Raw genomic sequence first — 144,179 nt, 5'->3', positions numbered from 1 at the left:
AGACAGGCTCCAGGGGACTGAGCGGACAAGACCAATAGTGGTCCAACAGTCAAGAAGGCGGTTTCTGCACATGTTGTAGAGAGGGAGATGAGGGGCAGATGGGGCTCATCAACCAAGGAAGATAGCCCATCTAGGAGAAGGAAGACTCTGATTCTAAAAAATGAGATATAAATGTAAGAAAACAAATTACAAAATAAAAACAAATATATAGTTTTGGGGCTTCTTGGCAAAAACAAAACAAAACAAAACACTGGCTTATCTTAACCACCACTGTTGTGATGCTTGTTTAAAAAGGGGTTCCTTCATTGAAAGAGTTTTGTAGTTAGGAGGACAGTTGACATTTCTTCTGTTTGAGCAATAAGTCATAAATTTAATGGGAACTTGAGCCCAAAAAATTGCAAGAAAACACCACCCCCTGAAACCATCATAACCCCACTGGCATCTAAAACAGGAGCTAAGAAAGCCGTCCTAAAAGCTAACTACCCAGGCCCTATTAACCCCTTGCAATTTAAGCAGTGGTAGAAGCTTTTAATCATCCGTGTGAAATATGTTTGTATTTCCATAGATGATTTAGGAACACTGATTAGCATTTTCATGCCGGGATTATTATTATTTTTTATTTGTACACCACCCATATCACTGGGTTGCCCCAGCTACTCTGGCTAGCTTCCAACATATATTAAAACATAATAAAACATTACACAATGAAGAGAGTTAACAGCAAAAAAAGAGAGAGCAGCCCTTGCTCTTAACCTTTATTGCTTGTTTCCTTACTTCTATCTTGCTGAGTGGTGCTTGGGCCATCTCAGAGCAGAAACCGCTGGAACACAGCTCTCCTGCAGTTCTCCATTTTGAAAAGTAAAATTGAGTCACAAATGATCAGGGCCTGTTTTATTATGAGAACACAGAGTTGCAGTAAAAGACATACTTCCAATATAGACTCTCTGCCTGTAGCGAGAAGCGGGGGAACAAATCAAATTCTAACAAGGCAGTCAGTAGATGAAATCTCAATTGACATTGTAGGTGATTTTCCTTGGGTTCCGCTTTGGTAAATAAAGTCATAAAATGTCACATCCTTTGCTGAGTTTCAGAAAATTGTGACAGAGACAAGTACAATGCATGACTCACGTACCGGTGTACATTTCAATTCTGAATGTTAAAACTTAACGTTAATTAAGCAGAGTAGCTTTGTTTAAGCATTTGGCACAAGCCCCCCCCCCTTCTTAAACTAAATGGCAGTGTGTTGTGTGCATGTTCTTCCGGCATTACAGTGGTACCTCGGGTAACAGATGCTTCAGGTTACAGACAGGGAATGCAACACCAGAACTGGAAAAAGGCTGGCCACCCTGTTTTATGTAGAGTGCCTAGTACATTCATGGTTGGCCCTAAAGGCAGATTCAGGCATGAACGAATGCAGTGCTACAGCCCATATGGCTTTGCTCAAATGTTTATACAGTGGTACCTTGGGTTACAGACGCTTCAGGTTACAGACGCTTCAGGTTACAGACTTCGCTAACCCTGAAATAGTACCTCGGGTTAAGAACTTTGCTTCAGGATGAGAACAGAAATCGTGTTGTGCGGTGCGGCGGCAGCAGGAGGCCCCATTAGCTAAAGTGGTGCTTCAGGTTAAGAACAGTTTCAGGTTAAGAACGGACCTCCGGAACGAATTAAGTTCTTAACCCGAGGTACCACTATATCTTGAAATGGGAACCTTTGAGTTTGTGTGCAGCTGTGCCATGTAGTAAGTGACTTCAGGTCCACTAGCTGACCTGGGTTGTAGCCTCTGCACAGGTTGTTTAGCATCCTATAAGGTCCTGAACACCCAGGCTGTTAAATATCATGGTTTAATTGACACTGAAATGAGAATGCCCAAATGTGTATTGGTGTGAAAAGGTTTAACATGGGGATTTCCCATGAGGCTGTATTGAAAGCAATAAGTGCTCTCTCTAAACTGCAGCTAGTTGATAGTTTTCTACTCTGTGCTGAGAGTGAACCTTTGATCATGTGATAAAAGTATTGAGTTGCAAATTCGCCATCTTGAAAGGGTGGTGGCTGCTAGTCTATCTCTGAACGCCATAGGGAACAGGAGATGTAAATGGAGCTCTCAAGAAAAACAGTTCCAGGGAAATGGCTGCTGTTAAAGAGAGCGAGAGAGAGCTTTGCTTATAAGTCTCTTTGGATTATTTAATATTTTCTAAGATGCTCAGCCTTTTCTAGACAGCACAAGGCATTGTATGGATATTTTGGTTGTATCTTTGATGCTTATGTTTTGTTTTGAAGAGTAAAAGTTTGGATAATATTTTTATGGGCCTGGGCAATGCTTCCTTTCCAAAAGGAGTCAGTTCTTATGCATCCAGTCACTTCAAACTATGCAATATTAATATCTGCAAAATAGGTTGGCTAAAGGACATGAAGGGGAATAATAGGGCTTTCTGTCCCACTTTCCCGCTGATGCCCTGCTTGAACAACAAAGCCATCCCGAGTTCTGGTGTGCTCTTGTATCAAGGAGCAAGCCAGAAGTCAGTACCAAAACCAGCTAAAGGTGATTGGTGGCTTCCAGCTTGCACTTTTCTTCTGCCTCCTGGTTTGTGCTTTGGTCCTGGCATGCTCTTCAGTCCAGACTACAGGCTGGTCCCACAGGTCTTCATTCCTGGCTAACCTCATGAAGGCTTCAGGGAATCCTATCCCTCCCGCAGTGGGATGCCAAGAAACAGGAAAACAAGAAGAGTTCTTACCAAGTAGTTTATTCAATATTCACAGAGAGAGACGAAGGAATGCGGTCTCTCTTAGATAATGGCATTGCTCCAAGTAAAGTCCCACCCCCTCAGTCCCTCCTATTCTACGTCACCCCTGCGCCGGCTGATCTGTGCTTTCTGCCTCTGAGCTTTCTGTTCTACTACTCTCAAGGTACGTCTCTTAGCTGTCTCTCCCCTGGTGCTTCTTCCTCCTGCCCCTCTCCCAATATTTCCTAGCTTCTCCCATCTGCAGCCTCTGAACTATGACCTTCTGCAAACCACTGTTCTAAATCTATACTATCCTCTTCTTGGGAAGGTGCAGGAAGAGGGGTGGTGGTGGTTCCCACTATTCCTTCTCAGTCCAGCCCCTGACACCTCAACTGCTGCCCGGAGCCCAGTCTAACAGCTAGGGACTGAAACTTGGATCCTCTTTATGCAACAGATATATTGTGGGAGAACCTGCAAATATCATTTTGGCAGTAAACAGTATCTTTAAGTGCAAAAGCAGCCAGGAAAGTGTGATTTTTTCAGAGTTAGGTGATTAGGAGAATATTCTAGATTAGACTCCCGTGGCTGCATTTTCTCCAAAATAAAAGCAGGTTAAGCACATTTGTTTTAAACACATGACTAACTTGATGTGTAGCTTGGCTCTAAAACATGTCTGCCCCTACCCCATTTCTGACAATTGGTTTGTGTTGGAAGTGTAACAGCAGAGATCATTCCATATACAATTTAAGGGTTAATTCTCTTAGTATAAAGTCAACTAGCCAAGACAGGGAGAGGAGGAGGTGTTGCTTAGCACTCAGAGTAGCATGATGTTTGCTGAGGTAACTCTTGCCCTGATTGGCTCTGTAGTTCTGAGGGAGTTTTCCCTCTGTCCATTTTATTGTATGTCACTCCGCTTTGATGAAGGCCTCCAAGAGAGAAAGGCAAAATCTCTTTGTTCCTTTCTCCTCGTGTTATTGTTGAGTTTTCTCAGTAAGGGTAATCAGGATTCTCTCTCTCTCTCTCTCTCTCTCTCTCTCTCTCTCTCTCTCTCTCTGTGTGTGTGTGTGTGTGTGGACTCTGTGTTATTTAAGTGACTCTGCTAATAGTTTGTACCATTCAAACAGGATTGTAATGTGACAATCATATGCATGCTCACTTGGAAATAGGTCTCAGTGAGCTTAGTAGGGCTTATTTCTGAGTAAACCTGCATAGGATCACACACTGTCAAACAACTGTTCTTAAAATAGCAGCCTGGCTTTTGCATTTCAGACAACATGAGGATTCACTGCCTGTAAAAAAATAAATGGTTGCTGAACTGTAGAAGTGCTGGCTCTGGATGTAATCTATTCTTGTAACTTCTTATAAACAACAATGACAAACTACCCTAGATTTAAAAATACTAACACTATTCTGCATACAAAGTTTTACATTACTTAAATAAGCTCAGCTCACAAGCTCTTTAATCATATATACTGTCACTGTTTTCAGAAAGCACATTCTCCAACAAAGATTGAAGGGGAAATTTTCGGATTCCACCCCCCCCCCCACAAACAGATTATAAATGCAGATTGTGGGTTAATTTTTCTCATAACTGGACTCTAGTTCTCTGTTGATTTTGACACGTGAAAAGGCTGGTGGTTCTAAAGTGGTCAGAAGCTGAGCACTTCAAAAACAAACAAACCACTACCTGATATTCTTGTGCTTTACTTAACCACCTGTCATTTTGACAAAGCCATTCATAATTACAAGCCATTGCAGAAAAAGAAAAAATGAAAAAACAACAGTTCTCCAAACCACTTAATGCTCTTTAGAACTGAGTACCCAACCACATCCTTCCATGTATAAGTTTCACTGGTATAATTATGGTTTTCTTATAATTATTATTTCTGTAATATTCACAGGAGATACACACACACAACAGTGACTGTGATGTTCAAATAAATGGAGACAAAATATTTGCATGCATCTCCCGAATTAATTTGGATAAGCAGGGATTTAGGATAACTAAGCTTCAGGTATGTTGGCTGCAAATTACTGGCATGGCATTATATGCTAAAATGCTTGTTTTTGCAGGATTCAGGGATGTTGTGCTGGTGAAAACAGTTGTTCTTTTAGAAAATGGGAATGCGCCCATACTTGAAATGTAAAAAAAAATAGATTGTAAATCAAACAGGGTAATTGAGAAATGGAAGAGAAGCAATGGAACAAAAGGAATGTTCTTAGGTACTCTTCTTGTGTGATCAGTTTATACCTGAAGGTGGAATGGGATTGTGCAAACTGGCCACACACCCAATGGCTGTACATTTGCTGGCTGTGAGGAATCCAGCTCCAGTTCATAAGAAATGGTGCAGAACAACCAAGAACAAAAAAACTCAACTCCAAGAAATCTATTTCCCATCCTGCACAGCCATGACTTGACAATTTGACAAAAAAACTTTTGTAAGTAGGTGCTGTCATGAAGAAGCCATGGTCCCAAACTCCTTTATGTCCCTTAATACAGTGATACCTTGGGTTAAGAACTTAATACATTTTGGAGGTCCGTTCTTAACCTGAAACTGTTCTTAACTTGAGGTAATACTTTAGCTAATGGGGCCTCCCGCTGTCGCACGATTTCTGTTCTCATCCTGAAGCAAAGTTCTTAACCCAAGGTACTATTTCTGAGTTAGTGGAGTCTGTAACCTGTGGTACCACTGTAATGGGTCACCTATCCCTTTGATCAAAGGATGAGAGGAGATACATAAAAGAAGTTATCCCTAATGTACTTGGATCATGTAGAGCATCAGTGGGCTCCTCTATGGTCCTCTAGATCAGAATTTCCCAAACCTGGGTCTCCAGCTGTTTTTGGACTACAACTCCCATCATCCTTAGCTGGCAGGACCAGTGGTCAGGGATGATGGGAACTGTAGTCCAAAAAAATCTGGAGACCCAAGTTTAGGAAACTGCTCTAGATAGAGTCGATTTCCCATCAGCACCAGCCAGCATGGGCAATGATGAAGGATGATAGGAGTTTTGGTCCAAAAACAGCTGGAAAGCCAGAGGTTTCTCATCCCTAGTGCATGGCAGCACTTTGAAGCCTGAGCAATTGTGCCAGAATTGGAATGAACTACTTCCTGCATCCTATCCTTATTAAAAGACGTGCAAGCACTTCACACCTGGTATGGCTGGCGAGAGTATAATGCCAAAGGAGAAATCTTTGTAATTTCTTCCAAAGGAAGATATTTTGTGGATCTTAGTGGAGGGTTGTTCGCGTTATCAGCCATCTTAAAATAACCCTCGAATAAAAGCCCTTTCGCTCTTTTCAGTCTCTGATACAATCTGGTAGATGCTCTCCGAACTGAATGGCTCACAGTAGTTATTAATATAATCACTGGTGTGAGTGACCTGCGGTTCCTGTAGGGCACCTCTCCCGTTCTTTTTCCTGTCTTCCATATTTTGGTTTCTCTCCTGGCTTCACAAATCTCACATTGTAGTTAATTCCTTGGCTACCACATACAAACTCAGTTATCAGATGTCTGGTGAGGGCTGATGAGTATTCGTTTATTGTAGCTCCTCCAGATGACATATTTATTTGAGCATTCGTTTTAATTTGTTTGCACAAAGCTTACAAGGTGGTTAGGTTGTAAATGGCCTTTATATTGTGCATTTGTTCCAATTTGTTTGTGGGGAGGTTATACAACAATGAGCAACCGCAGGGTGTTTCTGTTAACCATTCATTCACCCCACACTTTTCAGTCCTTTCCCCCATCAATTTCCTAACCACTACAAGTTTGGGCTTTGTTGTTGTTTTTTTTAAAGTGGATTTGTTCGGCACTTGAACCCCCTTTAATTCTGCAAACCTACATTTCTAGTGCCTCTTGTATAATTCAAGTGAGCAATATATTTATCATAATATTCAAATCAGATTAAGGGACATTGAAAAACAAAACACTGAGTCATCTGTAAATAATATTTGCTCCCCTAAGTTTTATGGTTTAAATACAACAGATAACAGGGTCACTTATATTTCAAAATTAATAATTCCAGTCCAATGCAGGGCCTTTATGCTAGCCCGACTGAACTTTTCCTCCTCAGCTTTTGTCAAGGGCAGATATTAAAACATCCTCCGAAATGATAGACATTGTGGATGTTTTTTGAATGTGCTGGACACAGTAGGACATATTCTTTTGTGCTGTCCATTGTACAACCAGCTATGCAAATGTGTGCCATCCCCATTTCTTGGTAGTCCAACATCACGGCACAATGAAAATATCAGATTCCATCTGTCTGACATTAACCCGGAAGTAACTGCAAGGATGGCTGAGTTTTAATCAACAGTATCTCTTAGAGTGGTGAATGACACTATATAGCGGGAAGAAACTCCCATGAAAATCCTCGATATTACATGTTTTTACATGGCTGTTTATTTGTATATATTTTAAAATGCTATATGGATTTTTTTTGGTTTTATTTTTATTTTTTATTGCATTTTTTTAAATTACAAAGAAAGTATATATTAAACATTACATCCAAATCTTAGAACCAGAAAAGAAAAAATACCAAACAAAAAACAAGCAAGAAATAAAAATAAAATAAAATAAAATTATAAAAAGAAAGTAAGAAGGAAAGAATTGGAAAAAGAGGAAAAGGAGAATTTTCAAAAATAAAATTTTTTTAAAAATTGATCAAGTATACTAAATTATTCAAAGGATACAAACAGTGATTTGATTATTCTATACACCAAGTTACTGGAAAGAGATTACATTTGTAATCCTGATTTTCTTTCTTCCTTTCCAGTCACTTCTGTTCCGGAAAACTAGTTTAAATCCCTTCTATGTTGGTTGACTTCCCTCTATCTCTTTGCGGTTTCAATATTCTGTATTCATTTGTTAACATCAATTTATCCCATATAACTGTGAAAATAATCTGAGCACAACCAAGTATTATTTTTGGAACCATATTTTATCAAGTAGTTTTTGAAGCAATCCCATTCCTTTTTTACCTTATCGCCTGAGAGTTTTCTCATTAGGTCTGTCATTTTGGCTAGTCTGAGGTACTTGCACAACTTTAATTGCCACTCATCTTTTGTTGGTGTTAACTCACTTTTCCAATATTTCACTATTAGCACGCTGGCCGCTGTTGTCACGTAGAGAAACACTCTCTTATTTTCGTTTGGAATGCTTATTGTTAGAAGGCCTAATACGAAAGCTTCAGGTTTCTTTAAAAATGTGTATTTAGCATTCTTTTCAGTTCCTCATAGATCATGTCCCCAAAAAAATTAATATATGGATGTTTTATGATGGCCCATATTTGTAAAGCCTAATAAAGGTTTGGCAAAGGAAGTACATTTCCAGTGCTTGAATCTCTCCCACAAAGACTGAAAGTCTGGAGGCAGCCTTGGAAGGCTTAAAACACGTCTGAGGCAGCCGCCTTGGGTGGCAGAATCCCAAAAGGCAGTGGTCCCATGGGTGCACTGGCCACCCCACTATTGGCAGAGAAGCAATGGCAACTTCCACTGATATCTCACCGGAACCTTCCACCACCATTTTGTGGACATCACCACACAACCTAGGCAAGGGAGGTTCGGGTGGCGGGGCAGCATCTTTGCATTTTGCCTCAGGTGGAGAATCAGGACGGGCGGCCCCGCCAAAGATATTTCACTTGAAATCCACCCTTCAACTAGCCAAGCCTTGCTGACCCAGTATTTACGACAGATTTGAATTTTATTTTTATTTTTCCCGGAACGCTAAGCTCTTTTCGATTTTAGTGGTAGTGTTAATTAAAAATTAAAATAGCTCAAGGTGTATGGACAAGCTGCTTGTAAAGCAATTCTGACAGATCGAAGGGCTGCAAGATGGAAATTATTGGCCAGTTCACTTTCAGAAAGAAATAAAAAGTGGAATGCTGAAGTCAGGTTCTTAAATTCCAGTTTTAATATACCTCAACAAAATGATCTTATTCCAGAGTTTGCCATGTATATGAAGTTCCCAGTGAAATACCATAATTTCTCTTACCTGTAACATTACATTTTTTAAAGACTAGTGGCTGACGTTGCAGCTTGCATTGCTCACCAATCCCACCTATCCCTCCACCCCCATTTGCCAACCCCCCACCCTTTGCACACCACCCAACCCTCCTAGCCCTTTAGCTCCTTCGGTCACCAGACGTCCCCCAACAGGTCCTTCTACCCTCAGCCGTCCCCATGGCGTCTTCATCTTCAACCCCCAACCACCCCCCACTCTGTTGCCAATCCCCATCCCTCCACAGTTGACCCCAAACTCCCCCTTCCTCATCCCCTCACCAATCACTCCAGTCCTATGATCCTGCTCCCAGTGCTACTTGCAGAGCATGAGGTAATGGTGAGCTGAACGTTTTTGCCCCTTCTCTCTACGCCGCTGGCAGAAGGAACAGGGCACCAACAATGGGTGATAGACTTTCTCTTCTTGACTCCCCAGTACGTTTCCAAGCACAATTCAAAGTGTTGGTGCTGACCTTTAAAGCCTCGGCCCAGTATACTTGAAAGAGCATCTCCACCCCCATCATTCAGGCCAGACACTGAGCTCCAGCTCCGAGGGCCTTCTGGCGGTTCCCTCACTGCGAGAAGTGAAGTTACAGGGAACCAGGCAGAGGGCCTTCTTGGTAGTGGCGCCTGCCCTGTGGAACATCCTCCCATCAGATGTCAAGGAAATAAACAACTATCTGACTTTTAGAAGACATCTGAAGGCAGCCCTGTTTAGGGAAGTTTTTAATGTTTGACCTTTTATTCTGTTTTTAATATCCTGTTGGAAGCCGCCCATAGTGGCTGGGGAAAGCCAACCAGATGGGCGGGGTATAAATAATAAATTCTTATTCTTATTCTCTATGTGGCAGCATCAGCATCTTGGAACTGGGATGAGTTATGGGGTGATTGGGGCAAACTGTGGGTGGGGGCTATGACAACGATGAGAGGCCCTATCTTAGCTGAGCTGCCCATTCATAGACAAAGAGTTCCCCTAAAAATGTGGTCCATTCAGATGGCCCATGGTGTGTTTGGGAAGAACACTCAATCTGAATTCTATGGAATTGAAATTTTCATATGATAAAACAAAACATACAAAACTTAAGCAATAAATATACAATTAAAAGTCATGCAGGATATATCACAATACATTAAAATTGCTATAACAGGCAGGAAAATCATGAAGTGGTCCACCAAAACCCTCATAAAGAACTAATGAAAATACACAAGGATTCTCTTGACTTGAGATCCTGCAGTACAACCAACTACATGATGTTTTCAATTACATGCCACAGCAACTTAAAGACAGGTAACTTTATATGCACTTTGCTTTTCTATGTTGCGTGTTCATGTAGCCACCAATCTCATTTTTGAGCAATTGAGTAGTAAACGCCAAAACTGCAAATGGTACCTCAGAATCGACCATCCAAGGTGGACCAGCTATCCCTAAGAGCAAGGCCAGTTTGCAGCATCCTTCAAGTCTGCAAGCCTTCTGAGAATGCATTCTTAAGACGGATGAACACAACTGACTTCAATGCATATAATGCCTTTCCATTTGCAAACAACCTCTAGGATTTAGAAACGCCATCAGTCAGCAGCTTATACGGCGTATTCTTCTTGATTTGTGTGTGTGACAATCTGCCAAAGAGATTTCTCCGTGGAGAAAGAGTGAGGTGTTCCGTGAAGGCTGGCTTTCTGCTTTATCCAGTTACTGTGTGTATAAGTGCAGTTTTTATTTTTAAATGCCTGTCAAGAAAAGCTCCAGCCTGCCTTGTGCTACTACACGCGTCCTTTGATTTGCAGCTCGTTCTGCTGATATCTTTGCTCACTCCGCACTGAAGAAACAAACAGGCTGCTTTGTTAAACAGCATTAGAGAAAGGTCATTGTTTAATTGAAATAAAATATGGGCCCAGGGCGGTGGCCATCGGCAGTCGCACCGGGGGAGCAGGCAATTTCTTTCATGCTCGCTGTGACTATTTTAGTATTCTCCTCCTGAACAGTTATCAATGTGTTCTTGCTGCTAGTTTTTGGATGAACAAAATCCACTCTTAGGTCAGATAACCTCACGGTTCTATGACTCTGGTTGCAAAACATGCACTTTCCTTGTTGTTGTTGTTTAGTCGTTTAGTCGTGTCCAACTCTTCGTGACCCCAGGCACGCCAGGCACTTCTGTCTTCCACTGCCTCCCGCAGTTTGGTCAAACTCATGGTGGTAGCTTCGAGAACACTATCCAACCATCTCATCCTCTGTCATCCCCTTCTCCTTGTGCCCTCCATATTTCCCAACATCAGGGTCTTTTCCAGGGAGTCTTCTCTTCTCATGAGCTGGCCAAAGTATTGGAGCCTCAGCTTCACGATCTGTCCTTGCCTTCGTTGGCAAGGTGATGTCTCTGCTTTTTAAGATGCTGTCTAGGTTTGTCATTGCTTTTCTCCCAAGAAGCAAGCGTCTTTTAATTTCGGGGCTGCTGTCACCATTTGCAGTGATCATGGAGCCCAAGAAAGTAAAATCTCTCACTGCCTCCATTTCTTCCCCTTCTATTTGCCAGGAGGTGATGGGACCAGTGGCCATGATCTTCCTTTTTTTGATGTTGAGCTTCAGACCATATTTTGCGCTCTCTGGTGGCGCTGTGGGTTAAAGCCTCAGTGCCTAGGACTTGCCGATCGAAAGGTCGGCGGTTCGAATCCCTGCGACGGGGTGCGCTCCCGCTGCTCGGTCCCAGCGCCTGCCAACCTAGCAGTTCGAAAGCACCTCCGGGTGCAAGTAGATAAATAGGGACCGCTTACCAGCGGGAAGGTAAACGGCGTTTCCGTGTGCGGCTCTGGCTCGCCAGAGCAGCAATGTCACGCTGGCCACGTGACCCGGAAGTGTCTTCGGACAGCGCTGGCCCCTGGCCTCTTAAGTGAGATGGGCGCACAACCCCAGAGTCTGTCAAGACTGGCCCGTACGGGCAGGGGTACCTTTACCTTTACCTTTACCTTTCACCCTCAATAAAAGGTTCTTTAATTCCTCCTCACTTTCTGCCATCAAGGTTGTGTCATCTGCATATCTGAGGTTGTTGATATTTCCTTAGTTCGCTAGAAACAAATGGCATACAAGTAAATATGTTGCTTGATGTCCTGCTGCATTAAGCTTCGTCTGAGCCTGGAAAAAAATGTACTCTCTTGTGCTTTTCCCCTGCTGTTCGCTCTGGCAGCCATGAAGGAGCCTGGCCTGGGTTCAGGTTTCTGTTTATTGAATCATAATCATGATAATGATTCCCTTTTGAAAAACCTGTTACAAATTAAAATCAGAATAGATTTCCTTTGCTGCGCTGCTAAGCCTCAGCTATTGCAGTATTGACAGAGTGCGGTGGAAACAGCGCAGCAGTAAATTAGTCCCATTTGCTTTCAAGCTGCCTAACGTAGCTCGCTTCTGGGGTAAACAAAGCTTGGAAAGATACCTTCAGTGGAGTTTAGAATCCAGTGACTGCCAACATCACCAACCATGCAATGCAGAATAAAGTGCATTCTTGAGTATGCATAAAGAGACTACAGGCAAAAAGCTGTGTTCTCCTCTTCTGCTGGCCCCCTGCTACATATGTGGGGAGGGAATTGTGCAGACCTGCTTTCTCTTCCCAGAAAGGCCTTCCAGTGTACAGTGGTACCTCGGGTTAAGTACTTAATTTGTTCCGGAGGTCCCTACTTAACTTCAAGCACCACTTTAGCTAATGGGGCCTCCTGCTGCTGCTGCGCCACCGGAGCACGATTTCTGTTCTCATCCTGAAGCAAAGTTCTTAACCTGAAGCACTATTTCTGGGTTAGCGGAGTCTGTAACCTGAAGCGTATGTAACCCGAGGTACCACTGTATATCTGGAGAAAGCAGACTGTGATCTATACACAGTCTGTAAGCCATCAAACTGGAGAACCAGGGTAATCACATTTTTAATGCTTCCTGCGGAAGAAGCATATGCAAATAGCAGGAAGGACAACAGAGAATAAACTGGGCTGGACCATCTCTCCCTAACACACATTTTTTTTATTTGCAGTGAACTCGTTTTCAGGTGGGTGTTGATTCAAAATGGCCTCCACCCCACCCTTGACACCTCCTGTAGGGTTAAATGGCACAATCCACTCTATGGCCTCAGGATTCTTGCAACCTCATTCTTTTCTTTTTCTTTTAAACTCTCTCTCCCCCCCCCATTTTATAATGAAATGAGTCTATCCTGCTTTCTCAGTTAAAATCAGCCCAATGTGTTATTTGTACAGCTAAGCAAAATCCCACGTACCTGTATGGATTGCTCCATGGGCAAACAACAGCTTCTGGGGAAATTTTAATCAGGAAAATGGAATGTGCGGGAACAAATTAGCCCCCACAATTCAATTTTGGAAGCCACTGCTGCTTTGGAAGCTATTTATTTTAATAACCATGGGAAATCTGGCACCACACCTAGTTTGGCTTTTGGTAACATCCAAAATATCACCAAAAAGTCTCATCTAGACTGCCCGACTCATGTCTCCTCACTTCTTTCTGTTCAAACAAACTATACTTTTAAAGTAAATTCTCCACCTTCCAGTTCCATGATTTTTGATAGAACATCATGTCTTCTATGCAATGTCTTTTTGAGACCTGGTATGCAAAATAGCTCCTTAGTCGTTCCAGAGATAAAGATCATAATTGTCTGCTCACCTTAGAGAAACAAAATTATATAGTATGACCAGTTGAGTGGAATGAGTAAGGTGAAGAATTTTGCTTGACTAAAATTAGAAAAATCTATGGCCTCTGTTATCAACAGGATGAATATAAATAAAAGTATTCAAATTGTTCTAATCGGAGGTGTTTTTGAATTGGATTTCATACCTTTTCTCTTCTAACAGCAAATTTATGGACAGCAACATCTTCCATTATCGGCATTAGTTTTTACAAAGATGACAGCATAATAAAATGTTTCCCACCCATTTTTTCTTTCCCTTTTCTCTGCTGATTTCATTCTTTAGTTTCTATTGCTGTTGGATCAGTTTGTCTAGACCACAGGAAGCAACAAAAACAAAATTACAATAAGAACAGAAGATAAAGACTCGCTTATCACAAAAAACCACTTTTCTCATTATTCTTTTCTCTCTGTTGGCTAAAAGAAATTATGTCCCCAATTTGAGAAATAGTCAGGGTTCAGTGCAGAGACAGTACTGGATATATACAGCACTGAAGCAAGCAAGACTGTAAATCTGCAACTATCTCTTACCACAAATACAGAATCGTCAACAATAAGTTTCTTTTTTCCTGCTAGGGTATCCAGAACAAATACATTCTCTAGTGATGTGGAGCCTGTGACCATTGAGATATTGTTGGATTCTAGCTTTCATCAGCTTCAGCCAGCTTGGCCAATGGTCAGAGTTGATGAGAGTTAACATAGGAAATTGCTTTATACCAAAGGCGCCTACAGACAGGTGTATTATTGCTGTTGCGTGCAGCAACAAGTGTTTTACACCTCCCGTGTAGATTTACTGGACCATGAGCTCCTCTTCCTGCCACATAAATGTTCACCAATACTCCTGTGTTATTGACGCTGCCTCCTTTGGCTATCCCAAACCATGGTTTCCATCCCTGCCATCTTCCCACTATTCTTTCAAACAGCAGAAGTTAGTTTCGCGATGATGCTATGCCGCCACAATGGAGGCAGATTTAGGGCGGTGGGCCCTATATGGGGAGAGGCAGTCCTTGGGATATTGTGGTTCCTGAGCTTTTTGTTTTGGTCACAAAATTAAGCAGAACACTAGGGGGAGAAAAGCCGTTAGTGAGGCAGGGTCTCGTTTGTGGATTAAATTTCTCATTACTGCCAATTTCTCATTGCTGTTAGATAACTTCACTGAGCTAAGATTAACATTTGTCCAGAGAAAGACATATAGCCTTAGACATGTAGCATTAGGGAGATTAGCTTACGCATTTATATTTGATATATGCATATTTTTGTCGAAGGAGCTAAATACTGTAGTCATTCGATTAAAAATATAGGAGAGAATTTATAGAAGGACATAGTTTGAGCACTGTTCCCATGGCAACGACATCGCTGGAAACTAACTTGTGCATGGTAAGAAAAACAGTTTTCAAGTCAGATAGTCAAACACACCTAAACTGGGTTAGATCAGGGAAGCCAGTGTGGTGATCTACCCCTGTATTAGATGATAGGTAAAGGTAAAGGGACCCCTGACCATTAGGTTTCTTTAGTATCCAAATACCCTAAAACTGCGCTAATGAGTTTTAAAGTAAAGGGGGACCCCTGACCATTAGGTCCAGTCGTGACCGACTCTGGGGTTGCGGCGCTCATCTCGCTTTATAGGCCGAGGGAGCCGGGGTACAGCTTCCAGGTCATGTGGCCAGCATGACAAAGCCGCTTCTAGCAAACCAGAGCAGCACACAGAAATGCCGTTTACCTTCCCGCTGGAGCGGTACCTATTTATCCACTTGCACTTTGACGTGCTTTCGAACTGCTAGGTTGGCAGGAGCAGGGACCAAGCAACGGGAGCTCACACCATCGCGGGGATTCAAACTGCCGACCTTCTGATCGGCAAGTCCTAGGCTCCGTGGTTTAACCCACAGCGCCACTCGCGTCCCTCTTAGATTATAGGACAGGACAAATAATTTGTTAAAGGTATATCTCATCTTTCTTCCACCATGAAATCAAGGTAACATATGTTTCCTAATCAGGCACTAACTAGACCCAGACCTGTGTTGCTTCAGCAAGGGTGCTAACATCACATGTGCCCATCAGACTCTGCCGTGTTAGCAGAATCATAGAGCGATTACAATGACTTATCCCACCCCTCTCCTGGGGTCTTCGCTTCCAAGTTCTCCGGTGCTGTGCTGGACTCATTGCTCTGGGAAAGGTCACAGTACTCTCTTAGCTGTAAAGCCAGCGAGTGGAATGGCTCGGAACACAGCTGTAATTATCAGGAGACAGATGATATATGGGAGACAGATGAAAAGTGGGAGGACGTGTGCTGCCTCATTCCTCTCGTAATTTTGGCAGCTTTGTAGTCGCTACAGATCCGTTCGGCTTCCTTGGGATCACTTCTGCTGGTTGTTCATCTGCTTTGAAATGTCTTGAAAATGGTGGTACTGATGGTGGACCGCTAATGTCAGTTTCTATTGCATTAAAAAACAAAACCCTTATGATTTCAAAATTATAGACCTTTCTTAGTTTGCATATGTTATTCAGAAGTCCCTTTCTGGGTATCTCTCTCTCTCTTGACAAGGTAATAATCACAAATAAATAAGAATAAAAATATGCACGCCACCGCCAAGACCATTCCATTGTAACTATCCAACCTCCCAAAATTTCAACACCTCTTGCGATGGTTTGACCCCTTTCTGTTTTAACAGTACAAATTCTAAAAACACCCTCCGTATCTCCTCAAAATAATTTCTCCTGCATATTCCCCGTCTTACCTTAATGGCACATGTTAATTTATCATTAATAGCTATATCCCACACCTCTTTATGCCATTCTTCCAATTTATATTCTGCTTGCCCCTTCCATTTCGTAGCTATAATAATTCGTGCAGCTGTCAATAAATTTGTGAGCAAGTCCTTCATAGCCTGTGAACCTTCCACCCCATCATAAATTGATAATAGTGCTACCTCTGGACTTTAATCCATTAGTATCTCTTAGGTCAGGTGGATGGCAACAGAGAACAGAATCGTTTCGGTGATGGTACTCTGCCATTGGAATGTACTTTCCAGGAAGACTTATCGGTCCATCCTGAGAGCACCAATGCTGAAAGGCAGGATTGAAAAATAAGCAAACTAAAACCAATGGATTAAGAAATAGTCAAGGTAGACCCACTGAAACCAATGGACTTAAATGGCTCAGCACTGCAATACCTGAAGGACCGCCTCTCCCCATATAAACTGTCCCGGACATTCATCCTCTAAGGCCCTTCTTCATATTCCTCCTCCGCATGAAGTCTGGAGGGTGGCAACACGAGAACAGGCCTTCTCTGTGGTTGCTCCCTGTTTGTAGAATGCTCTCCCCAGGGAGGTTCGCCTGGGGATAATAATACTGACCAACCATAACGGGGGGGGATGCAGGTGGTGCTGTGGGTTAAACCACAGAGCCTAGGACTTGCCAATCAGAAGGTTGGTGGTTCGAATCCCCACGACAGGGTGAGCTCCTGTTGCTCGGTCCCTGACCTGCCAACCTAGCAATTCGAAAGCACATCAAAGTGCAAGTAGATAAAAAGGTACCGCTCCAGTGGGAAGGTAAACGGCGTTTCCGTGTGCTGCTCTGGTTCGCCAGAAGCAGCTTAGTCATGCTGGCCACATGACCCGGAAGCTGTACGCTGGCTCCCTTGGCCAATAAAGCAAGATGAGCGCTGCAACCCCAGAGTTGGCCACGACTTGACCTAATGGTCAGGCGTCCCTTTACCTTTACCTTTACCATACAGGGTTGTTGTAAAAACCACCCTGATGATGTATATTAAATGACCAGCTAATTCCTAGTAGTGAGAGGCCTCAGTGGGACAAATTTGAGTGTGTATCTCCTGGCAGTCAGCCTTTGACAAGACCTCTAATAAAATAAGAATATTAAATATGTCAAGTATAATACAGTCATTATAGTGTAACAGATGCTGGTGGACTGCTTTTAGAGTTTCACATAATGCAGGGATTTATCCTGGGATACATACATTCAAAGAATGATCCTCAAGTATTTTATTTGCTTCTCTTGCAGAATAGAATAGCTGAGGAATACAACTTAATGATTCGACACATAGATTCTATTGACAGGGAGCTGCAGTAAATTCTCAGCCTTTGGGGAGACATGCATCATTGAGATAAACAATGATTCGTAATCTGTGTGGGTGAATGGAGGAGTGGAAAAAAAAGAAAAGGGCCACCCGTCAGAGGGATGCACTATTAGTCTATAAAAACATACACATATAAATGTAACGTCTCTTTTATATTTCACTGTGTACATCATTTAGAATCACTTACACGAATAGCAGACCCAGGTGCCAAGTTATACCAGTTACATTGCCAACACTGAATCAGTAAAAAAAAACAAAAAACCACACACACACAAGAGGGAAGGGTTAGCATGCCCAGGGAAACCTCAAAATTTGCAGGGGAAGAAGAAAAGAATTATTCAGGGAAAAAAACCTTAATGGGGCAAAAAATCCCCTGTAAAACTACCCAAGTGAGGACTAAACATGTTCAATGACCACAGAACACTGAGTATATTGGGGTGTGGCAAACAGAAAACAGGGGAGAAGGTGGAATGAATTGAATATCCAGAAAGAAAGCATGTCTGGCTGGAGCACTGAGAAACCCATACTGCAATGTTTTGCTGCAGGCTCCAGAAATAATCTGAATGCAAAGGCCTTTCCCAGTGTGTCCATACTATTTTTGTTTTGTTGTGTGTGTGTGTGTGTGTGTATTATTTCCTTCCTTCATTTCTTTTTAACATTCCAGCTTAGAAGTTCACCAGTTGGATATCAAACATGGCAAGGGGCTATAAAGTACGGCTATATGATTAGGCCATCTGAAAAGGCTTCTTTGTCCACCATGACTGTCATGGAAGGCTGAGAGGATGCACCAGTCAGGAACCTAGACAAGAACTTTATTGACTCCCTAAAATGAGAACAGAACAGTCACAGGAAACTCCTGACTCTTCTCAGATACAATGAAGTCTGGTGTCAGTTAATGAGAAGAAGAGCTTCAGCTAACTTTTCCACATATAGAGGTTATTTGACTCCAACTGTCCATTACTCCTGACCATTGGCTGAGGATAATGGGAGTTGTAGTCCAACATCTGGAGAACCACCCTGGGAGTTAGAACCAGCACCTCTGCATTAGCCTTGCTTAGTGTGTCATGTTCTTTTGAATCTGTGGCTTATTTCTACCCATCCTTCTTTCCCCCATCCTGCGATGACCAACCCATGAACTTTAACACCAGAATTGCTATATAAAGCTTAGGAAGAAATGTAGTTACTTTTACACGAGCGTTCTTTCAGACTGGGCATGTTTTTATTAAGTCTTTTGTGGTTCGGTATGTTAATATGAAGGTCAAGAGCAAGATCAATGAAGCCTTGAATGAAAAATATTCAATACTGGTTAAGTTTTTTGAGGCCTCTTGGGCAAGATGCTCTCATTGGCTGCTTTCCATGTACCCATCACCTTTTCTTCCTTGCTGCCCATTCACTTGCTTGTCCCTTTGCACCTAATCCATGCCATCTTAAAGAGGAGAAAAGGCATGTGAAGGTTGCTGCTCCTTCTCCTTGCTCCTCCCAGTACTTCCTTGGCTAGAGAAAGAGCAGTAAAAGCAGGGGCCAGGAGACTCTTGGAATCAGCAATGTGGGCCATTGACTTAGCAAGCAAGAGCCCAGTGATTCCCTTGAATCACTGAATCCCTTGATTTTTCTATTGCAGTGCCTTTAGTTTTCCAACTAGCAGAACAACAGTGTTTTGTTTTTTGCTGGCAACGGGTTACTATAAGTTGGGTGTCAGCTATTCCTTCTTCTGAGGGTTGTTCTTTTAAAAACCAAACTCAAACAACTTGGGTGCAATTCTGAGTGCAGGCAGGCAAGTGGGGAGAAACCGCTTAAGCATTTTGCCTCCAGGTATTTTTCTGTTCAAGATTACCCTTCCCAATCTGTTTTTTGTTGTTGTTGTTTCTTAATCTTGTAGGGGGAAACCCACAGAGAAGCTGCAGGGATCCTGTGTCTTTCCATCTGTGGAAAGTTCCTTGGAGCGGGTGGTTTTGAGCTGAAAAATTCCAATAGGCAAAGAATCAGAGCTCCTTCTCTCCATAGCCTTCCTACTTTCAGATTAGCAGCCTGCCTAGGCTTACTTTGAATCTTTAAAAAATGCAAAGAAAAGGATATCGTAATTTGAGCCTATCAAACTAGTTCCTAAAGTGAACCACTTTATGGTTTTGATGATGGAAACAGAGAACTATGTTTAATCTATGGCCTACCTGAAGATGACCAAGCGATGAAATAAGAGGTAGCTTCTAATTAGATGGTGTCTGTTGACAGAAGCTTTTAAAAATTATTCTTAAAGCTGATTTTACTGCTTGCTTGCTTTTTTCACATAGAGGTTGTTTGTTATGGGTTATTCTGCAGTGCCTACCGGGAGACTTCCTCACATTCAGTTTTTGCTGAATTCCAAATAGACTCCCAGGGGAGATGCTGAAGAGGCCCTGTTGCTTGAAACAATCAAATCATTTGACAAGAAGCATTGCCAAGTACCCTGTAGGCAACAGCCCTGTGCTAGCCAGGGAGCAAGAGCTGATCTGTTGGGTTTTTTTCCCCCATTGCTTGTTTCTGAAATTTCGGAAGACAGATTTGCATGAATAACGCATAAGGGGAGAAATAGCAAGTAAGTGCCTTGCTGTTGTGATACATTTTCTTTCAATGCCATGGGCTCACGTTCAAGAAAAACTGTCAGCACTATAAGACAAAGGAGAAGGCAAGCGGGATTAGCAACAAAATGTGTTCAGCGGTAGTGTGCAGTCCGTGAACTAGGGGGACTAAGCTAGTCCCCTAAGTGTTCCCCTGGTGGCTCTTTCTCGCAGCCCAGGAAGCTTCTGCCCAACTTAGGAAGGGGGGAGCAATACTAACATGGGCTCAAGAGCCCTCACAACATCACACGTGCTTCTCCATCCCCCAAAGGTTTGGACTTGGACTTGATATCCCACCTTTCACTCCCCTTAAGGAGTCTCAAAGCGGCTAACAGTCTCCTTTCCCTTCCTCTCCCACAACAAACACTCTGTGAGGTGAGTGGGGCTGAGAGACTTCAGAGAAGTGTGACTGGCCCAAGGTCACCCAGCAGCTGCATGTGGAGAAGTGGGGATGTGAACCCGGTTCATCAGATTATGAGTCTATTGCTCTTAACCACTACACCATGCTGGTGCCTCTGGCCCCAACTGTTCCCCTACGAAAAATTTCACTGCACACCACTAGTGTGGAGTGCTCCACTTCGGGACGCCATCCATCCAGGTAGGCAGGCCCTCTTTGAGGACACTCCATTCCATTCCATTCCTCTCTCTCCGCCATTCCATTTCCCTCTTCCAGCTGTGGCTCACCAGGTGGGGCTGAGGAGCTACTCTGCTAACTTCCCAGCAAGTGGGTCACTTTTTCTAATTGGGAGGAGCAGGGGGTGAGGCAGTCCAATATGGTTCAAATGTGCTTTCAGGAGCATCCAGTTGGCTCTGCTCTTGCTTTTGTGCTGCGCTTCACCCTTCTCTCTCCTGGTAAGAAACAGTCAGCCACCTGCTGAAAAGCTAGTATAGTGGTTTTGCCTCAGCCAGCAAGCTGCTTATGTCCAGCATTCAGTGGTTACTGAGCATGCCCAGTTCCCACTGGGCTGATTTTGGGGCCCCTGCAACTCTTTCATTGTAATTTTGCAAAGCCTTGCAGTTTCCCCAAGTCTGTTGATGCCTCCCTCTTGTGTGTGGGAGCTATTTTGGCTACATAATGATCTGCACTCTGAGAGCTGAGTTCACTCTTAGCATATATGATGTTCACAGAGAACGAGCCATTTTACACACTACAGAGAATGAGGTGCTAAATGGAGGTGATGGTACGCTCTGAAATTTACCACTCCAGACTGCAAGTAGGTGGTCATATTTTTAAATGCCCCTCTACTTAAAAATCTCCCAGATGTCTCAAGTGGTAAGAATTTTTCCTGTGTGAGTGGAAATTTTTTTTCCTGTGTGAGTCCGCATTATAGAGAAAGACCAGTCACTGATCTCCCAACACCTTTTTGTGAAGTAAGAATGGATATACGTGTGGGCTAATTTAAAGGAAAGCCAACACATGTTCTGAAGGAATTTAACCCCGTTTCCAGGTATAAATCAGCCCCCACTCAAGCTGCTATTTGCTCGAAGGTGGAAAACACAGGGACTTGAATTATCGCTCCCCACCCCCACTTTCATGGAGCATTGTTGAGTATGCACCTGGTTTAGATTGAAAGAGTGAGAAAGAGTTAAACCATGTTGCTTTTCTGACCAAATTAGCACCCCAGGACTGCATTTAGTATAAATAGAAACAATGAGAGATCACTCATTGATCTCCTCTCATAGCAAGTAGTTTAGCCCTTGCGCTAGTGGTACAGGAGTCTGTTTGCCAGGGGTACATTAATTTGTACCCACTCCACCAGACCACTGTGAGATGGTTCTGACTACATGGGAGGAGCCTATGTTTCAATTTCTCCTCAAGGCTAGTGTTGCCTATTCATTCAAATCAGTGGTGTGTAGTCAGTGGACCAGGGGGACTAGGTTCGTCCCCTAAATGTTCCCCTAGCACCTCCTTCCCAAAGCTCAGGAAGCTTCTGTCCTGCTTATGGAGGGAGGTGTGATGTTCACTCGTGTGACGGTCCTCCATAATAACCATCACACGCTGGTGCCTCTGACTCTAACTGTTCGCCTATGAAAATCACTGCACACCACTGATTCAAATTGCCCTCTCTAGCTTTCTCCCTCCATCTCTCTGCCAAACTTGACCATTAAGAGGGGAAGATGAGGCCATTTCCCCCCTCAATGAAATATCAAGTGTATACCAAGAATCGCTGAGCTTGTCCAAAGCTACTGAAATCATGGGATTTGGTGTAACAGAAATATTTCCCAAGCCGAGCTCATAGAAGTTGGAAGTGGTACATTCCAACCTGTGAGACTCCAACAGGTACACAATTCACACACTTTTAACTTCAGGATTTGAGAAAATTATTTTAGTACACCATTCCTAGAGTGGAACTTGGGTTATGTTCACATTACGACTTACTGTGACTCCAGCATACTTCCTACCATTGGTTTTTTTAAAGTCAGGTTCACACAACATTACCCACAATCCTTTAGCTTTTAGAGAAATACTCTTCTTTGATGTGCTTTTTCTCAAACCAGTTTCCATGTGATTTGAAAATGGAAGCCGTGGTTTTGTTGTGGTGCGGGCAGTTCACGCAGAGCCAGTGTGGTGTAGTGGTTAAGAGTGGTAGACTCGTAATCTGGGGAACTGGGTTCACGTCTCCGCTCCTCCACATGCAGCTGCTGGGTGACCTTGGGCTAGTCACACTTCTCTGAAGTCTCTCAGCCTCACTCACCTCACAGAGTGTTTGTTGTGGGGGAGGAAGGGAAAGGAGATTGTTAGCTGCTTTGAGACTCCTTCAGGTAGTGATAAAGCAGGATATCACATCCAAACTCTTCTTCGTTTCCACATGCACAGATGATAGTGCACGCACAGATGAAAGTTTCACCGAATTGGATGCATCAGGTGAAGCCTCTGGTGTAAACAGCAGCGGAAGAAAGCGACTGGGGAAAGCAGCAGAGGAAATGGACCTCACAGCTTTTCAAGCTGCCAATGTGAACATACCCTTGGTTTGTTTTTTCTCTCAACTGAATCGCAGCATCGCAAGATTTGGCTGCTAGAACGATACACTCGGGGCTAGTTCAAAGATACAGAAATTGTTTGCTAACGTTTTAGGGGGAAACAGTGCATTCTGAATAGCAGATTTTTGCTATACCGCTTTCATCCACTTTATTCTGCAGTTATTTATATAAAATCTAATTTGTGTACTAGTACATAAGTACAAGTACTCACGACCCCTTGTCAGACAATAAATTAAAGGGAAAGTATTTCCAAATTGAAAATTAATTCATTCAAAAATAGGCATGCATGTACATATTTGTAGGCTGTTACGGTTTCTTCAGAAAGCTTGCAGTGCAGAAGGCGAAAGCATTTTTTCATTCAAGTGACTGTCGCTACTTCTCCTAAACATTGTTTAAGGCTCCTCTTTTATTTCACTAGATTCCACTAGGATAAAAATATAATAGTTCACACCCTGGTATGCACTTTGTAATGAAAAAGGAGTTCATATTCTATAAATATAATTCATGTGCCAGGACAAATCAGTTGTATTCTTACAAACAGCCCTCTAAAGGCATGCAATATATCCCCAGTTTATTGTGCTTTTCACAACAGTGGGATCATAACTCAGAAAATGTGCTCCGGCATTAATGTTAAATATGAATATTTTGACCCGGCATAGCAGCCACCTGCTGCCTGTATATAAGAATGGCTTAATAATGATCAATCCTGCTGCCCGTCTCTTAAGATCAAATCATTAAGTCCTCACCCAGAGAATATTCCTATTGAACACTATTGTGCTTCCAGGGTGAATAATAAATTGGACAGTACATTCTTGTGATTTATTTATTTAATTGTTTGAGACAAGTTATGTGGTGGGGGCAGGGATCAAGAATGAATACTCCCCCGCCCCAGCTAAAAAAATGTCCCTGCAGGCAGAATATGTGGATGCCGCAGAGAAGGGCTTCAGAGTAGCCTCTTGCCCGATATATTAGTTTTCTATTTGCAAGGGAGTAATTTGGTATGAAGGAGCGTTAACTCATGCAACCTATTACCTGTCTCTTGAAGTGATACAGTCCAGGAACAGGTTTAGCCACCTCATCTACTGTGTGTGTGTGTGTGTGTGTGTGTGAGAGAGAGAGAGAGAGAGAGAGAGAGAGAGAGAGAGAGGGAGGGAGGAGGGGGGCCTTTGTTGCTTTCATGTGTTAGAACATGAACAAGAAGAAAACTTCACATGTGTGGAGGAGAAAACCAAATCAAGTGTGCGATGGCACACCTAGCTGGCACTAACCTTCATTAGAAGGAAATTCCATGATAGTAAAGGTAAAGGTAAAGGTACCCCTGCCCGTACGGGCCAGTCTTGCCAGACTCTGGGGTTGTGCGCCCATCTCACTCAAGAGGCCAGGGGCCAGCGCTGTCCGAAGACACTTCCGGGTCACGTGGCCAGCGTGACATCGCTGCTCTGGCGAGCCAGAGCTGCACACGGAAACGCCGTTTACCTTCCCGCTGGTAAGCGGTCCCTATTTATCTACTTGCACCCGGAGGTGCTTTCGAACTGCTAGGTTGGCAGGCGCTGGGACTGAGCAGCGGGAGCGCACCCCGCCGCAGGGATTCGAACCGCCGACCTTTCGATCGGCAAGTCCTAGGCGCTGAGGCTTTAACCCACAGCGCCACCTGCGTCCCTTACCTTCTAATGAAGGTAAGCGCCACCTGCGTCCCTTACCTTCTAATGAAGGCACTAACCTTCATTAGAAGGAAATTCCATGATAATGACCAGCAAATAATACACAGGGCATATACATAGTAGCAAGTCTACAACACAGTGGTGTGGCATGGGTTGCCTGTGCCCCGGGCCACGCGGGGCGGGAAGGGGGGGAGGGAAACGGACAGAGTACATATGCACATTCAACTGCGTAATAGCATCTATCACAGCCACAGAAATAAGAAAAGAAGAGTTGTTCCATTGTCTGGAGAGGCCACTCCCTGGTTTGCATGGAGAAGTCATTTTCAACGAAGCCCAGCGACCGAAGCACACAGCTGTATTGAGGCAGCACTGGGTGTTGGAATTTGGTGCCCCTAACAATTTTGCGGTGAGGGCAACCAACCCTGTGCTTCTACCACCACCACCACCATGCTAGGCCACTGCCACAACGAACACAATTCAGCTGAAATCAGTGTGTTTCTGCAGGGCTGGCACAAGATGTGTACGCACCTCACCCATTCAATATGCAAAAACTAAACTGCAGTGGCAGTTGAATCTTACGCCCACAAAAGGAACTGCGCAGCAGCATCTAGCTGAAGGGAACTGCTAGTTTAGGAGGTATTGTGTAAGCAAAGTGAATGGCTGGTGTGTGTGTGTGTGTGTGTGTCTAAGAATGCACAAACAGGAAAGAGGCAGCTGCCTAACTGTTGAATAGTATGGTCAACACTGTTTTAATGCATGCCTAACACAGGCCACATTTACACTATACATTTAAAGCAATAACATGCCACTTTAAATAGTCATGGCTTCTCCCAAAGAATTCTGGGAGCTCTTAGGAGACCCCCTATTCCTTTCCCAGAGCTACAATTCCAAGTGTTCCCTGGGTTAGAGGGATTGACTGTTCAACCACTCTGGGAATTGTAGGTCTGGGAGGGGAATAGATGTCTCCTTAATGATTCTCAGCAACCTTAACAAACTACAGTTCCCACAAAAAAATTCCTTCCAGTAGCACCTTAAAGACCAACTAAGTTATTTCTTGGTATGAGCTTTCGTGTGCATCTGAAGAATCTGAAGAAGTGTGCATGCACACGAAAGCTCATACCAAGAACTAACTTATTGGTCTTTAAGGTGCTACTGGAAGGAATTTTTTTTATTTTGACTATGGCAGACCAACACGGCTACCTATCTGTAACTACAGTTCCCACGATAGTTTGGGGGAATCATGACTGTCTAAATTGGTATTTGACACTTTAAATGTTTGATGTGAATGTGATCTCAGTGTTGGGAAAGTTCCTAATGGATCTCAACAATGAAATAAGTATTTAAACATTACGTTGAAGTTTCAGGAAAGCTTTCAGAACGTTGCTTCACTTTCATTGTTACTATTTACTTTATTTGCATGTTGTTGTATTTGTTCTCAGTTGGGGGGGGGGAATCAGTAATATTGTTGATAAAATGACCTAAATCAAAACAAGTGTTTCTTGTTTTGTTTTGATTCCATCACTTTTAAGGAACCATAATGCTGCTTCATATTTAGCCCCAAGTAAAAATAATTTGAAATAGTTCGGAAATTAATGGTATTCCTAATTAGTACTGCAGCTAATGGTGTGATAAGCATTCATTTGAAACTACATTAATGAAAGACATCTCCTTCCCTCTAGCCCTCTCCTCTAGATTTCTGTCTGAGCTGACTTATAAAATGAAATTATTAAAACCTCCTAGCAAGCAATCTTAATTAATCTCTTGTCTTTTTTTCCCTCCTAAAGGAGATGATCTGATTGGAGTTGCCACAATGAAAAACAATCTTTCTTTTCTCTTGTGAAACTGGAAAGGTTTATTCTCTTCATTTTCAGAGCTAGTAAAGATTTTTTTTTTTAGGAGATTTATTTAAGAAGCCTGTTACCAGAATTACTCTGGAGAGTTTAGACTGTGGATTAGATTAATGAGGTTTTAACTAAAGAGAGAGAAATGTGTGTAGCTTTTCTCTCTATCACTGAAGTGACTTTTTCAGAGGTTTCTTCCCCACAGAACACTAGAGGCTGCTAATCTTAGATAGGAATTATACATCTATTTTTTCTCTCACACGTGCACACACACAAATGAACACCCCTGACCAGAGCATGTAAACCAACCTGCATTGAAGTTCTTTTGTGATGTTTACAAATAACCGTTGGTTCAGTGCAATGCAATGCCATAAAACATAATGTTGTACCAGCATTGCAAGGGCTGTTAATGCTGCAAAGACACTGCTCTTTGGTTGTTTAAGGGTTTTGTTGTTAATAGGGATGGTGCACGGTATCGATTCAATTAGCATTTAAAGACAAACCTACCCTAATTTGTGCTTTCTGAAACAATACATAAACTGAAACTCAACCGTCCTTTCAAATGGTCACTGCTCCATCTTTTGCAATGCAGTTCCCCAGCTAAGTAATATGTCTTAAAGTTCATATATTGGCGTAAATGTGCATCAAAAGCATATATCAGTGAAAATAGTATATAAAATTCATTGTTTTAGAGTAAACTGCCTTGCAAAAATTCGTCTGTTAGGCAAAATTGCATGCAAAAATATGTTTATAAGGAGAAATTTGCAATAAAATGGTGACAAGGGTCAGGTCTTGACATTCTGCATCATTGGGGTGCTTATTGTTCTGCCTAGGAACATATCTGAATTCCATTGTGTGCATTGTCATCCAATGTACTGCAATTCAATGTAAGGGCACTTCCAACATTACCTATGTTTTTATTTAATTAATTTATCAGAATATTTATTAGATACAATAGATAGATAGATAGATAGATATAGATAGATGGACAGATAGATAGATAGATGATAGATAGATAGATAGATGATAGATAGATAGAGACAGAGATAGAAATAGAGATAGAGATAGAGATAGATAGATAGATTGAGATAGATGTAGGTTTCAGCATCCATCTGTTTTAGGAGCCAATTGAAGAATGTGCCTTTGGGGGTGAAGTCAAACTATCGGAGAGTTACAGCACCTGCTGTGGCTGTAGAGACTGACACAGGATAGACATGTTTTGTTGCAGCTGAGACCGAGGAAGGCAGAGGTTTAGTAAAGGTAAAGGGACCCCTGACCATTAGGTCCAGTCGTGACCGACTCTGCGGTTGCGGCCCTCATCTCGCTTTATTGGTCAAGAGAGCTGGCGTACAGCTTCCAGGTCTTGTGGCCAGCATGACTAAGCCGCTTCTGGCGAACCAGAGCAGCACACGGAAACACCGTTTACATTCCCGCCGGAGCGGTACCTATTGATCTACTTGCACTTTGATATGCTTTCGAACTCTAGGTTGGCAGGAGCAGGGACCAAGCAACGGGAGCTCACCCCATTGTGGGGATTCGAACCATCAAGGCAGAGGTTTACAACAATATAAAAACATTAAACCAGACAGTAAAATCATAAAAAGTTAAAAACAAGTTAAAAGCAATAAATAAATACATAAATAAGCATTATAATCTTATACTTTAATAACATGGACCATACTTCAGTGGTGGACTATTTGCATTTCATGTAGAAGCCTCAGAGGCTGGAGCCTTGCAGGTAAGATGGTGGAGTCCAGAAACATCTTGCCAGTTGAAGCAGAGCTATTATGTTGGTTTCCTGGCAGGTGAGTCACTGTTGCTTATTAGGAGGGGGAGATGCAGGGATGAGGCAGCATAGAGGTTGCTGCAGTGCAAACACATCTTGCAGAGCAGCAGATTGGCTTTGCTAGTGTGTTTGCACTACAATGACCTCCCTGCCACCCCTCCTGTGCCCCTCCTGATAAGCAACAGTGGCCTGGCTGCCAGGAAGCTAGCGTAGCAGTTCTGCTCCTTGTATGTAGTGGAGAACATTAGTGCTGGTTTGGGGGGTGGAACCTGATGAATCAACAGCAAAAGCTCTCACGCCAAGCAGACATTTGCTCAGGGCGGGAGAGCTGCTTGGTGGTAAAGTGTACATTAAATAGTAAATGTCCCAGGGCCGATTTCTGGTAACTTCAGGTGGTAGTTGTTTTCCCTCCCAAAGGATTCAGTGGTATGTGATGTCCTGCTAGGAAACCTAGGAAGGGAACAAATATTCTGGCCTGGTATACAACAGGCCCAACACTGTTTAATTCAACGCCACTTCTCATTATCTGAACAACTGCAAGTTCTTTAGGCTAATCAAATGAATTACATTGCCCTGTGTTTTAAACATTAATCCTATGGATTGTCATAGCCAGTGGTGAGGTTCCAAATAAACTTTAGAGAAAACAGGCATCCCAACCAAGTACGCTCTTAAAATAAGTGATGTGGCTCTCCAGTTTCACTGAAATGGGTGAGAGGTGGAAAAACTACAGATTGAAATGATTGGTTTATACTCAATTGCTTTTATGTGGTTTTATAGGAGGCTAGTACGGGTTCACACACAAGTACAAAAAACAGAGAACAATTCATCGGAGTCAATTTCTCTGTGTTTCCAACAGAACTGCTGTATTTGACTGACAGCAGTAGTTCTCTTTTAATTCCTAAATAATTGTGAATGGCCTTGCAACCCAGCTGAATGGAGGATCTCCTTTTCATTCATTTCAGCGACAGCAACTGCCTACCCCTTTCTCTTTGATTTTGTTTTAATCAAAGCCACTTGAGACAAAGAGTGATAGAAAAATTGGATTTGCTGGCAAACTGATGGGTTTTCAGGCTCAACCCATTAGAAGGCTTTTTAATCAAGATCCAAAATGCTTTTCAAAATGGAAAAATGATTACAAAAATCCCCGAGAAGAGAGAATGAATTATTAAAAGGTATATTAAAAAGCACTTGCCTTCGTAAGGACACCTCCCCTATTTGTTTTATAATTGTGAATTATTATATAATGTTTGCCCTATGCAGTTGGAGAGATAAAAACATAAAACAAATGTGAACAGAATGGTGAGCTGAACTACTAGCAGAATCACATTACGTCCTAGGCTGCTACAGCACTTTTATTCTAGAATGTTTCCAATTATATTTCATTCATGAAAACCTTGAATCCTGATTTATTACACTGAATGAGTAGATCTTGCCAAATCCTATACATATAAATTTTCTATGATATTCCAGCAGTCAAGAGGGGGAAAGTGTACATTCTGATATTTATAACATTTCCGAGTCTGTCGCAGTTTAGATGAAATAAGAAATTGCAATAACTATATAATGGAAATAGATGTTTCCCGTCTCCTCCTTTTAGCTGTGCCAGGGGAGAGAGGGAAGCATATGAGCCTAAAGCTCATTCATGTAATGCTAAACTATGGTTTGGTGTTCCAACCAGCTTTCCCAATGAGAGTCAACCAATCCACAACATATATAAAATATGGTGAACATCAATGAATGAATCAGGGTGCAAATCAGTCATTCCTCGTTCTTGGTGGATATTAGTTGCACAGTTTCTGTATCACTGTACTTTTGCTCCTAGATTCCTGCTGAACTTTTCTTTTTCTTCACTATATTCCATTTGCTTCAACTCCTCCACCAACTTCCCAGAGCAATGACCAGTGCCCAAATCCTTATTTTGGCGAGGTTTCTTCCATCCGTCTGCATCTTCACAGTCTGCTGCTGAATCTTTAGCCTTCTTCCCCATTTTCCCAGTGTCGTGTCAACCTGTCCTCGTCACACGTCATTTCAATTCCCCAAGCACTTTAGAAGCACAGGTGTGCCTTTCTTGGCTCCTGCTTTGGGTTAACCACAGTGTAACAGGCCCACCTTTAGAGAGCCAAATTCATCAATCAGGGAGTGTCAGTGCTCTCTGGCTGGATGGCATTTGCAGAAGGTGAAAGGCATCTATTGCAAAACTAAGCAGAATGTTAGGTGCTGAAGTTCTCACCCTGGGCCAGCAGGGGGATACTGTAGATAGTTATGCAAATAAGGGATCGAAAGTGACGTTCAGTGATTGGATAGTTTTAGAAAATTGTTACAGTTACGTTGTACTGGAGCTCTATATAAGCAGGCTGACTGAACCCTTCAGTTCACTTCTGTCCTGGCCTGTGAATAAACAAGAGCTGTTTGTTTTTTTTAAAAAAAATATTTATTAGGTTTTTACAAAAAAGAAAAGCACATAACCGCCACAAAAGTAAAAAGAAAGTAAAAAGAAATAAAACATAATCAAAAATACACATAAAACAGATCAAAACACTAGAATATAGAATACAGTAAAGAAAAATTCCACCCAACCAGATACAAAACATAAAAACTCCAGCTTTTAAAATCATACTTAATTAACTTCCTTTCTTGACTTCCTCACGCCTCCCTTTTTTGTGTTCCTCTTTACCCAATCAGATACAGCAAATCCTTACCCTCTTTCAGATCTCATTTCTAATTATTAAATTCATTCTATTATGTCACCAATCTTTCCTCCTCATACTTAAACACCTTTATAATATTATTTACTTTTGACATAATATAACTTTAGTCTTTCCTCCTTTTCTGTTGCATTTTGCATACTTTTTTAAAGCTATATCACTAATGCCATATTATTTCCAAAATAAACAAGAGCTGTTTGAAGAATCGCTGTGTCGTCTGATATGTTCACCCACAACTTAACACAGAAGGCACTCCACGGGTCTTTTTTCAGTGGAAGTCAAGGAACCAAGCCAAAGATGACAAGCAATTCATTGAGATCTTAAAGGTTTGATTCATTTCCAAAAGAGAATGTATCCTCAACAAGAAAATTTCTATAGTTTCCAGACTGGCAATATTAGTCAATGTTTTAGGGTTGCTGATTCTCCATAATGAAATGAGCTGTTTCATTATTGACTTGTATGTTGCGATGTGCAGCTTGCAGCATGTTTACTTAGAAGTAAGTCCCATTAAAGAAATAAGTCCCCTTGAAGTAAATCGGCCTTCCTTCAGAACTAAGGATTGTCGCTTTAATTGATATATGCTCTTGGCATATATCTTAACAGTGTACATTAAGCTTTACACTTCATTATAAACAAATAAATAGTGAAGAGCGACGTTGCTAATACCAACTGTTAGTGTTGTTTTGATTTCAAAATTGGTCTGCACGTTTTCTTGGCTAATATAAACATCATGTCTCTCTTGTTTAGCCTTAAAAATCAAACCGGGAATGCAGAAAATTCAGCATCCCATTGTCTTAGATGATAAATTGTTTGTCAAGCCTTCAGAAACATGTAATTTAATAACATTGAATCAGTTTCCTTTCTATTTGTTTAAACACACATGTAATAATAAACTCCAGAAGACAAGGAATCCTGGGGCTTGGTAGGGGGGACACATTCACAGCACACTTCTATACATGTCTATCATCATCATTACTACTACTACTACCACCACCACCACTACGAGTAGTAGTAGTTACTATTACATTTTGATTTGTACACTGCTTATCTGCCAAAACGAATTCTAAGCAGTTTCCAGGTTTAAAATATGCAATAAAACAAATCCACTAAAAGCACCCATGATTTAAAAATGCAATACTGTAAAGCAAGCCAGTTCAACAGCATAACAATTAAAATATTTAAACCCATTAGATCACAAGTTCAGTTGCCATACTTGTTCAGAATTAAGTCCCATTGGTTACACAGCAATATTTGCATCTTTGCAGGATTTGGGAAGGTTGATGCCTCCCCCTTCAGCAATCCTAAGGCAGGAGGAGAAATGTTAAAAGTCTGTGTGCACGTGAAAGGAAGATGACAGTGGAGGGAAGGATATGCCATGGGGTTTTTTAAAGCCGGAACTTACCAGAACTTGGTTCTGGTACCTCTCAGTTAGGTGATGTTGCCATTCTAAAACAGGCTTTCTCAACCTCGGCCCTCCAGATGTTTTTGAGACTACAGTTCCCATCATCCCTAACCACTGATCATGTTGGCTAGGGATCATGGAGGGCCGAGTTTGAGGAAGCCTGTTCTAAAAAAACGAAGGAGGTGTTCTGGGTAAGTTCTGACACCTCTTTTTCTAGAAAAATAGCATTGAATATGCCTCATTGTGTATATTCAATGCTATTTTTCTAGGGGAGGGGAGAGAGGTGCCTCATTGTGTATAGCAGGACGCAGATGGCGCTGCGGGTTAAACCACAGAGCCTAGGACTTGCCAATCAGAAGGTTGGCGGTTCGATTCCCTGTGATGGGGTGAGCTCCCGTTGCTCGGTCCCTGCTCCTGCCAACCTAGCAGTTCGAAAGCATGCCCAAGTGCAAGTAGATAAATAGGTACCACTCTGGCAGGAAGGTAAACGGTGTTTCCGTGCACTGCTCTGGTTCGCCAGAAGCAGTTTAGTCATGCTGGCCACATGACCCAGAAACTGTACGCCGGCTCCCTCGGCCAATAAAGCGAGATGAGTGCCGCAACCCCAGAGTCGTCCGTGACTGGACCTAATGGTCAGGGGTCCCTTTACCTTTACCTTTATGCCTAATTGTGTATAGCAGGAGGGGGGGCAGAGGTTTTGGTGAATGAATGTGTGTTTAAGAATGAGAGGGAGTCAAGGGGGATCCCAGCACTGGTCTCACCCGCCATTGAGTTTGTCCCCACCCTTGAAAATGAAACCTCTGCTCCTAAAATGTTGCCCATTGTAGAGGTCTGCAGCCACGCTTCCTTTGCACCTAGCTTTGCGTGGAAATCATTCTTTTTAAGATGACCTTGTAAACTACGAAATGTGTGCCCACGCAACGGAAACGCTGAGCTGTGCTGTGTATATTATGTCTTGCACTGTTTACGCTGCTGTTTTAAAATAGCCATAGCCATTCTATTATAGACAACCTCGATAGCACCCCCACTCCCGAAAAAAAGACAAAGACATTTGCAGAGATAATGGGACTGCAATCAGCAGCTGTCCACAGTAGAGGCAGTATGCATTATCATGCCACCTGTTCCAATCCAAAATGTGAGCCACGCAGCGGTCACCTCCAGGTTTGATTATTGTAACTCGCTCTACGTGGGGCTGCCCTTGAGACTGACCCAGAAACTCCAGCGGGTGCAGAATGTCGCGGCGAGACTCCTTATGGGGTCCTCGCCGCAGGATCACATTCATCCGGTGCTATACCAGCTGCACTGGCTCTCGGTGGAGTACAGGATCAGGTTTAAGGTGCTGGTTTTAACCTTTAAAGCCCTATACAGCCTAGGACCCTCGTACCTACAGGACCGCATCTCCTGGTATGTCCCACTGAAGACCTTACGGTCTTCAAATAAAAGCATCTTGGAGATCCCGGGCCACAGGGAGGTTAGGCTGGGCTCAACCAGAGCCAGGGCTTTTTCAGCCGTGGCCCCGATCTGGTGGAACGCTCTGTCACAAGAGACTAGGGCCCTGCAGGACTTGACATCTTTCTGCAGGGCCTGCAAGACAGAGCTGTTCCACCAGGCCTTTGGCCAAGGCACAGTCTGACCCCCTTTGTCCTTCTGTAATCTTCATAGAACATTAGCACAATGATTGCCATTAAATTGTATCTGAACTGATTTTAGAATGTATTTCAATTAATTGACTGTGATTTTATGTAAACTGTGCTATTTTTACTGTTGTTAGCAGCTCTGAGCCTGGCTTTAGCTGGGGAGGGCAGGATATAAATAAAATATTATTATTATTATTATTATTATTATTATTATTATTATTATTATTAAATACTAAATGTTTTTCCTCCACCCTGCGTAAGTTGAACGAAATACACACATAATGTTGATACCTCCCAGGACATTTGCATTGGGAAGTTCTTACCACCACACCATATTTATGTGTAGAAGAAGAAGAGTTTGGATTTGATATCCCGCTTTATCACTACCTGAAGGAGTCTCAAAGCGGCTAACATTCTCCTTTCCCTTCCTCCCCCACAAAAAAACACTCTGTGAGGTGAGTAGGGCTGAGAGACGTCAAAGAAGTGTGACTAGCCCAAGGTCACCCAGCAGCTGCATGTGGAGGAGCGGAGACGCGAACCTGGTTCACCAGATTACGAGTCTACCACTCTTAACCACTACACCACACTGGCTCTGCAACATAATGGGACCTGGCTATAGAGGCTAGGTTGAGTAATAAAAATGATTAATACTATGATTGATTGACTGAATCATTCTTCCATCTTATCTCTGGGGCTTAGCACAAATTGCAGTAGGGTTGGTGGGGTTTTTTGTTTTATGTTTTAACAACCCAAAAGCCTGTAAAACTACTCCATATAAACCAACAGATAGAAATGTCACAGGAGCCAACCATTTGTTACAAATCCCAAGTAGCAGCTTAACCCTGGAATTGTAATCCAGCACAGGCATGACTGAATCTTACAATGCTGTTGCCTATAAAAGCTTGCAGTGCAATAAATTAGGTGGTCTTTAAAAGTGCCGTTATACTTTTTGCTATCTTCTAAGACCTTGGAAGTCTCTAATAGAAGCAAAATACCATTCTATATGTCCTTGTTATTTGGACACTTCGAAGATGTTCCTCCTGGACAAGTTATACGGACAGCTGAGAACAAAGCCATAGGAGTGGAAGCCATTGTGTAAAGCATTTGAGAACTGGATAATGGTGAGTCCAGAGGAAAGACAAATGGGCTTGATTCCTAAGCTTTTGGTCCACGAATGATGGGAGTTTCTCTTCATAATAGGTGAGCTTCTGTTTGGGGAAGATGTGCTTCCATAAACGCATCTCTCCTGCTCTACTCAAATAGTCCCCTCCATTCACAGAGCCACAACAACATGCGATCCTAACTCTGCTCCTTTACAAAAATATACAAGGAGGTAGGAACCACCTGAATTTAGCGTGGGAATCATAAAGCAGTGTCAGTCCTTCCGAAGCAGCAATGTACCTTTGCAGCTCCCCAAGTTCTTTATAAAACTGCCCCCCTCCCCTTGTAACATTCAAAAATATGCTCCCCCTTGGACACAAAACGCACTTTTGCTGGACAATTGCTTATGACAGATTAAGCATGTTGCTTTCCCTTCTGAGATACATGTTGTAAGCAGATAAAAATATTGACATGGACTGAGGGTACACAATAAATATCTCTCTAATTACCACTGCAACTCTGGGGAGTCTTTCAAACTGTTCTCTCTTTAAGAAATTTTTAATACGTTTTCTTATCAAACTGTTCTCTCTTTAAGCAATCTTAATGTTTTCTTATCAGCCCAAAGGGGCGATAAGCCTGGGTTGAAAGAGGACATCTTCACATGTATCTGACCCCTGGAAAGCACTTGAATGTGTGTGAGAGAGTCATGTTCTGTTACCAATACATGGGTTCCACCCATGGGTTTAGTTTGACCAAGAATATCAGCCATATGAATATCACTGGAATCTTTCTCCATATAAGATTATGGCCTAGGTTGATTTTATTAGATGGCCCCAACCTCTGCAGCTTTCTTCAGTGTGTGTGGGCTGGTCAACAGGAAGACTTAGTTCATTAATGCATCAGCCAGCATATGAATTTTATGGCACCATTAGAAGTGAGCAGATTAATCCTCTATTAAAAAGGAATATAAGTTTAACAGCAAAAGAGAAGGTCATTTGGCTGCTCTTCACTTCCTAGACTATGGGCAATGTTTGCTGACTTCTACACACAGCCAAGGTGACTAAAATGAATGGACTGCACTGCTTAGTTCCTTAATTAGCCCATTAAACAATTTTAATGAATATTTATAATTTTTAAGTCTCTGCTATCATCGACACAGATACTTTTGCTTTGGTAGATAAAAAGTATTTATGGAGCCCTGATCTTCCATTGAGCAAAATTTTCATAATTGATTCTTAAATATTTATAAATTAACATTATCCTAATATTGAAAGTTGAAAACTGTGAGGTATATTGCATTCCATCCTCATTTTTATGACTATGTGCATATTATTGCTTCTTACTACACTGAGAAGCCAGGTGACCTCTTCTTTTGACCTATTAAATACATATTCTTCTTTTAAAAAGGAGGAACAGCTCTTTCATTTTCTAACAATGGTGTGAAAATCACATGCTAGCTAGTGCGATAATGCACAGAAGCTCCCAGGTATGCTATCTTCAGAACTGTCCTCAAAAATTAACTCACTCTTCCCGTTAAAACCCATTCCGTACTGAAAGAACAAAAGCACCAACAAACACTGTAATAAAAGAAGCAGAATTCTCATTTTTAATCTGAGGCATACACTTGGTCTAGCAACCTGTGCCTTATTGACACCTCATGACGGAATGGGACCAGCTCACACAAACTGAAGTACAGAATGCGGTTATGCAGAATCTGGAGGATAGAGTGGTCATGTGATTTCTTCACATTGTGATTTCTAAGACATCAACGGTCACAGAGCGTCTTGGACTGCATGCGTGGTAGTAAGCCCAGTGGATCATTCCTGATACTTCTATTACCAGGGCTTTTTCCCCAGCCAGAATTCACCCAAACTCAGTTTCAGCACCTCTCAGGTGGGCACCACTGTTATTCCAGTGGTACCTCGGGTTACATACATTTCAGGTTACATACGCTTCAGGTTACAGACTCCACTAACCCAGAAATAGTGCTTCAGTTTAAGAACTTTGCTTCAAGTTAAGAACAGAAATGGGCTCCGGCAGCACGGCGGCAGCAGGAGGCCCCATTAGCTAAAGCGGTGCTTCAGGTTAAGAACAGACCTCCAGAATGAATTAAGTACTTAACCCGAGGTACCACTGTATATGCACACATGCTGCCACAGGGAGTCTATGAATACAGGCAAATATGTAAGTAAAATTTTGAAGGACCAAACACATTGTGTGCAGTATTATTATTATTTTTAAACTTGATTCATAGACAGAATATTTAAAATCCTTCTATTGTAGAAGAACAATTGTGTGAGATGGTGAATTTCTTTTGATTCAGTAGCAAACACATTTGCCCTGGAGCCAGCTGAGAAGACACTTGATTTTTCACCCTTTATAATGGTGCTTCGGCTTCTCAACCAAATGTGGAAAACAGCAGCTTCCCAGGCTCTGTGACAGAAAAACACAGAAGTGCAGGCTGGGCAGAGCTTCCATATCAAATGCATTTTGCAGTCTTTTTCTTTGTTTCACAATCTGGAAAACAAAACCAGATGCTCCAGCTAGATTTCAATGCTTGTACAGTATCCTATTGAACTTGCAACTATGTTTTGTTTTTTAAGCAAATGTGTCCAGCACTCTAAAACTGTGTAGACCCCGTTCCTCATGAAAGCAAATAAGTAACTTTCCTTAACTTCTATGGGAGGAAGAGGGGCAAATCTCCACCCATAAGAAACTGATGACCAGATAGCTATATTTGGAGAGGTAATTCCTACACCCCAACTACCGGTATATATCAAAGGAGGGATGCCCTGAGAATTAGAAGTAAGCCCCCTGCTTGAATTGTTTGCAGGACTGAAGCAGGTTCTGCCTGCTGTAAGCAGTCCACCCTGCTTTGATTCTGCCTGCACACCCAATTCCCATTGCCCCCTGCTACCCCAACCCTGTGGGGACGTGGGTGGTGCTGTGGGTTAAACCACAGAGCCTAGGGCTTGCCAATCAGAAGGTCGGTGGTTCGAAACCCCTGCGACAGGGTGAGCTCCCATTGCTCGGTCCCTGCTCCTGCCAACCTAGCAGTTCGAAAGCAAGTCAAAGTGCAAGTAGATGAAGTACCACTCTGGCGGGAAGGTAAACGGCATTTCCGTGTGCTGCTCTGGTTCACCAGAAGCGGCTTAGTCCTGCTGGCCACATGACTCGGAAGCTGTTCGCCGGCTCCCTTGGCCAATAAAGGGAGATGAGCGCCGCAACTCCAGAGTCGGTCACGACTGGACCTAAAGGCCAGGGGTCCCTTTACCTTAACCCTATATGCCAAAGGGAGGAAAAAGTATTTTGGGAACAGGAACATAGTAGTAGGAAGTAGAAGGCTGCCACAAATATGGAAGAGGCTTACTGGGCCTCTTTCTCAACTCCTGGCTAACAAGATGCTAGCAATCTTTTTCATGACCCATACCCACTGAGATTCCTAGTGGCAAATTACATTGGCCAGTGAGAGACTTGGCTCTCTCCCCTTGGAGGTCTCCAAATATTTAGAAGGAATGCTCCCACTTTATTTCATCCAGTTGCTCATCCATCACTAGTCCCATCTTCAACCTCTTTAACTTTTATTAAACTGAGAAAGCAAAACAGCTGCAGTTGAGAAGACCAGGGTGGACTGCCCTTCATTGGTGGCTTTTATGCAGAGGTTCAATGGTCATCTGTCATGGATTCTTTAGTTGAGATTCCTGGGTGAAGGGGGTTGGACTAGATGATCCTCAGGGTCCCTCCCAAATCTACAATTCTATGATCTCAATGATCCACAGAAGGGACTTTTTTTTTTTGGTCTACACCTCTGCTGCAACCATATAAACCTCTTCTGCAAAAGTCAATGGCAGCCACTACAAGACTCACCCATAGTGCTTCTTCATGTATAGAAAATGACTGGGACTAACTGTGAGGGTTTTGGAAAATATAACGAGTTGAAATACATCCCACAAACCCAAGTAATTTTAGTCCTTCATATTGTAGCACAACATCCCAATCTCTGAGCGGTTTGAGATTCCAGGGTTTCCAGGATCTGTTTTTCCTTTTGGAAATGAGGCACAGCAGAAACTGTTGTGTCTTTATGATATACGGTTTATTTACACATATTTACAACCTGAGCCTACGATAGAGGGGTTCACAGCATTAACACGTCAAAAGGATCTCGTTTCTCCCATAGCCACAGCTTTGGATTCAAGCAGAAATCAAACATTGTTCTGACTCGCTCTCCAGCTCGCTGCTTTTGCTTCTAGCTCACGTCACGGCAAAACCCTCTGTCCTCAACTCTGCCTCTGTCTTTCTAACTACCTGCGAGTTGAGAGTGGGGCTCCCACCCATTTGCTGTCTCCCACAGATATCCTTCCTTTGCTCTTCATAATGGCACATCATCCAGGCTATCACCTCACCAGGAGCTTGGCTGTTCCAAGAATCATAAGCCTTGATTAAATTTTAACACTTGCTAAATCCCGGGATTAGAAGAGTCTCAACATATAGCCTAACATCCCAAACATCTTTTGTTAACCATGCAGAAGAAGTTGTTATCTGTGCTTAGACATGGGTGAAGAGTATAGAATAAATATTTGGACTAGGCAGGTCATGTATTCCAGAGATCGCCCACCTTGCACAATAGCTCTGATTTGCCTTAAGATTTAATGACTTTGTATACTGGGTTTAGGAACTAATTAAAGGTAAATTGGGGGTGCATCTGGTTCCCCAATCCCCACAACTGTGGCAAAAACCTCATTTTGACTTTGACCACGGAAGCAGTAACAGAATGTTATTTTGCCTGGCACAGCAGGATAGGACGTTGATATATAAAATGTATTTACCAAAAATAAAAATTATCTTGAACGCTACAGATAACTGGTGAACTGGTTTAGCCTACATTATGTTTGATTTCTCCCTGCAATGATCAATATCATACTCTTGAACTGTACTCAAATACAGTAATTATGTTCCCAGCACGATAATTGGTTCCTGGGCAGTACAATATTTGTTGCTTGTAGTGCAGCTTGTCTTCAAAAAAGCTACCCTTTTGATTAGTAAAAAACCAACCATTTTGCTTTGAAACCGAATCCAGCAGTTTACCTTTGAGAATTCCCTTCAGTCTTAAAATTCTGAGGACGCTAGTGTCTGGAAGCTACAGCGATCTGAAGCAACAGCAAAAATCTAAAGGTTATGACATCTAAATATCTTAAGTTGCTGCTGTTTGCGCTTTGATTGAATTGATTTTTGTGCCTACTTTTATTGTCCTTTTAACTAGTACTGTAATATTTTGTTCTTTTGTGAGGTCACATTCAGGGGCGCCAACTTGTATAAAATATTGGGAGGGGTGGCAGACAAGCCCTGCCCTGTATCCTGATTGATCACATGACATGCTACAAGCACACCACCTGAATAGCAATGCCCATCAACTTTTTTGGGGGAGGGAGAGCCCTCAAATATTTTATAGGGTGTATGTGAAGGGATCTCAACCCCTAGGAGTTGGCCCCTCTATTGGTCACATTCACACCATACCTTTAAAGCACATGGCTTTCCCAAAGAATCCTGGAAACTCTGGTTTGCCAAAGTTGCTGGGAACTGCAGCTTCTTTGAGGGGCAAACTACACTTCCCACAATTCTTTTGGGGGGAAGCCATGTGATTTAAAGGTATGTTGTGAATGTGACCCATAGGAGTCAACTACTAGGGGTTGAGAGCCCTTCGCCCCAATAAAATATTTGAGCCACGCCACACACACCCTAAGTTGATGGGCATTTTCATTCAAATATGATTTAAATGTGTGGCATGGTTGTGATTAGTGTCTTTTTGGGACGTTTCTGTTTGTGTGGCTTTTCCGTTTTTGTGACTGTAACTTGTTCTTTGTTTTATGGGACTCACTTGTGACTTTGTTTTTGTGACTGTGTGGAAGAAGAGTTTGGATTTGATATCCCGCTTTATCACTACCCGAAGGAGTCTCAAAGCCGCTAACATTCTCCTTTCCCTTCCTCCCCCACAACAAACACTCTGTGAGGTGAGTGGGGCTGAGAGACTTCAGAGAAGTGTGACTAGCTGCATGTGGAGGAGCAGAGACGCAAACCCAGTTCCCCAGATTACGAGTCTATTCCTCTTAACCACTACACCACACTGATTCTCGGGAACACAGTACAGCTACTGGAACCCAGTACAGCTACACACTGGAACCCAGTACAGCTACTGATTTTGTGACTGCAGAAATGGATAAAAGCCCCCCCCCCATCCAAACAATGACTATTATCAGTGCAGTAAGAGGGAAAAAAATAATTTTACTTTTCATCATCTACAATACTGTCTTATTTATTTTATAGTACGGTACATTGATCATTGCTTTCATTTTATGGATCGATGGTCTTGTTAGATAGTAAAATTAATGTTAAATTGCTGTTTTAGGGGTTGTTGTTTTTTAAAGCCTGGAACAGATTAATCCATTTTGCATTACTTTCTATGGGAAAGTGCGCCTTGGTTTTGGAACGCTTTGGTTTTGGAACGGAATTCCGGAACGGATTAAGTTTGGGAACCAAGGTACCGCTGGATCTGAAAAGCAGAAATACAAAATTAACTAATTATGTAATTAATTAATTAATTAAATACGCGTGAGATAATAATGCTGTGCAGAAGCACAGAGGGACTTTAGACTCTATTTGTCCTAGACATGCTGACCCCAGAGCCGGGCCTTATACCCCGCTTAAGCCCTTCCTCTAGCCCTCCCTCGTGGCGGGTTTTTGGTTTTCAGCCACTCGAAGGCAGAGCCTCTTTTGGCCCCACGAGAGCCTCGGAGCTGCTCCTTTCGGCAGGCAGAAGCGAGCGGGATCCGTCCTCGAGTAGCCTTTCTTCCCTCTGGAAGGGGAAGAGAAAAAAAAGCGCCCACTCCTTCTCTTCTGCATATATGGGCAGGCGGGCAGGCGCAAGATTTGGGCAAAGGAAGGTAAGCCGCCGCCGCCGCCTGTTGCATTTCCTGCCCGGGATTGGCGCGCTCTTTCCGCCGCCCCATGGCGACCATTGATTCCCAGGGAAGGGCTGGGGGGGGTCGGGGTTGGGGGGAGCCTGACGCCTCTGAATGCATTATATAGACAAGCGGTTTGGAATCCGTGGCAGGCAAGGATTCAACGGCGTCGTTGCCTAGGCGTCGTCCTCCCCCCCCCCCCAGCACCGTAACAACACGCCTTTTAAAGTTGATAAAAATGGGAAAACGCGGAGGGAAGCTTCGGGCGCAGTGCGCTTGGGTACGATGCGCGCGGATTTAATCCGGTGCCCAAAGGATTGCGCACGAGGCGCCACCGTCACGGAACCGAATTCTCCCATCCGGCGGCAAATCCACCCCCCCACACATCAAAACCCCATTTCCTTCCCGCTTTCCTCCCCTCCTCCACCCCAACAACTCCCGTTTTTAATGGATTTGAGCCTCGATAAAGCTGCATCATTGGGAAATGAGGTTGCTAAATCCACATTTTTTGGGCTGGTACCGATTCCATAGTTCGGTGGGCAGCACGTAGTATTTTCCACGGGGATCTACAGCCAGAGGGGACCGTGGGGTGGGGTGGAGGGGTGTCCCTGAATGACAAGGCTGCAAGTGCAACAGGAGCCGGAGTTTTTTTGGGGGGGGGGGCGCCGGAGGTTGGCCTTAGCAGGTGCAGAGGCAAGAGGGTCGGACGCCCAACCCCAGCAGCAAATCTCTTTACTTCCGAGGAGATCCTTCCACCTCCCCCTCGCTTCCCCCGGGGTGCTTGGAATGAAAACGGAGCTGCCCAGATTGAGTAAAGCAGGAGTAACCGCGGAGTACATGGCAGAGGACGTGTTCTCGGAGAAGAGAGAGCGGCCGATCGGCGGGCGGGTCATGGATTGACATGCCTGGGTGGAAGAGAAGAGATCGCTGCCCGAGATCGCGAACCCTTTCCCGGGCTGGAGGAGGTGGAGGAGAGGAAAGGGACCTGGAGAGATCAGGTGCCCATTCAGGAAGCGGCACAACGGCCTCGCCTCTTTCGCGCCCAGGCTCCCAGGAGCAAGGCGAGGGCGGGGATCGCGCCAGACACCCCGAGTCCGTGACTCTCCGCCTGCACGTCCCAAGAAACTCTCGCGGCCGTGGAGCTGGGGGAGGGGGGATCTGGCGCGCCCAGAGCAAGTCATCTCCCCGATCGCGTCTCCAAAGCGCCCTCCCTGCCAAGGGCGAAAAGCCCCCCATGGCTGGGGAGGGGGGCTGGCTGCCCAGTCTAGGAGCCCCCCCTCGATCTCCTAGGCGGCAGCACCTGTAGAGCACGAGGCGATCGAGTCCACTCGATCCCACCCCTTTCCCGCAACCTCCCCACGGCTCCGCAGAGCGAATCCAAGTCGTGCATGTGCTCCTGTCTCTTGCAAGGCGCTGCTCTGCTTGCTTTGCCACGCCCGGGTTTGCAGGACGCCGCCGAGTTGCTGGGGCCGCCGCCGCCGCCGCTGATCAGCATTCGGGGGGCGATCGGGGAAAGCGATCGGGCGATCGGGACGTGCCCTCCGGCTGGCCAGCGCCGCGCACCATGAGGCGAAGAGCGAGCGAGCAGCCGGCGGGGAGCGCCTCGCGTTGCCTTGGGATTTGGCCACACTGAAAAAAGGCTGCTGCTGCTGGTGGTGGGGGAGACCCAAAACCAGCGGGGAAACCCTTCTAATCCGGATCGGTTGCTACGGAGCGGACTCTCCTCCGGGATCGTGGGGAGGAAAGGATCTCTCTCTCTCTCCCTCCCTCCAATGCCTCGCTTGCGTCGTCCCCGGGAAGGCGCGCAACAAATGGCAGCCAGGTCTGTGATCCGGGCTGCGGTAGCAGCAGCAGCAGCGACTCCCAGGTGAGGCGCAAAAAGGCTCGGCAAAGCTGCAGCTCTCCATGCCCGCCTGCGCCTCGCCTTCCACGCCGCCTGAGTCACCCCGCTGCACCCGGTAAGGCGCTGGAATCCCCTTTCCCTCGGGTGGGGGAGGTTAGCAAAGAGCCCTCTCCCAACTTCACTTTCATACGCGGGGAGAGTGTGGTGTCCCCCCCCTTTTCTTGAAATTTGTGCAGTTCGCCAACTAACCCCCTTCTTCCAGTGGTTGGTGACGCCTGTAGTAGAGGAGGAAGGGTGGGGAGTTCGTATCCCAAATATCAGAAATGGGTGCTATAGTGGCATGCCCTGGCTGGGACTCTGTGGTCGTGACCTTAAAATGTGGCACTAAGGAGAGAAATTCTATGGCTGTGCATAGTACAGGTTCTCAGCAAGTAGGAACTGGCTCTCTCTGTGTGTAATGCATTGCTATGTATGTGTCTCAAACTCCCCACCCTTGGTGTATTGATTATATTGGCACACAGCAAGGCTGTGCCAAATGAAATGTGTGCTTTGGTCCAGTGTTTTGCTAACTTGGGAGAGTGGGGCAAACCGGCAAACTATGTAAGAAATAGGGCAATATAAAATAAAATTTGAAACGCCACACAAGAGGTAACGGGAACCTGTTTTAAAATACAAACGAAAGTATATCGGTCCCACAAAAGGAAAACATTAAGCCGAAAACTTGAGGCAGAACAGATTCTGGTGATATTGTAACATTTCCATGTCTTGTGTGGTGCATGTTGTGGCCTGTTGAGAACTCGAATCTTGGAAATGTGTTGTGATGGGATACCAGTTTGCATGCTTAACTTTTGCTTTTGGCTTCCATTACTGGACTGTAAATCACAGATGTGAATAAGTGTGTGGTTTGTTGACAAAGACCAGAATATGTAACCTGTTTTATAAACTGACTCGCTCCTACTTCAGCCATATAGTATCAGTTTCTGATATTTCTGTATTAGGTCCAGTTTAGTACAGCCAGAATAATTGGAGGAATATTTGGACCAATTCTGCATTCTCTATTGCTTCAGATAATATTTGATAGTGAAATATGGGTTCAGATAAGTTTGTTGGGTTTTGTTTTGCTTACAGAATCCAAGATCTTCTCTTAAAAGAGAAATGATATACTGTAAAGGGTGAAATGCAGGTTCCTAAATGTGAATGTGAGCTTTGCCACTGACCTCGAGAAGCTGTGGCTTACACTCAAAATTAAAGTTGGACTTGGTCCTTCTGACCTCTGAAAACAATGAGTAATATTCTGTTTGTCTTCCAGCAGAAAAAAACACACCAGCTACAGCCTAAATTTCCATTGCCTTTAAGTTGCTAAGAACTTCTACCTCTCGGGAGACATTTAACATTTTGTGCTCTTTGGGCCTTGAGTGATCTATTTTCCGAGTGAGACTGCAGAAATCATAACTGTAGCTTTTTGATGTTGAGAAAGATGATTACTAGTAAGTCACATGTTGTGCCAGAAAGAGAAGGCAATGGAAATAAAGATTTAATTGCAATTAATGAAATAAGCATGTATTTATCTGATGAGCTTTGATTCAAATGAAGTAAGGATCTATTCAGACAACGATGGGGATGGGTCAAGAGTTTCTCTTCATAGTGCTTTTAAAAAGGCCTTAAATCTAACCTTAACTGCAAGAAATAAGTCTATATTCAGATGATGAACTGTGATTTAAGATGGAGTAAAATAAAGATGGGTTTGGAGTTTGTAGTGCTTTAAACAGGGAGTTGGCTCAAAAGTGTCAAGTGTCTTGGGCCAGTTTGTATCTTTTGTGCTTGTCATTGTATATGGAACCAAGCTAAAGCTGTAACTGCTTACCTGAGAGTAAAGCCTATTGAACTCAATAAGATGTGCTTCTGAGTAGATCTGTCAAGCAAACAGTTGGGGTATAAATAAATAAATTAATAAATATTAATATAATGATTATAGATTGCATTGCAAGTCGCTCAAATGGGAAGCATCTGAAACAGCTTTGGAAAGCAAGGCCATCTGTAATGGAGGGCTTGTTTATGTGACCATTTATCCTGGGATCACAAGCCATTAATTCACTTTAGCTCTTGGTTTGTTTACGCACTCAAGGGATGAACTGGAAGATAAAGTGAGTTGTGAAATCACATAGTCAGGAACTGTTGACTTCCTGCTCTTTTAACCCAGGATAAACAATTGTATGAACAACAACAGGATCGTTACTTGTTCTGTGCAAACTCTGGTGTAGTGTTTTGCTCCGTGCAAGCCTCATGTTGGTGCATTAATAACCTGAAATTATTAGTGAGATGTATTGCTGATCAGCAACTAAGGATCCCAGGTTAACAGTCCTAAGCCAATACCCTCAAGAAGCTCAGAAGCTTTATTAGCATGCCATCGGCGATTTGAAGGTGAACAGAAGCCAAGTGAAAATTTCAGTCCTTTCTCATCTGGAGACAAAATATTGGAAACTACTGAAAAATTAAAGATGATCACATTTCCATTTGACACTAAAATAGGGTAGCATACTAATTTATATTTAATGTAGTTTGCCTACTTTTGCAATCACATAAGTCTGCTTTGCCTTATTTATGGGGAAATTTCCTTGGCCTTGAGGAGTTTAGTTACTTGACCAAAAAAACGAAGGATATAGCAACTTGCCATGCATATCAAAAAGGTACTGGCTCAGTTTGCACATAACACTAAGTCAAACTTTGGCCTAGTGTGAACGAGCAAGCATGCTTGTTCACACTTGGAAAATTTCAACCACTTTGCTACTCCTATGTTGCTGCTGCACTGAGGGAACTAAGCCATGGTTTGACTTAGCATGGCATGTAAACCCTGGGCTCGTAGTTTGTTTTCCCCAAACAAGAACAAACCTTGGCTATCATTTGTGGGTTGCTTGGAGCTCATTCGTGCTATAAACTATAGTTTATAGCTCAAGATTATTTCTGAACAAGGCTAGTGTTTGGAAAAAATGAAGGCATGATCCAACCAAGTGAAGCATTTTTCCATCCCATTGATTTCAGTGGGAGAGTGAAACATGTACTTAAATCATATGGGAAATTAAAGTACTTAGCTTTGTCAGGATTAGACCCTTGGTGGAAAGCCGGTTTTGTTGTTGTTGTCAAACTGCAGTGTGGGGAAAGGGGAAGAATAACGCTATAGAGTTGTTAAATGCCACTTTTGAAATATTTGTGTATCCCTTTGTCTGATTTCCTTGATTCTAGAGACCAGAACAATAAGAATATTTCCACATAGTTCACTGGGCTTGGAATTTTCTCCATAAAAAGAAAAGGGGGAATTGGTCATATGGATTTTCAAAATGGTAGATGCTCTACAGAATATCAACTGAATTCAATGAAGTTTCTAGAATTTCTAGCAAGTGATTTAAAAACCGTACAAGACAATTTCTAAAGCACTGGAATCTATTTAGCAAATGCATTTTGAAAGCTTTGGTAAGGCTTTTAAAACAGTTTTCTTAATAAGAAGTCAGTTGCTTTAATCTGATGAGGAAATACGTTTGTGTTCACCTAATTGGGTGTTCTGGAGACCAGTTTAAAGCATTCATCGCATTGATCCTTCATGGTTCTAAATCTTGTGGAGAACCTACACAAGACCAGGCATTTGGTCTGCAGACATTTGCCTCTGAGTCAGGAAGGAGGATGGCGAAGTTGGTTGAGGGATTGAGCTAGCAGTCTCCTCCCCACTCTGTGATGGATTTAGAATGTCTGGTTGGAGCTGTCTCAATGGAGGAATGAAAACAGCAAACAGTAGTTCAAGTCTGATCATATTTATTTCGGAGCAGACAGCTGTTGCTTCGTGGGCATTATAATTTGGCTCTGTACAGTGTGTGTCAGCAAGAGGTAGGGCCTCATAGACATTTATTTCTGTGTAGATAAATGTGCTTCCTCTTAATGAAAACAGTGCTCTCCTTAGGCAACCACTTACCAAGGAGGCCCTTGTTACAAAGTTCCATATCACTCAGTGATTTAAGCTTTGCATGTTCACAATGATACAACATTAACTGAAACATTTTACGCTTGAAAAATACATAGGGTTGGATCCCCAAGTTAGTGGCACTTAGTTCCCATTGACACCAATGCTCAAATAATTATCATACATGAGAATTGCTTCCAGGTAAGTGGGAAAGGATTGCCTGGGTATAGAATTTTAGCCTTTCGTCTGGGCGCAACCTATTGTTCCTGCTGGTGCAATTGTGCTGAATCATTGGGAACCGTTTTGCTTTCAGTGGATCCAGACTTTTCAATTATGCCATTCTTCACATTTAGTTAAAATAGCAACGAGATATAAACCCTGGTTCACCCTCCCCAGCACTGTAGCCACCTGTTTGGGGAGGAAGCCACTGGTTTCTAGTCATCCTGCCTTCCATTATCCCACCGGTGAAAAGTCCTGTCAGAGCTGACAGCACCATCTGTTTGGCAGGGAAGACCCCTGCACACAGCAAATCATGGACAAACTTTGAATTGCTCTTCCCCCTCTCGTATTAAGAGAAAATACACAGAGAGAATAAATTAAAAATACTTCTGAGGGTCAGTCATTTGTGACTACATATATATGTGTGTGTTTGTGTGTATGTGTGTTTACCTACAAATAAAAACGGATGTTAAAATACTGCTGCAAAGCTTGGACAAGTACAGCTCTTGACAAACACAACTTGGACCTGCTTTTGTTCAGGGAAATTCTTTGTTCATCCAGTCCTTACTGAAATATATTTTAAGCGGCATCCTGTTTGAATTTAAGCTTTCAGTTATTTGGGAACATGAACCGATGTGAAAAGCATCTTTCTTCCTGATCACATTTCCTGATGCAGTATTTGATTCCAGGTCTTGATTTAGAGAGTAGTCAAGCCAAAAGCTTGTTATCATCAACGACTAAGGGGGGGAAAGCTCCTTATGTTCAGAGCATACAATGGTTGTTTCTAATTCTGGCCAGTGCAATTCTATGAGCTGAGCGTCTGTATTTGGTTGAACAGGGACAGCGTTGGAATGATAGGGTGGGACCTCATATTTTTGGCTTCTACCTCTCCAGAAGGATAGCATTTCCATTCTTCACATTATGATGGCTCTGTGTCATGAGTACGATTGTGAAGGCATGTCTCATTCATAGAAAATAGGAAAGTGCCTTATGCTTAGTCACCCATTGGTCCATTTTGCTCAGTAAATGGACACCAGGTATCTTCAACCTTTTCAGACCCGCCTTTAACCCAAGCGTGCATCTGGGGACCCATTTCTTAATCTCTGCATGGTGGCAGTGCTTCCGTTGCAACTCGGTTAGTGGGTCCCAACCCACCAGTTGAAAACCAGTGGTCTACACTGTTCGGCAGTGGCTTTCTACAATTCTGGGACACGGGTGGCTCTGTGGGTTAAACCACAGAGCCTAGGACTTGCCGATCAGAAGGTTGGCAGTTCGAATCCCTGCGACAGGGTGAGCTACCGTTGCTCGGTCCCTGCTCCAGACAACCTGGCAGTTTGAAAGCACATCAGAGTGCAAGTAGATAAATAGTGGGAAGGCAAATGGCGTTTCCCTGTGCTGCTCTGGTTTGCCAGAAGCGGCTTAGACATGCTGGCCACATGACCCAGAAGCTGTATGCCGGCTTCCTCGGCCAATAAAGGGAGATAAGCGCTGCAATCCCAGAGTCGGTCACGACTGGACCTAATGGTCGGGGTCCCTTTACCTTTACCTTCTACAATTCCAGTGTGGAATCTTTCCTAGGCTCCCTGGAGATGCTGGAGATGAAAGTTGAGGCCTTCTGCATGCGAAGCATATGCTCTGCTGATGTGCTACATTCTTTCACCTCCCCCCACAGAGTGATCACAACTCCAGAGGCGGATTTAGGGGAGCATGACCAGTTCCCCCACATCCTACCCGTAGCCTAGTAAGCAGAAGGAGGCATGAGGGCTCTGGCAGGGTCCTAGAGCCCCCCTGCCTCCATCCCAAAGCTTTCCCAGCTTTAGGAAGGAGGGAGGGGGCTCTAGGATGCTGCCAGAGCCTCACACCTCCTTCCCAAAGTGACTTTGGGGAGGCATCCCAAGGGCTATGGGGTGTGTGTATCAAATTTTGGCCTTGCACGGGACACTGTATTACCAAGGCCTGCCCCTGACAACTCCAGACCACTGAGTCTCCCTACCAAGGGAGTAGTGAGTGAAATGACATCTACCATTACTCGTTCTGCTTTCAGGATAGAGATTATAGGGGGGATGTATGAAAGATGGGCAAAAGGAGGATTAAGTAAATGCTTGGCTAGGTAAGAAGAAAAGGGGGGAAATATGGCATTTATGTATTGTGGCTAAGAAGTCACAGTAGCAATCAGAGGACTGGCCATCATAGTTAAGTACCTTTCCCTTGGGGTCCTGTGCTTGCAGTCAATTGTTTTGCTTAATTATCCTTCCTTAGATCGGGCCCCAGGTAGGCTTCCTTCTGCTAAAATCAAGTAAAAAAAGGAACAGCCACAAGCAATATTCTGGCAACAGGAGGGTGATATTTGAGGATTTCAGAGTAGTGGCTGGAGTATTCGAAGCCGCAGAACTAGCAAATGAAAGACGGGAGAATCTGTGTCACATTGGTATATATGCCAAGAAAGAGCCAAGAGACCTGTTTCCCCCAATATTGGATTTATTAGAAATTGAAAGCACAACCTTATGAGATATTACTTTTTTTTTATTGCTCTGTGGTGCACTGCTTTGGAGACCTTAGTATGCACATTCATTCTTCTTTTTATTGAAGGAGAAATTCCAGACAACAGGGTAACAAGAAAGCCTCAAAGCGTTTCTGACTTTCTGGAGTCCCTTGCCAAGAAAAAGGAGAATTCAGCCTGCTTTTGTGCCTTGATTTTTGCCTTTAGTGCCCAGGCTCATCTCTGGAGCTTGTGGAGCAAGCACCTCTGTTGCCTACACAACTTATCAGTTTTTATGCACTTGTAATTAAAATGCAAAGCTTCTGGGTCAAAGGCGGTGGCTTCTAGGCAGACTTGCGCCCCAACACTGAAAAAGAAAGATCTTAAATGCTGATGTGAATGTTACAAGATGTATTCCTGTTGCACCGTGCTTCTTAACAGATGGCTCACCCTTCAGTCACGCTGTGGCAGAATGACGGCATGTTCTGCCATTGTGGATCAAGTCATATTGTTGCTGGCTGGTGGTCACCCTGCCCAGCAAGCAGCATGTGTATTTTTAACAGTGACATAGAACACAGCCACGTTTTATTTAATTTATGTGTGTTGATTGAGGACAGCCACAAAGGGCAGAGACTTTTGCAGCAAAGGGGAAGCCCTGGGGTTTCAAACCAAGGTATACAAAAATAGGTGGGTAGAGAGGAGGGACCATGTGGTTTAAATGTTGCTTCTCCCTTCTCTAGTCTCAGGCTTACTTCACATGTGGAAAGCTTGTAAAATGTAAGGACCCACCAAACTGTTACCACCCTTGCTTTGACATGTGTCACCCTCTATATGGACTATGGCTCTGTGTTCAAGGATGAAGCCCTTATGGAAAACAGAACAAAAAAATGGGGGGGTGGCATTTAGTGTAAATGTTCTAGGGGAATTATTTTCCACTGCAACCCTGGCTCTGTTCTGCTGGAAGACAGGCTGCTTATATCAGGCATTGCTGGCCCAGATATTAACACATTTTCCAAATACGCAGGAGTGAAGTGCAAGTAACTTTTGATTGTTTAGTCAAGGTAGTGGAGTTCCCTTGTAAAGGACGGACTGAGGTAGCATCAGAGCTTTTCTAGAAGTGAACTCCTGGAAAAGGACTTTGCTGTGAGTCCTGGGAAAACCTGCTCCCCTGCCTTGCAGGCCTTTTCCCATCTGGCCTGGGAAGGCAGCCTTGACTGACTCCAGCTACAAAAGCAGAGACTGCTGGACAGAGTCTTGGGCTGGGGTTTTGTTGGGAGTGGGTTTGTGGCTGTTGCTGATGTTGTTGTTGTTTTTTGTATTTTTGTTTTGGATCTTATGTTTTATGTGGAAACGGTTTGATTTGGTTGTGTACTTCTGCTATTTTGTTTATTGTTAATGACTACTTTGGCTATCTTTGTAATTATATAATTGTTTATATGTTGTAAGCTGCCTTGAGCATGGTTTTAACTTTGGGAAAGCAGCATAATAATAATCAGGACTCTTTTTTTTCAGCTGGAGCTTACTGGAGCTCAGCTCTGGCACCTCTCAGGTACCATTCTAAGAGAACAAGGGATAAGTTCATGGTGAGCTCTGGCACCTATTTTTCTAGAAAAATAGCACTGATTATAATAATTTGCTATTGATATGGCATACAAATGACATAATTGATTGATTGATTGATTGATTGACTGATTATTGGGAGAGAATAGCAAAATTCCAGTGTGACAGTTGACTGTGGATAGTTGACTGTGGAGGCTGTTTTGGGGATAAGAGGGAAAGAAAAGAAGGAAAAGTGTTGCTGTATTTAGCCACAGAGGCTACAGGGGAAAACTGGATGGGGGGGCATTGCATAGAAACTGAAAATCCATCAAGAGAAAATGAGGGTTGTACCTTTCCTTCCATATGCTCTGTCCAGTGCAGGAACTATTCACATTAGGCTAAGGTCCAAAAGAGAAAGTAAAAAAGAGGAGACTGTCATTGGCTATGGCAAGGCTTTCCTGGACGGAGTCCGCTGGAATGGGAGTGCAGAAAAAGAGCACCAAAGCCAGGATTCCTTAAGCCAAGCTGAGTTTATTCCAGCAAGATCCTTTTGTGGGAACACCGGGACTTCAAGGTTTCGGAGATGAAAGACCAGGCACCCATCAAAGAAATATAAAACTGCTTCTGACATCAAATCACTTGTGCTGCCTTGTAGAGTTTCTCTGGGGATATCTAAGGGGAATCTTGGGGTCTGAGAGAGACCCAACTACAGTGGTACCTTGGGTTAAGTACTTAATTCGTTCTGGAGGTCTGTTCTTAACCTGAAACTCTTCTTAACCTGAAGCACCACTTTAGCTAATGGGGCCTCCTGCTGCCGCCGCGCTGCAGGAGCACGATTTCTGTTCTCATCCTGAAGTAAAGTTCTTAACCTGAAGCACTATTTCTGGGTTAGCGGAGTCTGTAACCTGAAACGTATGTAACCTGAGGTACCACTGTATAGCTTTGATGACAAAGACTCACCAAAGAGTAGGGCGATCATGCCATGTTGATTTCTAGATACAGAAAGGGGAGGTGATTTTCTTCCTCCTGCTTAACAGAGGGAGGGTCTAGGCTTTAGGTGGAGTTAAGCTAGTGGCGCTGTGGGTTAAACCACAGAGCCTAGGACTTGCTAACCAGAAGGTCAGCGGTTTGAATCCCCACCATGGGGTGAGCTCCCGTTGCTCGGTCCCAGCTCTTGCCAACCTAGCAGTTCAAAAGCACGCCCAAGTGGAAGTAGATAAATAGGTACTGCTCCGGCAGGAAGGTAAACAGTGTTTCCGTGCGCTGCTCTGGTTCGCCAGAAGCAGCTTATTCATGCTGGCCACATGACTCGGAAGCTGTACGCCAGCTTCCTCGGCCAATAAAGCGAGATGAGCGCCGCAATCCCAGAGTCATCCGTGACTGGACCTAACGGTCAGGGGACCATTTACCTTTACCTTTCCAAAAAATACTAGAGATTTCAGGGCTCTTCATAGTTAATCAATAGGTGATAAAGTGTGGCTTTTACTAGATTAGGAACTGGAGGAATGCTGGTCATTAAGCATCTCAGGATGTTTCCTGCTAATGTTTGTTTGTTTCTTAAGTATCTTCTTTAGCTTATGCTTCACAAAGTGATCCTAGGGTTGGTTGCAACATAACTGAAACAAAAGCAGCAAGAACAGCAACAACTTTTCCTTCTACCCTGCCCATCTGGCTGGGTTTCCCCAGCCACTCTGGGTGGCTTTCAACAGAACACTAAAAACAGAATAAAACTTCAAACATTAAAAACTTCCCTAAACAATTTAAAGTTAAACGCAGGTTAAAAACACAGCATTTAAAGTTCATCCATACAAACACCCAGAATCGTGGCAGAAGCCAGCGAAACAGATTGGGCATTTGGGCAACAGGAGAAGACCTAAGTGTTGACTCCACTCATGTTTCTAGGTAAGGAATGGGGAGATAATTCCTTAGTCAGGATGCTACCACAGAGCAAACCCTACAGTGTGACACCGCCTGGTGTATATCCACCGTGGTAGGGCAAAGCAAAAGACCTGGGAAGGCTGATACAGGGAGATGTGTTCCTTCATATATCTGCATCCTAACTTGTTTTTCAGTATCTTAAATGAATAGGAAGCCACTGTATATCTTTCAGAATCAGTGTCATGATCCCTTTTAACTCCTCCAGTCAATATTCTGGCAGCTGTGTTCTCCAATAACTGTAGCTTCCAGACCATTTCCAATGTGTAAGGTGCATCTTAGTAAGCCAAGCGGGAGGTTATCATAGCATGCGTCATTGTGGCTAGGTTATCTCAGTCTACAAATGGCCATAGCTGGTGAGTCAGTCACAGCTGGTGCAATGGCACTCTGTACTTTGGAAGCGACCTGAGCATCTAGTGACAAGCCTGGATCAAGGAGTACCCCTAGTCTATACACCTGCTCTTTCAATAGGAATGCAGCTCCATCTATCCCATTGGGATTCAGCCTCAGTTTATTACCCCTCATCCAGCCCATTTCTTCCTCCAAGTACAGGCCCAGTACCTGCATTACTTCATCTGACTCGCATGGCAACGAAAATAATCATAATCATTATTTATTTATACCCCACCCATCTGGCTGGGCTTCCCCAGCCACTCTGGGCGGCTTCCAGCAAAATATTAAAATACAGTAATGCATCAAACATTAAAAGCTTCCGTAAACAGGGCTGCCTTCAGATGTCTTCTAAAAGTCTGGCAGTAGTTGTTCTCTTTGACATCTGGTGGGAGGGCATTCCACAGGGCGGGTGCCACTACCAAGAAGGTCCTCTTCCTCCTGTAACTTGGATTCTCGCAGTGAGGGAACTGCCAGAAGGCCCTTGGTGCTAGACCTAAGTGTCCGGGTAGAACAATGGAGGTGGAGATGCTCCTTCAGATATACTGGGCCAAGACCATTTAGGGCTTTAAAGGTCAGCACCAACAGTTTGAATTGTGCTGGGAGCCAATGTAAAAACCAGATCCCCTGGCCTCTCCAATTTCAGTAGAGGGATTTGACAGGAAACTTTCAAATACACCTTCTCCTAGTTTGCTAGGTCCTCACAAGTATTTGTCTTCCTGGGCAAAATGCAGCTTTTTGAGTAAGGTGCTTGGGTGAGGACACACAAAATGACACTGCAACAGTGCTCTCCAGCAAGAAAACTGAATCCAACCCACCAGCCTTGCATGGTGGCCTGCCACCTTGACAGCTGTCTCAATTTTTGTAGTTCTAGGTGTTCAGCAAAGCAGGAGGATTAAGGAGGCCCTCAGGTAGCTTGATGGACCACATGCTTGTTTAAGGGATGCATCTAAAAATGAGGAAATGCGTTGATGGGTGTTTTAAGCCCATACACAGTGCTGTTGTCCTAGAAAAAGAGGTGCCGGAACTCACAATGAAGGAATACAGAGAGTAGAACCTCATCCAGGTTGATGAGGAACTCACAACAAACATCTCCCTCATTCTCTTAGAATGGCAATGGCGCCCATCTGAGAGGTGCCAGAACTGAGTTCCAGCTAGTTCTGGTTGGGGGGGGAAAGTCCTGCTTATGCGCATGCTTGAACCAGGAGAGCTCTTATACAGGGGTGGAGAGCCTCAGGCCCAAGGCTTAGAAGTGGCCCTTCAAACTGCTTTATCTGGCCCTCAGGCCTCTCCCTAGGCCACATCACCTTTCCAGGTAGCACCCCTCAATTGTGCTCTGCACTCGACTTGAAGTTCTCTTGCCTGTCTGGAATGGAACATTGAGCTTAATAATGCCTCTTGCTTGCAGTGTGTGTATATATCTTTAGAAAGCATGGTGGGAATGTATCCTACTGTAGAAAGATAATTGTAATTATAATTATTATTTTATTTGTACCCTGCCCTCCCCGGCCGGAGCCGGGCTCAGAGCGGCTAACATCATATAAATAATACAACATGCATAAAATCAATCAATCAATCAATTAAAATGCATCCCAAAATTAATTCAAATAAATTAAAATTAAAGTTAAAACTGAACAAATGACAATCCTCAGGTTAAAATTGAAAGCTGTTAATACTCGCCAGGACCAACTGTTTCCACTGATACTATAAGGACCCGTGAGCAGGCTGGGAAACCTCCTTCGTGCTTGTTCTTATACCAAGAGAAAATGAGTCAGACTGAACCCTGACCAAAGGCCTGGCGGAACATCTCCATCTTGCAGGCCCTGCGGAAGGATGTCAAATCTTGTAAGGCCCTGGTCTCTTGTGAGAGAGCGTTCCACCAGGCCGGGGCCACAGCAGAAAAGGTTGAGGCCACTTTAATAGATAATAGATGCAGTGGTGTAGCATTGGTTGCCAGTGTCCGAGGCAGGCAAGCTGCCAATGCCGCCTGAGCACACACATCCTGCCACCAGAGCCAAGGGAGCCCAACCAGCCAATGCGGCCTTTGGCGGGTGAATCCACCCAGCATCTGCAGAGAGGAGCAGCAGGCTGGGCCATGCTGGGGTTGCCCCTTGCTTACCCCCATCTGTGCCCACTCACCGTGGGCCTGAGCTGCTCTTCTGCCTTTGCTTAAGGTGGGGTGGGGATTCCTGTGGAAGTCAGTGCCTGCATGGGGGCACATGGTTGTGCCACCTCAGAATTTTGCACCTGGGGCCATGGTCCCTCTGTCCCCCCTCCACTATATTGCTGAATAAATGTGCCCATTGTTCTGCCCCAATTATGAAACTGGCTCTTCCCATCAACAGCATGCGGTCCCTGCAAGGTTTGCCTCAAGGAAATGTGGCCCTCAATCTGAACAATGTTTCCTACTCATGAATGAATGAATGGATTTTTATTTGCATCAGCCATCAGCCATAGCAATAAAACAACAATACGGTATACAAATAATAGAAACCAAAAGTCAATTATATAAAATACATTTTAGGGTTTTGACTCAATAGTCAAATAGTGGATCTTGTTCTAATTGCCCCATCTAAAAACCTTGCAACCTTTGCTGTCACCTGCTCATCTTGATCTGCCAAGAGAAAGGACACCATGGCAGTGGTTGGGTGACCCAGAATGGACAATAAAAGGGGGGTGATAATCTCATTCCTCAAGTCTTTATAAAGAGTACAAGCCAGAAGGGCATGCGCCACCGATTCGGTACTTCCATCTCCACAGGGACGTAAGTGTTTTTCGTGTGGAATCTGTTGGAATCGTCTCTCAAGTACAGCTGAGAGCAATACATTCAATCTTGCGAGAGTAAAAGCGCGTGTATATTTTGGAATTGCTAGGTTATGCAGATAGAGTGCCAGAGAGTCAAAATGGGAAGGTAGAAAATAGTCATACCATGGGCAAAATTTCCTTATTGTGGTCAAGTTGTCCAGAGCTCCACAGATTTTAACTGAGATTTAATTGTTTTTCCTACTCGTGTGTTATACGTTCCGTTTTTGGGGAGGAGGGGATCCTGTCTGACTTGGACATATACTGGGACAAAAGTAATGCATTTGTATTATGTATTTCTTGGCCCTGAATATTAACAATGTATTGTCTCGTTTTTTAAATAAGCATTAGCTTGCTCTTACTGCTAAAGCAAAACAAAATCAAGTTCTTGGGTGTTATTGGTTCTCCAGCAGACATTATGTGGGAACACTGTTTTTTGGGTTTTTAGGTTTTTTTTGTTTGTTTATAAAGGGTATGGATTTTCAGTGCTCGATGTGCTTCATGTACATCATCTCTGTAATTCTGCTAACAAGGATTGGAAGGCCAAAATTTGCAGCTCCATTTGACAGATAGTAAAAGTAAGAGGAAGTGGAGGTGTTGAGTCCGCAGCTGAGCAGAGTTTTAAATGGCTATGGGAGGGGAGGGCATAGACTCATGCTGTAAAGCACCACAAAGTAGATTACTCACGATTAACGAAGAATTGTCCACACTTAATTGCATGTAGATTGTAAAATGTCAACCTGGAGTGGTTGTCTGGCCTTTGAATATGGTTGCTTTGTTTGGCAAAGATGAGCTGATGTTGTGAGGGAAAAGGTTGGCCTTCATTTTCTTACAATTTATTCAACCATTCTTCCCAATAATTGTGTAGGCCCTTATTTGCGGCAATCTGTGATGTGACCAGACAGGATGCCGGACTAGACCACTGGCCTGATCTGTTCTTATTTAGAATTGCACACTGGAACAGTTCAGCTTTTAGAACTGTATAAACCTTTTGTTACAGTTCCCATTGAACTGTGAATCTGTCGTTTTAGACTTTTGAATGTGAGGCAATAATGAAAAACATGGAATTTGGCCAGTGTACAAATTCTCCCTTGCAAGAGTCTACTGCTTTGTTAATTTTCAATTTGAGTCAGTCTGCAAGTCTATCAATAGTTTTCTGAAGACTTCTTTTACACCAGCTTAAGTTCCACTTCCCTGTCAAACTCCTTTCTCCCCCTAGAGCTCGGTTTATCTCTTTCCATTTCCTCATTATATTCTCATCAGCTGTGCCTTAGCTGCTAATTGGTCTCCAGGCGCAAACATATCCAGCAGAAAAGTCCCACAGAGGGGTAGGATTGGGCTGTTGAAGGATCTTTTCTTAGTATATGCTCTCTCGGAGAAAAAAAATCCCCACCTCCAGTCAGAGGGGTTTTCAGTAAGATACAGGAGCACCAATATTTGACTGTTTACCCTGGGGCATTTAAATAAGGATAATGGGGAAGTGCTGATGGTTCTGTAAAGTAGTAAAAGCACATGAGAAAGGTGAGGAAAGAGGAGAAAGAATAAAATAGCAGAGAAGAAAGCTTCTTAAAGATAACAGTAATGGGCACAATTCTACTAAAAACAAACACTTCTAAATCCCGTTGATTTTCAAAAATTACATTTTTAAATGTACTTAAACTTTCCCCTAAATCAGTGGGGCTGAAAAATGTTTAACTTTGACTTAATAACAATAAACTGCCTTTCATCTGAAGATCAGTGGGTAGTTCACAACATACCGTATTTTTCGCTCTATAAGACGCACAAGACCACAAAACGCACCTCATTTTTGGAGGAGGAAAACAAGAAAAAAAATATTCTGAATCCCAGAAGCCAGAACAGCAAGAGGGATCGCTGCGCAGTGAAAGCAGCAATCCCTCTTGCTGTTCTGGCTTCTGGGACAGCTGTGCAACCTGGATTCACTCCATAAGTTGCACACACATTTCCCCTTACTTTTTAGGAGGGGAAAAGTGAGTCTTATAGAGCAAAAAATACGGTAAAAATACAAAATGGGAACACAAAATACGTAATACATAAAATACATAATAAAGACATAATATTTTTTTTAAAGCTACAGCTGTTATTTCTGATAGGTGTCTGCAGTATGGATGCTATGGGGCCACTGCTAGTCTGTTTAAAGTTTTTAGGACAGGCAGCAGATTTCTGATTAGAATACTGCTTATGATATTCTAGAGATATTTTAATAGGAGATTTATATATCTATAAGAATATTTATAAACTGTCAAGGTCGTGTACATTAAGATACCGTATTCTTTGCTCTATAAGACTCACTTTTCCCCTCCTAAAAAGTAAGGGGAAATGTGTGTGCATCATATGGAGCGAATGCAGGCTACGCAGCTATCCCAGAAGCCAGAACAGCAAGAGGGATTGCTGCTTTCACTGCGCAGCGATCCCTCTTGCTGTCTGGCTTCTGAGATTCAGAATATTTGTTTTCTTGTTTTCCTCCTCCAAAAACTAGGTGCCTCTTGTGGTCTGGTGCGTCTTATAGAGCGAAAAATATGGTAATCAAAAATTATAAAATAAAATAAAAATACAGTACAAAGTGCAGCTGGATTTCCCGCATTGGCAAGTGGGGTGGAATAGACTATCTTTGAGGTCTCTTCCAACTTTCTTACTCTAGAGCATGGGTAGGCAAACTAAGGCCCGGGGGCCGGATGCAGCCCAATCGCCTCCTAAATCTGGCCTGCGGATGGTCTGGGAATCAGTGTGTTTTTACATGAGTAGAATATGTCCTTTTATTTAAAATGCATCTCTGGGTTATTTGTGGGGCATAGGAATTTGTTCTGGGTTTTTTTGTCAAAATATAGCCCGGCCCCCCACAAGGTATGAGGGATAGTGGACCAGCCCCCTGCTGAAAAGGTTTGCTGACCTCTACGTAGCGTTTCAGATTTTGGTCTAGGACAGAAGAAATCATAGAAATCCCTACTTGTCCTTAAAGCTCGTCAGTTGACTTTGCACTAGTCAACTCTAGTGACTATGCTGTACGCGGGGCTGCCCTTGAAGCTGTCCCAGAAACTCCAGCGGGTGCAGAGTGCAGCAGCGAGGCTCTTCATGGGGTCTCTGCCATGGGAGCATATTCACCCAATGCTTTTCCAGCTGCACTGGCTCCCGGTGGAGTACAGGGTCAGATTTAAGGTGCTGGTTTTGACCTTTAAAGCCCTTCAGGGCCTAGGACCCTCGTACCTACAGGACCGCCTCTCCTGATATGCCCCACGGAGACCCTCAAGGTCCATAAATAGCAACACCCTGGTGGTCCCGGGCCCTAAGGAAGTTAGATTAGCTTCAACCAGAGCCAGGGCCTTTTCAACACTGGCTCCGGCCTGGTGAACGCTCTGCCTCATGAGACCAGAGCCCTGCAGGATATGATTTCTTTCCACAGGGCCTGTAAGACAGAGTTGTTCCGCCTGGCCTTTGGCTTGGAGCCAATTTGATCCCCTCCCCCTCTTTCTTTTTTCTTTTTCCTTTCTCCTCCTGTGATGAGGCTGCATTTTAATATTTTAATGTTTCAATATTTTAATGTTGTGTTTTAATCTTGTTTTTTAAGTTGTATTCATTCAACTTGTTTTTATTATTGCTTGTTAGCTGCCCTGAGCCCAGCCTTGGCTGGGGAGGGCGGGGTATAAATAAAAATTATTATTATTAGTCACTTTCTCCCAGCCTGACTTTTTGTGGGTTTTTTTGTTTTTTTACACAGGGTTGCCATATTAATAACCTGAGTGGGAGGAGAACTACCTATGCTTGTCTGAACCCCATAGAGAGAGGACAGGATTATAAGTGACTAATACCAAAGCCTTGTAGCTAATTCCCACTCAGGTTGCGGGCCTGCGGTCACTTCTACTCTCTGCCTTACTTTCCCTCTGTGCTGCCCCTTCATCTTGCCTTTCCTGGACCCACAAGTCCAATTCTCCCGACCAGAAATAGCATAGGGACTAATTCCATTCCAGTTTCCATGTCGCCACCATGTTAGGCTCTCTGATTTTCTTCTCTTTTCTTACTTGGAAAAAAGCTAGAGAGAGCATTGTAATCGTGGGGCGAAGTTTCCATTGGTTGCTCTCGTCACTATCCTGCATCTTGGTTTTGCCATCACAATAATAATAATAGTAATAATAATAATAATAATAAATTTTATTTATATCCCGCCCTCCCCAGCCGAAGCTGGGCTCAGGGTGGCTAACAATAAAATAGTGCAACATTCTAAAAACATTTCATTATAAAAATTAATTAAAATCAAATTGATGGCAACCATTAAGCTAAAGTTCTGTGAAGATTGCCAAAGGAGGGAGTCAGGCTGCGCCCTGACCAAAGGCCTGGCGGATCAGCTCTGTCTTGCAGGCCCTGCGGAAAGATGTCAAGTCCCGCAGGGCCCCAGTTTCTTGTGACAGAGCGTTCCACCAGATCGGAGCCGCGGCCGAGAAAGCCCTGGCTCTAGTTGAGGCCAGCCTAACCTCTCTGAGGCCTGGGACCTTCAGAATGTTTTTCTTTGCAGACCGTAAGTTCCTCTGTGGGACATACCAGGAGAGGCGGTCCCGTAGGTACGAGGGTCCTAGGCCGTATAGGGCTTTAAAGGTTAAAACCAGCACCTTAAACCTGATCCTGTACTCCACCAGGAGCCAGTGCAGCTGTTATAGCACTAGGTGAATGTGATCTCGCAGCGAGGACCCCGTAAGGAGTCTCGACGCGGCATTCTGACGATACTGACATTGCTGTTCACCGCAGCTGAATGAATGGGAAAGTAGAAGCTGCCCTGTTGGATCGCCATCCAAAATGTGTGTGTTTTTTTCAGAGTTCATTGCTTTTTAGAAAGATCACTAATTTTAGCTTCTTGAAGGTTCTGTTCTGTTGATGAGCCAGCCTTTTCCTCCTCCCCCTCGTTTCTTTTAGCTCGTAGCTAAACGAAAATCCAGAATCTCCAAAGTAATTGCAGATAAGTGTGGGATAAATTGCCTTTTTTTGTGTGTGTTCAAGAATGAGGACGGCTTCACACATGACATTTGTGTGTGCCATCTGGGTGAAAACAGTAAAAACATTTAATTAGCAGAATGTACAAGTCTTGGAAGCTGCTGCCAGTTGTAGATTCCTGTTGCGTGTATACCCAGTGGAATTAATCTACAGTGGTACCTTGGTCCTTGAATTTAATCTGTTCCGGGAGTCCATTCGGCTCCTGAAACCATTCGAAAACCAAGGCACAGCTTCCAGTTGGCTGCAGGAGTTTCCTGCACTCAAATGGAAGCTGTCTCGGACGTTCGGCTTCCAAAAAACGTTCACAAACTGGAACACTTCCGGGTTTGTTTGGGAGCCGATTTGTTCAACAACTAAGCCATTCGAGAACCAAGGTACCACTGTATGTATGTTTCCTTAAAGACTGTTTACAATACATCTTTAACATGTGGTTGTTTCTTGGCCCATCCAAAGGGAAGTGATAACTGTGTAAGAAAGATCCTTCGTTAAGTGCCCTTGACAGAATTTGCCGACCGAGTCTGCTATGCTGGTATCTGGTATTGAAACTATGCAGGCCAATCAAATGAAAGGAATATGGCAGTTTATGAATTGACCTGTACTGGGGTTTATGGCCTGTGGCAGTTGCTAATCAGTTCATAAAGATTTTTAAACTGCAGTGGTATTTGACTATTGGATCTGAGCAAGTCTAATCATGCCATAGCTGTAGTAGGAGAAAGAGTTGATTAAAACACACACACAGGAAAACCGTTGATGTTCAAAGTACTACATTTGCGTTAATGTTGCGAGTTATTGGAGTCTGATTGAGCCTGTCCTCCCACAGCTTAATTGCATTAATGCAGGCATAGGCAAACTCGGCCCTCTAGATGTTTTGGGACTACAACACCCATCATCCCTAGCTAACAGGGCCACTGGTCAGGGATGATGGGAATTGTAGTCTGAAACATCTGGAGGGCCGAGTTTGCCTATGCCTGGATTAATGCAACTGTAATGTTGACTTCCTGCAAATCGTGGTTAGCCTTCCTCATAGGCTATTGATTTAGCCGTTCGTTGGCACCAGTGTTAATTGAGGGCAAAGTTAGCTAGGGTTTAAGTCAGGATCTGAACCTGCAGATTGATATCAGTCAAGCTTCTGTTGAGAATACCTGAAATATTTCCTCTTTCTGTATGTAACGTTGTGATAGCTGTTTGTCATTTTCATTCTGTTTGTTTACCAATAATGTGAGTTTTGTATGTTTGGCAGTAATTGTTTGGTACCATTTGGGTTACCGTAAAAGCAAACTACAGTGGTACCTCGGGTTACATACGCTTCAGGTTACATACGCTTCAGGTTACAGACTCCGCTAACCCAGAAATAGTGCTTTAGGTTAAGAACTTTGCTTCAGGATAAGAACAGAAATTGGGTTCCGGCGGCGCGGCAGCAGCAGGAGGCCCCATTAGCTAAAGTGGTGCTTCAGGTTAAGAACAGTTTCAGGTTAAGTACGGACCTCCGAAACGAATTAAGTGCTTAACCCGAGGTACCACTGTACAACAGTTGCATAGTTCTGCTTTGTGAATAAGCCCACACAAAAGTTTTTAGCCTGCTAGGAGGGGCTGACAGAGGAGAGGCTGAGATCTCACTTGCATTCATCCACTACCGTTCTGTGATGGACACAAGGAAAGGGGCTTCGCTCTTCTGGCTTCCTATTTAGTTTTTGTGCTGGCCACTGAAAGAAAACAGAACACTCAATTTCTGCCTCGGTCGTTTGCTCACTCACCTGCATGGAATTCCTGGTCGCCTATGGCTACTGGGCCAGGGCTTAAATCCAAGGTTGGCATTGGTACTGCAGCTCATATGACCTTAATGCATTTTTTAAAGTGCAATTATGGGCTTGGCAAAGTCATAGCAGATGAGATGACAAACTGCTGCAGAAACGCCATGATCTTCCTGGTAAGAAAATGCATAAAGTATGAGCTTCCAAAGGTTCCCCTATTCCAAATTCTATGCAGATAAGCCACCAGCTTCTTCAGAAGGTTCAGAACTTGTCTGATTGAAATATAACTTTACCCTTGAAAAGAGCATCCTTTCCCCCCCTGTTATCGAGAGTACTATTTTTTTAATAAAAAAAAACGTAGTTGGTTTTCATTGATCATGATATATTATTGCATATTTAAGCGGGGGTCAAATTCTCCCTGTCCTTGTCCTGTTTCACTGTGGATCTTGCCAGCAAAGCTGTTTTTAATTAACCACAAGTTCAGCAAGGTTACTCCAACGCAGAGAGGTTCTCCTGAGGCAGCCAGCCATTTGGATACAAAGAACTCTATCTGGGATTTATGGTAACCAAGTCCCATATAGCCCAGGATCTATTTGTGCTTCAGCTTGATTTGGGGAGTTGATGTAGAATGAAGGTCAAAATTGGGTTCGTGTTGTAGCTGGAGGGTATGCATGCTATTTTTACTTTTACTTTTTTGTTTACTTTTTTTAAAAAAAGTACCTAGCCCACCTTAGCAGGACAGATTTCAGCAAATCTTCTACAGCAAGCAGGGATGGAGTTGGGGGTAGAAAACCATGTATAAGCAACCTTTCCTGACCTGAGGCTGGTGTAAAGTCAGAAATAAATTGCATATAATAGCTGAAAAACCCAGTTTCTGTGAGAATGATATCTCTTTCCAAATCCATCTTCTGTGCACCATTCCTTCCCCCCCCCCAATAAGCCCAAAAGTAAGTTCCTTGGATTCAATAGGACTTATTCCCTAGGAGTGAAAAATGTGCTTAGGATTCCCGACTTAACTTCTGAGCAGCTATTCAAAGGATTGTGCTGACTGGCATTTTCAAATACCATTTAGAACTGTGAAGCATAGAGTTGTCTTGTCCTGTCGGAAACTGTGGGCGCTTCGTTCTCGCCTAAATTACCCGTAGCTTATTTCAAACGTCTCGTATCGTTGCGCCACTTCCTTTCGGAGTTTTGCTTTCGTATGAGGAGATCAGCCGTGCATTAAAAGTCTCCTGCTCTCTTGAGTCAAAATGGTATTCTTCAGTTTACATGGATGGTGATCCTGTTCAAACAAACAAGACTTTTGTGAAGGAAGGTGATGAAGTGAAACAAAGTGTAATAAGATGCAACATCTCAAAACTGCTGGTACCAGCAGGAATACTTTTTTATCAGCTGTATTTTTTTGAAAGGCATCCAAAAATTTGTTTCTTTGTGCATTCTTCCTCCCCACCCCCACACACTCCAGCTGAATCCATTTATATAGTGAACTACTTTTTTTTACCAGCCCTTAATTAAACCTGCGGAACAGGGAATAGAAATCGAGATCTGTATTATTTTTATTCTCAGTTTTTAATTGTCAGTGGGTAAGAGCAAAGGAAGACAGTACAGTGGTACCTCAGGTTACATACGCTTCAGGTTACATACGCTTCAGGTTACAGACTCCACTAACCCAGAAATATTACCTCAAGTTCAGAACTTTGCTTCAGGATGAGAACAGAAATCGTGCTCTGGTGGCGTGGCGGCAGCGGCAGGCCCCATTAGCTAAAGTGGCGCTTCAGGTTAAGAACAGTTTCAGGTTAAGAACAGACCTCCAGAACGAATTAAGTACTTAATCTGAGGTACCACTGTATTTAAAAACTGCCATATTCACAGAGTTGTCGCAGGGATTTACAGCTAGATAACACATGTGAGCTTCTCTGAACACTTCAGCGTTCTGTACAAATCTTGTGGCAGTTGGAATCATGATCAGGGGATTTGTACCTGCGCAAAGGTTTTTTGTGGAGTTGGGAATGGGGAAAGCATGCTTTACTGTTTGGAAAAAATATATATGTTTTAGGAGATGGATCTGGTTCCTGATTCAGGTTACTTCAAACCAATTCGTTTGTTGGTTCAAAACATTCTGTTTAAAGTTTTGTCATCACTTCCGCTTCCTCTCTGTAGACAGTTGCACCGCAAGGATACTGGCAGCCTTATGAAAACAAGAGATGTGAAATGAAAAGGGGGCAGACTCCACAGTGAGCAGAGGAGAGCAGGCAGTTCATCCCTGGTGGGAAAGCAAGCCTCTTGGCAGCAAGACCAGGGCCACTGCTATTTTCACTAAGCGGAACAACCAAGAGGGCCATTTTGTTTTACATAGTCAGTGTTGGAGAGGTTGGACTGAAGCACAGTAGCAGATTTTGAGCTTCAGTCCTGTATGGGGGGAAAACCTAAGACCGTGTCTTGACAGTGGTCTGAACTTGTGAAAGGTTAAACTGCTGCATGCAGACCCAGCCCCAAACATCGCCATCTGCGGCTCTTTTAGAGGTTCTGAAAGAGCATACAATTGAGCTGGCTCTGGCTTAGGGTCAGAAGAACCGCCTTAGGTACAATTTTGGGCCTTTTATTCATAACGAATGGGACGCGGGTGTCGCTGTGGGTTCAACCACAGAGCCTAGGACTTGCCGATCAGAAGGTCGGCGGTTCGAATCCCCGCGACGGGGTGAGCTCCCATTGCTCGGTCCCTGCTCCTGCCAACCTAGCAGTTCAAAAGCATGTCAAAGTGCAAGTAGATAAATACCTCCGGTGGGAAGGTAAACGGCATTTCTGTGCGCTGCTCTGGTTTGCCAGAAGCGGCTTAGTCCTGCTGGCCACATGAGCCAGAAGCTGTACACCGGCTCCCTCAGCCAATAAAGTGAGATGGGCGCTGCAACCCCCGAGTCGGCCATGACTGGACCTAATGGTCAGGGGTCCCTTTACCTTTACCTTTAACCCTAACATTTAACAGGCTGTTTTTGGACTACAACTCCCATCATTCCTAGCTAGCAAGGCCAGCAGTCAGGGTTGATGGGAATTGTAGTCCAAAAGCAGCTGGAGCCCCAAGTTTGGGAAACACTGCTCCAGGGGGTTTCATCAGAGTGAGACATTATTGGGTATGAGGTCCTGGAGAGCCTTTACACACCTATACTGACTGACGGATATTTCTATGCTGCTTTTCATTAAATGAATCCCAGAGTAGCTTACAAACAATAAATAACAGCAACAAGATAGAACATAACAGAACATCACATATATAGAATCATTAACAAATGCTCTGTGAAACATTTACAATATAAAACACTGTTAACAAAGCCACGACTAAGGAATGGGCTAAACATCACAATTTTTAAAAAGTATTTCTATTAAAGATTTATTGTGGGGTTTTGTGTCAGCGTCACTTGTGTGGGTTCTCTTTACTATTCACTTGTATTCCTTTGGTGGTGAGAGACGTTGGGGTTGGTCTAGGGTGTGGTTACAGTGGTACCTCGGGTTGCATACGCTTCAGGTTACATACGCTTCAGGTTACAGACTCCGCTAACCCAGAAATAATACCTCGGGTTAAGAACTTTACCTCAGGATGAGAACAGAAATCGTGTGGTGGCTTCATGGCGGCAGTGGGAGGCCCCATTAGCTAAAGTGGTACCTCAGGTTAAGAATGGTTTCAGGTTAAGAACGGACCTCCAGAACCAATTAAGTACGTAACCAGAGGTACCACTGTATTTGTTTGTGATTGGCTGTAGTGAACTTTGTTTTCATGTGTGAGTGTGTGGGTGTGGGTGTGTTTGGGTCAGCTTAGCCAGATTAATTTGAATGCTGTTGGCGGGTTCTTGTTGTTGTCTTGTTGGGCTGTGTACGTGATAAAGGGTAACCATATCGGGGTGAAGGCATCCTTTTCCATTTGTCCCCGTGTCCGTTTCAATTTATTGGTTAGTTTTTCCAATAAGGCTGTTTCCCATACTATTTGATACCATTGGTCCATGCTTACTCCTGACAGGTCTCTCCAGTGTCTGGCAGAGACCAAACAGCACAAGTAAAGCAAAAGTCTTATGATACGATTAACAAATCAATACAGCATTTATAATCTAAGAAACAATAGTAAACAAAACAGCTGGCAAAGAATAAACTAAGCACTGTCAAGTTCATACACACTCTCTCCCCGGCCCTGTGACTCATAATCTTTCATTCTATTCAGCTCATCAAAACACACATCCACATAATGCTTGTGGCAGCAACTCCATTCTGAAGGTTCCTCGGTTTGGAGTAGAAGTGAAGCTACTGATGGAGCTGCAGCAACAGGGGGTGGTCTGTGTATGGGGTGGTGGTGTCTAGGGCAGCAAGTCTTCCTTGGGCAGTAGAGAATTTCTTATTCTGGCAATGTGTGTCTTCAGCAAATGCAATATACAGCAGGCTTGGAGAACCTGTGGCGCTCCAGATGTTGTGGGACTACAGCTCCCATCATGCCTGACCATTGGTCATGCTGGCTGTGGCTGATGGGAGTTGGAGTTCAACAACAGCAACAACAACAACTTTATTATTTATACCCCACCCATCTGGCTGGGTTTCCCCAGCCACTCTGGGCGGCTCCCAACAAAATATTAAAAATAAAATAAAACATCAGACATTAAAAGCTTCCCTAAACAGGGCTGCTTTCAGATGTCTTCTAAAAGTCAGATATAGTGGTACATCGGGTTACATACGCTTCAGGTTACATACGCTTCAGGTTACAGACTCCACTAACCCAGAAATATTACCTCGGGTTAAGAACTTTGCTTCAGGATGAGAACAGAAATCGTGCTCCAGCGGCGCAGCAGCAGCAGGAGTCCCCATTAGCTTCAGGTTAAGAACAATTTCAGGTTAAGAACAGACCTCCGGAACGAATTAAGTACTTAACCCGAGGTACCACTGTGGTTGTTTATTTCCTTGACATCTGATGGGAGGGCGTTCCACAGGGCCGGTGCCACTACTGAGAAGGCCCTCTGCCTGGTTCCCTGTCACCTCACTTCTCACAGGAAGGAAACCACCAGAAGGCCCTCAGAGCTGGACCTTAGTGTCTGGGCTGAACAATAGGGGTGGAGATGCTCCTTCAGGTATACTGGGCCGAGATCTGGAGGGCCATAAGTTTCCCATTCCTGGTGTAGAGAAACTTGAAGCACGGGCATAAATGACATGGATGCCTAGTGCAATACATTAAAAGTTATCAGAGCTTTGATGCTATTCGCTTCTGTTTGTCTTAAATGAAAAATGTGGGGATGTTTTCAGTTGTTGCCACCTCTGCAGATTAAAGTTGAAGATACCAGTAATCCGTCTCTTTTTTAAAATATAATTTTATTGAGACATTTCGACATACAACAAAAAACAGAAACAAAACAAAAAATAGGGAAGACAGAGGATCTCCAAATTATAGTGTTGTGATATTGCAGAAGCAGCTGTGATTTGAGACCAAAGGCAACTTGATTTATTTAGATGAGGTCTAGAATTTTGCCCAACTTGGTTTATGTCTGCTGAAAGATGTCATTAAGACTTTTTTTTGGTTATGACCTCTGCCATATCTATAAGAATTAAATAAAAGCTTTGATGCCTTGTGTACAACCATTCATTTTTAATATATTCAAGGCGTCTTAGTAAGAATGGAAGCATCCGAACAGCAGATTTTATTTAAGTCTGTATCTTGCAATCAGCATGTAGTCGGAAATAATTATTGTAAATACGCTTTCAGCTTCAAATACTCAAAACCTGCATCCGTTTAAAGTTGTCTTGCCTGCAATCCTGAAAAGATAAACCCTTTATCGCTTAGCATGCCTTTTTTCAAGTTTTCATTTCTGAGCTTTGTTATGATTGATGTTGTAATAAATGATTTTTTTTTAACAAGAGAATATGGGAATAAATTCAAATACAGTCAACGTAAAATCCTCTGGATTCTGCTTTGTTCCATAAGCTTTCCCATTTCTATTCTTTGGTGTTCAGTACCTTACAATAGTAAAGATGCCCGCAGCTGATATTTTTCTGGTAATTTGGCATACTCATTTTATTTGAAGCGGCAAGCAAAGATTTTGCTAGAAAATTTAAGTAATTAGGTTCTAGGATTAGCTCTTCCCTTGAAAAGGGAAGCAGCAACTGGGGGACAAAACATGAATTAGCTTGATGGAAGCAACAGTAGTAGCTGGTAATGGGAAAGCCAGGGTTCAGACAGGATATCTGTTAAGCCCTAAAGCTCCATCCTTAAATCATGTTTTGCACTCCATATTTAGGACGTGCATCTAAAAAGTAAAATGTGAATACGATAAATGCTTGCATTGTACAGGCACCTCATCTAAAATCATGATTGGCTGCAAACAGTGCTAGTTTTCTAGAAATTAAACAGAGCTCACCCTTGTTCTCTTAGAATGGCAATGGTGCCCACCTGAGAACGGCCAGGACTGAGCTCCTACTGAAGAAAAAGCTCTGGCTGCAACTATCTGTTATAATTCCTGCTCCATGACTGCAGTCATGCGATTTTTGTCTATCACATGGCGGTGTATGTTTTGACTCCACAGAGTGGGAAGTGACGGAAACAGGATGTTTGTGTTACTGTGTTCCGTGAAGTGGGACTATTGTCCTTTGTTCTCTCTCTTTGCTTTCTGATGCTAGAGAGAGAGGGAGCCGTGTTGCAGTGCTCTGTGTGTGTTTATATGTAAATAAAGTAGATTAGCCAAAATGCTGAGTTGCTGAGGTCTGTCACGCAAGCTGCGAAGACTCTGTGGATCCCTAAGTGTGCCGATGTCTGTTGGCATCAGTCGCTGTGATGTTCAGGCAGAAGAAAGCTTATGAAGCTCCCGAACGATTGACCGGGGGGAGGGAACATGCCAGTTGGGCATGTGTCTCTACCAAGGTCCTACTCAAGTGTAGAACGAGCTCCTGACAGGATATACATGGGTAGGAAACTTTTTTTTGCCTCCTGTGTAATTACTCCTTACTCAAAAGAGAACAGGTCTTCTTTACCTTTATTATTATTATTATTTATTAAATTTGTAAACTGCCCTATATCCGTCTCAGGGCGGTTCGCAACACAAAATTACACAACATAAAAGCACAAAATACAATTCAATATAACAATTGACCATAGGTATACAAACTAATAAAAATATACTCCCCGAAAAAAGCCCTAGCTCATAAATAAAAGTAAAGGTAAAGGGACCCCTGACTGTTAGGTCCAGTCGTGGCCGACTCTGGGGTTGCGGCGCTCATCTCACTTTATTGGCTGAGGTAGCCAGCATATAGCTTCCGGCTCATGTGGCCAGCATGACTAAGCCACTTCTGGCAAACTAGAGCAGTGCATGGAAACGCCATTTACCTTCCCACCGGAGTGGTACCTATTTATCTACTTGCACTTTGATGTGCTTTTGAACTGCTAGGTTGGCAGGAGCAGGGACAAAGCAATGGGAGCTCACCCCATCGTGGGGATTCGAACCGCCGACCTTCTGATTGGCAGGCCCTAGGCTCGGTGGTTTAGACCATAGCGCCACCCTCGTCCCTTGGCAAACTTAACTCTTGATAAAATGTTGTGCACTAGCCTTGTGCATTGACACATTCATCAAATGAATTAAAAGCAGAGTGAGTCTTGTAACTTGGTTTCTGTTGATGTGGACAGCGTTTGCTGAGCTGGAATGTAATTGTTCTGGTTCCCAGGTGGAATTGAAAACGAGGCTTTGGGTGAGCTACAAAAGTGGGTATCTCCCAACTGAGTTTTGCACGTCACTTCGTAACATTTTCACTGCAGGCTTTGACTCACAGTGTTTCAGGGCTGTGCAGTGCTACTTCACATTATACGTGGGGGTTTGTGATGGATAGATCCTTCATATGAAAAGAAAGAAACCAGAAACGCTCATAGAACTTTTCTCACTAGCTGCATTTACATTTCCTGTCAGAGGCTTGGCGCAGTGTACACAAGAAACACCTTTTGAAGATGATGGGTGACAGAGGCTTCAACAAAGAAGTGAAATCCTGAGAGAAAAATCTTGATAGAATCACAGAGTTGGACACACACGCCCTCCTGGAAGGGCCTGCACATATTGGACAAGAAGCCTCCTTCAAGTATTTGAGTCCCAAGCCATTAAAATACAGTTGTACCTTGCTTTTAGAATTTAATCTGTTCCGGCAGTCCATTCGAATCCCGGACGAGTTTGAAAACCATGGTGCGGCTTCTTATTGGCTGCAGGAATGTTCGGCTTCTGAAATCATTCGAAAACCAGAACAATCACTTCTGGTTTTCATTGGTCGGGAGCTGAAATGTTCGAGTTCAAAGGTGTTCGGCTTCCGAGGTTCCACTGTACAAGTTTCAGAACCTTAAATTGGGCCCAGTTCCCAAAGACATGGTGTCACATGATTGCACCTCAGGACACTGTACCACTAAAAAATACTTCGGTAAAAACATCATGAGCATTTGACCAGGGCTGAACACCCCTAATTCAAATGTGCTCATCTCATTCTGCTGCCTCCCCATTCCTTGGCCCCAAAGATAAGAACTTGGCATTGGGTTGAGCAGTAGGGAAATGGTACATATTCCCCTATCCTTAGAGAAGCCTCTTTAATCATAAGAGATGGGACTTAGCAAGTCTTCTCCCTAGTAATATGTAATATGTAAACAGCAGCATTTACCCTCTGGGATCTTCTTGGGGTAGGTTGGGGTGGGGAAGGAGAAGGAGGTGGAGTTTAATCTGAGTGCCTTTAATTTAATTTAATTTATTCTTACATTTGCATCCCACTTTCCCTCCAGGGAGTCCAACATGGTTCCGACCCTCTTCATTGCATCCGAAGAGAGACAGTGACTGGCCCAAGATCACTTGCTAAACTTCATGGCCAATTAAAGCATCTGAACTGGGTCTCCAAGGTCCTAGTGCAGCACTCTAACCACTATACCACACTGTCTCTCTGCATGAGCCTTTTTGAGAGCTTTTTGTCAGCACTTCATGTGAGCGCTTATGAAACTCAAACTTTGGGGGGGTGGTTGTATTTTTTTAAAAAATATATTTTTATTAAACAATTTCAATCAAACAGATTATTCAAATAATCAGTTACATTCTTCCCGACATTTTTATTCCCCCCCATCCCTCCCTCTCCCCCTCACCCAGGACTTCCCTGAGCTCCCCCTCTGATTTATTTACACATATTGCTCTTTGCATGTAAAAAACTGTACATATCATTACATCATCTGTCCTATATTCTATTAATAAATTTGTGGATGTTTATTCAAAGCCTGCCACGGAGTCCAAATCATTTTGTTGTTTTTTCTAAATAGTCTGTAAAAAGTTCCCAATCTTCTTTGCAGTCCCGATTGTCCTTCTCCCGTAGCTTATTTGTCAGCTTTGCCAACTCTGCATAACTCATCAATTTTTCTTGCCATTGTTCTTTTGTTGGGATTTCCTCCTTCTTTCATCCTTGTGCTAATAAGACTCTTGCCGCTGTTGAACCATACATAAATAGATTCTTTAATTTTTTGGGCAGGTCTTGTCCTATAATCCCTAACAAAAATGCTTCCGGTTTCTTTATAAATGCCATTTTTAACATTTTTTTCCAATTCATTATATATCATTTCCCAATTTTTTAAAATTTCTCTACATTCCCACACGAAACTCAAACTTTTGGGGGTCACATATTTTGAAAGCGCACTGTGCAGATACATCACTGCAGCTGAGCGGGTCTGGTTCTGTCCGATGCCTTAATACGGAGACAATCAGGCAGGGCCAACATCAAAATGTGGCATCCTTAGGTAGCTTCCAGAGTTCAAAAGCTGATGCTTGCTCAGTGCCCCTATTTAAAACAAAACAGAAACAGTCCAATGGTTTGGACACCCCAGACAGACCTGAGTTCTCCCTGCCACTTAAATTTAACAAAATGCTATCAAAGCATGATATTGGGAGCCAGGTTTCCGGGAAATTTAAATACCAGCAAGACTGGGTTGCTTAGAGTGCAGCTGCTTGCCTCCCACCATTGCCAGGTAAGCTTGCCAGGGCCCATTGATGGAAGAACGAGCCCAGCAGAGGGCACTTTACTTAAAGCAAGAGATGCTATGCATGTCCCTCCCAGTGATTTGGAAGACAAACACATAATACTGTTGCAAGGACTTCAGTGCAGTAAGTTTGATAGCACACACTTCTGCCTGGCCTATTGTCAATAGACATACAGTGGTACCTTGGGTTAAGAACTTACAGTATTTTTTGCTCTATAAGACTCACTTTTTCCCTCCTAAAAAGTAAGGGGAAATGTGAGCGCGTCTTATGGAGGGAATGCAGGCTGTGCAGCACCCAGAAGCCAGAACAGCAAGAGGGATTGCTGCTTTCACTGCACAGCGATCCCTCTTGCTGTTCTGGCTTCTAAGGTTCAGAATATTTATTTTCTTGTTTTCCTCCTCCAAAAACTAGGTACATCTTGTGGTCTGGTGCATCTTATAGAGTGAAAAATATGGTAATTCGTTCTGGAGGTCCGTTCTTAAGATGAAACTGTTCTTAACCTGAGGTACCACTTTAGCTAATGGGGCCTCCCGCTGCCGCCGCGCGATTTCTGTTCTCATCCTGAAGCAAAGTTCTTAACCTGAGGTACTATTTTACTATTTCTGGGTTAGCAGAGTCTGTAACCTGAAGCATCTGTAACCTGAGGTACCACTGTACTTGAAAGGAAGTTGAGAGAAAATTGGTTTTCTTGTTCTCTCCCGCGGTACCTGGAAGCACAGGCTATATCCTTTTACATGATACTAAAGCTCCAATAATAGCCGCATAAACCTGTACCATTGTGTCACGATGTTCTTGGCTGCGCCTCAGTTTTTAATTCACAAGAGTATCCTGAAGGGCTTACTTGGTTTCTTATTGGTAGCAATTCACATCTGCTGTAGACTTGTACTTTGGGGTCATGTTTCTGCTGTTCAGTGACAAAAAACAATAGCAACCCTTGGATGAACATTGACTGTTTATTGTGACCTTCGTTGTGTATTGCTTGCAAGATCCGCTGTTTGGCTTCTTTACTTTTTAATGGGCTGGACTGCTCTTTGTGAAACTGTATTGAATCTCCGAATTAAGACATTTGATACGTGAAAGGAGAGTTTGCCTCATCCTGTTTTATCATTAACAGTAGGATGCTGGAATCATATTTTTGGATCGAGATGAAATTAGTTGCCTTTAGGCTCCATTTCAGTCAATGGAATCAATTAGATTTATTCCGTCTCATTTTCGCAGATGGGTAAGATGCCTAAAGCGTGGAATTCTGGAGAAAAAACAGCTGCACAGCCTGATCTGAATCTCTGTGCTCATTTTCTGCTGAATGTCTCCCCCTACTTGGTTGACCCTCAAAGGGCTCTTCATACCAAATGTCACTTTCAGAGGCAAAAAGCATCCCAGAGGGAGCAATTTTCAGCAGAAAAACTGGTGCAAGGCCCCGATCTAGATCAGGAAGATGTTCCAGATTGGGGGTCTACAGCTTTCCCCCAAAATAAAAGCAGTTAGGTTAAGCACACACTTAGATATGCAACGAGCAATGTGTGTAGTTCAATGTCAATTTCAGGTGCCAATACCAGTGCCGCCTCTTCCGTCTTGTGGGCTTCTGCTACCTGATGCAGCCGCCTCAAATTGCCTAATGGCAGAGCCGGCTCCACCTCAACAGGGAGAGAATGGGAAAGACGTATGCAAGCAGGTTTCTCTTGAGCTCCTCAGAATTTTATGGGAAATCATATGGAAATACAAATCATATGGGAAATTTCTTAAACGTTCACGGCAGATTTTATTTTGCGTGGTTTAATCCTGGGCAGTGCGCGTGTTATGTTTATGTGTTTGCTCTCTCTAGATTGCTTCCCCAGAGGTGTAGTTTTTATGAACTGGTTTTTCATTCAATGCAGTGCTTCATTTGGTCTGAAAATACAGTGTGGGCTGCTATTCAGCAAGCAGACTGATGACTCACCCATTTGCCTTGCTGACTTTTTGTAGCTGATTCTATCGCTTAACGTGCCTAAGGTCTAATAGGTTTCTAATGAGATGTTAACAGCATCCAAGGGTAGATCTTGTACTGCCACAGAATGATTTCTTTTCCCTGGAACACCACCAACTCTGTTGCTCTTAGATCTTCTGCAGCATGTCTGCTGTGGTTGTTTACACTTTAGACTTCGGGTCAAAAGGTGTGTGTGACAAGCCCTCAGCAGCCCTACTATTTTTGGGCTCACCACATGGGCAGCATGTACTGACGTTCTCACCCTGGGCCAGCAGGGGGATACTGTAGATAGTTTTCACTCAGGTCCACATATGCAAATAAGGGATTGGAAGTGATGTTCATTGATTGGATAGTTACAGAAAGTTGTTACAGTTGCGTTGTACTGGAGCTCTATGTAAGCAGGCTGGCTGAACCCTTCAGGTCAGTTCTATTCTGGCCTGTGAATAAACTACAGCTGTTTGGAGAATCGCTGTGCCGTCTGATATGTTCACCATCAACTTTACAGTACGCTTGTTTGCTTAAAACATTTCCCTGCCCACTGCAGTTCTTGTCCACATCCTCCCCTCCCACGCAGAACTGCTTTTATGAGGACCATTGCTCAGTGGTAGATAGGGCTGGGTGATATATCAGAATATTGTCCCAAACCAATTTGAAGTCCATATGTGTGATATTGGTTTCATAATGTTTGAACAATATATCGCAAATCATGATGTGTATAACTGTTTGCTTTTGCAAAAATCACAATGTGGAGGAAACTGTGAAGCCAGCCGGCGCCTGGACTTAACTCCATCATTTCAGACATTGTGATATATCAATATATTGTGACGTTTAGCTGGTGATATAGCAGTGTGGAAAACCAGACATCAGCCATCCGTAGTGGTAGACCAGATGCCTTGCATGGAAAAGGTCCCAGGCCCAACCCTTGGTGTCTCTATATAGGCCTCTGAAAAGCTCCATGGAGAACCTCTGCCAGTCCAAGTAGACAACACTGAGCCTGGTAAACCAAAGGACTGACTCTCTCTCTCTCTATATATATATATACACACACAGTGGTACCTCAGGTTACATATACTTCAGGTTACAGACTCTGCTATCCCAGAAATATTACCTTGGGTTAAGAACTTTGCTTCGGGATGAGAACAGAAATCGTGCAGCGGCAGCAGCGGGAGGCCCCATTAGCTGAAGTGGTGCTTCAGGTTAAGAACAGTTTCAGGTTAAGTACGAACCTCTGGAATGAATTAAGTTCTTAACCCGAGGTACCACTGTATAGTAAATAAAGAAATGAATAAAATTCCATATATGTGTGTGGTATTTTATTCATTTCTATATTTTACTTGTATTTACTTTCTCATACACACACACAGAGTGGTACCTCGGGTTAAGTACTTAATTCGTTCCGGAGGTCCATTCTTAACCTGAAACTGTTCTTAACCTGAAGCACCACTTTAGCTAATCGGGCCTCCCGCTGCTGCTGTGCTGCCGGAGCACGATTTCTGTTCTCATCCTGAAGCAAAGTTCTTAACCTGAAGCACTATTTCTGGGTTAGCGGAGTCTTTAACCTGAAGCGTATGTAACCTGAGGTACTACTGTATATGTAAATAAAGTAAAATAAATGAATAAAATTCCACACGCATATCTGGCATTTTATTCATTTCTTTATTTATTGTCATTTACAACAGTGTTTCCCAAACTTTGGTCGCCAACTGCTTTTGGACTACAACTCCCATCATCCCCAGCTAGCAAGACCAGTTGTCAAGGAGATGGAAATTGTAGTCCAAAAGCATCTGGAGTCCCAAGTTTTAGTAACACTGATTTACAGTATCTCCCTATGTTGCTAGTTCCATAGCACCAAAGACAACACAGTGCCAGCATGCCTGCCGATCTGTTCCAGTTGGTGGTGTGATGTATGCCAGGGGGCACACAGCCTTCTCTGGTGCCCACAGGGTTCTTCCCACCACAATTGCCCCACCAAAATTAGGCATGAAAGCAGCACTCTGTTGTAGCCAGTAGAATAGTTTGCAAGGTACGAGGAGTGCCCATGAACATTTTTCCAGTTTGCAAATGTAGGCGCCCCTTAGCCCCCACTGCTTACTTCAGGAAAGCAACCAACATTTACCAAAATGGGTTCTGATCATAGCTGTCAACCGTCCCTTATTTGGCAGGAAAGTCCCTTATCCCAGCGCCGTGTCCTGCTGCTGTCCCTTACTGATGATGTCCCTTAAATTTCCCAGGTTTCAAAGGAAGCAGCTCCTCTCCCTCCCTCCCTGCCAGCCAGGGAGGAGGGAGGCTCCAACTGTGTTGCTTGGCTGTGTTGCTCACCCAATAAGGAGTCTAAGAATGACTGAGGGGTGGAGCTGGCTTGCCTTGTGCCGACCAAATCGGCTACATTGCCTGGGGACTCGCCTTTGCTCAGCGCTTCCCAGCGGAGAGGTGACTGTGGTTTCCCTTGCTGCATCCCCTTTGCCAGGTTGCTGCGCTGTGAGAACCACCGCTTGATGCTTCGTTTGGCTGCTGGCTGGGCTTTCTGCCTTTGGCTTGGAGGGGCTCAGAAGTTGAACATACCTGTGCTGGAAAAATCCCTTATTTTGGCTGCTGATCCCTTATTTTCAAATCTGTAAGTTGACAGATATGGTTCTGATGCCATCTTAGTTTTGCCCTGTGTGCACAGGATTGCAAAGGCATAGACAAATCCTATGTGCTAAGGCCTATTTTATTCAACTGGTCTTCCTCCAAACTCGATGTGCCATAGGATTGCGATCTTAAATCAGCTTTACCTGGGCACAAGGCCCATTGACCTCTGGAGTAAGCAATGGAATAAGCTCTGTTGAATTTTGAGCATGCACGTGTAGGCTTATATTGTTAGTCATCTTCAGGTTTCTTAACTACAAAGAATTACAAATTGTACAGTATTTAAAACACACCACCACTATGTGGGCCTGTAGACAAAGAAGTGCTTACTCAAACAGTCCTTTCAGGTGCTATTTTCATGAAAAGCGACTTTACACTTCATTGCTTGAACTAACAAAAATATGAACTTTTTTTATTTTGTAAAGCCATGTGCGGATGAAAGCATATAAAGGAATTTTTGTTAATATTAAATTTCTGTAATTTGTATGTGTGGGCTTGCAGACCAAAGGTTTTATTTTTACTTTATTTATTTTTTTGCAGTAACATTTTGGAAGATCTTTAATTGAAAGATCAAAATAATTCATATTACTTGCTTCAGTAAATTTTAATTTAATTTCCTTGCCTGGCGCTCCTCCTTAGTTATTGATGTTTGACATTGCAAATGGTCCTTTTTCTTTCTGCGGTCATTTGTTAGCTTCCTTCTAGTAGTATCAGATGATGACTGAGCTTTCATGACGGAAGCCTGTATCCTCTGAACAAAAGGCACCTGTGACCATGTGAACTGGTTATCTGTAATTATTGACCATCCATTCAAAGTGGGCTTGATGTACCAGTCACTAATGTAGTTGTAGACATAGTTGTGGGGTGGGGGGGTTGGATGGGCTTTTAATAATGGTTTGCTATCACATAAAAGGGACGCAGGTGGCGCTGTGGTCTAAACCACTGAGCCTCTTGGGCTTGCCCATCGGAAGGTCGGTGGTTCGAATCCCCCCGACGGGGTGAGCTCCCATTGCTCAGTCCCTGCTCCTGCCAACCTAGCAGTTCAAAAGCACACCAAAAAGTGCAAGTAGATAAATAGGTGCCGCTCCGGCGGAAAGGTAAATGGCGTTTCCGTGTTCTGCTCTGGTTTCGCTGGCCACATGACCTGGAAAAACTGTCTGCGGACAAACGCCGGCTCCCTCGGCCAGTAAAGGTAGATGAGTGACGCAACCCCAGAGTAGTCTGTGACTGGACTTAATTGTCAGGGGTCCTTTAACTTTATTTTATTTTTTTTATCACATAAAAAGAGCGGTGAGAGTCTGGAGTCCCCAGTGAAGGACTTTGTGGATATCCAGTTGGCAACACCTGCTGTACAGTGGTACCTCAGGTTAAGAACTTAATTCGTTCTGGAGGTCTGTTCTTAACCTGAAACTGTTCTTAACCTCAGGTACCACTTTAGCTAATGGGGCCTTCTGCTGCCGCCGCACGATTTCTGTTCTCATCCTGAAGCAAAGTTCTTAACCCAAGGTACTATTTCTGGGTTAGCGGAGTCTGTAACCTGAAGCATCTGTAACCTGAAGTGTGTCTAACCAGAGGTACCACTGTATAGTGTACAGTAGTACCTCGGGTTACATACGTTTCAGGTTACAGACTTCGCTAACCCAGAAATATTACCTCGGGTTAAGAACTTTGATTCAGGTTGAGAACAGAAATTGTGCAGTGGCGGCTCAGCGGCAGCAGGAGACCCCATTAGCTAAAGTGGTACTTCAGGTTTTAAAATGACCCAACTGCATATTTAACTGACCTAATATTCAGGAAAGAAAGAGGGAACTTTTTCAGGTCTATCAACTTCAAATAATTCCCCCCCCCCCTTCCAGTTAGAAGGAATGGGGAATTGGAATGTATGCCAAAGAAAGGAAGAGAGGATCTCTGTGGAATTGACCTAGTTCTTATGGCGAGACAATTTTCCCTTGCAACCATTGCTAATTAATGTATTTTAGGTTGAGATTCAGCTTACCTTCACCATGAGGTAGGTAAAAGTGAGGTAGTAATTAGTAGCAGGCTCTCCAATGAACTTTGTCAAGGCAGATCTTGGAATATGAATCTCCCAGTTCTTCCTGAAGTGGCCTCACAGATACCAGATCCCGTTTAATTTTTGCCCTTCCCTCGAATGGCTCTGGGGAATGATTGTAATTGCAGTGTAGAAGTCTTTAGATATACAAAAACATGTTAATCTCTTTTATTCTCCCCCTCCTTCCACCCCCACAAGATCCAGGCCAGAGAAATTAAATCATATTGTTTGCACTTGCAAGCCTTGGCCATATTTGTTTTCCTAGGAAATTTGTTCGGGTTTTTAGCACATGTCCAAAGTTGCTTTTGTACATTTGAAGAAATGCTATGGTTGAGTGGAAACAAAATCCTTAATAAGTGTCTGCAAATTATGCTGTGAATAAGTGTGTCTCGTCAGCTTGCAAGCACTTGGCATAGCCTCTTGTAACATTTATGTTGAATAGATGATTGACTTTATGTTGAATAAATGTTCGACAGTGGAATTTGCTGCCAAGGAGTGTGGTGGAGTCTCCTTCTTTGGAGGTCTTTAAGCAGAGGCTTGACAACCATATGTCAGGAGTGCTCTGATGGTGTTTCCTGCTTGGCAGGGGGTTGGACTCGATGGCCCTTGTGGTCTCTTCCAACTCTATGATTTTATGATTCTATGATTCTATGACTTAATTTTTTAATGTAGAAGATCAGTGAATGACAGCTCATCACTTCAGATGTTTGGAAAACCCACCTTTTTTGCCTGCTTTTTCTTCATTGCGTTCTGCTGATACTTATGTATTCTGGAATTTCAGGGCTTGATGTTTGTGGTTTATTTTTGCTGACTTTTAATGGGTTTGTTGTACTGTATTTTATTTTAATTACATGCCACCTTGGGAGGGGGGGTTCCCTCCCCTTTCAAGCAGCTTAAAATAGTTCAGATGAAATAAACTGCTTTTATCATAATGAACATTCATTCTGAGTTTAAATCTCACATGAAAAAGAATTTCTGGGCCTTTTGAGCTTTTCCACGTGAAATATATTCCTATTTAGGTGAAGAATTCATTGTTCCTTTGCTTTTTCATAGGTGGGTCACAGTTTCTGCTACTCGTTATTTTTCTTGCAGTCCTGGATGAAATCTTTCATTGTCATCTAATTTCATAGCAATACAGTATCATAGTTCATTTTGCACCCCACTCCTTATGAAGGCTGTTGCTCCTTATTTCAGCTTAAATGTTTTGAGCACAACATTATGGAAAGCATGAACTTCGCATCTCACAAAGTGTTGAAAGCTTGTGCCAGAAAAAAATTTCAAGTCTCTGAGCAGATGAAGTTCTGTTGTTTTGGACACTTTGTATAGATGGTAGTTTGTGGATATTTTGGCACCCCCTAGCATTAAACCAACTGATGCCTTGGGATTTGCGGACCAGATGTATCTACACAATACCTGTTACTGCAGTTACAGATAGGTAGCCGTGTTGGTCTGCCATAGTCAAAACAAAACAAAATTCCTTCCAGTAGCACAGTGTGTATCTGAAGAAGTGTGCATGCACACGAAAGCTCATACCAAGAACTAACTTAGTTGGTCTTTAAGGTGCTACTGGAAGGAATTTTTTTTTGTTTTGACTGTTACTGCAGGACATTGGAAGCTACATTATACCAAGTCAGATCTATGGTTCATGTATCCCTTAGTACAGTGGTACCTCGGGTTAAGAACTTAATTCGTTCTGGAGGTCTGTGCTTAACCTGAAACTGTTCTTAACCTGAGGTACCACTTTAGCTAATGGGGCCTCTCGCTGCCGCCCCATGATTTCTGTTCTCATCCATAGGTAAAGTTCTTAACCCAAGGTACTATTTCTGGGTTAGCAGAGTCTGTAACCTGAAGTGTCTGTAACCAAAACTACCACTGTATGGTGTACAGTCGTAATTTGGAAGTCGAACGGAATCCGTTCCGGAAGTCCGTTCGACTTCCAAAACATTCAAAAACCAAAATGTGGCTTCTGATTGGCTGCAGGAAGTTCCTGCAGCAAATCGGAAGCCACGGAAGCCCCGTCTGATGTTTGGCTTCCAAAAATAGTTCGCAAGCCAGAATAGTCACTTCCGGGTTTACGACGTTCGGAAGCCAAAACATTTGGGAACTAAGCTGTTTGAAAACCAAGGTACAAATGTACAAGATTTCTGTGTACAGAGTATGAGAATTAAACGTCCGATGATGGATGTTTTAAAATGACCCAACTGCATGTTTAATATTCAGGAAAGAAAGAGAAAGCTTTTCCAGGTCTATCAACTTCAAATAAAAGTGTGGTGTTTTTTTCCAGTTAGAAGGAATGGGGAATTGGAATGTATGCCAAAGAAGGTTTGTAACCTGAAGCGTCTGTAACCTGAAGCGTCTGTAACCCGAGGTACCACTGTATTGCCCTAATTGACTGGCAAAGTGTCAGACAGGGATTACTCCCGGGCCTACCTAGAGATCCCAGGGGTTGAATCTTGGGGTTTTTGTATGAGAAGCGAATGCTCTGCCTGTGCGTTTCTCTATGCAAGCACACAGTGGGTTGTTGTTGTTGTTAATTATATTTTTGGCATCAATAGATATGTTTGTACTTCTTAGGAAGCCAAAAATAGCCCTTTCAGTGTAGAGTCAAGGATGGATAGGTACTGATGATGAACCCCATGTGCATATATTTCCATGAACATCAACAAGGCTAGTTATGAAGGCTTTTTGTTTAATTTAGTTAGAGACTTCACTGTAGAGCGGTGCACAAAAGTGTAATTAAGCTTCTATGCGTAGAGGAGAAATAAATCCCACTATATTCAGTGTGACTTATTTATAGCTATAATCCTTACCTGAGCATAAACTAGATGAAACATGGCATAGCTTCTTATAATATAAAGTAGTACATATTAAAGTATAACACACACATGTGTACATAAATGCTGCTTTTCTGAGCGAATGCAAAAATCTTTTAAAAGATTTATTTTTAAGTAAAAATTTTAAAGCTTTAGAAATTGAACCCTGCCATTCAATCAAGTAAACATGCGTAGGATTGGACTGCTCAGTCTTTCTCAGCAATAGTTTCTTTCGATCACAGATTTATGCATTGCAGAATATAAACAACTTTCCTCAAGGCTGCATGCCTGCTGCAAGAATATAAGGTTTTCTCAGAAAACTCTTTCTTCATCCAGTTAGTTGTAAGGTAGGCATGGTTCTTCCAACTAGGTCTGAGAGATGTCTGGTTTTCAACATTGTGATACGATACGATAATCTTTATTGTCATTGTCCCATACAGAACAACGAAATGGAAAAAAAAATCTACATCAGGCATTCAAAAACCAACAAGCCTGCTATCCCAGCCTGGTTAACCCCCTAAAAACACTGATACCCCATAATTAAATACAATATACTCCCATAGAGACTACCTTACACTGTGTTTAAAACCAAAATTGCATTTGGATAGAAACTGTTTCTCAGTTTCTCAACTGATATATCACCAGAAATATACCAATATATTATGTTGTCTGAAATAAGGTTGTAACTATGTAGAGGCAAATGGGATAATGTCCTGGCAACTGCTGCTACTTGGCGGGTCTAAAACTGATACATTTTTACTTAATGTTACAGATAGGTAGCCGTGTTGGTCTGCCATAGTCAAAACAACAAAAAAAATTCCTTCCAGTAGCACCTTAAAGACAAACTAAGTTAGTTCTTGGTATGAGCTTTCGTGTGCATGCACACTTCTTCAGATACACATGTATCTGAAGAAGTGTGTATCTGAAGAAGTGTGCATGCACACGAAAGCTCATACCAAGAACTAACTTAGTTGGTCTTTAAGGTGCTACTGGAAGGGGGTAAAAATTATTTTTACTTAATGTTTAACATATTGTTACAACTGTTATTTTATGCTGTAGTACAGAGCAACAGGGGCTCCAGGAATCATAGACAAGTGACAAATAGCTTCACTGTTTTCCCCACATCACGATTTTTTACATAGCACACACACATCGCAATTTGCAATATATAGCCCTGTCAAACGTTATGAATCCATTACCATGGCATGGACTTCAAACCGATTTTGGTTGGTGTATTGATACATTGCCCAGCCCTACTTCCAACTGGTGGCGCTGAAGAAACAGACCATTTTCCCCCATGTAAATGTTGACATATAAACCAAACAGCAGTTGCACCGAGAGTGTCAAACAAACCACAAATGCACTGTAAACTGCTGCAGGCTCCCAGGTTTACAAAATGGCTAGGGATAGCAACCGATATTCACATTTGAGGAATGCCGACAACAATGCAAGAAGCTTTCAATATTGTGACAACTTTGCCACATTTCTGTGACTTCATTTGATCCTCCCAAATGAAGGTAATACGCAAAGTTGGAGTTGGTTTTTTCCCCCCCTTGTGGACCAACTCGGCTCCCTCTTCCTTTTTATGAACCCTGATTGTTTGCACATTTACTTAGAAGGATGCGGGTGGCGCTGTGGGTTAAACCACAGAGCCTAGGGCTTGCCGGTCCCTGCTCCTGCCAACCTAGCAGTTCGAAAGCACACCAGTGCAAGTAGATAAATAGGTACTGCTCTGGCGGGAAGGTAAACGGTGTTTCCGTGCGCTGCTCTGGTTCGCTAGAAGCAGCTTACTTATGCTGGCCACATGACCCGGAAGCTGTATGCCGGCTCCCTTGGCCAGTAAAGAGAGATGAGCGCCGCAACCCAAGAGTCATCCATGACTGGACTTAATGGTTAGGGGTCCCTTTACCTTGAAATTCTGAAGGATGCATACTTAGGGTAGGGTTGCAGAGTTCCTTGGAACATGCACCACCTGAGCTACCTGCAAAGTAATAAGGCTCCCAAGTTGCGATAATTCAGATGTCGCAATGCCACTGCCATTCCGTTTTAGCCATTCTTTTCAACAGTGGCCTCTGATTCATTTTTTCCCTCTTATGTTCGCCTGAATTCCCTCTTGGCACGAGATCCTCAGGTGGCTGCTGGAAGCATCTTTCTTAAACGATTTGTGCTGCCACGGCGAATTAACATTTTGTAGGTACTGTGTACTAATGTGTTCTTTGCTGAATATATCCCTTCGTTGTTTACGTCTTTTCCACCTTGCTGACCTTATTATCAACAGATCTTCCTCGGGCTAATTACCCTGATGCTTTCTTTGGTGTTTCCTGTTTTGAGTTCCTGGTATGTGCAGCTCGTTCATTATTCTTTCCAAACAGTCTCACTGTATAAAACATGTGTTAATTGGGGCAGGCTAGCAGGTGCTGAAATGTTGCACTCTGCCTTATTACTTCCCGAGGCTTCCTTGTTTATGCATGTTCCCCTATGTAAAAGGGACGCGGGTGGCTCAGTGGTTTAGACTTCCTGATCAGAAGGTTGGCGGTTCGAATCCCCACAACGGGATGAGCTCTGTCCCAGCTCCTGCCAACCTAGCGGTTCGAAAGCCTGCCAGTGCAAGTAGATAAATAGGTACCGCTCCGGCAGGAAGGTAAATGGCATTTCCGTGCACTCTGGCTTCCGTCACAGTGTTCCATTGTGCCAGAAGCGGTTTAGTCATGCTGACCACATGACCCGAAAAGCTGTCTGTGGGCAAACGCCGGCTCCCTCTGCCTGAAAGCGAGATGAGCACCGCAACCCCATAGTTGCTTTTGATGGGACTTAACCGTCCAGGGTCCTTTACCTTTACCTTTTACCTATGTCACACAACTATGGGCTATTTATGTGACTTGCTGCATCTGTTGTTAGGCTTTGCCTTGTAGTTCAAAACAGGTGGAATTCCCTTCCTTCACCCCAAGCAGTCCATTTCCAAAGACCTCTGAAATTTCCCCCTGTGTGCTGTATGCATAGATCTATAAATTATGCAGTACAGTGGTACCTTGGAAGTTGAACGGAATCTGTTCCGGAAGTCCGTTCGACTTCCAGAACGTTCTGAAACCAAGGTATGGCTTCTGATTGGTTGCAGCCAATCGGAACCCACGGAAGCCACTTTGGACATTCAGGTTCTAAAAAGAAGGTTTGTAAGCTGGAGCAATCACTTCTGGGTTTGCGGCGTTTAGGAGCCAAATCGTTTGACTTGCAAGGCGTTCGGGATCCAAGGTACGACTGTATTTAAAGCAGCCTTTTACCAACCTGATGTTTGGTGTTACTACTCCCATCAGCTGGTGTTAGAGAAAACATGAGGTAGCTTTGAAGAGACCCAGAGAAGAAAGGAAACAACCAGTGGCGTAGCATGGGTTGTCAGCACCCAGGGCAAGGCAAGTGATTTGCACCTCCTAACCCGGTAGGGGCAGAGAGCTGCGAGCCCGAGCGCCCCCCCAGATGTTGCGCCCGGTGCGGCCGGCCCCCCCTGCACCCCCCACGCTACGCCACTGGAAACAACTACCACAAAAAGAAAAGGGGAAATTTATTTTTTTGGTATGGGCTTTTTAAACTCTCTTGTTTTCATCAATGCAGGCTATTAAAACTAGACTTCTAACTTCATTTTTGAAAGATTTGATTGTTGGCGGTATGTGAATATCCAGTGAATTTGCTGATATGATGTAACAACAGAGAATCGGTACTCTCTGCCCCCTGCCCAATATAGACTGAGCTTCATCTCTTAGCAGTGGCCCATCCTCTGCGTAGAGCTGTGAAAATGTACACATTGCATCACGTCTCCTGTCTTGCTGAAAGCATTAATCTTATGCCCAGACACTCATTAAAGCATAGCCAGGGAATCTGTTTGCTACTAAAAGCTTGGTTGGAATCTTCATGCACATAAGAAAGCAGTATCACAAAAAAAACCCCTACCTTACAACACAATCCTGTGCATGGAAGCCAGCTGAGTTCAGTGGAGTTTATTCCCAGATAAATGTGCATAGATTTTTACCGGTGCTTTTTTCCTAGAAAAATAGGTGCCGGTACTCACCATTAAGTTGTTACAGTAAGTGCCACGCGTTTTAACAACAACAAAAGAGGCGCAGGTACTGCATGCCCCTGAGTACCCCCTGAAAAAACCACAATAATAATGCTTTTTACCCTTATTGTCGTTGTCTTCTATGTTAGCTGCCGAATAACAGCACGTAGATGATTCTGATAGTGATACAAACTTCTCTCTTTCTGGCCTGTGGCAAATGGACTAACTAGTTTTTGTGTTTTTCTTTTTTATTTGCAAAAGGTTTTCTTTATTTTCACATGCAATCCCCCCCCAAAAAAAAACCCAGGCAAATGTGGACAGTACTAACATAAAAGAATTAAAGACTCTGTATCAAATAAGCTGGAAACAAAATTTGCAATTGAAACAAATAAAATAGATATACTGTAGCTATAATATTGTTACATTCCACCCCCAATCTGCAGAGCGGTAGGGAGATTCCAGGGCTTGTGTTCCTTTGGAAAACTAGGCACCACACAGGCTACAGTATCTTTGTTTTTATTTAGTGTTCTTTTATTATGTGGTATGCAAAATAAGTATAATAATAATAATAATAATAATAATAATAATAATAATAATGTGGTTTATTTACATATATACAAGCTAATTTTACTTATGGAGGGGCTTGCAGCAGCAGCACCCCAAAATACACCAGCTTATTCCATAGTATCATCATCCATCCTCTGCAGCCTCTCTCTGCTTCCTGGTTAGGTAAAGGTAAAGGGACCCCTGACCATTAGGTCCAGTCGTGGCCGACTCTGGGGTTGCGGCGCTCATCTCGCTTTACTGGCCGAGGGAGCTGGCGTACAGCTTCCGCATCATGTGGCCAGCATGACTAAGCCGCTTCTGGCGAACCAGAGCAGCGCACGGAAACGCCGTTTACCTTCCCGCTGGAGTGGTACCTATTTATCTACTTGCACTTTGACGTGCTTTTGAGCTGCTAGGTTGGCAGGAGCAGAGACCGAGCAACGGGAGCTCACCCCATCGCGGGGATTTGAACTGCCAACCTTCTGATCGGCAAGTCCTGGCTCTGTGGTTTAACCCACAGCACCACCCGCGTCCTGGTTACTTCACTCTTAACACCAACCCCATTGCTCCTAAGCTTTCCTTTTCTACCTGGGGAGAGGCCTCACATTTGCATTCTCACCCTATTTCCTTTGATCCTGTGTTGTGTTAATGCATAATCCTTTGATGCTCTGGACTCCCTAATTATTTACCCCCCCAGGCGGTCACCTTACAAAGAAGTCTGTCATACTTCCTTAACACTTGTTGATTTGGCTAAGATTACAGTGTCCAACAAACAACCCAAGAAGTGTGCTAAAGTTAATTTACTCTTCACATATGCTAATTCCAGGGGGTTAACAGCAGCTAACCCACATCATAAATGCACATGAGACTGGCTATTACTGGTCCTAACATTCTAATTAAATCCTAACATTTTTTTAACCAAATCATATCATCTACAGATTGATAACAATAAAGCAAGTTATGGACTGATGCAAAACACTCATTCATATAATATATATATGTGTGTATATATATATGAGTGTTTTTCAGCAGTATGTATATATGTGTATGTGTATATATATATATTCTCTCTCTCTCTCTCTCTCTCTCTCTCTCTCTCTCTGTATATTATTGGTTTTTGCACATTTTCCAGACATAACATCCCATCTTATATAACAAAGCTTTGGCTATCACAGCCTAGGATTTCCGTCAACCTTGACTAATGGTTTTCTAACTTTCTTTCTGATTTTGCATTTTATTTTAATTGTTATTGCTATAAAATCCAAATCTTAAATAAACTCCTTCTTAGTCCTTTTTCACAATAATTCCTATAGTTCTCCTTACAAAACTCCTTGCAACCCTACAAGCGATGTCAGTTGAGTACAATTGTCTTTCAAACACAGTCATACCTCGGGTTACGAACTCTGCGGGTTGCGCGTTTTTGGGTTGCGAACCGCACCGAACCCAGAAGTACCGGGATGGGTTACTTCTGAGTTTTGGTGCATGCACAGAAGCACCAAATCGCGTCACGCGCATGCACAGATGTGGCGCTGCAGGTTGAGAACACTGCGGGTTGTGAATGTGCCTCCCGCCCAGATCACATTCGCAACCCGAGGTATGACTGTATATCATAAATTTCTTCCAATCTTTCAGGAAAGTCTGGTCTTGCTACTTCCAAATTTTCCCAGTTAATTTCGCCAACTCGGCATAGTCCCATCAGTTTATCTGCCACTCTTCTTTCGTTGGTAGTTTTTCTTGCTTCCATCGCTGGGCTAATAGTATTCATGCTGCAGTTGTTGCATATAAAAACATTTTTTTTTATCATGCTTGTAAATCTCTGTACCTACTATATACCAAGTAAAAGAACTTCTGGGGGTTTTTTGGAAATGTATATTTCAGCATTTTTAAAATCTCATTATAAATCATTTCCCAGCACACTCCTGATCATGAAAGTGAACTGCAGAGTCAAGTCGGGGGTAGAAATTACATGGTTTAGCTATGAGTAAAGCTGTGTTTTTAAAAATATATCCTCTGTCTTCCTTGATATGAGGTGAGCAGTGGTGTGCAAAATTGAAACTTCTGCTTGTGGCAAACATCATCTGGAATTGTTAATTGCAAGAAATGAGCTGGCACTGTACTAGATGATGAAAAGCATAGTAATTGGGTGTCCTTGCTTATCTGCCTTTCTCTATAAAAAAATGCAGGCTAGGAATGAGAAAGTAAAAGCCTGAAATTCTCTGTTTTCTGACAAAGTGATGGGGCTGCACTAGGGAATGGTAAATCAGTCCATGTCAGGTTTGCATACATTCACTCACTGAACTTGTTCTGTTTCACCATTAATCTGATTTTTTTTAAATGCACATTTTAAATAACCCTTATTTCTAAATGCATTTTCTCTCAAAATACACATCTCTAAACACATTTTGATGTGCTTCTTTAGCAGAGAAATACATCACAATGTTTAGAAACTGTGAAAGCTCGTGAAGAGCCAAACACTAATTGTTCATTAGTTCAGAAGGCTAGAATCAGATTTGTTTCTGTTGGAATTGTCAAAGATCAAATTCTTCAAGCACTCCTAGTCTACATGCTGCCCACTGAATGGGGTATAGAAAAGAGATTTCCTGAACCCTTTAAACCCTTGCACATGTCAGCTAGCCTTATTCATTTATGTTATGCAGGAGAAAGCTATTGTCTAAACAGGAAGAAACTGTACAATGCAGTGGGCAGTTTAGCAAAATATTAGGTTTCTTCTGCTTATGTGCTGCTATGTAAACACTGGAATAAGCTCCTTAAATAAAAATATTTTTTCATCCACAGTCAATAGCATTTCAGGACATTTTCAAACATTAGAATGGTACTGGCAAGAGCATAATTCAGGCACATGTGCCACAATAAACTTAAATCCCAACTTTGTCTGGTACTTTCTCAAGCAGAACTTGGTGGCCGGCACCACAGAAAGCATTCAACTTCCTGGAATAGTGCCACCTGCCTTAACTGAAAACAATTGGTACCCAGTCCAGTTGCTTCCCCTTCTCAAGTGCTGGCTGATGGTCAAAGAACTCCTGACTGATGCCAGAAGTGTCCCTGCACAATTTCAGTTTGGTGTGTGTGCCTGTGCACTTCAGTATTTTGCTCCCCGATGGTCTCTCAGACCACTGGGAAATGGAGACAGTGGCCAAGGCTCTGGTGTTTTCATGGACACCAAGAGGAACGTTCCAGAAACTTGATGAGGCACCAAAATTTCCTCAAAATCATCAGCCACATGTTGTACACCAGTGGCATAGACCCAGGGCCGCCTTTACCCAGGGGTGCAAGGGGTGTGGTGCACCCGGGCGCCGAATTCTGGGGGACACCAAATGTATTCTGGGGGGTGCCAGATGTATACCTACTGTATATCAGTCCCTCTCAATCAATGGCAGTGAAAAACAATGGATTGAAAGTCCCCGCTCCCCTCCTCCGTCACTCTGTTACTCCGTAGCGTCAAATATTCCCAACGAGTCAGGAAACAAAAGGAGTTATTTCCGCTGCGTCGTTGTTACAGGTGAGCGATCTTCCTCCCTCCAAAATGGTCAACAACTTTGGCTTCCCCCCTCCCCCAAAAACCTAAACAACTAAAAAAATCTGGGGGCAGCTAAACTAAATTTGGGGGCGCTGGGCGGATCTTTGCACCCCGGCGGCGCATATGCTAAAGACAGCCCTTCATAGACCCACTCCTTCTGAGGCTTTGTGGGGGCTTCTCCTAGACCTAGACCTTCCTCAGCTTAGTTTGAGGTGGAGCATGTGAGACAAGTAGAAAGTGTGTTCTCTGAGCATGTTTGGAGTGTTATTTTTATAAATAAAATAGGTGGCAGCAACTCATAGCTCAAAATCTTCTTCTTTGGCGATCACTCGTAGCCGAGTAAGATTGTCTTCTATGAACACGGTCTTAAGAGTGAGTCCGTAAGTGACTGTGGAGGCCAATTCTGGATCCACACATCCTTCCACAGTGGGGACATAGGTTTCTGGGCAAGAGTTGATCACAGTGAGTGTTTGCCAAACGTGCCTTCCTCTTGGCATGTTTCTCCCTTTCATCCTGAGTTCGAGCATCTTCAAAGTCCATGACACCTTTGGGCTCAAAATACCTTTACACTGGCAGTGGGGCCAAGGACATACAAAAGGAGAGGCCAATGGGCATGATTCCTGTTCTTCTTAATGCGTGTTAGGAATATGCCATGAAAATAAAGTCTGAACAGAGAGTCTAGAGATCATTATATTCAACATTCAGAACCCACATTTCTTGAATTCAGGGTGAGGTCACGACCATGGTATATTTATCTTTAATTCTGTTTCTAAGTGTGCAAGGCAAGGACAGGATAGAAGAAGAAGAAAAGGGAGGCAAATAAATTGAATGGCAGAAATTCTGAACTTTTAGAAACTGAATAGCAATTAATTTTCAAAAAGTCCTTTTGTGATCTGGAATGCTTTCCTTTATGGCTGTTCATTATTTTTAATGGCTGTTTCTTATATGAAAATCGGGCTTTCACTTAAATCTACTTATTTTTATTTAATTGGCACTTTGAAGGACAAAACATGTTGAAGGAAAGAGGCTACTTCCTGCCTCGTTCCAATTCTTTAGAATGCGAGGGTTGGGGGCACTTGCACAGCCAAACTATGAAGTAATATTTACTCAATAATTTTGACTCGAGAGGTGGGAAAGCAGAGTTAAATTCATTTTTAGCATGTCGTGCACCCATCAATTGGAGAGTGCTGATTCACTTACACACAGAGTATAATTAAGCAAGTCTTTAATCTGGAATAAGGAGCAATGCATTCAATGACTGTGAAATCATAGCATAATTATGGCTATAAATGTTCATGTGGCTCTCCTTAGCATTTTATAATTCCATAATTGTTAAGAGTCAACGGTTCATAGTGTGAGGTCCTTAACTCTATCCAGCCATTTCAGACGCTAGGAAAAACCGTCGTAAGTAAAGAATAATTTACAGAAGACAACCCGGCAGATTTCCCAGAGTCCACAAGTCTCCTTTCTAAATGTAACTCCTGATACCAGGGGTACCAGGGGCTATTTTATTAGATAACAGTGGTATTACATAATTTGAAGGTGAAGCTTACTGTTCAATGATGACATCTCTTATTATTCATTGAATCGGTGATCTTTTGAACTTCTTTCTTTCTGCCTAATCTGCTGTTCACTTTTAAAAATTATGTTCTCCTATTCCATTAGTGTTCCGTCCTTCAAGGTGTTTTGGTCATTCATTAGGGATTGCTGGCACTCTGCGCGTTGCCAGGTGCCACTCAGAACTGAGACACTAGCAAGCTAGCGAGACACTAACATCCCTTTGCACAGCATATGAAGAAGGAGGGAAGCGTGAACCCTTCTTGTTAAAGTTCTAGTTTTCTATGCATTGCACTATCTTAGTTGTCCTTTTGCGTTACAGAAGCCAGACTGGCCTCAACCAGGAATCAAACATTTAGTGTTGCCAGTAGGGCTGAGTGATGTCTGGTTTTCAGCATCATGATGCCGAACCAGCTGAACATAGCAATATACAGTGGTACCTTGGTTGTCAAACTTAATCCATTCCAGGAGTCCCTTTGGCTCCCGGAACCGTTTGAAAACCAAGGTGCGGTTTCCGATTGGCTGCAGGAGCTGCCCGCACTCAATCGGAAGCCGCATCAGACATTTGGCTTCCAAAGAACATTTGCAAACCAGAACACTCACTTCTGGGTTTGCGGCGTTTTGGAATCGATTTGTTTGGGAGCCAAGCCGTTCAGCAACCAAGGTACCACTGTACCGATATATCACAAAGTCTGAAATAAGGATGTAACTGCATAGAGGCAAACGGGGCAATGTCCTGGCGACTGTTAGTATTTAAAACTGATAAGTTTCTACTTACCTTTAATATATTAAGAGAACTGTTATTTTATAGTACAGAGCAACAAGGGTGGCAGGTGTCGTGAGAGAAGTGATGAGTGGCTTCACAGTTTTCCCACATCACAATTTTTTGCATTGCACACACACAAACATCGTGATTCACGATCTATCGCAATGTCGAAAATTATTCAAACTGCTTTTTGACGATGTATCAATACATCGCCCAGCACTAGTTGCCAGAGCATGGAACACTCCTCCTTTGGAGATTTGAACACTACAGTCTTCATCGGAGGCCCTTCTTTGGGTTCCCCCTCCACAAGAGGGTGGCAACACAAGAACGGGGACTTTTCCATGGTGGCTTCCCATTTATGGAATGCTTTCCTCCAGGGAGGCTCACCTGGCGCCATTGTTATATATCTTTAGGTGCTAAGCAAAAACCTTCCTCTATAACCAGGTGTGGTGTTTGTACAGAGCCCCTGGTCGTTTCACAGACTATTGACCTGTACACCACTGCTTTATCCTTCCGCTGCCACCAACCAGGTGAAATACTGAGTCTCAGTCAGGTTGTAAAGTCAAGAACGAAGATTAAAGTTCATTGAAGAACAAACAAGTTTTAAATATGTTCAGAATGGGTTCTCAAATGTGCGCCCTTAACTAGATGTGGCACTATCTCATACTGTCACACTCTTCTCTCTCAGTTCTATCCCTTTCTCTCACTCTTAACTGTCACAACCACTATGTTCTACTTTTACTGCCTCTGTCTGACCCTCACTCCTCTAGCTCTCCGGTTAAACCCCTGGGCTGAGCCTCTGAGCTTTCTCATTGGTCAATCTACATTTACCATTTCCATCCCCCTGTACAAACATAATCACAAGGAATGGGCAAACGCCACACCAGGCCTTGGCCTTTAACTATCTGTGGCCTTTTAGAAGTAGGTGGGATGTTTTTAATGTATTTCTTTTTCCTCCTGGTTTTGATGTATCTGTGGGGGAAGTGTGTTGTCTCGTTGGTTGTTGATTGTAAGTTGCTTTGGGTTGCCCTGGGCAAGATAAAGCGACTAAGAAAAACAAAATAATAATAATTCAGCAGGAATCTTCGCTCTCCACCTTCAGGCATCTCTTGAAGACTTTTTTTTATACCTTTAGAGGCTGTGTGTGTGTGTGTGTTTGATTAGCCATTTGCCTTAATGATTATTTCCTTTTTTATTTTTTAAGTTGTGTCTTTGGTGTAATGTTATCGGAAACAAAATTTACAAGGTTAGGTACTGCAACTGGCACCTTGATAGCAATTAAAAAGCTGGGTATCTGGCAGTGAAGTTGGAAATTCAGCTTTTGATGAACCTGATTACATGGATTCAGCTTTCCCAAATTATGCCAACCATTAAATAGCCTCTAGTGCTCTTGTTGTACATGAAATAGAGCCCTTTTATTACACTTATATGTGTGCTCACAGACCATTACAATTCTAATTATTTCTCCCTTGTAAATGGTAGCCAAATAACAACGCAGTAAACATAGTTGGGTTTTTCCATTGGTAACAATAAAATGCTTAATAGTTCATATTGCTCCTGTTTTTCATAAATGCACTTGATACAGTGGTTCATCTTGCTTTGTACAGAGGTTCCCTCTTAGATTTTTGTTTCTTTAAATACAGAATGTTAAATATATTATATGCATACATATCAGTAGCGTTTAAAAAGAAGCTTAGGCTGAACTGTGGACCACAGTGGGAGAAAAGCAGGGATTCCTTTGATGATACAAAATTAACCATGCAAATGTCCCAAGAGCCAGTCTGATGAGCATTGCAATTTGTGAACTCCCACACTGTGTCTTAAAGGACCACGCATGGCGACAAAGGACCATTCAGTCACCAGGCAGAGGGCCTTCTTGGTAGTGGCGCCCGCCCTGAGGAATGCCCTCCAATCAGATGTCAAAGAAATAAACAACTATTTGTTTAGAAGACAAATTTAGACATTTAGAAGATATCTGAAGGCAGCCCTATTTAGGGAAGTTTTTAATGACTGATGTTTTAATGTACAGTGGTACCTCAGGTTACATACGCTTCAGGTTACATACGCTTCAGGTTACAAACTCCACTAACCCAGAAACAGTGCTTCAGGTTAAGAACTTTGCTTCAGGATGAGAACAGAAATTGTGCTCCGGCGGTGGAGGCCCCATTAGCTAAAGTGGTACCTCAGGTTAAGAACAGTTTCAGGTTAAGTACGGACCTCCAGAATGAATTAAGTACTTAACCCGAGGTACCACTGTATTTTTAATCTTTTGTTGGAAGCCACCCAGAATAGTTGGGGAAACTCAGACAGATGGGCGGGGTAGAAATAATAAATTATTATTATTATTATTATTACTACTACTACTGCTGCTGCTGCTACTATGTGTGGGTCAGCTGTATTCCACAATTTGGAGTGAGCAAAGCCTAAGTATTAAGACTTTGTGAGGCCAAGTATTCCATAGTCTTATGCCTCTTTCCCCATTGAACAATCGCAGTTCCAGGCAAATAGCATCCACAAGTATAGCTCTGTATAGCTTTGTTTCTGCACCACAGTTTATTGTACCAGAGCACCAGTGGCCCCGAGCCACCAGCAAGGCCACCACCTCTTGATATTCTTAAAGGACCATGATGAAATATGAGCTACAAGCAGTTCATGCGGTAGCAGGTTGGTAAAACTTATCACCAAAGAATGGCAAAAGTGAAGGGAATAACTCCCATTCTATAACAGAAGGAATTAAATCTTGGCTGCTTTTCTCATCTTCTGCTGGTTGGCTCTTCAGCAAGATACAAAAATGCTACAGTCAAACCTTGGTTCCCTCACGCCTCTGTTTTGGAATGTTTTGGCTCCCAAACGCCGAAAACCAGGAAGTAACTGCTCCGGTTTTCAAACGATTTTTGGGAGCCAAACAACTTCCGATTCTCGTTTTTCATTTCCCTTTCCCCCATTGACTTTGCAGCCAACCCATTGATCCTTGGTTTTTCAACTTTTCGGAAGCCGAACGGTCTACTGGAATGGATTAAGTTAAAAAACCGAGGTTCTACTATACCATGGGCAGGTAAATTAAGGCCTGGGGGCCGGATCCAGCCCAATCGCCTTCTAAATCCGGTCCGCGGACGGTCCAGGAATTAGTTTGCTTTTACATGAGTAGAATGTGTGGTTTTATTTTAAGTGCACCTCTGGGTTATTTGTGGGGCATAGGAATTCATTCATATATATTTTTCAAAATATAGTCCGGCCCCCACAAGGTCTGAAGGACAGGGGACCGGCCCCCTGCTGAAAAAGTCTGCTGGCCCCTGCACTATACCATTAAGCCTCAGGATATCCCTTCCTCGGCTTTGCTTCAGTGCATAGGCACCAAGTATAGGCACCCCCAATATTTACGGTGAAAGGGCCCACAAAGTTTTGCGGTGCCACACACGCATGCCACGCGGTGTGCTGATGTCATAGGTGCACACCAATTTCGCTGGACCCCAGGCCCCCTCAGTCTCGGGGGCAAGGCAGCAGCCCTGCTTCAGCGCATGTCTGCTTCATTGCTTTTCCTGTGTGTGTATGTATTTGCATTTTTATTATGCACAAACAAACTAGGTGAAGGTAAAGGGACCCCTGACCATTAGGTCCAGTCATGACCGACTCTGGGGTTGTGGCACTCATCTCGCTTTACTGGCCGAGGGAGCTTCCGAGTCATGTGGCCAGCATGACTAAGCCGCTTCTGGCGAACCAGAGCAGCGCACGGAAACGCCGTTTACCTTCCCGCCGGAGCGGTACCTATTTATCTACTTGCACATGACGTGATTTCGAACTGCTAGGTTGAACAACAGGAGCTCACCCCGTCACAGGGATTCAAACCGCCGACCTTCTGATCGGCAAGTCCTAGGCTCTGTGGTTTAACCCACAGCACCACCTAACAAACAAACTACACAAACATAAAAATGTACCAGCATCCCAGGAAGGAGGGACTTCCCTGCTTTCCCTGCTATGAGCACACAGTATTGTGCAATACACTTCTGGAATTTTTCCTCTTTTGATCATGAACTGTGGTGTGAGCCTGGGTGGGTGTGTATGAATGAGAATTTACTAGAATGCATCAGTTTAGGTTCTGAATTGTTGGTTTTGAATTTCTTCCAAATATCTAAGGGTTCCAAGCTGAGACGTCAAGCACAGATCCTTTGTAAACTGATTCAAGATTTATTTATTTATTTATTTTGTATAAATGGAAAAACTTGCTTTGCAGTTTTTCAAAATACCGCAAAGCACTCCCCAAAGTAGAATGGATTATCTATTTAAAAATTAAATAAATGAATTGGGGGCATGCATTCTCCCCAAGCCTCCATTTTGATGTTCTTAACTGGTCTCTATACAGTTTGTATGTGTGTTACCTCTCCTATTAGCTGCTTTCTAACTGGTAATTGGGGACCGCATACCATTCTTTTATTACTCCCTTCTCTGAAATTATATCTTCTGTGGTTGTTTGTTTTGCAATTTGCTTCCTAAGAGGGTATTGGATTTAATTGCATGGCTGTGATTGTTACTAGCTGTTCAGTTCCAGATACTTTCTGTGGAGATTTGTATGCCAAGGCAGCAATGGTCTCTCTTGTCATCTCCTGCCTTAGACAATAGCTACAAATCTTATAATTGCATCCTTCTAAGTTACGTTTTGCCAGGGACTATTACGGTGGCTTGAAATATTGCATTCCTAATTGTACTTGTTGGTGGTTTAACCTTTCTGCTTTTCTTTAAAATTTCAGAAGTGTTCAACATTGTGTTTAGATGGTGACTATCTATGTTCCTATTGCCACACTTCCTAAAGATGCAATATTCAGTGATTTTTTTCTTTAAAAATGTTTAGGGGTACTCTCATTTTCCTAGTCATATTGAAATACTGCCCCTCAAGGAGGTCAGACATAGATTCACAAAATGTTTAGGGGTATGCGTACCCCCAGGAAAAGAGCAATGAATATCTGTCTTGAAGATATTATCTGGTCCTGTTTTGTTTTAGAGCATTCGTCTCATTTGGTTCTATTGTTCCCTTTAACAACATGGTCTGCTCTCACGCCTGCATAGATTATCTTCATTCAAGTGACTTCTGATGATGTTCTTTAATAGAACAAAACATTCCGATTTAGTTGTCTTAATCACTTTAGCAGTGATACCTTTAACTAGGGATGTAATAAGTAAAAACATTCTTAATGATTTTTCCCAATCCCTTAATGTTCTTTCTCTGCATTTTTCAGTCAAGGAGTTACTACATAACAATGTTTTCTCCTTTAATACATACACAAAAATTTTATATTTATATTACATGTTTCCACAAAATGCAGTTGGTTTCCTTAGCAGGATAGAGCTATAGGTAGCAGCTTTGTTCAGTTTTAAATCAGAGTTGTTATTTTAGGCCTCATTTCTGTACTTCCTTACCTGCGAGTAAGCCTCCTCGAATTCTGAAGATACATGTAAGAGCTATATAGTAACTGGATGAGTGTTTATGGTTGTATTCATGCATGTATTTACACACAAACACATGTATGTGTGTGTGCTACTTTGCAGAAGAGTGTGTTTCCATCACGTAATGCTCTTCAAGCCCCATGTTGGCCAAAAGATTGCTGCATTGCAGGACACGGACAAGATAACCCTCGTGGTCCCTTGTAGCTTTACAATTCTGTGAACACAAATGTCTGTTGCCATCTGCAGAAGTGGCAACCATTTTGAGAGACAATGCTTCCTGGGGAAAAATACGGCCTAGGACTTTTATAGTGACTCACAGAACTTGTAATATTTTTTTCAGTTTACCAGCTGTGTTTTCAAGTACAAATTACCCTTTTACCCATTCGCCTCTATGTAACCTGGCCAATATTTTGCCCACCTCTGCAACTTCCTTGCTGGCCACAGTTGCCAACGTTGGCTCTTTTCTAGTACATTCTTTATATATCATTTTATGATTGGCTGGCTTTAGCCAACCCTGTCTGTGGATGGAGCCCAATTAAGCTGGAAGCACTTTTCATTTTCTTTAGGGGTTTTTGAAATTTCTTTAGGGTTTTTGAAATGCATGGTTAAGAAAACAGCAGGAGCCCTTTAACTTTCTCTACAGAGGGGGCTTTTTAAAAATAAAACAACAACAACAACAACAACAACAACATAAAAGCACTGTTTCTATCCTGTCAGGATAGCTCCTCACTTTGTGTTAAGACAGACCATTCAGGGAGATACAGGTACAAGTGTAGAAATGTTCAGAGAAGTATATGGCTCCTTGGTCGTGAATTTATGGGTTTATATAGTATTGTGGATTGTTGCTAAATGTAGCAGATGGTGATTAATGGGTTCCCTGTGCATGTTCCTCAGCCAGCTTCTGCTGTTTATAATGGAACTGATTTGGAAAGACTATAGGGGTAATTCAGAAACTCTGATGCTTGGTTACTAAAGGCTTAAAGGTTTGATGCCTTTGAAATGTTGTTTTTCAGTGAGGAGAACTATGACTTTGGTAAACTTTTTAAAGACTTGATAGAAAGCTTTCTTAAAAAGGTTATTGTCACGATTTTAGCTTAGGACATATTCTTGAGATATTCCTGGATTATGGAAACAAAAAATCATCAAATGAGATGAATTCGTAAGATTCTGGGTCTTATGAATCTTTTGCAAGGAAGTCTTGCAATGAAGTTCAAGATCTCCATATACTTTTCCTTTTTTATCTCCCCCCCCCCAAAAAAAATGTACGCCTAAGAGATGAAACTGGGGTACAAGAGTGGATACATTATTGTTCTCAGTACAACAAGAGTTTTACCTCTGTTTCGTTATGTAATGCTTAATGTATGAATGCAAGAATCAAATCACAAGAACTCTGTTTAAAAGTGAATTTACTCCTCACAGAGCTAAAGAAATATTTTACTTCGTTGTTGAAAATTTGCAAACACACTTTGTAAATGCACCCTTAGTTTCTTCAGCATTCAACTTGCTATTTTCAGTATCCTTTTCAAGGCTGTTTTCTCTTACTATCAAGTTCTGGAAAGTCATTGCCAAAATTTGCATTTCACTTAAGATCCCCACTAGAAACCTCTCATTGCTTAGAGATATCTTATGGACTAGCACTATACATTTTGTTCATCTAAATCAGTTTTCATTGCTTCAATTGGTCTGCAGAAGTATTCATCCTTGCATATTTCCTCACTCTAAAAATATTTAGAACTGTTCCACCCCATCAACACTTTTGCCATCATTATTATTAGCAACAGGGATAAGGCACGGTAGATTTTTGTTTGGCTTGATTACTATGATAAGTTCCATATTATGAAATTAGAAGGAAGAGAAGAGTAGTTTTTTAACATTAAATAAACATTTTTGCACAACCTTTTCTACAATCATTTTCTTTCTTTTTGTCCCCAAGACCTCTCGCCCATAAGATATGAGATGGCACCATGTGATTCATTCAGCAAGATCTCTTTCTACCTCTTTGTCAGAAAAAAGCAGCACCCTATGAGGATATCATCAGATAGGAGGCTACCTGGCAACCTTCCAAGGCTTCTCACCAAAACATCAAAGCTACGATAAGTTGGCAGGTTCTTCAGATTTCTTTTATTACACACTGTGTCTCTGAATTTCCTCAACCCCAGCTTTAATTTTTGAAAATATTATTTAGATGGCATAGCAGCTACTTCCCAGAACTCAGGGTTTGTTGGTTTTTAATATGAGAACCAATAGTTTGAATTCAGCCCCCCATGCATACATCACTGTTAATTTTATTTATGTTGTTATTTGTCATATTTGTAAAAACATTTTAGAGCTCAGCTGAGCCAAAACTTGGACGGAGATGAATTTTCAGCTCAAAATGGTCGAGAGGGAGTCATATAGGGAAGTCATAAAAATGGTTTCAAACAATTGCTCCCCCTCACATTTTCCACTGCCATCTCTACCTGGTGGAAAAACAATTCTGCTCCTAATTGGTGCATGCCATTGTCATGAAGCCAGATCTGAGTTAAGGGTAAAAGCAATATTTCCTGCTCTCTCTGGTGTCTTTTTGAGTAGAACTGTAGCTAGAAGTGTGAATGCCACCACTGGTAAATGTATGCTTGTACTTGATCTCAGCTCCCATACCCCAAACGCTGAAAAGAGTCCCCAACTTTTCAGTCTTAGTCATAGTGGTGACATTTCCCCTATGAAGAAAGGTTGCAGCATTTGGGCCTTTCTAGTTCTTTCAACTCTGGCTCCGGCCTGGTGGAACGCTCTGCCTCATGAGACCAGGGCCCTGCAGGATCTGATTTCTTTCCACAGAGCCTGTAAGACAGAGTTGTTCTGCCTGGCCTTTGGCTTGGAGCCAATTTGATTCCCTCCCTCCCTCTCTTTTTTCTTTTCCTTCTCCTCCTGCAATGAGGCTACATTTTAATATTTTAATGTTTCAATATTTCAATGTTGTATTTTAATTTTGTTTTTAAGTTGTAATCATGCAACTTGTTTTTATTATTGCTTGTAAGCCACCCTGAGTCCGGCCTTGGCTGGGGAGGGCGGGGTATAAATAAATATTATTATTATTATTACTAGTTTACCAATAATGCAAGGGGCATGACACAGGGCACAAGGAGAAGGGGACGACAGAGGATGAGATGGTTGGACAGTGTTCTCGAAGCTACCAGCATGAGTTTGACCAAATTGCGGGAGGCAGTGGAAGACAGGAGTGCCTGGTGTGTTCTGGTCCATGGGGTCACAAAGAGTCAGATACAACTAAACAACTCAACAACAACAACAACATGACACAGGTGTATACAATTTTCCATGATGCGGAGGAAGTGGATAGAAACACACACACACCCCACACACCCCATAATACTAGAACTCGGAGCCATCCAACGAATCTGAATGTTGCAGAATTCAGGTTCGGCAAAAGTAAGTACTGCTTCACACAGTGCATAGTTTAACTATGCCATGTTCTCCCACAAAATGTAGTAATGGCCACCAACTTTTTAACAGAATTAGACAAATTTGCAGAGAATAAGAATATTGTTGGCTGTGTTCCACCTCTGATGTTCCACCTCTGAATATCAGATGCTGGCAATCACAAGTGGGGAGACCACTGCTGTGGCCAGGTCTTGCTTAAAGGCGTCTGGTTGGCTCCTATAAGAACAGGATTCTGGATCCTGATCCATCAGGCCTTTTCCTATCTTCTTATGTTGGGTGGTCTGTTTTGGCTGAGCCCTAGCAGTATCTCAACATCCTTCCAAGGAGCTCAGGGCTGCTTCCTTGTGATTTTCCTATCTTAGAAAAACCATGTGACATAGGTTGGGATAAGCCAAGATCTATCACATTTATACCCAGCACTATCTGATACAGTGGTACCTTGGTTTAAAAACAGCCCTGTTTATGAACTATTTGGTTTATGAACTCCACAAAACCAGAAGTAGTGTCCCAGTTTGTGAACTTTACCTTGGTCTAAAGATTGGAAGCCAAATGGTAGAAGGCTGCAGGAGGCCTCATCGGGGAAAGCGCGCCTCAGTTTAAGAACGGTTTCAGTTTAAGAACAGACTTCCGGAACAGATTAAGTTCGTAAACCAAGGTACCACTGTATTCCATAAAAGCTCTCATGCAGTTGTTCCAAACTAGAACTAGGATTCAATATGCAGAAAGCAGAACAAAACCCATTCAATATTGATGAGATTCTGAAATTTCTGCACCTGAATTCAGATGGACAATCGCTAATGTGAGCCCATCTGTGTCTGTATGATAACCTACTTCTATGGATTTATAGCCACAACATGTACTTTGTGAAATTTTGAGAGAGTGATCACACCACTGAAACGCCCACATGGAACCTTCAGTATTGGAATGAGTTGAGTCCCTCAAGGCAATGGCTTCCTGAAGTATAGAGTCATTCTTTTGTGACATCTAGTTGACTTTAGCACATCAATGGACTTATGGTAGGAAACAATGGAAGCTCAAGGATTGGGGCCAAACTGCATGTGATTTGGAACTCCATGTTCAGATGTCTTGGGAAGATTTGTCTTTTTGCACAAGCTTTCTCCAACCCCTAAGACTGGACAATTTTTTTACATGTTTTCTCTGAATTTTTGTTTTATTTGCTTTTATATTGCTGGTTTACTGGTTTTAGGTTATAGGGGCTTGGGGCTTTTAGTGTTTTAATGATATTTTGTTTGTTTGTTTGTTTGTTTGTTTGTTTGTTTGTTTGACTGTACACCATTTAGAGATTTTTGAAATATTAAGCACTAATTAAATGCCTAAACAAATAAATGTTACCTTTCCTTAATTTTTTTAAATTAAAAATAAAAGCAGTCAGGTACCAAAACACACACACAAAACTCATGGTTTTTCTGTTGAGGTGCTTCCACAAAACTAAGTTGTGCATGCTTTGTATTTATTTAAAAATGGCCTTCTACTAACTTATATTGTAGCAGGGATTTCAGAATAGAAATGCTTTACCTTGCAACACCTTCATTGGGGGGGTGGAATCAAATTGCTAATACCTCCATATTATATAGCATTTTAGGTGTGCAAGTTGGGTTTGTTCCATTTTTCTTCTTCTATAATTGCTCTTTAAGTTGGGTCATTGTTGTTCCCATTTTACAGATAGGAAGCAAAGACTAAAATGTTGGGAGTTGCCAAAATTCACAAGATCTCTAGCTAAATTAGGGTTCTTAGAGATTTCTCATATGCTTGTCCCTCACTTTATATCCAGTATACTGCACCCAGTCCTTAATTAAGAGAACAGATGATATGTAAATTATCCCCAAATTTAGGAATCAAAATTGAAGATGATTCACACAGCTTACATTCTAGGAATTCAATTAGCAGTAACTTCCCTTTGTGGATAAAATAAGGATAATTTATATGTAAATATAGCTTGGAAGGTGGGCAAATCTCTCAGCTTCTGCATAAAAGAAAATGTCTGTATATAAAGAACCTGCTTTGATTTATAAAACTGGACTGTAGTTCATACTTAAAGGACAACAAAGCAATTGTGTCGCAAAATGTTGTATGTTAACATTTCACTGTCTGCTCTCCTGTTCTGTTCAAATTTAATTAAGGGGAAACTATTTGAATATTTTCATTTTTCTTCATAGAGTTCAAAGACAAAAACACATTCATTTGTTTTCATTGTTACACTTAGATACTGTAAAATTGTAGAGAGCTTTTTAATTATTACAGTGGAGTGTATTCCATCATTTCTGTTATAGTGCTAGTGATAATTTAAAATAAAATGTATTATTGTTTAAGATACTTTATCTCCAGTGTTTCTGCCACAAACATGTAGCAAAATTCCTTTTCATGCAGGTAGATTGAAATATTCCGAAGGAAAAGGAAACTGGGCAAGAAAGCTTGTATTTGTGCCATGAAATCCAGCAATATTTTGGTTTGCCTTGAAAAGGAGTGCAGTCTTCTTGTGAGAATGTGCCCTCCTTTAAATAGTTTTATTTGAATTGAAAGCTATACAGAATACTTTGTTGCAAGGCCATTAACCACAAAAATGCTTGCCTAATTTGTTACTGCTGCTGGAGACCCACTGTAAATCTTATTAATGTGTCTGCTACTGTAAAAGGAAGAAAGTAATTAAGTTTTATTACTATTGTTCTAGAAAACCTCTGTTTTTTTAAAAAAGAAAGGGGGAAAAACAATGTCCCTCAAGAATGGTAATATTAGATGGGATGACGTCTGTACTCTGAAGGAAATACATATGAAACTCACGTTGGCACTGTGCGTTAATGAAATAATAGACTATCCCATTGAATTTTTCAATTAAAACTATATTCCGATTCATCAGGGATGGGGAACTTAGAACCCTTAGGTGTGTTGGACTCCCATCATGCCTGAACATTGCAGATGATGGGAGATGGAGTACAGCAGCTTACATGGGAATAAGTCCTACTGAACCTCATTGGGGCTTACTCCTGAGTAGACATGCCAAGGATTGCATTTGTGCCTTGTTGAAATGAGTGTCTTTTCTAGTCTGATTGGAGGTTGTTGTTCTTTTGTTTTGATTTTCCAGGAATGTTCTTTCGAAAAGAAAACCGACCATGAGGAAGCCCGCGCATTAACGCATTTTTGAGCAACGTCGCCGAAGAGGATGAGAATGGAGTTTTGTGCCTGAGACCCTTTGCCACCACTGCTGGGTAAATGAGAAGTGGTTGTGTGATTATGCTGACATCCCAGCATGCATCTGGTAGACCTGTGGTTAACTCGCTCCCTCTCCATGTGTCTGCTCTTACAAAGCTTTGTCCTCATGATACTGTGTTTTCATTCTGCCAGTATGTGCCCCAAAGGTTGCCTTTGCTCCCATTCCGGAGGTTTGAATGTCAGTTGCAGCAATGCAAACCTCAAGGAAATACCCCGGGACCTGCCTCCTGAAACTGTCCTCCTTTACCTGGACTCCAATCAGATCACCTCCATCCCCAACGAAATCTTCAAGGACTTGCACCAGTTGAAAGTCCTCAACCTGTCCAAAAACATTATCGAATTCATAGACGAACACTCCTTCAAAGGGGTGGCCGAAACCTTGCAGATGTTGGACTTGTCGGACAACCGGATTAAAAGTGTGCACAAAAACGCGTTCAACAACTTAAAGGCCAGGGCTAGGATCGCAAACAATCCCTGGCACTGTGATTGTACTCTGCAGCAGGTCTTGAGGAGCATGGCTTCCAACCACGAAACGGCCAACAGCATCATCTGTAAGACTTCGGAAATCGACGAACACGCCGGGAGGCCGTTCCTCAACGCTGCTGATGCCGACCTCTGCAACCTCCCTAAAAAGACTACTGATTATGCTATGCTGGTCACCATGTTTGGCTGGTTCACCATGGTGATATCCTACGTCGTTTACTACGTGCGGCAAAATCAAGAGGATGCTCGCAGGCACCTCGAGTACTTGAAATCCCTGCCAAGCAGGCAAAAGAAACCAGAGGAAGCCGATGACATAAGCACTGTCGTATAGTGCCCCGGGTTCAGTGATTGACTACGAGGTGGAAATTAGATGTGCATAGCACGGACGCCAGGTGTTTACTTCTAACATTCGTTGTAAACCTGTAAGACTCCCCCCCCCCCCAATTAAGCTGAATTATACCACTGTCAAAACTTTCTAACAAAACGATTTCTGTTTGGGGTGATAACAGTACACCTTTATTGTTTCTCTGGTGGTATTCTCAACCAAGTAAAACTAATATGTAAACATTAGTTTAGACCCATTCCACTCTTTAATAATGAAATTTATTTTTTTAATTTAAAACCAAATAAAAGCTTAACTTTGAACCATGTAAATACAGGCTAATTTATTGAACCAAGGTCTGCCTGATATGTGTGCGTCTGTGTGTGTTAATATGAGAGAGGGTGGAGGAGTCAAGAATGGCTGTGCTATAGAATTTATTTTATTTATAAGAATATTTATAAACCACTAACTCATACAAAATATCAAGGCAGTGTACAATTAATAGGGTGATTTTCATCCTGAAAGATCCTGCCACTGTTCAGCTTTATTTTATAAAAAAATATTTGTACAATTTCATAGAATTCGGCAAAATCTGTAATGATAAGAACACATTGTGACTGCTTAGTGCTATGTGTGTGTGATTTTCATCCTGAAAGATCCTGCCACTGTTCAGCTTTATTTTATAAAAAAATATTTGTACAATTTCATAGAATTCGGCAAAATCTGTAATGATAAGAACACATTGTGACTGCTTAGTGCTATGTGTGTGTGTCAGTCAGTGCCCGTCTTTCTGTAATCTTTCGCCTCTCCCATCCCTCTCCAATTGGCATTAAGCTTTAACTTAAAGTATCAAGGGAAACCGATCATGTTGCTGAGAAGAGGGAAGGAAATCCAATAACTAGCTGTTCTTTCAAACCTCCCCAGAGAATCCTGCAGCATCAGAGGGTTTAAAACACACACGCAGAGAGAGTGAGAGAGCGCAAGAAGGCTTCCTTATGTGTAGAGATTAGAAATGGATGAATGTGTCAATTTCACTTTCTCTCCGATTCTCATTTTTCCATCCTTTAGTTTAGTTCTGCACATTCCCACAACGGTTTGCAGTTAATTTGTTGTTGTTTTCAAAGGCCTCATGAAAATCCATCAGTTATTTTAGTGCAAATTTATCCAAATATACACATTATTCTATGCATTTTTTTCTAATATGCACAATTTGCATTTCATTTTTTCCAAAGTGCATTTTTGTATGTTATTTGCACTAATATATACATATCTTTCTGCACACTACCCTAGCACAGTGGTACCTCGGGTTACATATGCTTCAGGTTACGTACACTTCAGGTTACAGACTCCACTAACCCAGAAATATTACCTCAGGTAAGAACTTTGCTTTAGGATGAGAACAGAAATTGTGCTCCGGCGGCGCGGCGGCAGCAGGAGGTCCCATTAACTAAAGTAGTGCTTCAGGTGAAGAACAGTTTCAGATTAAGAACAGACCTCCGGAACGAATTAAGTACTTAACCTGAGGTACCACTGTATCTCCGTTTTTGTACATATTACTTGACTGAAGCACTGCATTGCAAAATTGGGAAAAGTGAGGATTTCAAAGGATGATTGTGTTTTCATAATATTTTGGAAAGGGCAAATTTGACAAGTTTGCCTTTAAATGAGTACTGAATTGAATAAGAGGGGCATTTTCTTAATCTACAGGAAGATTGGCACACACATACCCCCCACTCGGCACTATGCAGCCCCAAATATTTTGTATTATTACAGGTCTTGCATAAGTCTGCTCATGTAAGGAAAAAATGGAAATAGGATGATACCTTTAAACACTGTCCAACCAGCACTAAAGATGTTCTACACCAGGAGTGGATACAGATGTGTACAGTGGTACCTTGGGTTACATATGCTTCAGGTTACAGACTCAGCTAGCCCAGAAATAGTACCTCGGGTTAAGAACATTGCTTCAGGATGAGAACAGAAATCACGTGGCAGCAGTGGGAGGCCCCATTAGCTAAAGTACCTCAGGTTAAGAACAGTTTCAGGTTAAGAAAGGACCTCCAGAACGAATTAAGTTCTTAACCCGAGGTACCACTGTAATGGATTATTTTTACTTAGCATGGTTCTCCATTGTAAGGAATCAAACAAAGGAAAAAGCACCAACTGGCAATTTGATTGCGACATTGGGTGGACCCTGCAGAAACAGTGCAGCATGGAACCCACCATAAACTCTCCTGTTTTTTTCCAGATTTAATCAGTATTCCAAAACATGGTTATTGTGACGGCACAGCAGCATGCAGTTAAAATGCCTGCAAATCCATAGAGTTTCTGCTTTGCTGAGCAGAGATGGCATGACTTACTGGCTGTTAGCTGTCGTTCTGCCATTGCAAGGTGTGGAGCTCATAGCCAAACAGCTGTACCAGACAGATTTCCTTTACTATACTAGCTGTGTTTCTAGGTTCCAAATAGAACCAGAGGTCAACATCAGCACCAGCTTTCATTTTCTCTATACAGACGCATGCTCTCATATAACAGAGGGGCAGTGTGTGATCTGTGGCATTTGTATAGAGTGGGTGTGCTGGTCCTGGCGGGTTACCATGCGCCGTGGTCCGAGTCCAGTTCAAGGTCGAGGGTGCGGTATGGAGGCTGTCCGTCAAGGCTGAAGCGGGGTCCAAGGCAAGGAGTCAGATGTGGTCAGGAACTCTGGCAGAAGAGCAGGACAGGGTGCAGGCAGGAACAGGTTACCAACAATGTTGCTCCCGCAACCTGGGACTGGGCTGGCTGCCTTTTATCTGCCCCGAGGCATAGGGTGGTCCCAGTCCACAGGTGACTCGCCTCTCCTGGCCTGAAGGCGAGCACTCCTTCTGCGAGAACTTAGTTCCCTCCACCTCTCTGCCCTGAGCTTCTGCAGCTCAGGAGAGGCTGGAGCGTTACCGGACCCAGAGGCAACCTCAGCTTCCCCTGATGGGGCTGAGAATAGAGCACCTGCAGGCAATGGGTCCTCCATCACCTCTGGAGCCAGAGCAGACTCAGTTGGTGTCTGCTCCTGAGGATCTGGCACAGGTGAGGGCCCTTCAGGTTCAAGCCCCAGCCCTGGCTCAGCTGGTCCTGGAGGCAGGGACTCCTGTGCAGGCTGGGATTCCTCAGGTTCAGCCTCTGAATCCGATTCCCAGGCCATCACAGTGGGGATTAGCAGGAATGTGCCCTAATGTGTTGCATGCAGTTGGGATGTTTTCAAACAACCAGGAAATCAGAACATGGGACGCTTCTAAATATTTCTGGACTTGTCTCCATGCCACTGCATCCTCTTCCCAGACACTGTCTGCTGCATCAAGATCTGCAAAGAGAATAGCCTCTTCTTGCGTTCCTAAATGTCCTGCCTATGCCAGCCTCATGAGAGGTGGAGATCTGAGGTGGGGAAGCCAATATGTACAGGGTTCCTTTGATCCTGGAACGCCATGGAATCATGGTCCTAGGACCCAGGGAAACTGGCACATATAGGCTTGCTTATTTTCCTCAGGCTCTCTAAGTTAATGTGCAGATATTGCGGCCCAGTGAGGGGAGCTTTCCAGAGGTGGGACTTTAAGCCCCTTTCTATAGTCAGAGCTATTCCGCCTGGCCTTTAATTTGAATTCAGCCTGATCTTTTATTTCCCTTCTCTTCCCTCCTCCTCCCCTTTTATGAAGATTACCCGCTCTGGGATCCCACAGCTAATTCTCCCCTGGCCTCCTTGCTGGCCCAAGTAGGACCAATTCAGCCAGCTAGCCCTGGGGATTATCTAATGCTTATTTCCCCTAAATTGATTTTTGAATTTTATTGTTATTCATGTTTTTATACTGTATTTTATGTTGCTTTTACAATTAAGTGTTTTAAATTTGTTGTTAGCTGCCCTGAGCCCGGTTTTTGAACTGGGAAGGGTGGGGTATAAATTAAAAATTTTTATTATTATTATATTATTATTTACTTTTGCCCTTTCATGTAACATACAAAGGGGCTAATGTGTATGGCACAGGCTGTTACAAAGAGCAGTTTTGAGAAAGGTCAGTGCTCTTTTTCTATAGAAAGAGCTGCTGGAACTCACCATGAACACCTCCCTTGTTCTCTTATAATGGCAATGGCGCCCACCTGAGAGGTGCAGGAACTGAGTTCCGGTAAGTTCCAGCTGGAAAAATAGCCCTGGATATAGTCAAAAGAAAAGTGGCTTTTCCACTTGCACCGTAGAGAGGTAATACATCACGAATGGATAATTTGCAGTTAAGAAATGGAATGAAATCCAACATTGCCTCCTCCTTCTCTTTTGTTACCGTATCATATATTTGAAACCTAATGCTATATTCAGTGGCTGGTGTCAGTTAGACATATCTCTCTTTGCCAGCCTCGGGATTTAATTAAACTATTCTAAAATAGAAACAGATGAGCTTTTCGTACGGTGCGAACAAAATTGAAAGGTGCTTTTTTCCTTGAGAATAGTGAAAAATGTACGTTGGGGGGGATGTCCCCATTTTTTAGCTATATTGAGTATAAACTACTTAAAGAATTAGAACGATGCAATAATTAAGTATTACAATGTGTCCTATTTGATTAAAATGATACTGTTTCAATTGATTTGTCAATGGATTTTAAAATGATTTTAAAAAAAGAAGTGATTTGATTCTGACTAAACAGCAGGAAGAACTTTTTTTACAGTAAGAGCTGCTCAACAGTGGAAATGACTCCTTCAGGAGGTGGTAGACTCTCCTTCCTTGGAAGTTTTTAAGCAAAGGTTGGATGGTCATTTGTCATGGATGCTTTAGCTGAGATTCCAGCAGGGGGTTTGGACCAGATGTTCTTCAGGGTTCCTTCCAACTCTACAGTTATATGATTCTGTGATACAATTTTGAGTGTCTTTAGTGGAAATTCAAAGTGTACACACACACACACACACACACACACACACACACACACTTTGTTGTATATGCAAAAGGTCTCATTTTTCCAACACTAAATTCATTTCTTGACATTTCCATGTCAGTTTGCTTTTAAAAAAGTCCTCATGAAAATTAATCAGCATTTTAATGCAATACAAGCAAATACATTTTGACTAACGTAATGCATTTTTGTATGTTAATTTTGTTAACAGCTTTATTGAGCTTTATTACCCCAGTATTCATTTTTGTAATTATTATTTTTAAAATGAAACAGTATACTAGAAGGAGTGTCTCCACCCCCATCGTTCAGCCCGGATACTGAGGTCCAGCTCCGAGGGCCTTCTGGCAGGTCCCTTGCTGCGAGATGTGAGGTTACAGGGAACCAGGCAGAGGGCCTTATCTGTAGTGGCGCCCGCCCTGTGGAACGCCCCCCCATCAGATGTCAAGGAAATAAACAACTATTTGACTTTTAGAAGACATCTGAAGGCAGCCCTGTTTAGGGAAGTTTTTAATGTTTGATATTTTGTCGCGTTTTTAATATTCTGTTGGGAGCTGCCCAGAGTGGCTGGGGAAACCCAGCCAGATGGGCAGGGTATAAATTATTATTATTATTATTATTATTATTATTATTATTATTATTACATCCTACCCCACCCTACTAAAGGATGAAGAACAATAGCAAAATGCCTGAGTGAATGGGAGCATCTCTGTCTGGTGCCTCAAGGTTGATAGTGATGGTGCTGGGAATATTTCTCTGTAGAGAGCATTCCACAGTTGGTGATCCACCATTCAGAAGATCCTGTTGTTAGTAAATCTTCCTTCATATTTTTCTGATGACTCTCCTAGTCAATAGCTTATTGCTCGCTCTTTGTCTAATGAAGGTATCCTGTCCTCCTGTCCTCATTTCCATCTGTTCCTCATAGAGAAAAGGAGAATGATAGACAAATGTGGTGAAGTATTTTAAAGTTCCAGGCTGGGATCAAAGGTCTGGTCAGGTTGAAGAACTCACTCTGTAGGCCATGCCTTTTTCTTCATGGGATCCTGATAGAAATTTAAGTGAGGCCGAAGGATTTATATGATCTGAAGAGAAACCAGAGTAAAATTAGCGAAAATGTATAAAGTTAGTAATAAATGTGGGAAATGTAAAGAAAAAGAGGGAACATTTTATCACATGTGGTGAGAATGTAAAAAGGTGAAAAGCTTCTGGGAGATGATATATAATGACATGAAAAAAATGTTGAAATATACATTTATAAAGAAACCAGAAGCATTTTTACTTGGCATTGTTGGGAGGGATATAAATAGAAAGGAATGTAAGCTTTTTTTATATGCAATGACAGCAGCAAGAATATTATTGGCCCAAAAAAGGAAGCAAGAAGAATTACCGACGATTGAGGAATGGAGGATGAAGCTAATGGACTATGTGGAACTAGACAAACTAACAGGAAGGATTCGAAACCGGCGGGACCAGAAATTCACAGAAGACTGGAGTAAATTTACAGATTATCTGAAAAGTATTTGTGAAGAGCAGACGACGTTTGTAGGTTTTCAAGAAGTTTTGTGAGGAGTATTAATGGAATTACTGCAAAAATGGATAAGGGGAAGGATGATTTGTCAAGAGATGTAAAGACAATATAAAGTTTAGAAATGCATAAGAAGTGGTTAAAACGGTAGATCATCAGAGGTGCTGATGGAAGTCTAAAAAGATTGTATAAGTGATAAGTTTTGTGGTACACCTTATAATTTGAAATTTGAAATATATGAAATTTATATTAAATATCAAATTAAATATAATTTGAAATATATGAAATTTAAGTGAGGCTGCCTCTCGGCTGAAGAAGGCCAAAGGCCTCTGCCGTTCTTTTCTGCTTCTCTCCTCTCCCTGACTTGTGTCTGCTGTGATAACAACCAAAATGATGACTCTGGCAGCCTTTGTCTTTCAAGGCTAGCAGGAGAACAAATGCCTCAAGGGGCAGAGCTCTTCCGTCTTCAGGCAGGCGAGCAACTTCTAGCTGAGGACTGGGAATAAGCCAGGAGGCTCCTTAGCTAATCAACTGCTTCATCTCGCTACCTTGGCAGCAGCTTCCCGTGCTGTGTGGCATTTCCCTCCCTGATCCTCATCAGTCCCTTGGTGAAGTGTGATTTTTCTCCATTACCTTCTTAGCCTTAGGTTTTAAAAATTGTAATGTTCATGCTCCAGTATTCCCATCAGAGGTGTTAAATTGGCTGTGTGCTTTTTTAAAAGAGTTGGCTTCTGGGGATGGGGGTGGGGGAAAGTCTACAGGTAGATATATCTACTCTCTTTTAGCTTCAACTTTCCCTTGTCCTTCTCTTCAAATTGCAAGGCCTCTGCAAACTGCCTCTGCAGTATTCTTGGTTATTTTTGCCTGGAAACCATCTCCTAAGGGATGCAAAAACAACAGAGTTTGACCCGTAACTGTCAACCGTCCCTTATTTGGTGGGAAACTCTCTTATCCCAGAGCCGTGTCCCGCTGCTGTCCCTTATTGAAGATGTCCCTTAAATTTCCCAGGTTTCAAATGAAGCAGCTCCTCTCCCTCCCTCCCTGCCGGCCAGGGAGGAGGGAGGCTCCACCTGCGTTGCTTGGCTGCGTTGCTCACCCAGTAAGGAGTCTAAGAACGACTGGGGGGTGGAGCTTGCATGCCTTCTGCCAATCAAATCGGCCGCATTGCCTGGGGACTCACCTTTGCTCAGTGCTTCCCAGCGGAGAGGTGATGGTGGTTTCCCTTGCTGCATCCCCTTTGCTGTGTTGCTGTGCTGTGGGAACCACCGCTTGAGGCTTCGTTTGGCTGCTAGCTGGGCTTTCTGCCTTTGGCTTGGAGGGACTCAGAAGTCGAACATACCTGTGCTGGGAAAATCCCTTATTTTGGCTGCTGGTCCCTTATTTTCAAATCTGTAAGTTGACAGCTATGGTTTGACCAGATCTGGGGGACCCAAGGCACAGGGCTGAATTGCCTCTGCTTAGGATGTAGCCTGCAATCCTGAAATGTCTATTTTTTGTGCATTCAGCAATTTCTATTCAAGGCCTGTGGACACATTTGGATTTTTCAGTGAGTGTTGTGGGCACCAACCTTTTGGTTTTAAAAATTTTTCAGTGAGTGTTGTGGGCACCAACCTTTTGGGAACCTCTCCCCTCCCCCAGATCATTTTCCCCTACCAAGCACACAAAAAGACAAAAAAAAATTGCATCACACAGACTTCATTTTTCTAAGGATCTGACTTCTACTCAGATCCAGTAATATTAATCTGATCCTTAAAAAAGCTTTGACAGATGCCAACAACAACAACAAAAGGCACACAGAGCTGAAAGAGGAAGCAGGAAAGAACATCACTCATTGTTCACTGAGTGCCTCAGGTCTATAAGAGGAGAAAATCAGTGCTTTTGTATAAACATAATATTAATGTTTCATTTTGTATCAATACAAAAGACTAGGTCCGTTCTTGAGAAGAAATGTATTGTGAGTCACTTTTAAAGGAAAGCACAATGGATTGTGAAAGTCTTTGCATGGGACGCGTATTTGCTTAATTTCCTCCGGATTCATTCATGATGCAAATCGCTCAATTGAAAAAAAAAATGCAATCAACTAAAGTGGTGCTTTGCTTTGTTTTGGAAAAAAAATCAGGGCTACCACAGGAATTTACAGCTGGATTAGTCAGATCAACATAAAATGTCTGGTGGTGAAAGAAAGGGGGCCAGAGAATGTCTAATTTCAGGAAAGTTGCTAGTTGGGTAATTAGAAAATAGGTTTCCGGTTCCGCTCTGCCTTAATGGAGGCAGCCTCCACAATAGCAGATCGTTGGCGAAGGAAAAACAAGGATGATCGAGGGTAATTATCCTTACAAATTCCCCCCAGGGACGGGGGCCCTGAACGGGCATCAATTGCAGTTTGCCTTGGTACCTGGCTATCGCTCTGGCATTGAATGGAGGGGGGCAGGGAGGTGCTGAATACAAAAGCACTTCGCCTGGCAAAAACCCTCCCAATGCCATAATTAAGAAGCAGCAGTTCTCCTGTTAATTAGAGCATAATTGGACTAAAGTACAGGCATGTGCTAGAAGAGATGAGATCAGAAACTGCGGACAAACCAACTGCAAGGACTTTAACATTTGAATTTGAGATAAGACTTCATTTGGTGCAAAAGACAGTGGGGGGAGGGGAGCCTACAGTTTCTTTATTTAAAGTTTTCTTCTCTACATTTATGATTCGGCAACCCTCCTCTGAATGTTAGTTCAAATTATATTTGTACAAGCGAAGATGGAAGAAATTGGATTATAAATATGGAATATAACATCAAATGAAACTGTGTGTGTAAAAAGAAAAAGGGAGGGAAGCTCAATTTTGCAAAAGGTTTATGATGGAAACCTAGAGCTGACCCTTCCCCATCCCTTATTGTTTACGAAGTGAACTGAATTACGCTAAGAAGACTTGGAATTTAATTTAATTGGAAGTATAATTGCTCATATATCTTCAGTTGGAAGGAAGGATGAAAGGAGTCTGTGAACTGCCAAGGAACTGATAAGGTTCTTTATTGAGTCATATGTAGTTTGACAGACCACTCTTCTTCCCAGGCTGAGAGGTAAAATGGTGACAACAGGTAATATTTACTGGGACAGAGTGACTTTTGCAGCTGTTGTTAAAGTTGGAAAGCAACAATGCATGGAACAGAGCGATGGAGAAATTTCTGGAGCAACAATGGTATATCAGCTCCACCCAGGACATGATGGATAACAGCAACAACCGGGGGAAATAAAGACATAACATCTTACAAGGACAGGAAGAAACATCACAGACAGAATAATTGCCACACAAAGGAAGAACAAGGATATTGTTTGAGTTCCTCACTTGTAATTTTATAAATCATTTAATGTGTCAACATGAATAGAAGTTATTAATATTGCAGTTGTTGTATGAGGGATTATTATTATGACCAGAATATAATTTTGGAACACAGAAATAAAGAAAATAAACCATCAAATCTAGCACGCGGGGGTGGCACTTTATCTAAATTATATAATTTGGTATTTGAACAATTGGCATTAATAATTGTATTATAAATTGGTATTGTTATAATGAGGCTATTATTGGACTGTAATTGAAAACTAATAAAAATTATTATTGAAAAAGGTTAGGTAATTAGAAATAACTCCATAGAACAGCAAAGGGATGGAAGGCAAAAATGAAAGGATGAAAACATATTGGCAAAGATCTGCGATGGAAATTTTTCGGGTGCCTTATTTTCCATGGTCCCCCCCCCCCCCCGTTTCATAAGTTCATTAGTAACAATTAACAGATGCCAAGGGAAAATATGATATTAGGCAAGCTTGACAGTTTCAAAAGATTTTTAGCTTTGTTTACTAAATGCAAGTAAAATAAACAAGCTAAATGAGATCAGTCTCTTAAGACATTTGAAAAACTTCTGATGCAGGCTGTAAACTTTCTGATGCAGATTATCCTATTTTTTTTAGTTCATTTTTTTCTGCTCATAGGAACATTAGAATCTGCCTTATGCCAGGTCATACGCTCTGGCTGATTCCATGTGACCTGCTTATTACGCATTCATCCTGATTTGTTTGTGTGGAGGTTAGATTATGATGTATCAAAGCCAGTGTCATCCCACTTTTTCAAGTGTGTTTCCTTATCACTTTCTTTATCACAAAAAGTCTGTTCTTTGAGGGAAGCAGTTTGTTGTGGAAGATCTCCTAATCAATGTAACCTATTTTTTTTTCCTGGGATGTGATTGGATCTCACCCAAAATAGCAACAGTCTAGAAGCACCTTTTGTGCTGTCTAGTGCAGCATGGTCTTCTTTGACAGGGTCTGCAGGGTCTCAGGTAGGAAGATTTCCCCCCCACCCCAGAACCCCCTACCTGATTTTTTTTCAGCAGGAGATAGGATTGAACCTGGAAACTTTAGCATTAGAACAGCAGGTATATGGTGCAACTGAGGCTAAGGGCACTTCCATATGGGCTGCTTGATATTTCTAAATTGCTATCCTACACTCTCCATCCTGTCACTTGCCTGAGTGAAAAGTGATGGGGAAATTGCAGTGAAACCTGGCAATGTCATATCGCCTCTGCATGAATGTATCAGGGCGGGTGTTCAGGAAACTGGCAGTGTTGTATAATTTCTCTGGAGGTTTTGTGCAAGCCTCTCCGCAGGAACGCTCAATAAACAGCTACTCCAGAAGACCCCCAAAATTAGCTCAAATTATTGTTTCTTTGTTTGTTTATTACAGTGTAGTGATTCTGTGTTCTATAGCAGCCACAAGTTATGTCAGTTCAAAACGGTTTCAGGCTAATCTGCGGTTCTTATTTGAGGGTGTTTATGAAAACTTGTTTTGTGTTTGGGGGTCTCCAGTTCCTGTAAGAGCTTTTGAGATTTGCTGGAGCCAATTAGAAGCAGTGTAAGAAGAGAAACAGCAACATTCTGAGCAGCAAGCTGCTGTTCCTTACTTAGCTGGTGTGCCACCACCAAAAAGACCCTATAGCATTTGGCAATTGCCTTGCTTCACGGGGACACAGAACAACCTCGGATGCAGAGCTTAGCTTCTAGGTGTGGGTGAGAGAAAGAAGCCTGCAGTAAATTGCATCAGCCCCCACTGGCCCTTATATCTCACTGTCCTTTATTACGATGGCTCTTACCCTTGTCTCTTGCTGCCAAGTGACCGCCACAACCTGTTGGGACCTTCTGCCCTGCAGTTCTTGAGAAACGAGGGAGCTTCAAACATCCCTCTTCTCCTGTGTGCGTACTGAACTTCTGGAGAGGGAAGTAGAACAATCCTTGGTGGCCCATTCCCTAACTTCCAAAAACTTAGGAATGGCGTTTGTGCATAGTTCTCGGGCACCTAGAATAGGGCGGGAAACCTCTGGCCCTCCAAATTTTATTGGACTGCAACTCTCATCAGTGGCTATGCTGGTTTGAGCCAATGGGATTTCAGCAACACCTGGAGGGTCCATTTCTGGTTCAAAGCAAAGTGGGGGAAGACTTTGAAGAATCAAGAGGCCGATGGGATGTTAGGAGAATTGAGGTGGCTGGGTTGGAGAGAGAATGACTAACTTCCAAAGTCAGGTTGGCTTTGGAAACAAGCTGACTTTTGCAGAAATAGCTTGCGTTTATTTCTGTGCTGATCCTGTTTGAGCTACTGCTGGTGGCAGGCCATCACGAGTTTTATATGTTTTCCTGCTGTTTTACCACTTGTTGTATTGTGGTTTTTCATCTTCTCCGAGAGCCTACAGGCTGAGTGCAAGCAATGATTTGCAAGCAATCACACAAGAGAGGAAATGAGTTAAGCCTCTGGTCTCGAGAGTGTATGGAAGTTACCACAAGGGACGGAGAACAGTGTCTAAACAGCATTTTTTTAAAAACCAACACTTGTGCATAATGAATGTAATACAATCTGTGCCGCCGTGGCTAGTTAAATATACAATTTTGGGCATTCAAAAATGTAAGGAGCTTAAGTGGAATTAAAAGCTAAAGGTCACCAATCAATCCTCTAATTTTTCAAAACAAACAAGGAGGAGGTGTGTTTTCTAAGTTTGTACCTGGCCAGAGTATTGAGGCTTCCACATTGCTTATCAGTGAACCTGCATAGCCTTTGGCTCAACCGAAGCAATATGAAATGTCCGCAGTGTTCTAATTGCTGAGAAGGGGTCAGCCGAACGATGCTGACAAACAGAACAGCTGCTCATCCCCTGGGGATAGGGAAACATCATTGCAGAGGCGGTGATGGGCTGGATCTGAGCCAATAAATTGTTGCTGAATCCCAAAAAGGCAGAGGCGTTATGTATTCCGAGTTCTTGAGTTCAGGCGGTGGGAGGCAGCCAGTTTTTGATGGAGCTGAGCACTCTCTAAGAAGGAATAGGTCCTGTCATTGGAGGTCACCCCCAGTGGTTTGCCAGCTGTAGACAGAGGTCACTTGGTCACTGTGGTGTAATGGTTAGAGTTTCAGACTAGGACTTGGGAAACCAGGGTTCAAATCCCCACTTGGCCACGAAGCCTGCTGGGTGACCTTGGGTCAGTCTCTGCCTCTCAGCCAGTGTGGTGTAGTGGTTAAGAGCGGTAGTCTCGTAATCTGGGGAACCGGGTTCCTGTCTCCGCTCCTCCACATGCAGCTGCTGGGTGACCTTGGGCCAGTCACACTTCTTTCAAGTCTCTCAGCCCCACTCACCTCACAGAGTGTTTGTTGTGGGGGAGGAAGGGAAAAGGAGAATGTTAGCTGCTTTGAGACTCCTTCGGGTAGTAATAAAGCGGGATATCAAATCCAAACTCTTCTTCTTCTTCAGCATGACTTACCTCACAGGGTTGTTGTGGGGATTAAATGGGGGGGGGGGGAGATCACCGTGTACACCACCTGGAGCTCTTTGGAGAAAAAGGAGGGATATAATGAAACATTTTTTTAAAAAAATGCTATAGTAGCCTCCAGATTGGACAATTGCTATGTGCTTCACAAGGGGTCGCCCTCGAAGATGATTTGGAAACTTGTTTCAAAATTATGGATTGCATTCAGAGTTCATGTAAACCCTGCTTCAAAACAGCTACACAAGTTGCCTGTTTGTTTCTGGGTGCAATTCAAGGTATTCATATTAATGTTTTAAACCCTTAAACACCATCCTCTTGGGTGTTGAGATGTACAGAGCGGGCTCTCTTGGTAGTTCTGCCATTCTCAGAAGTGTGGGGAACAGTGGCCCGGGAGAGGCCTTTCCCTGTGGCAGTCCCCAAATTGTGGCACTGTCTCCCTGTCTGCCAGTTTCACTGTACAATATAGCTTTCCCCATTTGCTGAAGGCACCCCTCTTTACCCTGGTCTTCAGCAGTTAAGATTTTTTATTTTGTTGTACTCGCTTCTTTTCCTGAATTTATTCTGGGCTTTTTTCCTCATTGATACAATTTTTCTTTTCTTTTTTTTATAATTATACCTGGTTTTATAACTCTGTATTTTATGGTTGTTGACTTGCACTGGGACATTACGGTGAAGGGCAAATAAGAAATATTGCATCTAAAATAAAGCAGGGATGACTAGCATTTGACAGAAAGGGACAAGGGTCACACAGATATGTGGTTAACTCTTCAGGGGCTGCAGGGGCATGTCAAAGTGGGTGTGTCAAAAGTGAAAAGTAGGTGTGGTCTTTTTTAAAGGGTATTTTGAGAGGGTCAAAACAAATCACAGCAGGAAACATACATATAATTTTCTTCTTTAAAAAATGGACAATGGGGGGGGGGGCAAAAAACCTTTTGGCATTACATGAAGTGTATCTCCGGGAGCAACTAATGAAACTTAACTTTTTTTAGTTTAATTTTGTAAAAGCGTATTAACTAGGCAAATTTGTTGTTGTTTTGAAGAACCATAGAAAAATTTGGATATGACAGTACAATAGCTTTGGAACCTTTGGGAAGAGTCAGCAATTTTTTTACAGGGAGGGGGGTGTTTCCACAAAAAGTAATAATAATTGTCGGCTGGATGTGACGTTCAGCCCATGGTCTGTTCAAACCTCTGTTTTAAAATGAGTGTCAAGCAGCAGGGCCAATGATAATGTCACAAAGGCTAAGATAGTAGAATGCTTTTCATATTCACTGATGTGCAGTGTACTCTTTTTTGGGGGGGATCGCCATCAGGTGTTACAGTTATGCGCATGGTAAGTATGTGTATCAAGTTAGCGGGTTACACAATACAAGCCCGCAAGAGATTGCTTGGAAAACGACAAGTGTACAACCAGAGAAGGCACAGTGTAGGTTGACTCCTAGTTTATTATAGCACAGAGCCTGAGGGCAGGCTTTAGGGAAAAGATTTCTGCCTCCAGGTGCCTGGAAGTTATGGATTTTGCAGCTTAAAGATCTCGCTTGTTTCCTTGCATTAGACACAAAGGTTTGAAGGTTCAGTGCCTGAGCAGCAACTTTCTTCAAGACAACTCGAGCTTTGCAAGAAACTTAAAGCATTGCCTTGTTATGCCCTTTCTGTTCAGTTTGTGCAACTACTCTGTGCCTGTTTGAAAGCTTTGAATTTAACTCGGATGAGAGGGAGGACTCTAGACACATAAAGAAGGGTAATGGCAGCCCAGAGCAAAATCGGCCACCGACTGAAGTAGCCCTTTCTCTCTCACAAAGTGGGTACTTTTGCTCTCTTCCCTATCACTTGGAGCACTGAGAGCAACACCAAAAAAGGGGGAGAGGAAAATATTTAAGTGTAGGCAGAGGAAATACACAGTGGTAAATAACCTACGGAAATAGAGGTCTGGTCTTTGCAGGGGTGGGGAACGATGTTAGAATTCCTGCTCCATGATTGCAGTCATGGGATTGTTGTCTTTCACATGACGTTATATGTTTTGACTCCACAAAGTGGGAAGTGACGGAGAGAGAATGTTTGTGTTACTGTGTTCCGTGAAGTGGGACTATTGTCCTTTGTTGTTGTTTTCTCTTTGCTGTCTGATGCTAGAGAGAGAGGGAGCCATGTTGCAGCGCTCCGTGTGTGTTTATATGTAAATAAAGTAGATTAGCCAAAACGCTGAGTTGCTGAGGTCTGTCACGCAAGGTGTGCAAACTCTGCGGATCCCTAAGTGTGCCGGTGTCTGTTGGCATTGGTCGCTGTGATGTTCGGGCAGAAGAAAGCTTTTGAAGCCCCTGAAGGAAAGACCAGGAGGGAGGGAACATGCCAGTCGGGCATGTGTCTCTGGCAGGGTCCTACTCAAGTGTAGGCTGAACTCCGACAAACATGTGGCCCTCCAGGTGTTCTTGGATTCAAAGTCTCATCTGCCCCAGCCACTATGGTCAATCAGAGAGGATGGAAGCTGTAGTCTGGCAAAGCTGAGATAGCTCAATTGATAGAGTATCAGACTCTTAATATCAGGGTTGTGGGTTCCAGCCCCACCTTGTGCAAAATAATCCCTGCATTTCAGGGGGCTGGACTAGATGACCTGCATGGTCCCTTCCAGCTTTATGATTCTGTGATTCTAGCACCTGCAGGGCAACTCATTCCTCAGTCCTGTTGTTTACCACCTGCCTAGACGTGACTAATGGCGACCACGTGGCACACTACGGTCCAGAATAGAAATCAATCCAGCGACTCCAAACCGTATTTGCTTCTGCTGTTGTTTTCAGCCTGCTAACAATACACATCTGATTGCATTCCTCCACCCCACCCTGCTATATCAATTGTTTCCTTTGCATTGGGATTTATGGTGTGGAAATAATCACACCACAGATTACGTTGATTGTTTGTATCTTGCATAACTCATTGCGGAAATTTCGTTAAATAGTGGACGGCAAGATGAATGTGGCATAAACTGCAGAAAAACTGAAGCAGCTGGTGATGCCAGAGGCAGAAATCGCAACCAGTCTATAACTCTGATGGCCCTTCGGCACCCACTAGCTAATGATCCTGACATGCATTTCTCATTTTGAGGAAGGAGGCATTTTGGGGGGCACCTTGCCTTGAATTCACTGTGATCAAAGGTTGGCTTTTGAAAATGCAGCCATTGGTGGGTGGGAATTAAAAACTAAAACCTGTAGGAAGGTTGGCAGATGAAGATGATGGACTTTTCGGAGCTAGCCGACCTGACTGGAAGAGTCCGCGACCAGAAGGAGGAGGATCACCAAGAAGAATGGAAGAAATTTAAGGACTATTTAGTTAAATATGTTAAACTAACTTAACTGGGAAAAGCTTGCAAAAACCAGATAGGCTTAGGATTTAAATATGTAGGGTGACGAAATAACATGCTCAAAGTTGAACTGCAAAGCAAGAAAGATGTTAAGTGAATAAGTTAAATTTTTAAGAATTTAGGTTTTGGAAAACCGTTAAAATGATTTACACTGAAATTCAACCAGGGGGATACGAGAAAGTCACTTAATAATGTTAATTGGATTAGTTTTAATAAGGTTATGATTTATGTTTGTTTGTGTATCTGTTTTGTTTGTCTACAAAAAAAAATTTGTGGAAAATTAATTTAAAAAAAAATGAAAAATAAAATAAAAACTAAAGCCTGTAGTTTGAGGAGAAATAAACCCATATTTTTAAAAAAGCAAAGCGTAGGGGAGTAAGAAACAAGCATGAGATTTGGGAGGACTGGGCTACCTTGGTACTTGAATCTGCAGTGGTTTTATATGATTAGAAATAGTACAAGACTTCAATAAGAGGGAAAGCTGGATTCAAACCTCCTAACCCTATGTATTCTCTGCCCAGTGCAGAGAATAACATCAAACAGAAGGCTGTGGTAAAGTAGGCCACCCAAGAGAAGCAATGCCTTATGAACTGCTCTCTGAGTCTTTAGCAAAGGAGCCATTGATAAATGTACGTGGTGGTTTTTATAATATGAATATTGCAAGGAAGTGGGTTGTCTTATAAAAAAAAGCTCAGATAACTGAGCTTCCTCATCCAGCGGGTACCCAATATTTAAATAGAATATGTGAGCAGTGCATAACAGCTTTCTGTGATAAGTTCTCAAATGGAAGCACAGCTTTTGCTCTTGACTGAGGCATGAAATGTCAGCTCTTGGAGATTAGGATTCTGCAGTAGGATTGGCTTAGGAATTGCCAGAGTGGAAAGCGGCGCTTTCATTCTAATATGGGCTTGTTCCCTAATGCGTAAAAGCAAAGCTTCCTTCTCCTCTTGCTTGCAAAAATGCGAACTCGACTCCACATTTTCTGTTTGTATACTTGGATGTAGCTATAGGGTGAAATTCACCTGCCTGGATTAATAATAATAAGTCACAGAGAGGTGCTTTGGACGAAGGCAAATAGAAGCACATTATCTCAGTGAACCCGGTACACTAATCCTGAAAATTCACCACACTTGGTAAAGCTACTAAAATACACCCACACAATCAGCCAAAAAAGATCAGTAGAACCAGCAAGTAGCAATCAAGATAAAAGACAGGAAGAGCACTTCTTGACTGTTGCTATTTTGGGTTGGGATTCAACCACAAACTTAATAAATTCAGGTTGCACTTTTATAGTTAATATTGAGGTTCCGGACTTTTTGCAGTAAGGAAAGTGATGTTCTGGAAAGTGTAGGCTATCAATTGCTCTAACACAGCATCATCTAACCTCTTGCAATTAAATCAGAATGAATGCTCTTTAAATAGTCTAATCTCCTTGCGAACAAATCAGGATGAATGTTCAATAAACAACTCATATGGAAACTACAACTAATCCAGAATGCGGCAGCTAGACTGGTGACTGGGAGCGGCCGCCGAGACCATATAACACCGGTCTTGAAAGACCTACATTAGCTCCCAGTACGTTTCCGAGCACAATTCAAAGTGTTGGTGCTGACCTTTAAAGCCCTAAACAGCCTCGGTCCAGTATATCTGAAGGAGCGTCTCCTCCCCCATCATTCTGCCCGGACACTGAGGTCCAGCGCCGAGGGCCTTCTGGCGGTTCCCTCACTGCGAGAGGCCAAGTTACAGGGAACCAGGCAGAGGGCCTTCTCGGTAGTGGCGCCCGCCCTGTAGAACGCCCTCCCATCAGATGTCAAAGCGATAAACATCTACCTGACATTCAGAAGACATCTGAAGGCAGCCCTGTTCAGGGAAGTTTTTAATATGTGACATTTTAGTGTATCTTTCATCTTTGTTGGAAGCCACCCAGAGTGGCTGGGGAAACCCAGCCAGATGGGTGGGGTACAAATAATAAATTATTACTATTATTATTATTATTATTATTATTATTATTATTATTATTATTAGAAAGGTAAGTTAGAAGGATCAAAAAAACCATCAAAAGCTGTCACAAGCACAAAAGTGCAAGATAGACTTTGCCTGCTGCCTGGAAGATAAGAACGTTGGCACCAGCTGAACATGTCAGAGCAGAGTTCCAGGAGCCCAACAGTGCTGTGGAAAAGGCCCTTTCTCTGATAGTCATAAATCCAAACTTCAAAGGCTAAAGAAGAGGTCTAAAGTGGCAAGCAGGTTCATGAGAGAAAAGGTCTCCTAGATCTCTCAGTGAGACAACCACTTTGAATGATGCCACAAGGACAGAACTGGTAATGAAGGCAGGACTTAGCATAGTAGCACTGAAACATCTGATTGCGCTGCTGGGATATTTTTCAGTGCCCCTGAAATGGAAAATGCACCCCATGAGAAAGGCATGCCCCTAATGGGAAGGGTGATTGCAGTGAGAAAACGTGGAGGTTTTTTTGAAGTGCATGGGGATATATTAATTGACGTGTAACATTATTCTATAAGAATGTCCCTGGGAGACATGCTATGTCATGACTTAACATTGTTCCCAGAAGTATTCTGACCTAGATTCCTAGATCAGTGGATGTTAAAGTTTAAATTTAAGTTTGAAAAGCAACCTTATGGAGTTGGTCACCTTATGGAGTTAAGTAAGCTAGGGCTCCCAGTACATTTTCGAGCACAATTCAAAGCGTTGGTGCTGACCTTTAAAGCCCTAAACGGCCTGGCCCAGTATACCTGAGGGAGCGTCTCCACCCCCATCATCCAGACACTGAGGTCCAGCTCTGAGGGCCTTCTGACAGTTCCCTCCCTGTGAGAAGTGAGGTTACAGGGAACCAGGCAGAGGGCCTTCTTGGTAGTGGTGCCCACCCTGTGGAATGCCCTCCCAGCAGATGTCAAGGCAATAAACAACTATTTTACTTTTAAAAGACAACTGAAGGTGGCCCTGTTTAGAGAAGTTTTTAATGTCTGATGCTGTATTGTTTTTTATATTCAGTTGGAAGCCGCCCAGAGTGGCTGGGGAAACTCAGCCAGATGGGCGGGGTATAAATAATAAATTATAATTATAATTATAATTAGTGTAGATAACCACTACCACCAAAATGTTAGCAAAATTCCAGGGACGCCCCCCCCCCCGCGCCATGAATGGCACAACACCCCCATTTTGCAGGTGAGAAAAAGTGAAAGAACCTGCAAGTGTGCTTGTGTTTTTGGCCCACCTTTACTTACCATCATTGGCAAAAGGTGATTATTGTGGTAGAGGATCGTATCCACATTTTTCTGGGGCCATATTTGCTGCTGAGAAAAAGGTGAGCCTTTCCTGAAATGCACTTTGTCCTCCTGTTTGGCGCAGTTTAGCATGTGGGCCATTCTTGCACTGTCACCTTCTCCACGAGTCACACAGATTCCAAGGGATGCCAGTCTTGTGTTAGATTCATTATATGATTGGCTGGCTGCTTTCAGAGCTGCCTGTTTAGTATGCAGTGTGGTGGTCCCCATTTCACATGGCTATCTTTGATAAGGACAGGCACAGCTCTGCAGTGTTTGACATATCGGATCAGGCGTTCCTCTGGTCCAGCCATCTGTTCCCAAGAGTAGTCAGCCAGACACTTTTTAGGATACTTGCAAACAGAGTGAGATGGAAATAGCCCTCCCTTGCTGTTTGTCCCCAGCATTTGCTATTCAGAGTGTATTCCTGGTCTGTGTTGATCTCAAATGTTCATAAGTGTGTTCTGTCTCCTTTTCCCATATAAATATCTGTTTTCAAATATGTGTTCTATCACAAAAATCCATACATAAATGCATGTTTTAGCTCATCATATGCATTTCCAAATGTATTTGACCCTAGAATACTTACATTCTGGTATTTTTTAAAAAATTGAAACTTGTATTATAAAATTCAGGAAATTGTGAAATCCAAAAGACAATTACACCCTGAGCCATATGTTAGCAGGGGAGGTCGAAATTACATATGTTCAATGGGAAAATATGGACCAGATGAAGTTATTCTCCATCCTTAATTTCAGATTTATAATTTAAAATGCATTGTTAGGGAGTCTTCCTGTGAATTTAGTCCATGGGTAGGCAAACTAAGGCCTGGGGGTCGGATCCGGCCCAATCGCCTTCTGAATCCAGCCCGCGGACGGTCTGGGAGTCAGCATGTTTTTACATGAGTAGAATGTGTCCTTTTATTTAAAATGCATCTCTGGGTTATTTGTGGGGTCCGCCTGGTGTTTTTACGTGAGTAGAATGTGCGCTTTTATTTAAAATGCATCTCTGGGTTATTTGTGGTGCATAGGAATTTGTTCACCCCCCCCAAAAAAAAAATATAGTCCAGCCCCCCACCAAGGTCTGAGAGACAGTGGACCAGCCCCCTGCTGAAAAAGTTTGCTGACCCCAGATTTAGTCTATTCCCCTCTGATTGTATGGAACCATTTAGGAGAGGGGTATATTTGAAGCTCTGTGGACTATTAATAAACTTGATCCGAACCAAACTATTAGCAGCCACATCATCTGTACTCTGCAGACACCCACTACAATGAGACTGCAAAACTTCATTGTTGTTGCTTGGTGCATTTATTCTGAATGAATCATTGCTTTCTTTGGCATGTGCACATGGTGACCATGTGGTGAAGGGGAGGGGAAGATGGGCAGTGCTTCCATATGTCTAGCGTACATCACAGATACAACATACTGTATATCGACTTGTAGCTGCTGGTTTTGTAATATGCATAAAGGCCCTTGACTTTTAGAAAAAGAGTCACAGGTTGTACGCAGTGTGAGCAATTCCAAAATCTAGAAGGTTCCTCAACCTAGATACAGTCCCTCCCAATCTACTGTTATGAGTTGGGGAGGGGGGGGTAGGTTGTATGCGAAGATCCTTTATATTCCTGGAATAGCCAGGCTAGCTTCCTCGTGAGATAGTGAGTGGGCACCCTTCCCACAACTGGCTGGTAGTTAGAAGGACAAAGGCCAGAGTTGAGAGTGGAGTTATGTGAGCAAGAAGCAAGAAGCAGAGCTGAGCAGGGCAGCTGAGCGACAAAGCCATGCTTAATTTCTGCTGGAATCCAAGGCTGTGGCAAGACCCTTTTGGAGTGATAATGCTGGGAACCCCTCCATCGTAGGCTCAGGTTGTATAGATGTCTGAATAAACCATATATCATAAAGACATCACAGTCTCTCCTGTACCTCATTCCAAAGGAAACACAAACCCTGGAACCCCAGGAATCTCACGTCAATCAGAGATTGCAGTTAAGGTTAGGGTTTGATCCAGTTCATATTTAAAGGCAAACCTACCTGACTGACACTTTCTGAGCCCATACGTGAGCTGGCACAAGCAGCCATCCTTCAACACTTGCATATACCTGAATTTTGCAACACAGTTCTCTAGCCAAGTAATGTATGCAAAAATGCAAAATACTGTTGTAAAGTGTGCCTATAAATGCATAGATTAGTGAAACCATAATGCAAAAATCCATTCTGTTAGGGAAAATACTGTAGCTTAGGGGAAATGTGTAATCAGGCAATAGTGTTTTGCAAAAACGTGTGCCTTAGGAGAAATTAGCACTAAAATGCTGGTGCATTTTCAGGAGGACTTGGGGAGATGAGTAACAGAGAGGAATTGACATCCCTGGTAGCCAGTATCTCCTCCAGAACAAGCAGGACACATCCCATTGGCTATCCACTTGCGTCATCTAGAGTGGGAATTCTGTTTGTTGCAACACCCTCTGCCCTCTTCAGAGGGTAATTTCAGGCCCACCACAGATAGGCTTAACCCGCAGGGATGCCCTGTGTGTGGTCATGCAGTTTTTAAACAATCATCGCTGCAGACAGATCCACCACTCATCAGCTCGGGGATTCCCCTGTTTGCTATGTCTTGTTTCAACAGCTGCTGTTTCAGAAGCACTGCCTTCAAGCAAAACATCAACACGAGCAAATTCACTTTGCTCCTTGTAACAATGCTGCCACATTTCTTCACAAGGTCGTGTATTTGAAATGTTCAGTCTATGTGCCGTTTGGATGGACTGCCAATTCTATTGCTAAGGGGGCTCCCATTTGCCTTGGCTAATGTTGCAACCACAAAGGCTCTTTTTGTCTCTTCTTCACATGGACACATTGGCTCAGAGGCTTAGCGGCCACAAACACTTTGGTAAGAAAGACTTTGATGGGGTTACGTTGTTCAAAACTCCCTGGAAACAGAGCAGCTAGCCTAGCTTGTGTAGAGGCTGAATGTTTTCCTTTTGTTCTCTTCTATTCTTAGCATCGCTACTCAGTTTCCATCCAGTTGCACCAGTAAAGTCAACACCTGTCTTTCTAAATATAGACAAGTGTCTTTTCAGACCCTTCCCCCTTCCACTGTTTCCTTTCCCTGGAACGGATTCCAGTTTGTCTCTGTGACTGGCCCTTGCTGTTGTGTTTCCCGAATTGACCTTTATCATCACACTCCTTTTTAGGATCTTCTCTCCCTATGAACTGAAGGGCTTAGCAGGAATGGCGGATCTAGGCTGACATCTGGAACAAGTGAGAAATCTGATTTTGGTCTGCATTTTAATGAGAAGCTTCCTAATCCACACAGTCCAAGCCAATATGCTAACCGAAACATAGCTATTCTCTTAATTTTGCACATTTCCAGATTTTGCACTAGTTTGATTCTTATTGTAGTTTATCTCGAAAATTCTCAACAATATTTTTTTGGGGGGGATGAAATTTGCACATTTCCCATTTTTGCAGTGCACTTCACCAGCAACCAAGATGTACAAGAGTGCATTTTACCAGCTGTCTGGTATGCCAACTACAGCCATACCTGGATTGGGATAATTTCCTCACTGTAGAGCATCGACTGGTAACCTCAAGGCTGGGCTACTGCAATGGGCTTTGTACAGAGCTGCCCTTGCCCCTGGTTCAGAACTCCCACTGGTGAAGAACACAGAGCCCAGACTGGTGATGGGAACAGACAACCGACAGCATGTAGCATCTTCGCTAAAACATCTGCACTGGCTTCCCACATCATACTGGGTCATGGTCAAGAGTCTTGTGCTGGATATACAAAGCCCAGAACAATTTGGGTCTGGGCTACCTTAATTCAGCTCGATCCCTGGGAACATCTGGAGGAGCATTGCTAGTTGTCCACCTGTGTTACAAAGGCCCAATGGTCCTCAACTTGAAGTCAGGTACTTAGCGTTACCAGTCCCATGTTCTGCAACATTCCTCCAGCAGAGATTCAGGAAGCATCCTCACTTTTCACTTTCAAGCATCTCCTGAAGAGCTTTTTATGCTGGCATGCCTTTTCAGTTGTTCAAAATGTCCCTTGCATAGCCAGTCATTTTGACAATTGCTTCATATTGCTTTTAATTATTTTTTACGCCATTGTACACCGCCCTGATGTTTTTCAGGAGGTCGGTATAAAAATACTTTTATAAATAAATAATTTCTTATTCTTATTCTTCTTATTCTTATTCTTCTCCTCCTCCTCTTCTTCTTCCTCTTCCTCCTCCTCTTCCTCTTCCTCTTCTTCTTCCCAACTGCTTCTTGGTCTCCCCAGCTAAGTCACGGACTGACTAGTTTTCTATAAGCTGCATTAAAAAAACCAAACCGAAAACCAAAGTATATTCCCTCCCTGTCCTCCCATTGCATCACCTCCTGGTTGAGAAATCCGAATAATTAATTTTTTATCATTGTGCTCCTAGGCTGACATTTCCATCTTAAAAGAAAGAAAGGAGCATGTTTAATTAAAGAAGAAAGTGCTTGGGTTTAACAACACTTCAATCACACATACACAGTTTAATAACATGCTGTCCTTTCAGAGCAACACAGTCGCTTTTCAAGCAATATTTACTCTCCCCCTCCGCCATTTCTAAAGTCTGTTTTCTCAGAATCGTCACAGCAGCAATCTGCCAAAAGCTGAACACAATTAGCAGAGACCAGAAGCATGAAATTTGTACACTCAAATGCTTTGGGAGTGACTGCATCCATTCATTTTGGGCTGTATCACTCAGTAACACCCAGCGGCTTCTTGTTCCACCAATATTATTTCTGAATGACTTTAAATAAGACCCTTAACTGGGTTTAATTCTGTTTGCATTTGTGTCTGTGTGTTGGATTGGTTGGATGCAGAGGAATGGTGGGAGGAACCAGCTGAGGGACCACCAAGGGAAGAAGACTCAGAGCCCAGGCAATGGTGGCGGGAGACAATGAGTGGTCAGAGGGGAAAGCTGCAGAGGTAACAGGGCTTAGTGAGCTGGGAGAGTCTGTGGCAGACAGAAGCCCAGAATCAGAGGCAGAAGCTGAAACAGGAAAGGAGGAAGCCAAGAGGCATAGATGAGTCAGGCTGGTGAAGAGTCCCATTCCCCCCTGACTCCCAGAACCAGAAGAGGCATGAAAAGGGAGGAGCCAAGGCAGACAGATAGGCTCAGTCTCTGATTGCTTGGAAAAAGCTCTGGGGAGGAGCAGACAGCGGTGGGGAGGCAGGGACTTCAGTCTCAGCAACTGATTTCATGGAGTCAGACCTATGGGGAATGAGCTGTTGTGCTCATTAGGCCAAGTCAGTGCTCACTCAGCCAAGTCTGTGAAGATCATGGTTTTGCTCCAACTCTGGACTGTGCGATTTACTGACCACCTGATTCTGTGACAGTGTGTGAGAGAGTGAGAGAGATTTAGATATCAGCATTTGTGTGCTGATTTTTAACACAAAAATTTCTGGGCAAGTTGCAATAAATCAGTAGACACAAAACCCCCAATCTAAATATAAAAGTAAACATAAAACCATAAAATCAAAATCTGCCTTAAGTACAACACAAACAAAAACTCACCACACCCCAAAAATTAAGACTCAAAAACTGCAGGCTGTTTTGTGCATTGCTACATTGCAAAATTTGTTTCATAACATTTGGAGGCTGAGTTTTTTCCCCGGTAATGATGTGAAACTATCCTAAGTCAGAGAAAGAATAAATGGAAAATGTAGGCACTGGGCTTCCTTGCAGCTTCTTAAGTCAAGCAGTTTCTGGAAATGACAGGGGGTAAGCAAAGGAATTAAGATTTGTAAAGGAACTAAATGCAAGTTATCACCCTGATACATAATATTCACCCCAAGGTTCTGAAAGAACAGGCAGAGACAATTACAGGGCAGTTATCAATCATTTTTGACAACTCATTAAAAACAGATGAGTTACCAGTTGACTGAAGGACAGCAGGGGAAGTCACAGCATTTAAGCAGATGATAAACAGGAAATTAGATGCCATTGTAACCAACCTTAATACCTTATTTAAAGCATAAAGGCTAAGAATAATTACTGCAATGCAAACTTTTCACTCCAAGGTGATTTAGATTAAGGTATCAGAGCACTGAGAGAGTGGTAAAAGGCAGAGGTCACTCCTGATCACCTTTTTCGTAGCTAGGACTTTTGTGTGGGAAGAGGGCGGGGAAGATGCTAGGCAAGGAAATTGATGGGATGGAGGAAATGGAGAACAACTTATCTATTACGCTGTCCTCATCAATCATTGCTTAATGAACTATAAGTAGCATGGATCAGAATCCTAGTATCTCTAATGGTCACAGGGAAGGAGAAGCTTTTTTTGCAAAAGAAATCCCTTTTATTGGACCAACAAGTTGCTCATATCAACACCGTATATCTCAAGCACTCTTATACTGTGCCCCAAGGAATATTGGGAATTGTAGTTTGTTAATGGTACTGTTCTCACAAAGTTACAATTCCAAGCACAGTTCCCAGGATTCTCCATGACAGTGAACATGGCGTAAAGGTAAAGGTAAAGGGACCCCTGCCTATTAGGTCCAGTTGTGGCCGACTCTGGCGTTGGGGCGCTCATCTCGCTTTATTGGCCAAGGGAGCCGGCGTACAGCTTCCGGGTCATGTGGCCAGCATGACTAAGCCACTTCTGGTGAACCAGAGCAGCGCACGGAAATGCTGTTCACCTTCCCGCCAGAGCAGTACCTATTTATCTACTTGCACTCTGAGGTGCTTTCAAACTGCTAGGTTGGCAGGAGCAGGGAACGAGCAACGGGAGCTCACCCCATCGCGGGGATTCGAACCACGACCTTCTGATTGGCAAGTCCTAGGCTAGGCTCTGTGGTTTAACCCACAGTGCCACTCACGTCCCAATTTAGAGATTTAGAGTCTGGCAAAACCTGGATTTCAAATAGAGGATGGAGGCTTGAAGAGGCTCCAGACTTCACTTTCAATAAACAACTAATTTACTTTTAAAAGACAACTGAAGGAGGGAAAATTTTAATGTCTGATGCTGTATTGTTTTTAATATTAAGTTGGAAGCTGCCCCAGAGTGGTTAGGGAAACCCAGCCAGATGGGCAGGGCATAAATAAATTATTATTATTATTATTATTATTATTATTATTATTATTATTATTATTTCAACCTCGTGGATGGCTCTCAACAGCATACAGATGACAGCAGATGTGGCAGGGCTTTGGCAATGCATCCCTGCTTTTCCTAACACGCTTGCTTACATGTGAGGAGGCTGAATGGCCAAATAGGGCCCTTGCCCTGAGCTTCGTATAAAAAAACAGTCTAGTGTCAAATGCACAAATTATCACTTTCCAGGGTACAATTCCCTTCCCAGGATCTCTGCAGAAGTCGGTCGCCCGGTGGGGTTGCAATAGCCACAGCAATAGCCTCTTGTCAGTGGAGTGCCAGCTGCCATCATCACCCACTGAAATTAGTGGGTGGTGATGGATGGATCTTATCTCTAGAGCAGTGGGACCCACATGCATGCACTGGGAGGGTCACATAGCCTGTTTTTTCAAACACTGCAGCTGCTGATAAATCTTTTTAAACCGTTGAACAGAGCCAGCTCTACCATTAGGCGGCTGCCTCAGGCAGCCAGCTTGCAATGTCAGGGAAGTTATTTAATTTCCTATTTCTGTATTTTTACTGCTAGGGAGTGGGAGAGGTGTTTGTAAGGTTTTCTGCCTCAGGTGCCAGAATAACTTGGCTGGTCTTGAATCCTATATATCCTGACTTGACATAAGTAGAGGCCACCATTAGGCTCTGACTTAAGCGGCCAAATGCCTTGGGCTGGTTCTGGCGATGACTTGTGATTTTGTACCTTTATTTGTTTATTTTTAAAACCCTACTCGTCGTTAATAAATCATTCCATTTGTTTTGAAAGGTTTCTAAACTGTGTTCCGGGAGTAATAGCCCTCACGAGGTGATGTGCAGTTGTAAAATAAAATGTAACACTGTATACAGTACATCACCCATATAAACCCATACACCTGTTAAAGTCATGATACACATCTCATGTATGATCTAGTTGAGATTCCTGCAATTCAGGGGGTTGGACTAGATGACCCTCGGGATCCCTTCCAACTCTTCAATTCTACAATTTTATGTTTCAATGAATGATACAAATTGATCCAAAGCACAAGGCTTAATGAAATGTAGACTGATAAGTGGGTATAGGTTTTCAGCCTAAATTGATATGATATTTTCAGCAGGCAGTGGAATCTATAGGTATGGAGCCACCACCAAAAAAGCCCTGCTCCTGGTATCTACCACTCTAGCATCTTTCAGTGATGAGCCAGAGGGCAAGGCCTTAGATATGGATCTTAACGCACAAGCCGCCTTGTGCTGCTGCAGGTTGTGTTTCAAATAACAACGTCTCATCAGTTCTGCCATATTAACAAATATAACCCTCAGTGATAACAAAGTTATCAATGATATCTTTATATGTGTCAACACCACGGTTTTCCCAGTGCATCTCTAACCACATGAATTCACATCCTTTTTGCTTATAAATCAGTGGGAGGCAAACCATTGCAGACTAAATGAATCTGCTAAGCCAAGTTGCCTTCAGCGATATTCTGATTTTGAGATTCCCCGCGAGCATTTTTCTGGACTGCAGAAATCTATTCCTAAACAAACAAGCAAACAAGCAAATAAGCAATGAAATCAGAGATGCCAACTGCGTCCGTGGTTTCACTCCAGAAGAAAACAGTTACATCAGAGTACTTAGATGCACAAACGTACCACAAACTCTGCTCTCTGAGATTCTTAAGGTGGTCCAGCAGCATACAGGGAACAACTGGTGGATGGGTGGTGTTAGAGACTGGGCAGAGGAGGAATGAAGGAGACTGCCTCCCCTTCCTGACCCTTCCAGGGAGGAGGAAGAAGAAAACAGTATAGATTTACAATAGGGGTTTGAGGGAGGTCACACCTCAGAGGAAGATGAGGGGGGAAGTTGAGAAATCATGGGAGAGCCAGAATAGCTGGCTGACACGTCATTAGAAAGCTGCTGTCCTTTAAAGCCCTAAACGGCCTCGGTCCAGTATATCTGAAGGAGCGTCTCCACTCCCATCGTTCTGCGCAGACACTGAGGTCCAGCTCCGAGGGCCTTCTGGCGGTTCCCTTGCTGTGAGATGCCAAGTTACAGGAAACCAGGCAGAGGGCCTTCTCGGTAGTGGCGCCCGCCCTGTGGAACGCCCTCCCACCAGATGTCAAAGAGAAGAACAACTACCAGACTTTTAGAAGACATCTGAAGGCAGCCCTGTTTAGGGAAGCTTTTAATGTTTGGTGCATTACTGTATTTTAATATTTTGTTGGAAGCCGCCCAGCGTGGCTGGGGAAGCCCAGCCAGATGGGTGGGGTATAAATTATTATTATTATTATTATTATTATTATTATTATTATTATTATTATTATTATATTCCAGACCCACCATCTCGCAGAATGCAGTGGGCCTTAAAAGTAGGAGAGCAAAGAGCTCAAAGATAGAGGACTTAGCAGCACCTGTAGAGGAGGTGATGATGATGACGAATGAGGAAGTGGGAGAGACGGGAGATGGAGATTCACTCGGGACAAGGCCATTATCCAAGATTCTGGGTTCTATAGCCTCTCTCTGTAAAGTTTGAAATAAAAAAGGACTGTAAGAAACCTTTCTTGTCTTTATACTTTCCTGGGCGGCCAGGAGCCGCTGATAGCACCCTTGCCTTGCCTTCCTGACATTCATGTCCAAGCCACTTATCAGGATGATGCAGGGGTGGGCAGGCAGCAAGCTCAGAGCTCCAGTGCCAACCTGGAGCTCTAGCTGGTCATCCATGAAACTCTGTCCTGCCCCTCCTCCCCATGGTCCCGGTACTTGGCAGTGGTGCCAGCAGCGTGGCTGTAAGCAGGATATAACTCTCCCTGCTGGCCACTCCTTAGTGATGTACTTTAAAGGTGCTCAGCACAGCAGCCCGTGGTCCTATTTACCTGTACTCTAAGGGGTCTCCTTTACCAGTAAATTCCACCAACTTCTGCCAAAAGGAAAGTGTTGCAGCAATTTCCCCTTCTCCATAATAGTGAATGGGGAGTGGGAGGAACAAAGCTTTTTTCTGAAACAGATCTGGATCATGAGCTGAACCAGGCAACCTCTTTGGACCACAGTGGGCTGCATCCCAAAACACCGTATCAGTATCTAAAGCAAAACTCATGGTCTGCACACACCCTTACCTCAGCCTGCTTAGCTTCAGCAGCGGAATGGGATTATGTGCCTTAAGACAAGTTTTGGATAAGGCATCTCTGTGTCTTGTATTTACTAGCCACAGCCCTGAAGCCATTAATGCTAGGTGGTACCTACTTCACAACACGAAGAAGTTGGGGTGCATAGAAAATGTCCATCTCCCAGACCACTCTCTGCAAGACAGATTGGCCATGAAGATACAGAAGTTAGCCGTCACTGTACCCGATTATTGCAGTGCTCTCTGCATGAGCGAATTCATCTTTTATTACTCTGCTGGCTTTATAGTCAGGGAGAATGCTGCTCTCACAAGGGTGAAAATTATGTGTGCATGGAAATTTGACAGCTGTCATCCATTTGGCGACTGCTGCTGTGATCTTAAACCCAGTGCTTCTGAACGAGAAAGTGGTATCTTTATAAGCAGGTGAAAGCTTTGGTCAATGGCGAAATGAAGTGTAGAATTGCCCACAAGACCAGATCATTGCTTTTTCTACCCTTCTTGCATATTTAACCTTTACCTTTTGTTTCCAGCATGGATATATAGAGGAAGAAGCTTTGCAGTCACCCTACGTTTCCCATTAAGGCCTGTCCATCATGGAAATAGGAACAAATTCAATAAACTTATAATGGCTGTTCTATGAAAAGCTCACCTGCTCTGATTCTAAAACGGCAAATCCCTTCTGCTGGGGACATGTCCATGCTTGGTGTTTTCATTTGTTGCTCTCACTGAAGGTGCTCTAAGCTTTCTGACAACGTTCATGAAATGTGACAGCCTTCTACAACCTGTTCCCCCCTAGCTCCTTCAGACTACGATTTCCTTGAGCACCTGATAAAAAGGTAAAGGGACCCCTGACCATTAGGTCCAGTCACGGACGACTCTGGGGTTGCGGTGCTCATCTTGCTTTATTGGCCGAGGGAGCCGGCGTACAGCTTCTGGGTCATGTGGCCAGCATGACTAAGCTGCTTCTGGCGAACCAGAGCAGTGCACAGAAATGCCGTTTACCTTCCCGCCAGAGTGGTACCTATTTATCTACTTGCACTTTGACGTGCTTTCAAACTGAAGGTTTGAAAAGGGTAGAAAAAGGTTGGCAGGAGCAGGGACTGAGCAACGGGAGCTTACCCCGCCGCGGGGATTTGAACTGCCAACCTTCTGATCGGCAAGTCCTAGGCCCTGTGGTTTAACCCACAGTGCCACCCATGTCCCTTGAGCACCTGATACATGCATTCATTTGCAGAGCTCTCCCTAGTACATGTGAATTGGCAGAAGAAGCCACACTGCAAAATCTGGAGATGTGCAGGTTTTGAAGGACGGCTGGGTTTCAGTTCACCTCTTGTTACAGAAAGTGCACATTTGGTAAGTTTGCTTTTAAATGTGTACTGAATCAATTTTGTCCCCAGTACAAAACATCTGCATGGCATCAGGCCACAAAGGTCTAAAACTGGGCTGCAGCCTGCAAACATCAGATCCTCTAAGTGTCCCTATTTTCCAGGGACAGTCCCAAATTTACAGAAGCCGTTCCGGCTTCTGATTTGATCCTGAAATGTTCCACTTTTGCTTAGGACATCCCCGTTTTCATCAGAGAAATATTGGAGGGTATAGAGTTATGCAACCCCTGAGCCAAGGAGATAAGGTAAGTAACTATACAACCTTTAGAAGATATCTGAAGGCAGCCCTGATAGGGAAGTTGTTTTTTAAAAATAATAATAATGTTTTAATAAGTTTTTATATATGTAGGAAGCCACCCAGAGTGGCTGTGGCCACCCAGTGGTGGGGTATTGTTGTTGTTGTTGTTGTTGTTGTTATATTTTATTGAATAGGACATCCCTATGTTTATTGGAGAAATGTTGGAGGGTATCCTGCAACCAATGTGAGACATCAACTGTTCTTGATAAGAGATGCAATTTTGTTGCTGCTGCTGCTTAAGAAGTCATTGTGTCCTTAACTGCTGAAAAAGTGAGGTGAATATTTGGATTGTTTTGTGCATCTCAGCCCAACTCTGAAAAGTGTTTGCTACTCTGAGGCATCTCAAGGATAACTCAGTATTTAGTGGGGTGACTAATACATTTCGTCCCCGTCAACAGTTATCAGATTTATCGGATCATTGGTTTATCAAAATATAAGAAGAGCAGAAGAGTTTCTGCCGGGCAAAGATTCGATGAGCAAGAATGACCCCTTCAGCATCGCCAGTTAACCAGCAAATGCTCATACAGACATGATGCAGTGTTTCTAAAAATAAACATAGACTCTCTTGTGATTGGTTGTGAACGAGGGTTGGGATATATACTGTCACATTCTGGCCTTTGCCACAGCTTATTGCAAGCAGGGAAGAGTCACTCCGCCCATCTCTGCAGGCAGTTTTGGTGCTTTATACCTGATCTCTGGATTCCCAATCTTCTCGATGTACACTTTACATTGGAAGCAGAAATGGAATGGGAGCTGGTGGAAAGAGCTCAAAAAGAACTGACTGCATGACTTGGCTTTGATTAAAATCATTGAGGCAGAGGAAGAGTGTGATGTTCTTCTCACAACAGCACAGCAGTGATATGAGAGAGAGAGAGAGAGAGAGAGAGAGAGAGAGAGAGAGAGAGAGAGAGAGAGAGAGAGAGAGCAGGGAATGGGATTCACTGTTTGCAAACATTGCAAAGTCACCCACATCCTGGAAAAAGCGCTTTGAGACGGATTCAGCGAACACATTCTACTAAAGGAAGCTAGTGCGAAGACTCCTGCTAGCACAATAGGACTTTCCCCTTTTCCAAATCTGTGCAGAGAGTTGTGTGAACCCTCCCTGTTATGTACTGAAGTTCTCACCCTGGACCAGCAGAGGGATACTGTAGATAGTTATGCAAATAAGGGATCGAAATGGGACATCCCTATTTTCATTGGAGAAATGATGGAGGGTATGAAGGAGGCAGCAAGGCTGGTGCAGTGTAAACACACCAACACATTTACAATGTGCTGATCTCACTGCTCGCTCCCCCCCCCCCCGCTACTCTCCATTCCAGTAAAGGTAAAGGTAAAGGACCCCTGGATGGTTAAGTCCAGTCAAAGGCGACTATGGGGTTGCAGTTCTCATCTTGCTTTCAGGCCAAGGGAGCCAGTGTTTGTCCACAGACAGCTTTCCGGGTCATGTGGCCAACATGATTAAACCGCTTCTGGTGCAACAGGACTGTGGGGTGTGAAACACAGAGCAGTCAAATACAACATTCCCAGAGTGGACGTGTTTAGACATGAAGAGTGATGTTTGTGCAGCCAGTAGATAAACTTCCTGTTTCCTCCCGAGCTGGGACAAACTGCCTCTACACGTGACCAGAGGTGGGCATGACCTTACCTGTGCAGGTAACAAAAGCACAGGGCTGGCCACCACACCTCCTCTTCTCCATTTTGCTTTCGTCAAAGAAGCATCCTTATGGGATAGATTCCATGTGTAACCTAAGTCTGCCTTCTGGGATCCATCTGTGAACAGAATGTGTGAGTAAACTATTTTATACTTTTTATACAAGACTGTGTCATGTCTATTCCTTTTAGGAGGGAATAAAGGGGAATTACCAGGAAACTTATTTTAGAAGCTTACGCAAGCCTGGCCAAACCTATCCGCTATGTAAGTTTAAAAGGGGAATGTTACTCTGCTAAATTATAGAACTTGTTAATGCAAGTTGGAAAGGATATAATTAAAAAATATATCCACTCCTGCCTCCCTGAACATTCCCACAAGGACACTGTGACAGAAACCAGAGCGCACAGAAATGCCGTTTACCTTCCCGCCACAGTGGTACCTGTTTATCTACTTGCACTGGTGTACTTTCGAACTGCTAGGTTGGCAGGAGCTGGGACTGAACAACAGGAGCTCACCCCATCGTGGGGATTTGAACCGCCAACCTTCCGATTAGCAAGCCCAAGAGGCTCAGTGGTTTAGACCACAGCGCCTATACAGCAGTGGTACAGTCAAAGAGAAGCTGGGTGAGCAGTAGAGCCCTACCACGACATCTACTACTTGGAGAAGGAATTAAATCTGGTCTCAAAATATCAATCCTGACCACCCTACAGAGATGGTAATACCACCATAGGCAAAATCCAGTTGTTGTTTTCATCAGATGGAGTTCATCCAAATGGAGCATGCCCTTCCAAATTCAAGTTCTCTTTCTGCATTTGCTTTTATATTATACATTTACCTTAATTATCAAGGGCACGATTCTGAATAAAACGATTATATCATTTACCTCTGGGATTTCTATAAGCCTATTAAGTATGCATCATTAATAACAGAGAAGCTGACATTAGGCAGTTTATTTCTTACTTTCATTCTCAGCTCATCTTTTTGCATAATACTTAATTAAATCATTTTGATATTATTTGATCTTTTCAAGTCAAGGTTTGACAATTACTTTTTAATTTTAAAATGTGAAGGGAAATTAATTTTTTGTAACTGCAGAGACATCTCGGAATGTGTGTTTCGGCACTGATATCACATTGTTGGATATCTCTGAAGCATTTTGAGTGATAACAGATGGCTTGTTTTGCAGATGATTGATGAATAAATACATCCGTAGACCGGTGCAGAATGGGCTGCAGGAATTAGAGTTTTGCCAAATAACCTGCTAGAAAAGCTTTGCAGCACCGCTGTAAGAAAGCATTATTTTGTGTTGAGGTTTCAGATATCAAGAAAATAATGTGTTTCATTTATTAATAGGGAAAGAGGGTTTTTATTTTGGGAGGCAGGTGGAAAGGACTGATGGTTTCAGCCTTCTGTTCAGTGGCAGAGCTCCTCAAACGCCTCAGCGTGAAGAGAACTTGTTTCTTCAAGCAAAATATCTGGCCCTGGCCCAATGACTTAAATATATAGCACTCCAACAGAAGAAGAAGAAGAAGAAGAAGAAGAAGAAGAAGAAGAAGAAGAAGAAGAAGAAGAAGAAGAAGAAGAAGAAGAAGAAGAAGAAGAAGAAGAACAACTACTGTCCTGTTGTCACTCCACAGCACGTGACTGTTAAGGGAGGTAAGAGCTTCCCCTTCTTCATCATTGAAGGCACCATCAATAAACTCAGCCCCATGGCTGTCTGTTTAAAAGCTTTCAATTATTAGTAAATGCTAATTAAACAGGCAAATACAGTGGTAGCACCTGTATCTGTTTCAAATTGCCTGCTGAAGTGGAAATAGCACCCAGAGATGATTTGTTCAGTCATTCGGATGTAATGAGATGTAGATGGATGGCTTGGCTTTGCATAACTTGTTATCCAGCCAAGATGCATGCACCCCACGAGTTCACCAGGAATTGGTATCTCCCCTGCCCCAACACTATATCATACCCTTCAACATTTCTCCAATGAAAATAGGGACATCCTATTCAATAGTAGTAGTATTAGTAGTATTAGTATTAGTAGTAGTAGTAGTAGTAGTAGTAGTAGTAATACCGCACCCATCTGACTGGGTTGCCCCAGCCACTCTGGGCGGCTTCCGGCATATATACAAACAAAATAAAACATTAAACATTAAAAAAAACTTCCCTATAAAGGGCTGCCTTCAGATGTCTTCCAAAGGTTGTATAGTTACTTATCTCCTTGGCTCGGGGGTCGCATGACTCCATAATCTCCAACATTTCTCCAATGAAAATAGGGGCGTCCTAAGGAATAGCGGGACACAGGTGGTGCTGTGGTCTAAACTACAGAACCTAGGGCTTGCCAATCGGAAGGTCGGCAGTTCGAATCCCCTCAACAGGGGCGAGCTCCTGTTGTTCGGTCCCTGCTCCTGCCCACCTAGCAGATCAAAAGCACGTCAAAGTGCAAGTAGATAAATAGGTATCACTCCAGCGGGAAGGTAAACGGTGTTTCTGTGCACTGCTCTGCTTCACCAGAAGTGGCTTAGTCATGCTGGCCACATGACCCGGAAGCTGTCAGCGGACAAACACCGGCACCCTCGGCCAGTAAAGCAAGATGAGCGCTGCGACCCCAGAGTCATCCGCAACTGGACTTAATGGTCAGGGGTCCCTTTACCTTTAAGGAAAAGCATTGTGGGATTAGATCAGAAACTGGGATAGTTTCTGTAAATCGGAAACTGTGCCTGGAAAATAGGGATACTTGGAGGGTCTGCAATATTTTGTGGTTCCAGAAAGGCAGCAAAAACAGGCTGCTTTCTATTCCCCAGTGGGCCACCATACACAGCTGACAGGTCGCATTCAGTTTTATGGGTTACAAATCTAACAGGATACATGTGATAAGACTGTATGGACAGCTTCCCACCCTTGCTGCTCTTGACCTAATGCCTGAGGACCTCCAGTCCTGCTAAACAGGATTAGAAAAATTGTCCCTTTAATCCAGCAATAATGCCTTTACTAAACTCACCAGAATTGGACCCCTTCCTAAACTCAGCATTGCCCCAATGTCTCAATCACAGCAACAATTGAACGAGAACAACAAGCAAAAGCAACAGGCCTCGAAAATCAGGCTGTTGCAACTTCTATCTTAGCCACAGGCCGAGGTATTATAATAATAATTGATGCAAACATTTGCACATACGTTAAATAGAAGCACTCAGAATTCTGCTCTTGCTCTGCTTGTCTGTACTTTGATGTTGGGAGAATGGAGAAGGGCCTCCCATTCATTGGGGAAGCAACTGTGGCTCAGAGCAAGGCAACAGTGAAAGTCAAACAAAAATTCTCATCGGGGGATCCCTGCTGAACTCATTCCCTGTACAAAGGCTCCCTTCCGTTTTGCCCAATACTGAGTCTAACAGCAAGGCAAAGTGATTACTGTCCGCGCAGCATCAGGCCACTTCTGGTTCCTTTCTTCTTTTGGTGACTAAAGAGGTGAGAGAATGGAGCAGCTAGCAGCTTCCCTTTTAGCCAGCCGCAGCATTGTCATATAAAGAGAAGAAGTGGAGGGGACTCAAAGGAAGCGAAGTCTTCCTCTCCATTTTGTGCGCCATTCTATACTTTTGATGTATTTGCAGGGACGCAACTCTAGCAGTGGAAGCTGGTCCCTTGGGGCAAATGGGTCACACTTTGAGAGCCAGTGTGGTGTTGTGGTTAAGAGTGGTAGACTCGTAATCTGGTGAACCAGGTTCGCTTCCCCGCTCCTCCACATGCAGCTGCTGGGTGACTTTGGGCTAGTCACACTTCTCTGAAGTCTCTCAGCCCCACTTACCTCACAGAGTGTTTGTTGTGGGGGAGGAAGGGAAAGGAGAATGTTAGCCGCTTTGAGACTCTTTCGGGTGGCTTGACAGCTCCTTAATCTCAGTGTCACCCTTGGGCAACTGAGCAG

General features: G+C 43.0%; 1 protein-coding gene and 1 long non-coding RNA gene across 6 annotated transcripts; both read left to right on the top strand.

The window, feature by feature from the left end:
* Window positions 1-41,951: 41,951 nt before the first annotated feature.
* On the top strand, window positions 41,952-107,200 carry LRRC3B (leucine rich repeat containing 3B). 5 transcript variants are annotated; one of them, XM_081883444.1, is made up of 3 exons: window positions 41,952-42,125; window positions 101,331-101,502; window positions 105,936-107,200. In XM_081883444.1, the coding sequence occupies exon 3, from the start codon at window positions 106,101-106,103 to the stop codon at window positions 106,875-106,877; it is 777 nt and encodes a 258-aa protein (XP_081739570.1). In that variant the 5' UTR covers window positions 41,952-42,125; window positions 101,331-101,502; window positions 105,936-106,100; the 3' UTR covers window positions 106,878-107,200. The 5 variants fall into 5 exon arrangements, with proteins under 5 accessions (XP_081739570.1, XP_081739573.1, XP_081739571.1 ...); XM_081883445.1 differs by lacking the exon at window positions 41,952-42,125 and adding an exon at window positions 42,640-44,101 and having other exon boundaries at window positions 101,331-101,498; XM_081883443.1 differs by lacking the exon at window positions 41,952-42,125 and adding an exon at window positions 42,640-44,101.
* A 14,195-nt stretch (window positions 107,201-121,395) lies between these two features.
* On the top strand, window positions 121,396-137,568 carry LOC309353895. Its single transcript, XR_014162125.1, has 3 exons — window positions 121,396-121,423; window positions 129,913-129,979; window positions 137,460-137,568. It is a non-coding gene; the product is annotated as an uncharacterized lncRNA (long non-coding RNA).
* Window positions 137,569-144,179: the final 6,611 nt, after the last annotated feature.

Source organism: Podarcis melisellensis (assembly GCF_964234715.1).
Source record: "Podarcis melisellensis genome assembly, chromosome: 12".
NCBI classification, from domain to species: Eukaryota; Metazoa; Chordata; class Lepidosauria; order Squamata; family Lacertidae; genus Podarcis; species Podarcis melisellensis.
This window is presented reverse-complemented; position numbering and strand designations above follow the sequence as displayed.

Excerpts from the sequence above, each read along its gene's own strand:
- LRRC3B (XM_081883447.1), top strand. The coding sequence starts at position 106,101 with ATGCATCTGGTAGACCTGTGGTTAACTCGCTCCCTCTCCATGTGTCTG.